Consider the following 138,691-nt stretch of genomic DNA (forward strand, 5'->3'; position numbering starts at 1 on the left):
TCGCTCGGTTTTGCCCCCCAAAGGACGAGTGTCGTTTTTCGTTCAGGAATTTAACTTCTTAAGTTGTTGTAAAACTATTAATAATGATCATACGATGGTATTTGCAATCAAACGAACGAACGGAATGCAGGAATAACATTGTAACCACAATGAGTTGGTACCCGATGGTCGACACAAAAACTGCTACGTTGCACGTCTGAACAAGCATGTTCATGTTAAGCAAGCGTACCCCTTATGCTTATTTCTAAACTAATTGATTACTATCGCCTGGCCGCTTATATAGCAGACAAATATATCGATCCGCGCGATGATGTCATGTGGGCTAAGACTGACCACTGAAATTATTACAAGCCAGCGCGAGCCGGCCAATGGCGAGCTCATACTATAACTGAGATGGTTCTGTGCAGAATGTGATACGCGAGAAAAAAATTATTCGCTCGTTATGTAGCTTTCTATAGCGAGGAACACATGTGATCGACACAACGCGGTCAACGCAGCAGAGGTAATAATGCTATAGTTTGCTAGAATCTTCACATGTGTGTACAAAATTAAAGGACGTTCCGAGAGACGAATGATGTACATAAAATCAGTGAGAAGTAGAACTGTTGATAACCGCCGTCCTAAAAATCGACCTACAATGTATCATAGGTTCGCTTGAATGGCAACAATAGGACAGTTTCAGATTGGGGCCTAAGATGACGAGATGGACCGAGAGATGAATCGGCGACTACCTGAGGAGTACGTGCATGTAAGAATCGCGTAGCCTAGACATTACTAAGACCAACGTCATTAAAAGTAACAAAGACAATTATATTAGAAATACTGGTGTGGGATGAAGATAGGCACAAGCTATAAAACTGCCATTACGAAACTATCCGATCAGACCACTTCGTCTATTGGGTATCTGGCCTCGAAGCTGGCATAACTATCGCGTCCATATTATTCCATGCTGAAAGGGGACTTCCCAGCTAAACCTTCGTTAAGCTATGGCCTGGAACTGGAGAGTTAGTCATGTATGATTCTAGCATGGAAGCCTTGTACAAGTTTCATGCGTTATATATGCTTGCTAATAGCGCACTGCACCACAAATACAGATATCTCATAGATGAGTCTATTTATAGTCTCATCGAATCCTTAATTTAAAACTTCACCACAACATGTGAAATCGATCAAATACTAAAGCATTGGAAGGTATTACAACTCAAACTGAACCTATACATTCTCCGTGAGAAAAGGTGATTTGTATACGGGAAGGCTCATCTATCAGTTGCTTTAGGACTTGCTCTTCCACAACCCTTAGGTATGTACACGTGTGTAGCTATCTGCTTGCTGGGAATCAATCAGTCAGTCGGTCGGCTAATTTAGATGCAGGAAAGTCCCGTGATTAAATAGACAGATTCTTGGACCACAGCTTATTGCCGTCTTCCCTATGCATTTCCCCCCATTTTTGTCACCGTCTAGCAGTAGTACGTGGTACTTGGCGATACTAACCGACGTAATGGCCACTGGCCGTAGATCAAGTGGTCTTGGCGACGGCTGTGGAACGCTGCTAATGCAGCTACTGCTAGGAAGCTGAGGGTCCTTTGAGTTCTGCTGACATCATCGTCCTCGTGACCAACGTCTTCACGATCAGCAAGGCGAGCCGCTACTAACCCTACCGTGGCCGCGACAACATAACGTAGCAGTATTGTACTAGACGATGATGGTAATGATCGTCATCCTTTCATCTAATCTCAGCTGGTGCTACTTTTGTTGCTAAGCTGGAATGGTCGGCGTCTGAACAAATGAAGACACTCCAGAAGGCTGGCGCCTGTAGAAGGGACAAACGGATGAACGGACAAACAGGTGAACAGAAAGAGTGAGAAAAAAGAAAGAAACAAGAAGGTGGCTAGAGTAGCCAGAAGGAAGCAATGCGGGGAAAGCCAGAAATGAATGGGGGATAAAAAGTGGACTAAGTTACTTTGCAATTCGATTCGTGGTTGTCCGATTAGGCCGAATTCTGCTTGTTTTCTTTTCTTTTTGCCGCGTGTCTCGGCTAAGAAAATAGCTAGACAAAGGCATGGACAAACGATGAATCGACCGAATCTTCAGTGGTACTACCATATTGGCCTATATAACTTGTACAACTTTCTACTGTTCGACTGGAACAGCAGATGCGGAATCAGAACTTCATGCGGCCGTAGTTCGAAGCCGTATGCTTTCATGAACATGAGGATATATTCAGGCACATGTGAACGAGGTCATACGTTGGAACTCAAGTGGCTTAATTTACTGGCGAGTAACAACGCACCTAATCATTTTTGCCCATTGACTTGTCATTCGTCATTAACAAAATTTCAAAGGAAAAGTTAAATACTCGCTAAGGATTAGATCAACAAGATGGTACGGTACATGCAAAGAAACCCCCTGGCTGACGAAATGCCACGTTGAGAATTACAACCGGATAACTTTTTTCATATAGCTTAATAATAATAAATTACTAGATCCATAAAACAACTACATTTTCGAGCTTTTTTGGCACCAATTAGCCACGTACCAACGTTTAACAGACACGGAAAGCAGAATTATACCGCTCTCCCACTACATACTCAACTTGAAACATATCACATCAATGAACAAACGACCTTTTTTTCACAAATGTCATTTACTATGTGTCGTTTAGATTTTAACGAGGGTACTGGCTTCAAAAGTGGATTTGTAAAAAATGGTTATTACTATTTATAATCGCGTTGATATTAGGCGATCATGAATTTCGGATATAATTGTTAGATATGATGGGGTGGCTCAAATGGCGAGCTCTCAGGCAGCGAAAGTACGTGGGCAATGTGTTAGACAGGTACGTCGTACCACTTTTTCGGAAGTAACACTTCTATATACCAGACAAATGCAAAACGTTCGTGTACCTGCAGTTGAAATAGAACTCTCTAGGCCAGATCAAGCCGTGCATTTGGCAAAAACAGGTAAAGCAGATAGGCGATACATTTCTTTTACATGAATTTCCTCAAAGGCTGTTTAGTGTCCCGCGCGCAACTATTGGGATTTTGCCCTTTCGATAGACAAGGGGCTTGTTTTGGAACCTTGCTGAGCTACCACAGTACATTCCATTGAAGTACAGGCACGCCAAATCGGGTGACAACTATGAGCAGATTTGACCTGTGCTTATCGGTCTGTTACCGCAGAGGAAATACATTGAAGCGTACGCAGATACAGTGTGTGATCTGGAATACATTCGATAGAAATTATCGACATAGCTATCAAACAGTTGACTGCCACTGTGGCTCATTGGAAGAAACAGACGTAAATAGGAGGCATTATAATGACCGCCCAGATGTTTCCCAGCGCTAACAGATCTATAACTTGTTCCTAGTTTGACGTATCGCGGGTAACACTACTAAATATCACATGACACCAAATGCCGCGTACTCCAGTAATTTAAATCTAAATCAGTTTTAACACATGAATAACCTAGTAAGTTTGTCGCAAAAAAAAAAAAGTAAAAATTGGCCTACCATACATGTCGACGACTCATCAACCTTCTGATCGTAGATTCTATATATACGTATATATAGGAACAATACAGTGGCCTCTAATTGATTATTTTCTAAAGTCATCGTTGTAGGACTATATCCCGAGAAAACTATCGTAGTCCTTACTGGTTCGACTACGCAGTACAGTTGTATATTGTAATAGAATATCCTGAAAATTCTCATAACGATTGATGTTTAGCGTCGAAGATATATTTCGATACTAAAAACGTATTTTTCTAAGGATAAGCTAGTTCCACACGCGCAGACGTTCACGCCTTCGAAGGAGATGGCACAGAACTCTACAAAGAGCCCAGAAGTTAAATTCAAAGTGAAAAAATTATTTTTTGTTCGAACGCTTTGAGATTGTTACTGCAGTTGCACTGCGGTGCCCCGCATTGGGGTAGACGTCCATTGATGTCATAGCCAGACGTTCGACCGCTATTAAACTTAACTGACTTCTGCTTCGTGGCGAGAAACGCTCTATCAGCAAGACTATCCTCTAGCCTCTATGTAATCCTTTGTTTGGCTAACTCGTACGCAGATACTCGAAAATACAAAACTTACAACTTGCGTATTCCTGTTTCCAGACGTTTGAAAGCGGTCCTGGTTGGGGTGCATTTACAATGATTATTCTTCGACTACAATGATAGAACGCACATAAGACTGTGTGCAAATATCTTAAAGATTATGATTTTTTATGCACTATTGTTATTATTATGGTGACGATTTATTTTTTCGTTGACAGGAACTTGTTGAGTTTCTGTGGAAAATAAAATATTTCTTTATAAACGCGAGCATCAGTGGATCTTTCCGGTTCCGCCAGGACCACAGCTAACAAGAACAGGCATTCTAATTAAAATTGTCCTACTAGATCAGCAAGCTTTTAGTGAAATACTCTATGGTAGAGCGTTGTTTAGCTACTGTATTATAAGCCAGGTTTTTTTAAGCGTATGAGTGTAGAGATAAGTGTATAATGTTTGTAGTCTAATAGCAACGTACTTGCAGATAATAGGCCGTGTTCTGAATCTCTAAATAACCTTTACGTTGGTGAGGCTAGCGACGATAAATACGTGCGACGCGGTTCTTGTTGCAAAAAAAAAGTCGCAAAAAAAAATTATTTTTGAAAAACTTGGAGGCAAATGAGTATTTGCGAATGAAAGTTGGGCCGCAGTTGTCTGGATTTGCTTTGCGGTCCGGTTTAAATACGGATGCGAAGGTACCTCAGCTTATTTAAGAGTAAAGTTTTGCAATTTTCCTATATCTAGATGAAAATATTCTGAAAAACTTTGTGGTCTCCATTGCCGTTCGGGATATCAGCATATAAAAAAAAGAAATTCAAATCTGACGTTACATGTTTTTTAAACCTAGAAGTTTTTCTTTCAATAGCCTAACTTTGCTTCAGCCTGAATTTGACAAACCGATTCGGACATTCGGCGTTTTTTTTTCGGTATGTAAAAGAGTACAATCTATCGTATCGGGCCACGTGTCTCTACTCCACTATCTATAGTACGTCAGCCTAATACCGTGTACGAACGATCTTGACAATAGCACTACTTTTAAGTAATTGATTATGTTTGTTTGGCTGGAAGCCTAGCAAGAATATACGTTAGCTACCGATTTGCCCGGCGAAATGCCTTGTCGTTTACAATCACGGTCGTGCAGAATCGCATCCTCTTTGCGTCACTTTTTCATGTTCTATTGTCTTTTACCTTGACCTTTCCGAGGCCTCTGTCAAACCTCGTTCTAACAGTGCACCGGCCTCTGTTGCAAGGTCATTCTAGCTTTCACGCCCTTTTCTACGCTATCCACCGCAGCAGGGTCGAAGTGAGATCCTTTGCGCGCCTGGATGCTGCTGCTTTCTTTTGCTTTGTCTTTTCCAGAATCCCAGACCCTTAATGCAGACCTTTAGTACGCGTACGATTATTCTCGAAAAGTTTTCTTTGAACTGCTTTCGTTCTCTAGTAGAGAAAAAAGAGGAAGTTTAAAGTAGGAAATAAAAGCTGTAACGTAAGAACTGAGCTGGTTCTGAGAACCTCTCGTGAATCTGCAAAACCTGCAATGAGCTAATTTACCAGAATCTTATGTGGTGGCGGACCGTCCCCTTGCTACAGGAGTCGTTAGTCTAATTAAGTAGCGAAGCAGACATAATGATATCGTATATTTTTCGGCATAATCGCTGTTCCAAAAACTTGATAAAGGAGGAGGCTAGTGGCGATGATTTGTGCGCGAATGCGAACCAGAATTTCGAAATATCTAGGGGATGAATATTCATCGTATCCCACGTTTCTGTAACAATCAAATTCAACATTTCGCAAGCGGTTTTAGCCAGCTGTTTGCGAACTTCCAACCACAACTGAACAGGCCACAACTGATCGAACTTTCAAGATTCCCAGAAGGTCGTGTCTAATTAACGCAATGATCTAAGGCAGCCATAACCCAAGTGCTCTTCTATAAGGCGATGCAAGCGCAAGGCAGAGCCGCTAACCTCTTTCCATGACACGCTTCCTGCCTTAGTTTCTCATTACTGCCACCATAAGAAGGCGGACAGAAAAAGATATAGAGTAAATTGATATTACACGATTAGATCGCGAAAAAAACCTTCAATGGCCAATGGAGGTGCAGGCGGCTAAGAGTGCAAACTACTGCAGCCACAGCAGCTGGTGGCTAATGTGGAAAGGATTCCGAGAAGCGGCGTCTCAAAGACTCCGCTTGTGCGCTCCGTCGACCTTGAAGGCGCGGTAGCACCTTGAACGGCGGAGGGCCTCTGCTCTTCACAAGACCCCGGCTTCTCCCACTTCCGCTCTCAACTTCCCTTACTTCTTTTCTTGATTTCCCCTACCTCCGCCCTCGACTTTCCTCACCCCTACGCCCCTTGGTGTCCAAGAGATCCTTGTCTTAAAACTTCTATCTTAATTTCTCGTGTGTCTCCCTACTTTTCGCTATGTTTGGATCTGTCTCCGTTGATGTACCATGACGTCGAGCTTGTGTCACGCACCTGCCGTCGTGTGTTGAATATTTTAGGATTAGTTTTCAATGATCGGAGACAAAATCCCGAGAAAGATATCGTTGTGTTTCGCTAACAGAGAAATTAGTCAATCAGCACTAGATGAATGGTATCTGACAATCAGTAGTGTGTGTATTTGGCCTTTGCTGGACCTGCTTCCTCAGCAACTATATACATATCTCTTATATAACTGTGATGAATGAGCGAGTTAACCAACTGTCGGTGGGTAATCCATTCTTCAATACATATGTATATATAATGTTTTCGGTCAAATTCTATTTGCACTTTATTGCCATGATTTACAATCGCTATCGGTTTGGTGAAGATTCTATAGCCCTGCAATTTTCGATTGCATACTATATTAGTATGGCAAACCACTTACCGTTCCATACTTTCTCCGTCGTACCTGCTTTAGTTTTCCTGTTCACACATCGCCGTGACGTACTAATAGAATAAAACCTTACCGGGATGGCACTTGATATGGCCAGATAATGGAGCTAACGATAGGGCGAGCCGACCTAGCTGCAAAGCTTTTTAGAGCAATATAATTTTACTTCGTTTTCGTGACATGGCATAAGGTGGGGCCCAGGGAACGACAACATTCCTAGCAAAGCTCTGTTTTTCTTTTAGGTTTTACATCGATCGCCTATCCTTAACACTAACAATGCCCATATGAGCAGGTAGAAGGGGAGACCGAACGATCTTGAGCATGCGACCTTCAGATCAATGTTAGTTCCGAGAAACAATAACAAACACACGGTCGGCCTTCTCACTGACTACTTCCCAGTTGCCGAAATATGCGGTATTTCGGAGAGTTTCTACACGAAAATACATTTCTGTCACTTATGAAAAAAAATTCGATTTGCTGTCTACATGCGCCACATCTGTGAACGGCATCCATATTGATAATAGCTTAATCGGGCTAGCCTGGGTTAGAAAAGGGGATCCACTCGACTGGCCTGGGCACGTCCGTTGCCTCCTTAGCCTACCATCATAGCGATATACATTGTATACAATATCTGTATAGCCTCACTGCAAGACATCTAAGTTGAGTTCAATATAATTATGCTAGGGTAGATTATGAAAGCACATGACTAACCCACAAAACCTACGTGGGTGTTATTTACGATAGAGCATACTGTTGGGCTGTTATTCATTCAACTGAGTTCAACGAATTCTGGTGTTAATTTACGCTTACTAGATGTCCGGTGACTCAATGTTTCGGTTCGACGTTAATAACTTGTACAATGCAACCTGTAGCAGTATGAATACAATGATGTATACAATAATGTGCTTGATAAACAGCAATCTATCTGACGGCAAAATGTAGATCTGACCTTTTGTGCCTCGTACGGATAGATGCATGTCTAAATTTAGGAGACCGAATGCATCGCGGAGCAGCGTAGTCAATCGCGATCACCCCCCACTCTACGAATCTTAAAAGTTTAGCGATTCCCCACTGTTCGAAAAATGTACAGCTTCTGAGTATGTCGTAAACTTTTCACCATGGTGTGATAGACTTAGAAAAGACCTTGATAGCCACCCCCGGAAGACAAATAGTCTAACAGATTTTACCAAGTTCGTCTGCTTATAATCACATGCTCTCACCTCTACTTAATAGATATTTGGAGTTCTGCGTACGGTACCGCCGTTAGGTGTTCTAACAGACGGTTCCATCTCTGCTTGGTCAGCGTGGACGGTTCAATGATAGTTACCAGTCTATATATCGACACATGCAGATTTATCTGATTCGAAACAGAACTGGCCAACGACGACTAAAGCCAGCAGTAAAATTTTATGTCACTATTTCAGTAACCGCTTAACTTGACGTTACACCTGGCTATCGTCATTTTTTACGCTGGCATCAAGAGACAGCGATGAATAGAATCTGATTTTTGCCAATTTTATTCCTGCTTAAAGGCCTTAAAGGATGAACTTTGGGGACACGTTATAGTCTAGATAGTTCACTTCATCCTGGGAGCCAGACAACTGCCTGTCTAATGGAACTCTATGTCTAACGGTGACATCGAACGTAAAATTCGAAATATAAAAGCCTTAAAACACATCGGAAAAAAGGAGGCTCACCATCTAGATATATAGATACGAAATATTTCTTTATTTAATTGAAAATGTTGTGTAGCATGTGTCGATAAGGGTAACAGGAAATCTGTGTATGAGTGAAAATATATTGCAGCCTCTGAGGTGTCGGCGAAAAAAATATTTGCACCCTATAGTAGCTAGTAAGTGTCCTTAAACAATATACGGGGATATACATATATTAAAGCCATATTTATTAAGTTTTAGCGTAAAAATTACTATCCAGACCCATGTGACACATTAATAAAGCGCAGCTGAACATCAAGAAATAGTGGACTTGTGCGAAATTTAACTTTGTTTCGATTTAACAAGTTGGACGATACATTCATCATCAAATATATCTCAATGTACGTACTCACCCCAGTTAGCGTTGTTTCGAGGTTAGAGATCTATGGTCATACTTTCGTCAACTTGCCTACCGTTTAGATTGTATATGCAAATTAAACCAGAGATAGTTGCAGAGGAAATTCGCAAACCCGTAGAAAGCCTGTGGCAACCATATCGATGACGTTACAGACCAAACTGGAGAAACTAGATTGCTCGAACGCTACTCTAAAGCCGAAATCGAAAATGCGCATATGTTTATCATTCAAAATTCTGGAGAGGAAAAATCATTTCACTACCTGTCCAAGCGGCGTACACCTATTATCAAATGCTTTTCAAGTAAACACTGCAGACCACTATCGACTCAACCTACTTCTCGAATATCTTTGGACAGTTAAACGTTAAGTATCGAGTGAAAGTTTTTCATGCTATAGACTAATGAATTGTATAGTATTTGTAAGTTTCGAGAAGCCAAGTGTAATAAATAGCTTGCAAACTATGTGAATGGTTGGAATTCCATTTTTCAAAGAAGTTGCGTACATAACAAACCAGATAGGCTAGTTATGGAGCAGCTTCCGCTCGACGGTGCGTTCAGCGCGTCGTCATTGTTGTCGCTGGAAGGAATGGGTAAATAAGCAGAGGGGCACGAGGTGTTTCCTATGTTGCTATTAAACTTTTATTTAAAACAAGTGGAATTCAACTTGCTTGCAAGTTTCGATACCTTTGTAATTCTTAAAAAATTATCGTTTACCTATTGCTGTTTCATCGAATTTACTGACAGTTATATCGACTTCGTTAATGTGGCGGCAATTTCATATTCAGAAATCACATTTAGTCTCAAACTCAACGAGACCCCTTTTCCAAATACCACATGAAAGTAGATACATGTATGCACGTAACTTCAATAATGGCTGTAGACAGGTTTTGTCATTGTCATAGTCATAAGAATCAAAGTGATCGTTCTTGCTAATGGATCCTTTTTGTGATTGTGTTTGTCGATGTCCGCCATGTATCTTGGTACGCGCTTCATTTTACAGAAGAAACCCATTCACCGCCTTCATATACGAACCTCATCGGAATCGCTACCATCGTTACTTCGGCAAGTGGCAGCTGGCTCTCGTCGGCCATAACGGCGGAGGCAACAGCAGTAAAAATAGCACACCGTTTAATACACATACTTCACTCCCCTGTTTAACTGTCTTCGTTTTCTTCTTTTTTTCGAACTAGAAAAAGCTTGATTGCCGCCAACTGTGTGACCAGGCATGTGATGATGGCGGTAGGCATAAACGCACAACAAGGGAATTGTGAGAACTTTAAGCTACAGGAACAACAGCAACAGTTGCAACGGTAAAAGCAGTCAAAAGCCGTTCCGTTGTTATACTAAATGTCTGTTGAGATAACAGTAGTCCACTTATTTATCATGTTTTCTATCTTAAAATTCGAGGTATCTAGAATCGATAGCAGCTCAGCATATCGATATAACAGTTCATAACGTAAGCCTTAATGTGCTATGGTGAGCGGTGGATAACTATTTTTTAGAAAAACGGATCAACTCGGAAATGATTCGTCGATGGCCGCGACGTGTCTTGCATCAACTATAACAGCCACAGCGGCAGCTACGGTGACAACTGGCGATGAAAAAACAACGGCGTAAACTAACAATCAACGAATAGTTTCCCTAATGTAAAACACATCGGCTCAAGTAAGCACTCTCGCTGCTTCACAGCGATCGGTTACTAAAAGGTCGTCTTGTGGGTACTATTGCGAAGCGCTTTTGTTGTCGTCGTCTCTGCAACAAAGAAGGGCAAGACAGTCGTCTCCCCGCATCGGTGCTGCCGTCACCGAACGCATTAGCGTCCCCGACATTCACTGGCCGGGTCTCTCGCTCCCCCGATATTGCTGCTGCGTGCGTTTGACAAACGTATCAACTGGGACGCTAAAATACTCAGCTATACAGAAACACACGTCCACATACGCACACATAAGCAAACTGACCGGCCGGCAAATATTGTGGGCTGGGTGATTTAATAAGGATAGCAGAACAGCGATACCAACAGCAGTGGCGGCAGCAGTGGGAAGAAAGGGCGTGCAGACAGTCGAAGGCACGGAAGAAAAAGCAAGTACAAGCCCAAAAAGAAGGGAACTACCGTTGAAAAAACGAAATAGTTCAGAGGCGATCCTTAGTGACAAACAATTTAAGTGGCCGCCAAACAATCGAGATAAATACAAAGAAGAAAGAAAACAAGAGGAACTTTTACAAACGACGGAAGATGTGATGGGATTGGTTTGTAGGAAGCCGCAATAAGGGGCAAAACGAGTATCGGCGACGAAGTTCAGACAAAGAGGAAGAAAGGCCTCTATCATCAAAGGATGTATAATAGTCGCCCTTTTTTCCTCATTTATTCTTTCTTCATTCTTATTTTTGCATGGCTACAAAATCAGTGGTGAAGTAATCGAGGTAACAACAGAAGTATCATCATAGACCCATCAGCGCCATCGATATTATTGTACTACTCACTGCGATTTCCAGTTGTTGCCGCAGTAAATTCAGTCGTCAACCCCAGCGAGTTGGAAAGAAAATTAACTGGAGTCACGCATTCCGGAACAGTGTAAGGTATAGGTACGATAGTGGCGCCAGCTAGCGTAGTCAACATGAGTCTTCTACTCGTACGAAAGCAATGCAACAGCGGGGTGTCGCATTATTGGACGTGCACATAGAACACTGTGAACGACCAGAAAAAAAACATGAGGCGGTACGTATCTTACGTAAGACAACAATCAAAGCTTGTTTCACCCCTTAAATACTAACACATTATCGCTACAATTGCGTTTACCCGTTCCTGTAGCGCGTGCTGGTTGCAGCATTCCCCCATTAGACTGTCCACCCGTACGACAACAAGGTCTTTCTTGCCCCATAGGCTGGAGAAACATTAGAAGCATCAACATCACCATCGAAACATCGTGAATTACATCACTACTACCCGCGCCATTGTTGCCCTCAGAATCAGCCTCATCAGCAGCACTAGGATATGGTTACTTCTGGTGGCGCCTGAGGGGTGACAGAGGTTTTCGGCTCCGCGCAATTGAGTCAATGACTGATCGTGGAATGACAAACATCAAGCCATGAATCCTGTGACTGGCGTACACTTACTGATACAAAGAACAGGCAGCTGGGCGAAACCAACTCGACCTCTGCGTTAAAATTTTGTAACGCTTCTCTGCCCTCAGAAGATTGACAGCCCGACTTAATTGACTTTATGCAATATAGAAATTGGTGAAAACACAAGACTGTTTCATCTTCCGACTAGCGCTCAGTAACAGCAATGTAGCAGCGATCGAATGAGCGGTCGCTTTGCCTCGCGACTGACCACCGGCTGACAAATCCGGCAAAAGGTGTTCGCTCGAAAGGGAAACCGAATAGGTCTATCGCTGCCGAAATTCAATGTGAAGCAAACTTCTTTGCTATTAGTTTTCGCTTCCGTTTTAGTGGCCTATTGCCAAGTTTTATTGTCGTGATTTTCTGGTTCGTGATGGCTACCGCCGCAACTGCCTGATCGTTGTCTATTGCAGATTCCTCTACGCGATCGAAGTGGGAGGAGAAGGGGACGAACAACGATTAAACGAGTGAGCGAACGAACAAACGATGAGGGAGGAAGTCACCGTGCGCAGGAGGAACATTGAGGACGAAAACAACATCGACGACTGCAATAGGGATGCAACAGCAGCAGCGGCGGCGGCGGTGCGAGAGCGTCGACGAAAACATCAATGGAGACAGGGAAAGGAAGCAGACAAGACAGGTGAGTGAGTAAAAATGACTCGAAAACCGCGCGCCATTCTTGAGGAAGCTAAGCCGCTCGAAGGTGGAGCGACGCACAATTTCGCTTTGTGCCGCAATCGTTGGAGACCCTTCCGGACAGCAAGACGATGTGCGGCTTGTGTTTTGCTAAGTATGTCATCAAGGAACCAACAACACCAATTATCATCATCTTGTTATCACCATCGGTATCATCATCAAGCGCTTAGTTCTTACGGCGGCCACAGTTGTGGCGACGCCGACAACTGTGCTTATAGCGCCAGTAACAGCGGCCACCGCGTCGCTGATTTCAGTGACCGCTCTCCTGGCAGCGGTGACAGTAGAGATAGACGCCAGTGTTCCTATTGGCCAGAGAGTCACAACAGCTCACACTGTCCCTATCCGGGCGAAAGAGGCGCTGCGACGGTGTCCCCTTGGCATATATCTCAACAGTGCTCCGATACCGTCTCAGTAATGGAACGCTCCGTTTCATCGCTTTATCCGACCCTTTATGGCCCTACGAGTGGTAGATCGACCTCTCGCAGATATTGGTCCCCCTTCAATAGAAACACTGCTGGGAATATGAGCCCACGCTATCAACGGGTTCACGATTTGATCGGTCCTCCGCCACCCTATACCCGATTTCCTTTGGCTACCTTCAACTCAAACTCTTCAAAGTTTATCCTCCCTGCTAACTCCGACACCCCCGAGCCCGCCGGGTCGGCCTCCGCTGTGTGGCACCATTCCTCTACTGACGCTGCGACTGCTACCTCTGAACGTCCCACTGTCAGCGGCGGTAGCCGCCCCACAAAAAGAACAATAAGTTCTATGCCTACAGGGACTACTATTGGGAAAAGCCAGTATTTTGACCGGGGAACGCATGCGCAGCCGAACTGCTGTTTAGCTGCCGGGCTTGCGCCGATACATAGCACCACCGATGCTCCTGCTCCTACCACAACTGGCGCTGGCGTTGTCGGAGACGGCGATGGCGACCCCAGCGCCTCTGGCGGCGCCGTCGCTGGAAAAGCATCAGCGGCGGCGACGGAGACAGCAGCAGCGATGTCTGTGGCTCCGGCGGTGGATGAAGAGCGTTCGTTTCAGTCGGCTGTGAGCGCCCGCAGTGTGCGCACTCCGTCGCCAGACTACAACAGCAGCTGTAATGACAGTCATTCTATCAATGATGCCCATGCTAACTGCAGTACTATAATAACAGTAACAACAACGGCGAGCGACGAGGCAGTGGCGCCTGCCAGCCGCACTGCTATCGGTCGTGACAAACAGCAAAAAAGAATCAATTCTTTGTTGTCGTCAGCTGCCGCAGTTCGTAGAGATGACCGTAACGAGATCAGAGGATATGGCCTGAGTCACACTTGTGCTGTAGCAGACGGGAAAGTGCAAACCGGAACAGACCACAGTTTATATTTCCGTGGAGATTACACTTGCAGCAGCAGTGAATGTATCGTTACTCGGCAGTGTGGGGGTGAGAGCGATTTAGTAAATGAATGTGATACAAATTCTGCGCGACGAATCCCGCGCCCGCGACTTCTTCATCCTACCAATGACAATGATGGTGATGACAATGCTGTTTCAGTTGCTATTGTCGATGACGTTGTCAGATCGTCTTCGGCCCCTGCGATTAGTCCAACGCGATCAGCGTCGACAGCAGCTCCTATTGATGGTCGAATCGATAGGGAGCCAGCGACTGGATGCGCGTTTGTGAGCGCCACAGTGAACCCAACTGCTAATTTTAGTGGTATTCTGCAACGTAGCATTTCGGAGCGTTCCGCGTCATCGTCCTCGTCGTCCAGCTTTTTAGTATCGACCCCTTTGTGTAATGAGGATACTAGCAAACATCACATTCTAAATCATAATCGTCTAAGTATTCCCGATCACTTTGACCAAAGGGAGCGTTTCAGTGTAGAGGGTGACAGCGGCGGCGGCGATAGCAGCAGCGGCGTCAACGACAACAGAAGAAATAACAATAACCCACCTGTGGCAGCAGCAGCATCAGCGGTTGCCCTAGCGGGGGTTGTTCTCCCCGTGGCGGCGGCTGCCGCTGAGCATCGATCAGCTGTTTGCGCAAATGTCCCATCGCCACAGAAGCAGTCAGCTCCACGCGAGCACTGCCGCTGCTCTTCGATACCTCGTAGCATCCGTGAGTGCCAGCATGAGAAAAAAAGTTTAGAGTTAGAGCGGCATCGCCACTTATCGGAATGTTTCCCGGTGCCATACGTAAGTGCTAGTATTACTAGCACTTCTACAGAAATTGCTTCTAGTGGATTATCATTATTAAGCGAAAGAAAAAAGGTGCAAAAGTTGTCAAGTGATTCTGCGATCGTGAACCCCAATCAGAAGCAAAGTGCTTGTCCTTCTAGCAATGACGGTAGGAAAAATAGAAGAGGAAGGCTTAACATCTTTGGCCAGTTCTCGCCAGTGGATTCGTGTGGTGTCAATGAAGTAGTAACTGAACGCAGCCATGGTGGGCATAGTAATGCCATTCTGTGCAGCCATTCGATAACCGTCGCGGACAGCAGCAACAACGGGAGTGATTGCGGCGACCGCAGAAGCAGCGGTAAAAGCGTTGCGCTTCCGAATTGTGTTAGAATAGTGCCCCTGAGCGGTATAGTTGACCATGGTGCCGATCTGAAAAATTACGACGTTAGCTCTTGCAGTGACAGTTCTACTATTGCTACCGCTAGGGGTGCCCGACAAAGTGGTGGTAGAGACGTGCAAGCGAACTGTGGTATCGGATCTACTCGTGCTGTTGTCGACAGCGACAAGTCGCTTGTGGCTTGTGGTGACGGAGCCGCTGGCCTCGCTGCCGTGGCCTCCGTCGGCCACCCCACAACGGCGCCAACCGTCGGAATCCCCTCAGGCGCCACCCCTAAGGGCAGCGGTGGCAGCTTTGGTGGAGGCGTACAGAACATCAGCAACTCCACCAGTAATAGCAGCAGCCTGCTGGGTCCTCGCCGACCAGCCCGGTCGGGGGGGCGCCGTGCTCTGTTGTCGCTATCGCTTGGAAGCGGAGGGGGCGGTAATCAACGTCGACGACGACAACAGCAACAATTGCAACACCAGAGATCGTCTGAATCAGACGACGAAGAGGGTGGATTTGTGTGCGTCCGAGAGATCCGAGAGGTTCTTTCGGCGCCTTCGTCGCACCACCATCAGCATCTCCTCCAACAGCAACGTAACAGTGACGTCCGGCTATCGCTTCAGGACTTCGACGACTTCCGACCCGATTTTCACCCTCAGCATAGTTACAACGACGAAACTGAAGAACAGCGGCCCGAGGAAGACGGCAACGCGTTCTTCGAACAGCCCGATGTTGTTCTCGCAACATCGCATGGCCAGCTAACGGTGGACGGCCTCCAACCGGGCGGATTCTATGAACCACAACAGCGTTACACCGAACATCTCAATCACGAACGGTCTCGACAGGCGCAGCCGTCATCGTCGTCTCAACAGAGACTCTCTCGAGATCGACACACCAGCGAGCGGGCCGTCGTACCAGTTATGGCGCGTCTCAACGCCAGCTGGTCGTCGGTGAACCGCCAGTGCCGGCGGCAGCATCGGCGCAACGCAAGATGCGATACCCAACGCTTACCGTCCGATGCGCAAGGCTGTTTGGAGGGCGCTTTGCCCCCATACAGCTCACCCCGTCACCGGAACGCCACGGCCGCAGGGCCGGGCTGTCCTGCACCGGGCTGTCCCGCACCGGGCCCGCCGTGTGCTCCATGTCCGTATCCACCGGGTGTAAGTGGTGTCGTTGCAGCACCGGCAGGACTGGCTTGTCCTCGTGCGGGCCGTTACGTTGAAGCTGTTGAGATCGAGACTCCGAAACATTGTTGCGCACTGCTCGTCAATCAGACAATCTCTATTCGGTGGTTCATCCTGATGATCGCCTTCGTCGGACTTTGTTGTTCGCTCGTTGGAACAGTTCTTGGTACATTTCGGATGGGACGAGAACATCTAACCATTTCGCTACTTATGATAGGTGAGTACAGGTATAGTAATGGCTATAGAAGCAGTAAGAAAAATGGGTCGTCTCTGGAGTGGAAATAATTAGTCAAAACTAGCACCGACCCAGGATCAGGGACCGAGTGTCGTGTGAGTTTGCTGGACGTTATAGCTGGCAAATGCTGACTCAAGTTTTGCACTACCTCGACAAATACGTCGATGTAAGGCTCGGTATTGGGAAACGAGATTTACTTACCAACTTCTTAAAAAACGTACTAGCTGCAGCGTTGCTTAACCAATGAAAATTATCTATACTTTTTTCAATGTAGATTTCTTGATCTGAAAGCTTTCTTGAAAGATTTCTTGATCTTGAGTTTGATACCGAGTGAACTATTGTCTGCTAGTTAATACGGCGTGCTACCCGAAACGAGGAAAACCGAAAGTATTATTATTGTGTATAACAATGATAATCGTACCCAAAAAAAATTAGCCAAGTGTCAGTTTCACCGAAACGAAAAATGTGTAATTTATGAGCTCATCCTTTTTTCACTGTAGGTTTATTTGTTAACGTCTTGCCTTTCCAGCTGGAGCCCTTAATGGGCATCTTTTTTGAGCACCCCGTGCATGTTGATATTGATACATTGAAATGTACCACATTAGATGTGGTCGCCAAGCGAATCATCTTGCCTATATTGCTCTTGCTTTTTGTTTGTGACTATACTCCCTGTATATATGACTGCGATAGGTGGTGCAAAAGCGTAACGTCGGCACAAACCGGAGGTCTATTAGACCACAAAGCCTTAAACAAAAACCACAAAAGCTCATGGTGGTCAGTATCTCAGCTTGTCTAATTGCAGCCGTCCTCTGTGTGCGTCAGCTCGCCCCCTTCTTTTTTTTTTTATCTCCGTTGAACACGTGCGACAACCGACAAAGATCAGGAAAACAAAATGATGACAGTGATCCAGTCACCAGAACAATGGTGCGGACATATCGGGGCGTTGTCTTTGATATTACGACGCGTTTGCAGGCGGTAGCAACGGCGGTAGCCCTATGCAACGGCGACTTTCATCCGTTGGATCTGTGACAGAACTGTTCCCTGCGGTTTGTGCGCGTACAATATTTTTGCAACGCTGATAGTAGTAGTTGTAAAAGTAACGGTGGTCGCGGTGCCCGTGCCTATCGGCTGTGGCATTCCAGTGGGATCGCATCACTTGCGGCGCCAAAACGGCTATGTCTGCTTTTACTATCAGTGCTGCTTATGATTGTTGTTATTTCGCCTGTGACTGTCGGATTTTTAGGGGAGGTCGTGCAAGTTTCGAATGCTGTTCTTGCCGACGTAATCGCGACTGTAGTCAGTGTTATGCGAAGTTTGCAGAGCGTTGCTCTGTCCTATCGTGTCTTCAGCTATATATATATATATTTTTAGCATCTGTAGACCATTATATGGCGTACAGGTCTATACAGAACAACACTGTTACAGCCGTAGTCGATGACTGCTTTGCAAATGACAGTATGTTTCCAAATAAAAGAGGGCTCTTTTGCATGGTCACGTGCCATAGAAATGGTGAGGGACGGTTGCTGTTGTGTTAGATACTTCAATGTGTATGTTCGATCAATGCTGACGGCACGACACAGCCTGCCCGCCGAAATCTCTAAGAGATAGCTGACCGACCACCTTGTTTGAAGCCGTACTGAATAGAAAACAAGGTTTATTTTGCTATATGTGTATGTATATTTTTTATTACTCGAATCCTCTTTGTCATCGTTACTATTTCGCTGGATATTTGTGTCCGTCAGCGGAAAAAAGAGGTCGAAGAAAAAAATCAAAATAATGTGTACGATGATGGATCGGATCGTTGTCAGAACAGCAATGCAACTGGTCGAACTGAAGCTCAAAAGCTTGATGAGCTAATAACGATGATGACAATAGGTCAAAGATAGTCCAATTTTTACAGAATGTAGTTTTATCTTGAAAATTTCTAGCTAGTGCACGAATCGTGTTTTCGTTACTTGCATTGATAGAGAGATTGTTTAGTTGACATCTAAATTATCAATCAAATTCGAAGAATTGGCAGCTGATTTCAGCCAACAAACCCGAGAGCACTGTAGGTCCGGCCAGCCTCTGATGAACAAAAATTATCGGTTGCGTGATCGAGCTGAGCATTTATACAAATATTTTCCTTAAGCTGGCAAAGCGATCTGTTACCTGAGAGTTGACCCCAATAGAGCACATGAACTTCTTGTTGCCGAATAATTTTATATTCAACTTCTGTATGCGAATTATATGGATATCTGCTTTTATAAGGAAATAAAATTGAAAGCTAATACAGACAAAGGTATATATATATATATATATATATATATATATATATATATATATATATATATATAGAGAGAGAGAGAGAGAGAGAGAGAGAGAGAGAGAGAGAGGTTTGAAGCAAAGATACTCTGATTCCAGCCCATTGGCGTCGCTGAATTTTCTATGTATGGGATTAGATTGATAAATACTGTTTACTTCTTCTCAAAACGGCAGAATTTTTAGGAATTTTTCTAGCTAGTTGCTAGTTTTCTGACGTTGTTTTGATTACTGTCTTTACAACCACGTTCAATGTTAGTGGGTGTTGGTAGACATAACGATTTTTGCCGATTCTATTGTTGGGACTAAGTGGAATTTGCTCATTCGTGGCGTGACGCACGCTGTTAAGCCGAGAATACGTCTGCAATCTCAACACTGATTAACATTTTTCCAATGACTTTGTGTTCTCACAAAAGTATAGAGATGAAGAACTACGCAAGTTTTCCAACCCAATCGTATCGAAATAGTCAGCAACGTCAAGAGATTGCTTTATAAAACGTTTCAAAATACAACACAAGTGACATTACGGCAGACTATTGGCCACATCGAGCAGGTACGAAACGACTATCCATCAAACGCATTAAGAACTTAAAAAGTATAACTAGACTAGTTAGAAATGTCTTGCAAAGAAAATATGTGACAAGCAAGATATAACTGCAAATAGTACATTCTTTTAACGGTAGCGCAGATAGCATATCGCCGTCAATCTAGAGGGTACCAAGGCTGCATGAGCTTTCATGGATATCAACTTTACAAAACGCTTAAGTATTCAAACGCGCGTGCGCATCTATCTATGCTTGAGTCGGCATTTCATGAAGTAGATCAGATGTAGTTCTTCACGAGGCGCTAGACATATGATTCAATCCCGGCACTGCGCTTGCCATCAGACGTGTCTCCGCGTGCGCATCCACATGAACACTAACATATTGTGCTTCAGCTATGATTATAGCCCTATTAAAAGAAGAAGCACGAACAGTTGTCGCAGCAGAATCAGCAGATCAAAAACCTGATTAGCGCGAAGACAGCTGCCGAAATTACAGTTGACCCAGAGCTGAGCTAAACTCACCTCGGTGACGCTTTAGTAAACCAACATTTTGCTGCCCAAAGGCCCAAAGAAAGCGAAGCGTCACTAATATTGCCCTTATCTGTTCGGACCTTCAAAACAGTTCAGCGCTTACGTCGGAACGTACGCTCTATCCGCCTACGCTTCCCAACCTCCCCTTGCCTTTGTGTTTCATTACAATCCCATATGCTTTAGCTTTAGAATAGTTCTACTATAGCGGTGTATCATATGACCTCACGTAGCCATCGATATTATTACTTTGACGCGCACCGCCATGTGAATTAGTATAAGCACACACACGCAGATGTCTATCGTGCCTATCTATATATAGGCCTGCTTTACAGGTAGCAGTCGGACTCTATACTGTCTCAGGTTAGCCATTCTGGATAGGTGTGCCTGTCGAGTTCACTGGAATAATCATAGCGGTTCCACTTGCAGCAATACCTAGCCCGTAATTAAAACGGTCAATCGCTATTGGCTGTTTCAGCCTAAACACGGCCATAAAAGGTCGTTGTACTGGCGGCTCCGAGCCTCTGAACAGTTATGAGCTTCCGTCTGGTACAACTGCTAGACCATTTTGTAACTATATAGGGATCTATATCCTTGCCACAGCGGAATCGTGATGTTCTAAGAATCCGTTATTTTAGCGGACTTAGTCGATAATAACGATGATGAGTTGGTTGATTCGTCTTCCAAACCGCTTCGTATCTAGCTCTCACTGCTAGGCCCGTTTCCTTCCTTGCCCGCTCATCATCATGACTATTTTAAGGAGAACCATCTCGGTCGGCATCGTATCGCTTGTCGACATAGCATCAGTGATGAAAACATGGCTGACGGTTGTGGGAACTAATTGGTTTGGTCGCAATTACTATCTATCCGAGGACGTCACCCACAAAATTAATGGCTTTTGATAGCATTTCACAGTAATTACAAGTAACTGACTCTCAGAGACATGCACATTATAGTAGACTGTAGGTGATAGTATCCTGCAGTTCTTATCCGTTCTGGCCTTGTTACCTGGTACTGTGGTAGGCGGTGAACGTCAATGGCACTACAAAGATCCTACCTATCCATAGCCGATTTCACTTTGATACATGAACCAGCTTGTTTCGCTAGTATGTGTAAAGTTTGCCAGATATCCCATCAAGTACGGCATTTGTGCTCTCTCAATTTCGAACGTTCGATCTAGTAATGGTGGCCAGATGCACTGAAAGCTTCCATATGCGTGCCGTCCTTTAATCTCATATAGAGTTAGACTTATATCGTCTAGTAGGTATGGGCCGACGTCGAAGACGATGGTGTTGATGACGCTAGATAGAGCTTGGCTTGTAGCTAGCTATCCAAAACGTTTTCCCACTTCAATACTCATGAGCGACTGGTACGTGGTCAGTATAAAATGCTAGTAAAGGCGAAGGTAATCGACGCCAGCTAATAACAGTGAATGAATAGAGCGCCTTAGTAGTGCATTAGATTACTGATGGGACCTATAGACGGTCGTCTATGTAAGCGCCCATACGGAGTCGGCGAGTGTTTGTTTGTACGTATGTGCTAATGATGTCCTGTACTAAAAAAATAGATAGTGATTTTATATATTTTCACTTTTCCACTAATAGATGAATTAGTACTAAAGATAGCTGTTGATGTAATTTTTGCTCGCGTTTTATATTAATCAAGTATAAAAATGCTTTACCACTCTTGTCACATGGTAGAGTCGAGACCTTGACCTATTATTAGCTTGGACACACCTAGGATAGTATAATTCATTTTTGACGTTGACAGCTCAAAGGCATATTAAAGATGCTAACCGACCTATTCGGCAGACACCTACTGCTAGATAGTATCGTATCGAAGCAGAGTTGTTCTTCTCGATACGTTGCCAAAACCAGTGGTTGAAAATGGTCGACCTTTTTATTACCAGTTATTCTATATGTTCGTAGCAATTAGTCTTCACTTCAATACTGTACACGGCTTTAAACTTTAAATTGCTTGACGTTGATGCACGAGATCGACTCTTGTTGAAGTTCGCACCGTTTCCTGGGACGCTTCGATTAGCGCTAACACCTTCCTATTCCGTGTTTTCGTCAAACAGTAATTGTAATGGTGGTATAATAGAAGTAGCAGTAGCATCGGAGCGATCGGTTGTCGGTACCAGTCGCGACCAACTTAATAAAAAGTCATTCAGTTCAACTTCAAACCGCATTTTACTGACATCTGTAAGGTACCAATCTTAGTTATAGCAGGTCTATTTTTTACTTAATCAAATCGGAGCGAATGGGTAAACGGAAAACAGGACTGGATACTAGTAGGTAATTTGTCGCTAGTGGTCTTGTTTAAAGTGGGACGTCGGTCTTCACAATGGTCACTCTCGGCTAAACAGAAAGTGAAACTGCCCTAGATAGATAGATAGATAGAGAAATTGAAAAAGAAATATACATTGTAAAAATTTTTGATCAATTATGTTGATTGTGACAGCTGCGGAAAAGGCAAACCGAACTGGTAGCTGGGAGGACGGCCAAATAAATCTCCGATTTCCCATTGAAAGTGACGATGGGTAACGATGTTGCCGCTATTGTGTACTAATACAGAGTGTTACAAACATACAACAGATATGCAAAGGATCAAGATGTACGTAAGATTGATTATATTCAAAAATAGGGAACAGAAAGGCGGGAGAGAAAGGAAAATTATCAGTCGGCAACAGATGATTACTATGGCAATGATTGTGTCATGGAATTGGTATGGTTGTGGGCATGTCATACTTAAGCAGAGTAAATACGTAAACCTTGATCACATGGCACGTTTTTTATTATTGCTTTAGAACAAGTAAATGAGTTGTATTGGTAATTTTTATACATATAAACCGTTTTAAAGCAGAGTGAATCGTAATGCCAACCAATATGACGTCCACAAAATATCCGCAGGTGTCTTCGCAAACCAAAATGCTGGGTGCAATGCAAGGGTGCTGCTTCTCGCCATGAGAAAAGCACAAGGATTCGCAGGGCAGCGATTTTTTACTACTACTACTGCTGCTTCTTTCTTTCTTCTGTTATAATGCATTAGTTAAAACAAATTTGGGTGTCGGCACAGGCCCAACGGTTGTGTTGATAAGTGTCAGTATGTTAATGAATAACATCAATATGCAACATGACCTCAAATTAAGGCTAGTTAAGCACAAAATGGACGCCATTATATAGCTCGTTCCAGTTCTTTTTTTTAACTAATGTATTTATCTTTTTTTCGTAAAAAATGCCTGATTAGAGATAATGGCGAGTTCGCGCCCAACCGATCGATCCACTGATATATATATTTAACTATCAAACTATAAAAGGGCTACATATTAACGCATTTGGTGTCTTAACATGTAGTTCACAATGGCCACTCTCAGATAAATAGAAAGTGAAACTGCGCTAGATAGATAAAGAAATCGAAAAAGAAATGTACATTGTAAACATCTTTGATAAATTATGTTGACTGTCATAGCTGCGCAAAAAGGCAGACGCAGCTATAATGAACAGCTTAAAATACGGAATAAAAAATTCCAGAGAACAAAAGGAAAGGGGTGAAGTTTCTTCACACTTTCTTGTCCTCTTTTACCGGTGTGAGCCATTGTGAGGTCAGTTTTTTTAGTGCACGTAAAGCCGCTGAGAGTTGGTAAGTCTATGGTACATTATATAGATATTTAATGATCACTTTATTGTTAAATTAGGCAGCCAAATCAGTTCAAATTTGCTGCGAAGCAATTTGCGGCGAAGTGTCATCTGTTACTGTGGTAAACGATAGCGACGCTTGTATGGTTGGATATACTGAACGTAATACTGGAATCCCTCCAACGTTTCCTACATGCTTCATAAATATCTCTAGGAAAAATTACAAAAAAAAAAATAGAAAAAAACGTCCAAAAATGGATAATTAGATGCGCACAGGTCGAGACGCACGAACTTGCACTCTTGCTGCTCGTTTGAAAATGAGGGCGAGAAGAAACGTTGACAACAGATTTAAATTTTCTTCACCAACGGAAAGTCGATTAAAGTTGCCTGCGCCGTCAACAATGACGGCAAAAACAGCAGCAGAAGCGATTTTGGCGACCCTCGCATACATAGGTACGGCCGAATACGAGAGGCTGATGCATTTATTGCGTCGCGTACGATGCCACGTTTTTCTCCTCTATCTGGTGCCGTTATTGTTGTCGTCGTCGTCATCTGGATCGCTGCAGTTCTGGACGTTCCTGTTGCCGCTGCAGCTGTTGTTGTTGTTGGTATTGTTGTCGATGGCCCTATTATTATTGCACTTGTGACCCCTTCAGTTGCGGTGGGAGCTGCCACGGCTTCAGACGCCAACAACAACGATGACGATAACGATGTCGACGACGAGTATCGAGACGGGGAAGAGGACCATCCATCAATGTCTGTCTGTCTGTTCGTCTGTTTGTGCGTCCATCTGTCCGTTGTTTGACTGTCTGCCCTCCTTCTATTTTATGCTGCTGCCGAGTATCTGTCTTCAGTTCGGTTCATCCGTTCGAGCGTCTGGCCCGGTCCGCTATGTCCGGCGGGATCGGACTCAAGCTTCGATGGTTGATGGCAGTTTGCTGTTTGCTAGATGGTTGGATGGTGGTTAGCCCGTGACACTGGTGGAGCGGGAATGCAGACGGGACAATGAAAACTGACGATGGAAGCGAGTGAACGACGATAGACAACCGTCCATCGGCCACTGCGGCCATCGTGTCGACAGCAATAGCAGCTGCTTCTATCGTCGCCACGAGCGCTCTATTCTTTCTTTCTTATTGTTACTGCCGCTGCTGGTGATTTGGTTGAAAAAGCGTCTGAGCTCTAACGGATCAGCGACATTGGTAGCTCCGTTGTTGCGAACAACGGATTGTACCGGCTTCGCTCAGCGAACAGTTCGTTCTCAGGAAAAACGATCAACATTTGCCAATGGAAAAATGCTGATAAGAAATCCCTACTTCCCTCACACCTGCCAGTTTCTCCTTTTTTTTTTTTGCTATTCTCGCTTCCAAAAGGTAAGCAGGCAACCCAAACTCGTCGTTGGCTACATTACCACCAGGCCGCGGTGGCGAAGCAGAGCATTGAAAATGAATGGAAGACATAGGCAAGCTTCTGTGTGCATGTCCGCAGAAAAAAGCGGAAAAACGAGCAGCAAAGTAGATAGATGGTCGGCGTCAACGACCAAACAAATCGAGAGTGTGAAGATGTTACCCTTCAGCTGTTACTTCATCTGCTCATGGAGTCACTCACCATCGGAGGTCTGTGTTACCATATAATTGCAGCTTGAAAGAATTGATGCAATCGCTACCAACAGTGTATAACACAGGATCTAGACAATTTCTTTGCACTGGACATAAGGGGAGGTTATTATAATGTAAAGCTTTACCGTAACGCAGACCGCGTAACACTGCTGTAAGTCAATATCCTGTATGTGGTCATACATTTGTTAGATATTTAAGCTGAAAAGACCTGCTCTTTTGTTAAACTAGATCTAGTTGGCCCCAAATGATTTCGCGTTGCAAAAGAATACTCTACTCACGCGTTATTCCATTCTTACGTTAAGTAAAATCCATTTCAAAGACTCCGAATTGTTTTTATCCTATTTAGGTTCATTTTAAGCGAACAGACATAAGGCAACAAAAAACTCTACCATTATATTTTTTTTAATTATGGCATTCCACATAATGTCGTAGACAGATGAAAAATGGCCGAGTTATACAGAGTCGGCGAGGGGACAAGTGATGACAAGATTTTATAAGAAGCAGACGATCAGTTGAGATCTAAAGCTGTTACGAATGACACCAGAGTTATAGTTAATTATTATGTCTAACAGGTCACTTACTGCTATCGTGAGTTCTGGTAGACTTCTGTTGTTTCCACATTTACCTACACCATATAAAAGTATTTTCACCATAAAGTTTGTATTTTGTGAGTTGGGGATTAGCCAAAACTGGCTATTATCGAATTGTGATATGGGTGTCAGCAAAATATTGTTCTACTTCGCAGTACTAATAAATAGCATGTCTGCAATCTCTCAGCGCCCATTCGTATCAATGAGTAACTTTAGAGACCTTAATTGTCGGTGCAGCTAAGTTACTCCGGAATGTTGTTTTCGGGACGGACTTAGGGTACAGAGAATTATAGCATACTTGTTCCTGGTAGTATGATCTGGTAACTCAAACTCAACTGCAAATAATGTAACTAAACTATTTGATTCAGTGCGCCAAAGTGCCTTTTTCTAAAGTTCGACGTCCGATTACGTCATAGATGACAGGTTGTACATTATGAGTTTTATATTGAAAGGGCTGCCATTGTGCTGGCGAATTCCCAGTATGTTGGTATTAGTGACAGGAAGCGCTTTCATTGTCTAGTTTTCGTCGAGATAGTTTTAAGTGTACTTTCAGTTTCCCCACAGCCAAAACAAGCCTATGTAGAATGTAAGCTGCAGAGTTCAGTCAAATATTTTTTTTTATTCACGTATGCGATACTACTGCTTTGTAGCTGCCGGAATTTCTTTGGCTGGCGGACACGCTGAAGCCCACGTTGTCGAACGATAAGCTCGCCTCTTCGTTGTAGCCATTTAACGGCCCTGTTGTCTCAGAAAACGGATCAGACCGCCAGAAATTAAGGGGAACACCACAATCTATATACAACATTTCGGAAGCATCGAGTACCTGCGTCGTCGCTGACGTTGCCACTGCTGATGCTCGTTATATCAGACGACAACAGCAACAACACCAGAATGAAAGCGCCACAACGAGCAGAAAACAATACAGTCAGCTCCTTTCTCTCTCTGGCCAGCAGCGTTGTTTTGTTGTCGCTCTCCGCCCTTTGCCGACAGTGGAATCAGCTGAGGCCGTGGCGTCAGCTGATTCCGCCAATCGCAGATTGAACCGGACGACAGCGGGAGAAAGGCAGTGAAGACCCGCTTCGTCTGTTGCTGGTGGAGTTCCAAAAGCGACATCGAAATGAGATGAAGGGTAGCTTTTGTTTTTACGATCACTAGTTTTCTTCATGCTTTACGGTGTCGCCACCGTCGCCGCCGCCGCATATCTGCCCATCATCACGATGCTATGGGTTGCTTCCCTGACGCTGCTCCCGTTGGCGAACCATCCTGAAGTGACTATGTCTGGTGCTATTACTTGTTGATGGTGTAGTCAGTTGTTGTTGTTAGAGGGTTAACGTTGCCGTAGCGTCTGCTGATGGACTGTCCGACCGGCCGTTTGGCTGAGTGACCCGTCAACCCCAGCGAAGCGAACCGTCGTGACTGATAGTCTGATCAGCATAGAGTGAAGCCAGCCAGCAGGTAGGAGAATAACCGCCATCTGCTCAACAGCAAAAATAGCAGCAATTGCGTCGCTCCATTGTCGCTACTATTGGTCACAGAGCCGTAACGGCTAGTAGCGTAATACTTGGACTACCCCAAGTACTGCCATGAGCCATAGCCGGGGTCAGAGTACCCTCCCCCCCCCCTCCTCCTATGGAGTTGGTGTAGATTCCCCTACTACCAGCATCGATATGTACCATGTACCTGCCGCCTGCAAAGCGGATTCCACCGCTTTTTCTAGCCTAAAACAATGCGGAGTGTCCGCAGTTGTTGCTGGTTCTCTTATACATAGAGCAGCGGCGACCTGCTGTGATGAAAAGTAAAAGCCCTCGGTACCTATCAACCCACCCGTTCGTCTGCCTAGTATTCCTCAGAGCTTATAGAAAAGCTAACATAAGTCAACGACCGCTCTTCTTGTTGCTGTTGTCGTTGTTGAGATGGCTATTGTTGCTCTTGTTGTGTTTTTTATTCGAGTAGATAAGCTGAACTAAAGCCGTTGACACTCGATGTTGAGCAATACCTGCCGGTCGTAGGTGGGTGGAAAAGACGACGACGGATCCTTAGTAACCACTTCACCAACTTTACCACCATTAACGGCCCGTCGATGCTATCAAACCTAAGACTTCAATCAGAAGATAAGGAGAAAAACTATGGTACAAGACTCCGTTGGTAGTGTTGCTATTACCGTATTAATGAAAATAAGGTGGTCTAATTTTGTTTAATGTCCGTTGACACATTGACCCCAGTTTATACTCCGTGGAATCAAATTCAGTATCCAGTCGTAGTCGCCTCCGCCCGTCGCGCTTTCGCCATTCACCACTTCTTCGCTAGCCTTTATCGTCGCTACTATTCTCTGATGAGAACTGTTTCTGACGGGGTTACATATGACTGTTTTATGTGTGTTTGTGTGCTTATTATCCGTTGACCAAAGCGTGTATTTAGGGCTGCTGGCATTCGATAATGGTGGCACTACCAACGACGCCACCGGGAAGAACAGGGTATCGGAACCACCAACGTCGACGTCGCCACGATCGACATAGTTACACGTCAAATCTAAAGCTGCCATAATGCCGCATGAGCTGCATCGGTAAACTATCTATAACAGTATATAACTATACGAAAAAAACATTGAAATGAGAACAATAATATATCGAAAACCTACGTACGTCCATGTATCCGTGCATCTGCGTATTATACACGCAGTCAGTGCGCTAACAAAAATAGGAACATCTAGCCATATGAAAAACTACGAAGATGCACGGAGGCGACTCTATACGCGGTGGTAGCGAAAATAGCAGGGTAACCAGTATCCACCGCTATGTTTGGCCATAGCATGTTATTGTTTCGGTATGCAATCTGTTGTTCTGAATATATACATATATAAGTTCAAACAGGTCAAACAAGAAGAAGTAACCCAATAAGATGCTTTATGCTCTTTTTCGCTGGTATCGCTTACTTTACCGCTTTAAGTAGCTTTTTGAAAATATTACCAATAGTAGTAATTGTAGATAATAGTCTTTAATCAAGCTGTTTTCCACCGAGAACTTCATTCGTTATAGTTTTGAAATACTCAAGGCTATTCGTAGGTGTCAAACTTTGATTTAGATATTTTATTATGACGATTATCACAAACCCCACTGTTACGTCTAAGGTTTACACTAGCAAACTAACGACATAGTTCAAATATAATAGATCGGGCATATGTATGCTCATCGATAGTAAATTAAAAAAAAAAACGCGCAGTATATTTAGACGAACGAACCGGCCATTTCGGCTGGAAATGCTTTGCACCAAAGATACATGGTACCGCCCGCTCAACGCCTCGATTGGCCCTTTTGTCACACTACCGACTGTCATACGACGATAGCGAAAAAAATTTCCCCACGGTATTGAAATAGGGCGCAGTTTAAGTCGTGAGTCTTTTTCCCGTTTTTCTCTCGTTTTATCGAAATTATTCGAAGTAAAAGCATGTTTTAGCGTTATTTTGAATGTCAAGCATCATGAATGAAAGTCAAATAGCCGAAAAATCCATTTTGCAAACAGAAGATTCCGCTTTCACAGACATACGCGTCCAGAAAAAAAGGCTGATTGAATTATATTTGGCGATGCCTATGTAGCACTAGTGGTTGTGAAACACGCTTAGATTTATCTGAATACTATTGTTGTTCCAAACACCTAACGACTGAGACTTCTGTAATATCTGTTAAAATGCACAATATGCAAAGTCCTCTTAAGCACCCGTAAAATCTTTGAAAGGATATTGGCATAAGTATTTTTTTTTACTGTAGATAAAGACAAGAGTGCGACCGTGAGATGCTGCCCAAAGATGCGGGCATTGTCCACTGCGAGAACTTATTCAGAAACACTGAACGGCTGACATGCTATTCGACTTGTAATAGCGTCGTTTATTGCCCCGATTAATCTCATTACCTTTAAAAGTAGGCAGGCTATATCAATGAACTGCGAGATTACTCGCGTTCGCTTTCCGATGGCAGAGAGAGAGAGTATCTAATATCGAAGTACCACAGCTTCTCACATGGATTTCAAAGTGATGATCAAAGTTAATCAAAAACTTCTCGCAATATGCCCCATTTCAGTGCCTAATTGTACATTCAATAACGAAGTTGTCTCGCTAGTCGAATATTGCTGATCGGTTGGCTACAGTCGAACATCCCAAAAAAGGCCCAAATAGTAGCAGATCAAGGCAGGGTATAGTCATTCGACGCGACGTTTCATTTGTGTTCACGATATTGTCTGTGTCAAGACGTAAAGTAAAAGAACTTTTCGAAGAACAACTGCCTTGACCAGTGTTGCCGTTATTCTGGAATAAGTCCAGTTTACTTTTGAGTATTAATGAGTGCATTCAGCTAACTCGCGTCATTGAGCTGGGTTGGCCCAGATTAGGTCGCACTGCAAGGTGAGAATACATAGCCAGTTAAACGAAGTGGTCATTTCTGTAAAACACAAAATTATTTGTAGATTAATTTTGATGCCTGACAACCGATTTAGTGATGATTAATCGAAAACGACGGTACATTAACTTATTGGCTGACATGTAAAAGCGTGGTAAATGAATTTGTTAACAATATAGCCTTTTTTTTTTTGTTACCATCATGAACTCTTGAACGGTGCTCCGTTGACGCGGCGCCTACTTCGATTTTTTTTTCTTTGCGTGAATTCTAGAATAAATGAGCCCTGTAAGTATTTCTCTGCATCCGGTGCATCAAGCATTATATCACGACGAATAAAAGTTTCCTGTATATACAATATTCGCTCATGAACGTTGGATACAATGTCAAAGATGTGTCCAGTGGGAAAACTTTATTGTAATGCCAACTAATTATGAGCCGCTAATTCAACTACTGCCAGTGATTGTCTATTGTAGTAATGATGACGAAATTTTGCCCTAACAGCAGTTAGGAAGCAAAGCTAACATTTTTATGAAATCACCGGATAGAACTAGGTAGTGAAGATGTCGAAAGGATACTTTTGAAATTCTCAATTGTTGTTCAATTTCAAGCCAAGTTAGCGCTGTATATCCGACGCTAGCTTTCCGTCATTCGTATGTCTTTACTTCTTTAAAACTATGATACATTCGATGTTATTCGACTAGTACATTTGTCCTCGTTCGGATATTGCCATGGCACTGCTCCTTCATAACCCCCGCTATTTTAGCGTCGGGGTCGACATAAAGATCAGTCTAGGTTCCGCTGCTCGAGGCGGCAGCGAGTTAACGGCGGTCGCTAGCGGTTTCCAGTCTGCAACGACAACAACAACAACAACAACCTATGCAGCAATAGAACGACAGCCACAAACAACGATATGAACAATTCTCTAAAAGATAGCAAAATGTCCTGTGTCGTGGCGAGATAGAGGGGGGAATCGCAGAACACTTACTAGCTAAACGTAATCATTGTTGAAAAGTAACTGTAAAGATGACGTATGGCAAGGTCGGGCATGTAAACGCGCCGCATCTAAGCTTGATGCGGCAAAGAAGCCCGGTCTTAGACAAAACATTTAAGCAACTGCTATTGTTTGCAGATGCAGACAAATAACAAAGCGAGCGGAGTCGATAGTGTTAAGAAAAGCTTTACATATGCTTTTATTCCTTAGTTTTTTTAGTACAGCAACGTAAAGCAACTGGAGTAGCGCAGAGCAGTCCAAGCAGGCACTTATCCCGTCTTCGCAATCAGCTAATATGAAAAACAAAGAGAAACGTACAGTTCTGTTTTTCTACTAACTCTTTCATATCACCTTTATACCTACAATATTTGTCCGAATGCACAAGTATGCTATTTAGTTTATATATATATATAGTTACTCTACCATACCTTATTTGTTTAATACTGTATCAAAAAAATAGTATTAAATAAAAATTATCTTAATTATCATTTTGCTACTCGTTTATAGTACTTTCTAAATGATGGCTCAATTTTATATTATTGTTTTCACTTAAAGTTTCGTCAAAGTTTCAAGGGGGTCAGTTCTGAAGATAGCTGCTGAGGTGTGGAGACGAGAAAAAAGAACAGAGAACTAATTATCGACGACAGTCCGCAATTTGTTGTTGATAATTAGATAAACAAAATAATAAATAAATTTTTATCACACTTTTATATACGAGATAAGCCAGTATCGCTTTTGCTCCACTCATATTACACAACAAGATGTTATTATAGCTTTTTTCAAATTTGCCTTTGCTGATAATTTATCATTAAGCTCTCTACTGTTATGGCAGATGGCGATCGGCGGCGTTCGCTCATTTGTGACGCCAAGTCATGAAAACGGTTATATGTGTGGGCCTTCTGTTACCATAATTATTTCATTTATTGTACCACAATCCTTATATTATTCCCTGTCTTTTGCCCGTTCAACTTAATGATTCTCGAGTCTGTCGTTGCTCGAGTTCAAGCCCATTTCATATTTCAAATAATTTTCATGATAAGCCCTGACCGACATTTCTGTGTTGTTCGGGAAGTATTTATCCCGAACAAATAAATTTAGTCAGAGAATAGGGCTTGCTAGGTTGAAAATTGTGTTCATTAGAGTTTTAATCTTGGCTACTAACAGCTTTTATCTGCTTTAGCATGCATAGCTTATGAAGTTCCGATTAGAAGTTAGAAGTTCACATTCCGTACGTTTCCGCTTTTGTTTGCGCATAATATGATTTTACCGAATGGCGGTTGAAATCTTCAGAAATGAGAACTGCATTTACGGAATTGAACTTCACTGTAAGGCCCAAAAGATATTTTCCCAAATACAGTCATTTAGGGAAAAGGGAGTAGGTTAAACTTGAGTGGGTCTAAGAAGACACCTGATAGTTAGGGAAGCATGTAAGCTTATAATTAAGGTAGACTCTCTGATATTGATAGCATTTTCTTCTTCTAATTAATCTAAGCTCACTACCCTATAGAGTTACTTTTTAACCAACTTTTACCGCCTCCATCTTATGTTATAACAAGTAACTTTGTGTCAGCAGATTAGACGGGCAATTCGGTGAATTTCTGAGCTGTCAGTTGTTAATGTCATCTGCATGAGATAACGCTGTAGCTATAAAGTAAATAAATACGTTAGAGATGTTGACCGGCTAGACGATAGTCTAATCTTTTCACTCGTGGGGATGGTTTTGCGCGCGTGGCTGAGTTCCTCAATAATTTTCTATACTCTGATGTTTGATAGATGAACAGTGATATTTGTGTCTATTCAACATCCCGATGTAGTTGCAGGCAGTCCGAGTTCGCGCGAGATAATCAGACTTCTCGACCCCGTCACGAACCCGTCGAGGCAATAAATACAATTGATTAGTTTCTGTTTATTACGGTTTGCATATAAAATTAGAATGTGAGAGTCGAGTTAAATAGCGTTTTCATCATAAACATAAAAAAGGCACATTTTTTGCGTGAAGTTGAGGAAAAGTGAGCATGACTTGTAAGAATGTTCATAGTAGATAGAAGTGCCAGAGATAATTTTGTGTGTAGTCTTGCATTTCTGATAGTATATTCCGTATGTGTTTAGAAGTCTCTCTTTGGATGAATGGAAAGATTCAAAAACCATTTTTCGTACTGCAGCCATTCTAATTACATACAAATGTAGAGACTGAGCTCGTCAGAGCGGCCAAATGTTTTCTTTAACATTTTTGGGTAAAGCACACGGTTCGAACGTTGCTCGAGGCCAGTAAATCGCTCTCAACCTAAAAATCGGTGAAACGCTCTAGTACTATTTTGTTTTTGATATAAAGCGTCAAACAACGGAGCAAGTAAGGTCGTTAGTAAACAAAGTAATTTTTAATTTACGTCATTTGTAGCCTAGCTGGAACGAGGGATTTATAGAAGGCAATTAATAATTAAGGAAAGTTCGCTGATACTGTAGATGGTTGCTTGGCGGCATCAGCGCTGCCATAGATGCTGCTATTTATAGCGATTGGTGGTTGTAATATCGAATATATTATCTTATCGTCATTTATTATACGTTAATATGGATTACCACTTGCATACGAGCTTACACTTACGTTCTATTTTCTACTGATCGTTTAAAAATGTTGCGGATCCGTTCATTATTACGGAAGAATTCATTAAGAAGTTCATTGTTCTCTTAAACTGAATACGCGAACTCAGTAAGTAAAGCAGCTAAGAGTAAAGCTCAAAATCAATTGCTTCATATGTGAATCCTGTGCCACATGTCACGCGGATATGCACATTTCCTTCAGATCGGGGATCGTGATTCCATGTTGACTATTGCTGGCGTATGGTATTTTTATGTACATGAAGTAAGTGCTCGTGCGACATCCCCATCCAACACAAGAAACGAATAATGATTGCTATCGTTCATCTTCTGCGGGCCACTAACATTAACAGCGGTCACTGCGTTCTATTGCTACTACTGACGCTAGTAATGACACTCGACTGAATTGCCCTCAATTGAAAACGAATGGTATGGCCTTTGTCTTTCTATATATATATTAATATAATTGCTGGTAGCCTACTTGTCGTTTGCTCGCTAGCCAATATTCGCGCGCTGATGAACTAGAATATTAGATGATAATTTCGTATATAAGCCAATGTGACTGCTTATACCGGTGTCGACATTTACCGTTTAGCGTTGACGATTAGCTGTCTTAGCGGTGCAACAGCTTTACCGCGATAGCCAACAGGATTAAAACTAGAAAAATAAATGTATAATAGATTACCGATATGCTGCACGCTACCGTACCAGCTGCTGCCGTAATACGCTAGGAAGAAAAACGTTGCGTTTATCATAGGTAGAATATAACACGAATGTAGCGGGCCGTTCAGCAGAGTGGATACAATATTACTAGCTAATGCTAGAGCTCTGTTTAAGGATGTGCTATGATTTAAGCGAAATAGTTAGATTCCCTCTGTTTTTTTTACAAGTATCGATTATTACCACCAAAAATACATATTCCTATATATGAATGTATGGACCACGGGTAATTGAAAAAGAGAGACTTCTTTTTGTGTGAATACTTAAGCTAAGGAGGTACGTTTTCGCTTTTTTTTTTGTTACGCTACTGCTAATGCAGCTTGCGATGGATAACAGTGTGGATTCTAAGATTCACAGAAAAAGGAACTTCTAATAGTTGATTAGGCAACACACAGACGCCGTTTTATTGGGCTGTGTCCCACGTTCTACATTTACAACGCAATGGAAAAAGCAGCGACAAAACAAAAACAGACATCAAGTATTATAAGCAATGATACCGTTTAAATAAATATATACATGGTACGTAATATAGTCATTGTACCAAGTGCATGAATGAAACAACAGCGTCAGTGACAATCAAATTTTTATGTAGCGATTGTTTAATCAGATGTCTGCAAAATCATCGCCTTCAGTATCGTCATTGTTGCTCTGCTCGTAATTGGCCCAAGGACGCATCTGTTTCAGTCAACAGACGCAGTGCTCATCGCAGAGAAAATTAAAGGATGATGTAAAATAGTAAAGAAAATAAGGGGCAAACAACGGCTTAACAAGGGCCTGCTTATGCTTTGCACGCTTCACTGACTTTTTCTAAAATGATCGTAACAGCAACAACATCAGACTTACTAGCAATAGATAGCGCGAAGAGGAACAGCTCCGTAATCACATCACACGGCTGTTCTTTAACGCATCGTCGGTAATGAAATTACATCAGTTAAGGCGAGAACCGCAAATTGCGAACGTATGATATTAAATTGGACGAAATGTTCCCGTTCCCCGCCAGTGCGACCCGCTGTAGCACTGCCACTCTCTGGGATGCCTCTAGCGACCAGCGTATCCGACTGTACGTGTGCTATATATATATATATATATATATCCCTTTGTTGCTACCGCAAGGTCACTTCTGTACGTTCTGTACGTTGAAGTTCTTAATAAAAGCAGGCTCAGGATGACGTTTATACCGCAAGAAGCAAATCCGTTGGGCATTTCTACAGATGAAGCTATTCAATTGTTCAGTATTCTTTCCCTGTTGTTTGTACTTGATATACATACGCATCATACAGATCTACGGTATATCACGTACGTATAAGTCCGCCATTAGTTGATTGTACGGCTGATGCGGGTGTAGGAAGCGTCGTTGCTAGTGCCGAGTTGTCTAATGTATTGTGTGGAATGAGCACTGTGCTATGATAATAGTGAAACTGCGAACCAATAAAAGCCATCGGTTATACCTATTCACAATACAATAGAATCGAGTGGCTATCGGCGTTCCACCTGTCTAGTAGTAGCAGAAAAGTGCTCCAGTTAACGTTGGACACTTTTATCGTAATCTGATCGATTGCAGGAGGGAGGAGATACTATATGCTCCTTTGCTGCAAACATCGGCTTCAACAACTCAGAGCTTCCGAATGTGTCATTGTGTACTTCGTTTGGTAGGTTACGATACGGTGTTCGAAAAAACCAGCTGTTCATATACAGTGAAGGTATAAAAACCGTATACCAGAGTATCCGGCAATGCAAGATTAGCCTGCGATATAATGTAGATAGCCAATGCTCCAGGCGATCGTAGTTAGAGTTAGTAGAATTATTGCTCATCCAAAATGTCCGGTTATTATTGCCAGCGGGAGGCACAAAGGTACTCCAGAGCATACAATGTTGTTGTTGGCGTTGGTTCCGTCGGCGATATAAAAACTCCTAAGGGAACAACGTCAGACAGGTGGGAAATGGGAGCTATGCCACCCTTGATTTCGAATTTAGCTCTATAGTAAATTGCTAAGCCAATTAACAAGATTAAGTCATGACAAGTTAGCGGGCAGATAAATAAAATATGGTATTATTATTTGACGCTTTAGACAAAATAGATTTGTCTGAGATATTTGCTAAGTGAAGTGAAAACAAGCCAGATCTTCTTTTGCTTGACGTAATTGTGTCAGTAGTAGAGAAGTAGAGAAGGTGCAGATTTACGCTTTGAAACTTGGAGAACAGCTTTTCGAATTGGAAACTACAGAACCCTGAAGACCTAAAGAAGACAAAGTATATCGCCAACATCCTGAACAGGTTGACTGGACAACAGGGTTAACGAATTATAAAACATGCATTCTGTTATACAATATGACCCGTATGATGTAAAAACATGCTCTACATAATTTTTGAATTTATCTTTTTTTACAAATCGAAATCATGAACAGCAACTACATATTTTTATCGATAGTTGTATGGCTATAGAAACTTTTCTCTGTGTTCAGTTGTAACCTAAATACTAGCCTTTGTTTTCCAAGGTGTCTTCACTCACAATCGACGGGAGAATCATCATACAGTTCATTTCCTCAATTTTTTTCACCCATCATATTCGCTTTTCTGGATCGCCTGTTTCCCCGAACACTTTTAATCCATCTTCGCAAGTGGCACTTGAGCATACTTCGAATGTCATTACGCTGCTAAGACACAAGCGAGGTATGGTACGTCCAGATTTCGATATCGAGAATATCGATGCACCCGCATATCGTGTCGTGTTCCCCTTATCTGCTTCGCAATCTACGTTTGTCGAATGCTGATTTAAATTGTAGATCTACCATATTTTCGTAAAGGCATTAGCAAATTGTAACGACCGCAAAATAATATCTTCCAACAATATCCGAAGTGTGTTCGACTATTCTTCTAGGAGAAAGGGGAAAGGCGGGATTAGGTTGACAAAACTATATATTTTTTCTGAGATATGATTTCTATGAAAAGCTCTATTATAGGAATTTATGTATTTCAAACTGAATAACTTGCCCAGATTGATTTTTTCGAAGCAGTGACGTTCGGACTCTATAGTAAGGCTATCTAGAGCTTTTATCCTATCTTCCAACTGATAGTATACCAACCTCATTTGAGGGTCTCTAATTTAGCGTTGGATAAAAACAAAAGTGGCTAGAAAAAAATAACCAAGCTATTTTTTTTATCTTCTGTAACTGAACATTTGAGATTTCTTGCCTCCCTCTGTCTGAACATTAGAATAGATCAGTAATTCGAATACATAAATTACTTTAACAGATAATTAAAACTCATCCACTGGACAAGCAATAAAATAATAAGAGCTAAAAGTAAACGGCTCCTTATACGTTTGACGTTAACTGAATAAGGATGTTTAAAAAGTTCCCATAAGTTCGCACGACTGATCCACGATGTAAGAGGAATGGAAAATGTTTGTTTGGAAATAATCGTGCCGCTGAAAAAATTATTGTGAAGTCTAAATTAAACTATTTTTTTTAATGCTACGGTTATGATTGATTCTCTATTAACTGAAAATAAATAATAGTAATGATTCTTTAAATTATTTTATGATCGAGTTCGGCTTCTTTCGTAATTTGTCTACGGTTTGGATCCGGTTATTATAAAAAGCTAAAAACAAATCTAATACAATTTGAGTTAAACTAAAAAGTTTTATTGTCGACGGACTAACCACCTAGGTCAAAGGCTGGATGAAACCAAATTACTAAACTAGTAGAAACAAGTTTAGGCCACTGTGAAATAAGCGATGCCTAGTTCAACAAAAAAAAAAACTTTCTTTGAACGGGTTTGGCAAATCGAACATTTTGAACCTTCATGCTTTAAGGCGAAACGTTTTTTTATATCTCTTAATTCTTAAACAACTACATTCAATTTTTATAGAGACGAAACAAATTTTATCTTTGTTATAGTTAATGGAGGATAACAGAAAGTCCACATTGAAGAAGGCTCATATCCTACATGTTTTTAACCATCTTGAACTTTTGTGTGACTAATGCCATAACAGGGTCGCCTTTTGCTGGGCCCATTCAACGTGTCTTCTAATTGTTATTAAAATTTTGACGGCTGCACAGATGCACACCGACAGATCACAATGGAAACGCGACAAGCCTCGGCCTATCGAAGTGGCTTCCTTGAGCCCTTCCTATTATAATTATGCTGCTGCTGTTGGTAGTGGTGATTAAAGGCGTGGAAAATGCTACTGCATAATTATCGCTGCTGGCTGTTGAACAGATACGCGAACAGGCCTTGGCGAGTATCGACCTAGGCACCACTAGAAAGATGAGTGTTGCCTTCACTATGAAAACTCAATACACTGAAACGGTGAGCTTAGAAATCCTGAGTAAACCAAAGGTCCTCTACGTAACCTAGCGCCTAATATAAGAACACATTTTCGAAGTGATATCTTGAAGGTTACTACTTTACCATTGCATAGGTTATAATATGAAAGATATTTTTCAATCTGTGTGCTCAAAGTCAAAGCGTGTGCAATAATACGCCATAACAAATGTAATACGCCAAAGTGCCCCTTAATATCTACCTGAAAAACGCCTCATAATATTTTCTTATAACAGGCGCTTATTTTATATTGTCAAGGTTCAAGGTGTTGTTTTCCGGACAAAAGCTGCAAATGATAATTATCTGTAAAATCTCACGTAAGTCCGCGTCATGGGCTCCAAAGGCCATCATTTGTAAGTTCTATAATCAATCCCTTTGAAATAAGCAAACATATTTTAAGACAATGTTACTTGGCCTATAGTTCGTTCATTTGAACATGGTATCATGCGGTTAACACCGGCTCACACAAAGTCGTAACTATTGCTTCAACGGGGGATTTCCGTTATCGACGATTTAGAAGGTTGTTTGCCTGCCAGCCTCTAGCGAATAGCGAATTAGACAAATGATCAAGTTGCTGGGTAACAAACATTTGTATTTCTGTTTCTTTTTTGTCTATGAAACAGTATTAGGTATAATTCTAGTGTTACCGTTAGGCTTGCAGTCTCAATACTTCCAAATGACCCTCTACCTCCCTGCAGACACCCGTATATTTTTCGCTTTGGATGTAAAATTTGACAATAGGCACCGTTCTAGAAATCCAGCTATTCACAGCAATATCACCACAGGCAAGATACAGAAGATAAAAAAAAGAATCAGTCTCGATACTTAATCTGAAATTACGTACGTTTATGTCTGCGTAACATTGCGTGGGCCGTAGGCTTGTTCAAATCCACATCTGCTTCTCTTCTTAGAACACACTTTATACTATTGTTTGTCTTTTTCTGTGTATATATAGATATCGGTTAGAATGTATGGATAGATATGTTAGGTAAGCCGTTCGCTGATGCGTATTTGTCCACCTATCGAATCGACACCTCGACGCATTAGCAATGGTAGGTGAGGCTTGCGATCTTTGTCTGCTTCTATTGTCCTTTTAATCGTACCCTTCAGCAGATTAATGACTCGCGATTCCTTCGACGTGGCATATATTTGGTGCCCAGCCATTTATTGTTGATGTGTGTGCATGGTTCACTTATGACAGGCAGCGATTTTGCAGGTTTCGGAGTAAGGCTCGAAAGTAGAACTATCTGTCTAGTGTTATGTCGTTGTATTTCACGTATGACTTTTCTGTTGGAACAATCTTGCCTGCCAATTTAAGCAAAAGCATATTTCGATTAAAAGGAGTTCGATCAGTAACTAATAGAACATATTGAATCGAATATTTGTTACGAACGATTAAGAGGCTATCTCATTCCTCTGCTGCGTGTAGCGTTTCCTACCTGTAAAAGTGTCCCTAGATAACAGCGATATTTCTCAACCAAGTGTACTGTTAATACATTGTTCGACCGCTGTTAGCTTAATTTTTACATGATATTATTGGTGTTACTGACGTGTGAAGTTGATAGTATGAAATCCACGACTTTGTTATAGTAACACATTTCTCTGGGATCGTGCGTGACGGAAACACCGTGATACTGATGGCGGGATCGATGACTGCTGGCTTTGTCGAGGCTGAAAAGGGCTGCGGTGCTTCTATTTAAGATTATGAATAGCTTAGCTTGCTGCAGAAGAGCCCACGAACTTAAATCTATCTATTTTTCATAATAAGTCAAGCTTTGCGATTACACGTTACGGTATACTTAGGCTAGAATAGGCTTCAATATTGTAAACTAGCCTAAACTGGCGGAATAGAACGAAGTGGGGCCATACATAGCAATACAGACACCGAACAAACACACAGACACACACACATACACTCACTCAGAGACACACCCCAGCCCATACATACCGAGAAATCAGAACGACAAAGTATAGAGAGAAAACGAGCAAAAAGGGCTGATTTGTAGGTTTGTGGAAGTGAATGGCCGAGGGGTCGAAGGCATACACTACCTTTCCGCTTCCCTTTTCCGTCCAGTATAATGCTGGTGGCAATGTTTACCTTTGCGTCCGTTATATGTCCTCATAAAATATTCATCGCCTCAGAAGCATACCTTGTGCTCTCTTCATTTTCTTCGCCTGTTTTCTCTCATGTCGCACTTTGATTATTGTTATTGTTAGAGTACGTAAGCGATTGATGCGATGCGGCTGTCTACCGTACGATGGTTAACAGATGTATGTATATCTTTGCTGCTTCCTTATCATTCAACACAACTCAATATACCACAACAATCACGTACAGTAACTGTTTAAAAAATTAGGATTGAAAGTTTATTCGTCAAATTTACGCCTTTGATTATTATCTCTCTCGTCTGCAAATAAACGTCTTACGCAATTCGGATAGACAGCGTGGAGACCCATTATCGCCCGACGCTATCGTAGACTCGTCGGAATTGATGCGGCTTTAAGTCGCTAACGCTAAACGCAGTTGAGTTTGCTAAATATATTGACGCTTGAGCCTCACCGCCCAAACAGATTTTAATGCTATGAGTCTGATCATTAGTAATGCGGCAGCTCATGCACGGACAACTGTCACGTTAAACGGACTCAGGTATTCATCCTTTCCATCTGCTTTCGCCAGCAGATGATGCAACAACGAATCGCAAAACCGCGGGGGTTACCGGCGATCACGAACCGGAGTTGTTATTTTGCTTCTTCTGCGCCTTGTAAACATCTCTTCTTTTCTTCGTCCATGTCCAAAGCTTCCCTAGGACAAAACATTTTCTGCCAATGTTACTGCTTCTGTTGTTGGCTTCTTCATCGGGTCCGATTGTAAGATGGCGAGGGTGTTTGTTATGATGCTAGTGCTGTCTGCAGTCGCGGTCATATTTACAATAATACTGTACGCTGGGGTCGTCGTTGGCGCTGTAGCTTTAGCTGTCGTATACTGCTTAATGTCGTTGTTACTCTTGATAAAGGCACGATAGTTGTCAATACACCTTGTCGACAGGGAGGAAATGTTGAAGTCGCTATTGCCGCCGATGCTGTTTTCTATAATATACTGTTCTATTTACTTTCGCTGGTGTAGCTGTGTTGATTTGTACCTTCTTACAGTTAATCCTGATTAGGATGGTAGTGACTGTGCTGCCCTTGGCGTTGACGTCGATCAGCCGTGCCAGCGGCGTCAGTCATACGTCATAGCCAGCAGCCGAAATAGCAGGAACGGCTAAAACCGAGACGACTCCACCCTTCCGGAAACAGCAGCAAAGAGCTGAGCCACCGTCGGTGGTGCTACGAGCGAAAGCAAAACGTAACGGCAACGCCACGTGCGCCATGGATAAAACCGACAGATAGACAGCATTTACGGAACCTACGTACTTACAGAAATACCTATATACGTTATGAAAGCTCGTGGAAAGGGTAAGGAAGAAACTGGCTTCGTCATGTATAATTAATAAGATGGAACAAGACCCGTACGTTTAGCACTAGAAGGAACGCTATGTGCATAATTATTGCTATAATAAGATAGATAAACGGCAAAATAAAGCATTGCACACATCTCTACGTACGCATCTAATCTAGACTGTCAGAAGTATTGTAATTAGGAGGACTTTTTTTTTTTAAAGAACTTATTGTTGCGCAAACTTGTGAAACATCCTGCGAATAAAAGCGATAGGCATGATGGATATTGGCCATCGAAACCAGCCAACTACTTTCTCTCACCTTGATCCTTCAACTAAACCATTTGCCTCGAGTTTTACACCATTAAACGTTCCATCAGACGGATGGCTTTCATCATGAAACGCAATGTGTCGATCCGAACCCAAACTACAACATGTTTCTCAAGGTTAGCGGGCAAACACATTACCCAGTACGCCGTCACGGGGACGTCTTCCTCAACCATTAACATTTTTACGATTACTACTGATAAGCTATTACTGACCCTGCTAGAAAACCCCGCCGCTAGCGGATGCGCCAGCGGGCGACGAAAGATCATTCTTTCGAGTATTTAAAGTCTCGACCTGTCATTTTTCCACCGTGCGATAACATTATAAATTGATAAGTACAAATACAACGAAAAGTCGTTGTATTAGTAATGGTAATAACAATATGCATAAAATTCGTCCTTCGGTATAACTGCTTAAGCATCGACATCTGTCATAAAACACCCAACGAACGAGTACTATTGGATAAAAAGATATTATGATGGTTTTATTATTATTACTATTGTTGTTTTTCCAAAGTAAACCCTGTGCCGCTTATTGAAACAACAACAACAACATATACACATATGTGTGTATATATATATATATATATAGACTAGAAAGTTAATACACATTACACATCACGCGTCATACGGGGAAATGTTCTTTGCTGGTAAGTGGATGTAACAATTCGATGGTAGCACATTTGCACGCATCATTTAGAATTGAACTTTATCCTTAACATTGATCCATCCACTTCAAATAACAATGCTTAGTTCGACAATTGCTTCACAGTAGAACGCAGAGGGGTGGAGATCTCATAGGGGAAAACGTAGAAAGCAAACATGGTACAGAACTGTTACAAGCGTCAAGCGTGACTTGTAGAATGATTCTTCGATTATTATAGTACCATTGCAGGTCAGTTAGCAATGTATAAACCGTCTGTTCTGTGTAGTAAGCCATAGACAACTTACGCGTAAGTTGTTTCATGTAACTGCAGTCATTGCATTCAGACAGAGAAACTAAGCGGGAAGTGGTCGTACTTGTAACATAATTCACTGCAACTAATATCTAATCATTTTCTATGCACGGTGCATATATCTAACTGAAACATCCTATTGTTAAAAGTGATGTGAAGCTTCAACCTAAACACGATGCCACTAAAGTTGACTTTCGGATCTTCTATTTAGTGTCATTAAAGTGATGCTGAACGTAGCATGGCGAACAAGAGTTTTGTCAGTACTTTGGTTGGTTATATTGTGCTACGTTTAAGGTATTTGGCAGCTCCTCACGTACCTGTCACGATGCTCCATATGGTAAATATTGTCAAACCAAAAGCCTTGAAATTTAGGTGCGCTTTTTGATAGCGCAACCATAGATTTGTTATACCTAATTTTACAAAAGAAGGGATCTTTTAGATCTCTGCCTCGTACAACACCCGTCGCTACAGGTAACTATGCTTGTATCTTCAACCAATGGACATGCTACTATACCGCCAGACGGTTAATATCTTCACTCATTCAAAATCGCTATTTGGTCTTTGTCTTGCATAGAGTTGCGTTGATTGCTGAACTGCCAAAAGGTACTGGCGGCCGCGGCCACCGCCGTTACGCAGATAAGGCCGACATATCGATGTTTTCGTTAGCAGGCCAAAACGTTCTGGTTGCCATGTATCGTACAGGTTTCTGGCAACTGGCGCGGTTACCTCTTTCTGCGGTTGATGTATTGTTTCAGCTGGCTAGCGCCCCACAGAGATCTGTTTATTCTTGTATATCTTGACCGTATCAGTATCTTGACCAAAGCCTAGTGTACATGTAGTGTGTCATTATAATTTGATCGTACGTATATCCATTTCTTCATAAGATATGAATCTGCCACTACCGTTAGACTTCAGAGACTGCAGAATGATGCATTGGCGGTCAGTTTGGCACCGTAATTTTAGCCGTGAAGATCGTTGCCGCCAAGCAATACATAAACTTATGATATACTATAGTACTCGAGAGTAGTTTTTTTTTGATGATCTCTAAAAACTAGCACGACAACGGAGAAACGAACAGCAATGAAAGTTCGTAAAAAAAAAGTGATTTTGCACCCCTGTTCCAATAGAGAAATCGTCACTTCGTCCATTATATTCGTCATTATTATTATTAAAACGGAAATACGTTTTGCCTTGATGGATAAAAGTACGCATGCCATCTTGATTAACATGAATAAAGAATTGAAACATAACATGGGTACGGAAAAATATTCAAGTTTGGATCAAATTTACTACACCATGCTGAAAGCTGTATATTTGATACTCAGACGAAGGCTTGAGATAGATGAAACGAGGACTAAAACTGATGAAAACAATGATCGGCGTGAGTAGATTTGTTTGTATATTGTTTGGTACTAATAGAACTTAAATAAATAATAAAAGAATAAAAATTAAACGTGTTACGAATTTTCAGAAAATTAGATACGAACGTGTAAATAAATAGGTTAGAGTTCATTATTAGAATAATGTCGTCCCCAACGGCGCCATCAGATGACCTCATATATGAAAGGCAAGACTAGATATGGCTAAACGGGAGGATCCTTTCTCAAACCTAAGGCGTTTCACTGGTATACCTCCCTACGTTATTGTTGGAAACGACGCTGTCAGTCTGCACTTTCTCTTTGTTTTAATGCAACGCAATATATGGCGATGGGCGGCCAGGGAGCGAAGTCGGCAAAGGAACTGGTCAGAATTCTGCAGCCGAACACCAATGATGATGGCCATAATGGACGCGTTGTCGAATAAGGCGAAGACTTGACCGATAAGAAGAAAGCTGGAAGGATAAGAAAGCAGCTATGGATATACAGAGATAGGACAAAATAGAGATCATTGCATTCCCCACATGTCGTGCTGCACTCCGCCTTCTTCGCAGTTTTCAACGTAGTATTAGCGCGAATTAGCGTATTAGCGGACTGGCATATGACAGAAACCAGTTTCAGGATGTTGTGCTTGTTACTAGCTACGCTGTACAGCAGCCAATGACGAAGATCGTCGGGGCCTGATAGACAAGATCTTCTCTTTGTGCCCTCAGTGGGTTAGACAGGGGAGACCTCATTGACTTCCGTCGGCCAGCGTGACAAAATAGAATGCTGCCGGTCCACTGGGGATGCTAGAGCAGTTCGGTTTGTTTGCGATATCCTTTCCGGTTTCAAGACAGAAACAGCATAAAGAAGACCACTATACTTGTGTATGCGCGATGGCTTCCCACTACATGAAACGACAACATGGACGACACAAGTTCGAGGGAATTTTTTGGGGGGGCGTGAAAGGTTGGGGATATAGGCGTTAGGGGATAGTAGGCTGGGAGATGGAAATAACTGGCATCGTTAGTCTGTAAGACGTTCGCATGTACCCCTGTGTCCGTCGTCAACGATGGTAGTTTCTTTCTGGTCTTTCTATTGTTCAACCCTCTATCATCCGCCTCCGGTGTTTTTTGTCCTCCCGACAGTCGTAGTGGTGGTGGGCGCTGGTGGCTGAACAAAAGGAGGCGCAGAAAGCGGTACCACACAAGAACATGATGGGCAAAAGATACAAAGAGGGGGAAAAGGGGGAAAACTTATTTGTTTCTTACGACCAGCCACAGCAATAGTGAAAACGCAGTGGTAAGGGCATGGGCGACGTTGACAGCCAGGACACAGCCAGCGTCTTTGGCAGAATTAAATAGAAACGTGTTGTCTTATTTTTTTTGGCCTCGTTGGAGACTGACGGTTGCGGCGGCGCTGGCGGTTACCCGGCTATGGTGACCGTGACGTTGTTGTTATTCCTGCGTTTATTGTTGTTATTGTTGTTGTTGTTGTTGTTGTTGTTCTATTGTGGTCGCTGTCATTTAGAAGAAGTGGATTAGAGTAGAGCATTTGCTAGTTGAAAGACGAATCAGATGGGAACGCTGATTAACCGAATCAATCGTGGGAGGGTCTACAGGTTTTTGTTTATTTTAGAAATGCGGATAACCATTGTGGGCTGTGGTAGTGACAAGAACAAATCTATCGGGCTGGAACATCATCGGGCTGCCAACCATCGGCGGTGGACAACGTCGATTCCGGCATAGCCTGTCTGAAGTGTTGCAAAAAGTTTACTTTAACAATTGCGATTTTCGAATACTTACTTTGAATTTTAGAATGAATAAATTGTGGTCGCAGTAGATCAGTTGCAATTTCTATTGTATGGCGATGTACCAAATATTAAGATAAACAATTTTTAAATTTCTTTTAAGATTTTAGATGATTATATTTGGGGGTATTTAATCATTATGTTATATGTTTTACAGGTAAGAGCCATACAGGTGTGATGGAAGCAGTGCATTTAGAAAGAACTAGAACGGTGTTGCTACAAGAAAGACGCGGCATAGGTGACGTAGAGCTAAAATTACTACGCATAAAACCGCGTTTAAAGCTGTTAAGTATATAAGTGGCTTTTGAACTATTCTTATTAACATAAATTCTATATAATTCAGTAGTTACCGCGGCTCATAGTTCTTGTGAACTGTGTCATATTGCATCTATAAGGATTGCCGACTATTGGATGCACGCGGTCTAAAATCATACGTACAGAAAAGTCCTGCATTTGTACCAAAAAGTCAATACAAGTAACTACCAGCAATTGATAACGGTTTTGTTGTTCAAATAAACCAACTGGCATAAAAAATTAGCCTTTTTTGACAACTTCCAACATATCGTATTCGTCGTAATAACCAAGAATGAGCAATCCTTGTTTTGTAGTCGAGCATTGTTTTCACGTTACGCTATGTAATATATATATATATAATCTACAGTGTATAATTAGAGCAAACATTATTTTTAGGCAATTTTATTTATGTTATTACTAAGACAGCATATTGTGTTCAAACGCATAACGTCTACCTGAAAATTAGGACATTGTGCCCAAATACGCTGTCCCTCATTCAGGTTTTTAGCTTTGAAAAGAGTACTTTGTCGTATAATAGATATGCAATTTTCATACCCGGGCCGCTTACTGGATCACTAGAATGTTTTTTGTCTGAACAAGAAGCATTATAGAATATAAGTAAATTATGACCCAAGGTTTTTGCCTATTTTCTTTTCGTTTTTAACTTCTTTAAGTTATTTTGTCTTATCTAGTCTCATCTGTACGCTTTTGCTTCAGTGAGATCATAGTGAATTGCCTGCCAGTGCCATATCGCGCCAGTTAACGCAGCGACCTCTTTTGGAACCTAACGAAATTGCTACCGTAACATCAGCAGTCAAATACTGCTACCTGAAACACGGCCGTAGAAAGTCGCCACCTTGACATTGGCCTCTCATATTAATAATAGGTCCTTAATATTATTCAAGTGTGTGTATGTTTGTATATTTGACTGTCTCACTTCGTCTACGCGCGTCGTTATGTTTACGCCTTTTTTTTTTTGTTTTTTGTCAGAATGTAAGTTTCTTTCGGCGTCGCATTTTTTATGGTGATTGTTTTACCTTCCGCCGGCGGTGGTAATCGTGATTGTTATAACTTATAGTGTACATATATATATATATATATACGTTCTTATATAACTACATTTGCTCCACGGGTAAAGCGTGGCTGTGTCGCATAGCAACATAAAACAAACATCTTGATATGTTTAATTGAACGCTCGATATAATTTTCTTCCGAATGAATGGATTGATAGGATATTTGTCATAACTAAAAAAATAGATAAACAAGTAGAAATTTTACTGCAGGCTTCAATCATTGATATATTTGCCGTCTTGCTGTTTGTCCTATTCGCTCTACGTAGTGCATATGCCATAATAGTAAAGCTATAATAATGATGGCCATGTAAATTTTTTTATGTGAATTATAAAGGCAGCAATTAGTTGTGCGTATTTAAGGGGATCATGGAAGGGAAATTCTGTGGCTTTTCCTGACACGCATTCAGACACAAACTCATTCAATCACCCCACATTGATATTGTGCTTTATGACTATTTATCTAAACGTCTATATTTGCTTACATGGATTGGTTGTGCTTTGTTTACAAGCTACTGTTTCCTGATTGGGTCATCGAGCACAAGATGAGAAATGTCGCTTTCGGCATAGAGCCATATATTAGATTTGGCATAAGCTGTTGCGCATCATTGACTGCACGATGACGTACGCGAGGTTCATTGCTGAAATAACTCTTGACATAATAGAATTCTTGAGCATGACGATCATACTACACACGGCAATCGGTACTAAACTGAATTATATATATAGTGATGTGTCGCCTTTAGCATCCATTCTAAGGCCCGTCTTATTTATGTATGAAGCAAACACTGAAAATTCTTTTTAGACGAGCTCGCTTATCCTAACTTTTACAGTTTTTAATTATTTGCTATTCCCCCGTTGTAGGATATGAACAGAAATGCAATGCGACATGTTCTACTAGCATGAACAAACATGTTAGAAAATCGAATTCTACAGAGTTTAATGGACAGAAGTTTATCCTAAGCACATTCATTGTCTACTGAAGGAAACCTGTACAAAGTCAGGGCAGGCGGCATGAACGGCAACCTAGAAACTGTCGTAGTGGCATAAGAAAGACTTCAGTTAGGCAGCGTTGTTCTGAAGGTTGCGAATTACCTATCGCTTACTAGATGAATATGCAGCCAGCTTCAACCCTTGAGTTTGAACGATAAATTGACGTGTTCTCAGTCAGTGCCTTTCGGATAGTGCAATCTCTAAGCAACCGGCGGATCGGACTATTTCCTCTCGTGCAATGCTTTGCTATAACTTGAACTCCATTTGGGTTCCCAAAGTAACACCGTCAATAAATATGATTCACTGTACCTCTCAATTCAAGTGTTTGAATAAAGTTAGATCTATAGATGTGACGATTTTGCGATAGTGATCCAGCATGTGATGGTCCTACTAATTTTTGTGTCATTATTTCGTTCACTCATTGTCCTAGAGAGAACTAACAGGGTCGTTTTTGCGATTTGATCAAACTTCCACTTACGAAGTTTTCGAACCCTTAAATAAGTTGTTCAATAACATTTCTTTTAGTTACCTGCTCAATACGAGGCTTACCTGTCAATTTAGGTCTCCGACCCGTAATAAGTAGGCACTTATTTGTTAGAACAGCAGTAGCAGCGACAGTTATGCACGACCGTAATACATGTTGGGCTAACAGGCCATATTCCATGCCAGTTGATCTATCGTCGCTTAATGCTAAGATCAGCAATCTCAGCCCGTTCGTTTAGTCCTATACCGTCAATTGTCTGTTACACGTGTCAGGACAACGGGCAAATGAAAATCTTGCGAAGTCAACCACCTATTAGCCTGTCGAATTAAAAGGAAATTGCGACTACTCCAGGTAAAAGCCGATGCATTTACTTGCCTAAAAGAAAGATCGAAGAGGGACTAGTGATGTTATTACCATATTATCACGAAAAAAGCGGAGACAGTAATGCAGCCCATAGCCTCGTGTTTGCTTGCTGCTTTATTCATTCTGCGATAGAAGAAGCAAGCTAGACTGAAGTGGCGATCTGCATACCAATCGTTTATCTGTTCTGTTTTTTATCGTCCTCCTCTCTCACTTGCGTCGCCTTATGAAGTCGGTCATGACCTCAACGAGCGACGGGCACACGCGGCGTCTATTATCATCCCCTGTGTACCGTAAAGCCGTCCAACTATTACCCTTGAACAGCTAGCTACTCCTTGTTGTTCTTTTGCGAATGCTCCGCTTGTCCACCGCCGAATGGATTTGTCCAAACTACTCAAGTCACGCTGACTGCCGCAATATTCGTCAATACGTTAGATGGCAAGGGCGGCAATAGTACTAGAACAGACATTGTTTCGTGTGAAGCACGTTGTATACATGGCTAGGCTGAGTATGGTCCTACAACGCAGGCCTTTGCAAGGCGCTTCTGCAAGTGAACTGCTATGTAAAGCTGTACACATTAAATCATGCTATTCCCACTGCCTATATCATTCACCTATTCTGTACCGTCATTCGTGGCAGAGCCAGCAGCGACAGTGAAAAAAACACACATATTCTACAACAGCAGCTGCTGCTAGGGGCTGCGCCCAACGCGCACCCTACACAAATCTCTTGTTTTATATCGGCCCTTCACCTTTACCCGGATCTCTGGTCCAACTTTATTGTGTCCGGTACACGCTTTGTACTAAGCCAGCGGCAGCGACAACAGTAAATGTACTCGGGCTAACACTTGCAAGTGGGTCGTTATAATCAACCGCTTCCCTTTCTCTCAAGCAGCTAGTAAACGCCCAGACTATGCAAAGCCAACAGCCAGACTTTCACACAGATAGACCAGCCGCCGGCTACATATCAGTCTAAAACAACACCATAAGCAACAAATTTGTAACCCGCAGTCACTATTGGGCCCATATAGAGATCTACCGAATATATGGAAATCTCTAGGCAACACGGCCATCGCCGGCACCTAACCTAGACACGTTGTTCAACATCGCTAGCGGATCTTGATTTTGAAGTATTTAGCCCGAATTTCGAATTGGGTTAACGCCACCACATCGATGGGACGCTGGTGGACTCAGAAATGTGCATGGAAATAATAAAATAATTGTTAATCTGTGCTCATATACCGCGAAGCCAGGTGGCGATAGTGTAGCAACTTTACTTGTATACGATACAGCTGATGTGGCTGGTTCTGGAAGGCGTCGTCTGAAATTACCAACATTAATATGTTATACTATATGACATAAATGAGTTACATTGCTAAAATGTAATCCCTGTTTGCTGAGTCGTTGGTACCTAGTCAGTGAGGAAACACTATTGTCGCGCTGTACTCAGAAGGCATATTTGAAGGCGCCGTATAGCTACCCTGAGAAGTCCTCGTCCCAAATGTCGGAGTGGGCAGCAGGCGTTTATCCTGGAATACGCAACGAACAGGGCGTATATCTTGTGCATTCCACATACTGTATACGAACACAGAGACCCAGATAAAGCGGGAAAAATGTATGAACGCCTGCACTGTTTGAATCTAATCTGTTTGTGTAAGCAAACACGCAGAAACATCTCTGTAGGAGGGACTCCACGAGTGGCCTATGTGCATGTTGTGTGTGCATGTATTCGATGTGTCCATGGAAGTCCGAATACGGATGCATACGTATATGACTGAAGTCCGATGACATAATCCGATTACGTGAATGCGCAATGACGGTCGCAGTGATGATAGGTATGGGAGTGTTTGTCTCCCCTGGATAATCATAATAACAGCGACGATATCTAGTGAAGACGCTCATGAGGAACTATTCGTTGTTTACGGACACGTTTCCTTCGTTTGCCTTTCGTCTCCAGTCTCGTGTAACATAGTTACTGTAATGAGTACCGCCCTAACTATTAATTTTATACGTACACGCTCAAAGGGTGGAAGTTGTTTTCGTATATATGTGGTAGACAACAGCGGTTCGATTCAGATTGGCAAGCCTATTAAAAAATAGTATGGACATGACCCAGTAAACTCGTTGGCATCGATTAGGGAAGGCTTTTTGGAAAAATTATCCGAACTCGTTGACAAAACAGATGCTTTCTGCACTCATGGAACAGAGTCGATATGGATACTCCAAAGCAGCCCAACATCAAATGTAAATACGACTTCACAGCTGATTGATCGACTGCTGATTCTAACGCTTTCTCTGAATTGTTTCCTTAAATTTTCATCAATCCAACATTCATTTTACTGACAGTGAGTGTCCTTATTGAAGCGGACAGCTACATGTTTTCATTTAATATTCGCACGAAGTGCTATTCTCGCCAAAGATCTCTTGAACATGCACGACGGCGGCACCCCGCATTAGTATAGTAGAATAACGGATAACCCATGATCATGTTTTTTATTGTCGAATTCTAAGAGTGTGCTATAGAGTGCAAAATATGGTTTGCAGTGTATTTTCAACTTGATAAAAACCCCGTTTTTGGTAGTGCGGAACCCTTTCTCGATCCCAGTGACACGAATATAGATTTTTTACGTTACGAACGTTTATGTTATGGCTGCTGTCAGCAAGCGGCAGGCGCTTTCAAAATCGAACTCGAAAATTCCTTTCAATTAAGTGAGCTGCGTCATAATATTCTATATGCATGAAATGATATTACTAAAAAATAGCAGATACAAATAAAATAATAGTAGTACTATCATATAACTCAGATGAGCTTCAATCCCCTGCTGTTTTCCGTGTCTGCTTGCGACCCCCCGGATTAACCTCCTGGCGAGTTGTCGATCACCAATCCCTGATGTGTGCGTTGCTGCATTTGAGATCAGTAAATAATGGAGTTCTATATTGTCCTGCGTACATTGTAGAAATAACTCATGCGGTACAACGGTTATCGGTTTGGTGATATTTATCGATTAATGATCACGGAGTGTCTGTTTTAAAGAGGAGTAGGTGGTCGCCCGTTTCGCAGCTGTTGTTAGATAGTCAAGCGGATACGATCCGCTCATTGCTTTATGCCAGCTGGTTATACTTATCACATAATTTCGGTTTATTCGGCTTGGAAAAAATAACAGCAGTGCTAGCCGATCGAGAAGCTGTATTTCGTATATATACAGATATATGTATGTCTGCGTGTAATCTTCACTGTTGTTGTTATATTGTTTAGTTGCTCTCCTCAATGACAAACAAATATAAGCTTCTCTTTGTGGCCTAAATAATGACCAATTATCACTCAGACGCACGAACGGTAGTATGAGGTATCATCTTGTGAACTTCGGGGGGACTGGGGACGTCTGTTGACTATTTGCCGGCTAGCAGGGGAACAGAATGTAGTACACTGTAAAAAAGTTTCGCCGAGCTAAAGAATTTAGCAGAGGGTCCCAGTTGGCCGCCAACGTTGTTTTAGTTTTATTATTATTATTATTATTATTATATACAAATGCGAATAAAATTACATTTTTTTTTATTAATCCAGAAATGTAAGAGGTAGACTTTTATTATTGGTAACAGACATATCCAGGTGAAAGTCCTGTCGCCTGCGGCAAACCACTATGAGCAATACAATACCTTTGATTTTATATTAGTTGACAAGTTAACGGCTATCTTTTTCTCATTGGATGTTTTACTGGTACTAATCTTGGAGTGGTAAAATCAAAATGTTCTCTATATAGTAGCTCTTGAAACATATTAGGGTGCTAACTACATTAGCAGCGTTGGTGCTAGAAGAAGTCAAGCCACATTGCAAGCTACAAACCAGAAGTTTCTGTTTATCAATTCTTCGTGGAGATCACAAGTTTCTCCTGGGAGCGATAACGTCGACTTAAAATTGCCCATCGTCAACAGTTGTCAATACTTCACCATGGGAAGCAGAATATCAGAACAAGTTGTGGTACTTTTACATAAGAGACCCGACATTAGGAATTCCCAACATGACTATAATTTTTTGAACAGTCCTCTGTAAAATCTACAGATACTCAATTGATAGCAGACGAAGATGTCCACGAGTAGTCTGATCCAATATGACACTCCGCCATGCCCCACATTTATCAAGTATTTCTATTTTTTACCGCTTTTTGCCCTCGTCAACATACAGAAAAACGTATGCAGATATTTTTAATCAAAAGGACAGAGATGGCCGTACGAAACCAAAAAAATTAACAGCTTATATGATCTGCAAAAGTACTTTCCATAAATACTGATGCTTAATTCTACACAAAATGCATTGTACTTATAAATTTGCTCTGTACATATAAGCCATTTTCCACTACTCATGATTTAAGGAAACAAAGTTGCACATTGCATTTAGCCTAACACTTCCGCTTGCTGAATAGTTTTTTGCTTATAACGATGGGTGGTTATGGGGCAAGGGAAGAAGTCATGCAACCCAGTCAGTCAAATAGCAGGACTAAAAACGATCAAATTTTAGCATACAGCAATCGCCGCTTCCGTGCATTTCGTGCTGTGAAGCTGTGGCCATAGGTTTTGTCACAGGAAAAAAATATGGAATTCTTCTGGGTTAATTTGGGTTCTGGCGGAGTCCGATCAGGGCGATGATATCTCTGACGATATCAGTCTGCCTCGTTGCTCCGACATTAGTGCCGCAATAACCCCTGCTATTGCTGTGAATATGTGGGAATAAAAAGGAGGGGGGTAACAAAAATAGCTGTGGGGGGCTTTGACGGACCCGTCCTTTGCCTCAGCTGCTGTTGTCACAGCGGTATAGACACACAAACAACACACGCTGCTCATGGGCGGAAGCTTACCACATAATGATTGATATAATTAGTAATGTTCATACATTGTAATTGGCTTCTACACGTGTGGCGACGACTGATATCGAAACTGCAAACAATTATCTATTAGCCCGGAAAGTTAGCTGTTCCATGTGTTAGTAGACGCAGCGTCATGATGATCATGCCTATGATAATCATGGCGATATTGATGACCATAACTATTATTTTATTTGTAATTATTTTCTCTGACCTAAACAACGTAAACTGAAATAACGGCACGACGTTTTTGGCCATAATTTATAGCGATATATTAGAGCATCGACCCATTCGGGTATGCCGCAAGCATTAGGATTTTCTATACGGTTGTAAACGGGCTAGAATGGTGGAGAGCCAAAGAAAGACTGGTGGCTTATAGATGGTATCGTATAATTCAGCGCACATAAGTTACTGTTATGCTAACTTTTGAAAACTTATAAAATACCAATACAAATGATCCGTTTCACAAAACAGAATAAATACTCGGCAGATATAATAATAATTATTATTATTTCAATCAAAGCGACATGTTTTTTACATATTCTGAAAGTTATAATTAAATTCTATAGTACTACGTATGGCTGGAGCAAAATAATGCCAAGAGTGTTACATCATTCACTTCAATAGGAACGACTGCACGGAGTCGAGAAGGATCCGGATGTCGGGAGCCAGGTAACATAATCCCCATATCCGACTCTAGAGCCATTTAGATGCGGTCTTCACATTTTTTTTTACTAAATCTTTCTTAGCAACGTTCAAATTTTAACAAATATCAAACAATTACCCAGATTCTCATATAGGGAACATTCGTGTGCTCACAGTTTAGTAATGAACTCAAATCAAGGTTTCTCCACTCTTCTAAATCTGTGCCGTTGCCAAATTTTTACCTCCAGTTCAGTTATTTTTCTTACGGTCTAAGACATATTCATTTCGTTGAGGTAGAGCCTTCAACAAGTCATTCGGCCGGGTCCCAAAATATCTGGTGATTGTTCATTCCTTCTGCTCATAGAATAAGCCGTCATCCTTATGGATGCTATAAATAGCGCTGACCTTCCCAGCGAAATCATAATCGTCATCAAAAACTTAAAGGTAATTTATTTTTAACGAACTTTTAGCAGCTGCTTTAAGCGTAGAAGTTTTAAGTATCGTCCCACTGCCATCTTGGTAAAGACAGCGAACAGAGTTTTTGTTTTATGCTCATTGGTATAGTATTGGTTGACTAATTCGGGGGCATTCATTCCAGCCGTTACAGTAATCCCCATTTTGCGGACGCCCATATCTGAATAAATATTTAGTAGAACTTTATCTTATCCGTGGGCTAATATGTATTTGTAAATTTCGTATTCTGGGTCTGAATTATTGGCACCTAGTAGCGCGGTTCATGCCGATCTCATTATCATGTCTGTTCATTGGGAGAAAGTCAGAGAGTTTGGGTGTCGAACGCTGCTCGAAAGACCGTTAAATAAATAGAAACCGAATGAAAATTTCGCAAATGTTTTTCGTTGCACAGGGGAATAGCGCAACTTTTTGTATGCTTTTGTATTTCGGAACTACGGTTTGACCATTTTATTAATTGGTATAACTGGTCATATTAGGTTGCAGGAAATCAAACGCAAATCGTATGACGCTGTACTTCTTCGCACTAGACAAATAGTTTTATTTTTTTTACTGACAATCATGACCTCCGCCAATAGGAGCAACACCCAACATTGAAATAAAGGCTGCTAGATAAAATAATGATCTTTGATGGGTAATCGGACATTTGCGCTCCCTAGGCTAAAGAAAAACGTACGGCACATATTTTAGACAGATATCATCACTTGCATCTGACGGACACATGATCTCGAGCGGCCTAATAGCTGGCCACATGACCTTGCAAACGTCAGTTGTTTTCCGGTACGTATTTAAGAGCTATTATAGAGGCGGATGTAAACACTTTATCGAGAGCTTATTAAAAGCATGCAACAAAGCTTGCAGCGTAAAGATGCGTATCGGCACCGAGCCACTTCACAGCTCTTTTTCTTTTATATCATTTGTTTTTTTCTAAGGGCGCGCAGTGTGTGTACAACTACACATAGAGTAAAGGGGCTCTGTTTGTCCTTGTACAAAATGGTCGAAGTATTATGCATGTTTCGCTCTGTGGCTTCTTTCTTTCGCATATGATGGATGCGGTGCCTTACGAGCGCGTTTCCAGAAAGCGAACCGAGAACTCGAACTGAATGTATATATTGATTTCTAGCAAATGAATAAGGTTTCATCTCTCAAAAGGGGATGAAATAAATACTACAGGGAATGTGATCCAAGTCCATTAGCCAACTTTTTGTGTTGCTCCGAACCAATGTTTCCGATTTAATATGCCTGTTTCTTTTATTAGGCCTGAAGAAAAAGCCTCGTATTGCATATCTGTTCATTATATTCCAATACGACCTACAATCACTTGCCGCTAACGTGTTTCTGTTTGTTCTTGGTTCGCCTGTGAATCTCTAGTTGGTCTTGTGTATGCGCTTTAACAATAGAAGAGTTTTGGCGGGGGAGCTAATTGTCTCGTGAAATTTTGTTCCTGAGATGACACCGTTGGGACAACTTAGGCGTTGACGCCTTAGAAGAATCAAGTCAATTGTGACAGACTTAATAAAACATTGGATTGACGAAGCTCTATTGAATAAGATGGCTACAATATAAGTTTGTTACCACTTTCAATCAGCTTCAGTTTTCTAAAAAAAGATTTACATGACAAAAGGTAGCGCTGTCATGTTCTCAAATTGTGGACAGAATTTCTTTTAAGGAATTAAGCTCTGCATTCGGTCGGCTATATATATATATATATATATATATATATATATATATATATATAGTTATAATGTCGGCAATTGTCGGTTGAAATGGGTCTGTTTCCCAATAGTCAACAATCAATGTGCTTACTTCCTATGCCATTACGTCCGGCGGATATATGCTCTATTTAATAGCATATCGTGATGAAGCTTAGTAATTTTTGTTAAGAATTCGTAATGGTTTACAGTAAATGTATATTTATTATTATTATAAGATATGATGTATATTCTATTCCGTCAATCGAAAGGTCACAAAAAGTAAGAATTATCTGTTTATGCCGTTCAACATAACGATTATTGGTAGTCAAAAGTAGAGAAGAAAAATGAAAACTATTTCGTTAAAGAAGTATTGCATATGGTCACACTGGGACTTTCAGGTGTTCCTATACATCATTCGACGTTAGCAGGATATTAGGTTCCCTGAAGCAGCTACAGTTATTCGATCTGACATTTGGTCGCCGGTTGATTTGGGAGGATAAGCGTCTAGCTCACATCCGCAGCCTGTAGCGTAACGGCAATGGCTTGATAGCGGGCATGCCGCCGCTAGCCAAATTTGAATTTAGCGGCTAGAAGCTCGCTATGTATATATATCGCTGTCTGTTTCAAATTCAAATGATTAGTATTAATTTTAGAAGCCAAAGTATCCTCCGTAAAGGTCATGATTATTGATCACTTACCGAGTGTTGGTATTTAATAGGTGAAACATAACAGTAGCACGTTTCTCAATCAACTTATTCGAGAGTTAATTTTAACCTGGCACAAGTTGTATTTCGCATATTGCTGCGTCCCTGCCCTAGTCGTTGAGGGGGCAAACAATTTATACCTAATAGTTCTATTTATAGCATCACCCGTAAGCTGTATGTACTGGTTCATATCTACGCTACGTCGTGCCCATAAAATTCGTCGCAATTTGATGGATGTTTGCTTATTAATAGACAAATTATCTTTTTGTTCTGTCAGGGCCTCTTGTGTTTCAACGAACTTCGTTCGACGAAGCTCACAAATATAGTTTACAATGAAGTGTTTTATAGCTACTTGATGCCAATTTAAGGCGTGCTTAATCTCCCTCATCCAGTAATTGTATAACATTTCCAACATGTTGCAGCAAAGAAGAACCTATAAATCGCAGTTAGTAAGTACGAGTTTATTATGGAATCGAGAGGTTATGACCGACCGTTCTGCAGATCATTTTGCAGACCCTGTAAGGGTACAATCGTACCAAGAACGATGACATGAATTGTGTCTAAAGTGGATTCAACAAACGCGTCGTTCTGCTAACCAATTAGAGCGTTGGAGCAGACGAGCTGGTTCTCATATTTGGGACTGCATTTATATTTTACAAAGCTAAAGTCTAAGAATATAAGAACAGGAAAAGACAGAAAGCTGATACTAGGGAATAAGTAAACCAGCAACGTTTCAGGCATTACGTGTGTGCTATTAACATTTCAATTCTCAGTAAATATCAAAATTTAAAAGATTTAAGTAGCGTCCCACGAACGATTAAACCTGTTATCCGCAACGAATACATACAGTACCTGCCTAAAATAGACACGCCAGAACGAGCGGTAATGTACGGTGGTACGGAGTGATGATAGCTGGTCTTTCTCTCTAAACTTTACAACGTATTTTCACAGCAAAATTTTTGGTTTTAGGGTTTCGAAAAGACGATTTATCATTTACAAACAAACCGTTGATGATCTCAGATAGCGCTTTTTTTTTCTCACCGTAGATTCTAATTGACATCCTCGAGTTTGGCTTTTTGTTCAATTTTAATAAAGCTCACGAAAACTACCTCAGCCGAATAATTAGAAATCGAAATTCACGACACACCTAATGCTATCAAAAACAGCATCTATCGATTTGAAGTCATATCGCTTAAGAAAAACGCAGACGTCTTCCACTTTTTTGCTGTTCTCTCATCTGTTTGGTGTGCAAACATAACTGTTAGTAAAACGGGAACGCCACGCGCTTCGCTTGAGCATTTGAAACTGAACTCGCAATAGTAGTACTTTGTTCTTCGACACTGTCTCGTTATATGCAATGTTCATTTTTCCATGATCACAAAAGCTGTTCCCATGAACAAGTTGGTTCGAATAACTAATCTATTCTGTTTTTTATTTGTCCCTACTTGACCGACCCAGTGCCCCTTTTCTCGAATTATAAATGTGAGATTATTGAACTGGCAGCCGCTCAGTGAACAACAACGCTATCAAGATTATGTAACTGTGGCTGAAGTTATGGGTAACTAGGCGAGAAAGTTTACATTTGCGACGGCTTGTGGAGCATCATATCAACACCTATAATATATCACGCGCCACGATTTCCTTCCCGCTGTTCACAGAATCGAACGAAGAAGAATTACATCTACTTGCCCATAAATGTTGTGCTCAACTTCGGCAGGTCATCGTGAATATATTTCACTTAGATAGATACACGTGTTTAGTGAACATATTTTCAATAGTACATGTCGAGGGTGAATGGAGAGGAAAATGGAACGAAAGGAATATTTACTCTTTTAGAGATAGTCCAATTTTCTAAAGCTATAAAATATTCTTTTTTCTTTTCGTTTCGTTGTATAAATCTGTCGTCAATGTCATCGTTGTGGGAATTTGTGACGTCGATTTTTATGGTCCACCCTTCTTACTCAATATATCGTTGACATTGGTCTGCGAACCATATGAGCACATACAGCTTCCACTGAGGCGAATAATGGTAAAACTAAGTCTTGTGAGGGGTCGCTAGTAGTGCAGGTCCAAAGACCAGACTGTGACATCACGACGGTCTTGGGTGACCTTGTTGGAGGCTGATTGGTGGCCAAGGCTAGGTGGCACGGCTACGCGGTCTGCTGCTGGCAGAGCCTGCCACGGCCTGCAGGTGTCAAAGGTCAGAGGCAGTGCTAGGGTCTTGGTTCTACCCAGAAGGGGGTAGCTTAGCGTCTCTGTAACATAGAACGAAAGAGATAGAGAAAACGTGGGAAGGAGAAGAGTCGGAAGGAAACTTTATTGGTGACTATGTGACCCTATACTGTAGCAGTCTTGCCTGCTCCCCTGACTACCAGGCAGTCTCCAAGTTTCCCCGAGCTTCTCGAAGCGTGCTTTTTTTTGGGATATGAGTAGCTCAATGGTCTTGACGCCTGCCTTAACTGCAGCCTATTTCTCTCTCGTTTGTTCGTGCCTTCTAGCTCGTGCGGTTGCCTTCTCTTCATTTGCCCGTTCTCATCCGCGCCGCCCCTCTTCTATTCTTCTACCATTCTTTCTTTGCCCATTCCTTTGCTGCCTTCTACCTTAAATCACCCATCTTTCCTAAGGGGTTGAAAACCCACTTCTATTGGGTTGAGCAGCCAAGTGGGTGCTGTATTTACCTCACTCCTTTCTCTACACGTGCGCTTCCACCTCTCGCCACATCTACCCGTGATGCAATATTCGTAGCGACAGGCCACACCGCAGTAAAGCAAATGCGAAAACACGCCGACGCTGCTGTTGCGCTTAATCGACGCCATTAGTTCCTGGTTTATTTTTTCGAAAACAAATTTCAGATTACAGCTGATAGTTGTCAGGAAGCAGTCGATAGCATCAGTCAATTGAATAACCCTGCCTGTTACTCCGCCTGTATGCCCTATAGTCGTTATACAGATTTCGCCTATCTTGGATTATTAACTAATACCATTTCTCAACATCTTAGGTTTATCTATGCCTAAGTGTTTCAATACATGGGGTTGGCACGAATTTTGCCTTGTGCTTTGTGACCTAAGTTGAAAGAACCAGTGTGCCTCCTTTGATAATAGTAATAGTGCCTTTTCTTTACGAAAACTTTTACTTACTTAAATATACAATAGCATTAGTAATAAGATAATCGGTTAAGACCTTGCCCCGTGTTGTGCTGAAGGCATATGTGCGCATATCTCGTTCGTTCGTTGTTAAAGTGCGCCCACGTTCTTTCGCTTAGAACGCACTGGTATGTAGTGCTGCACGGTGCCATTGCCGAACCATTGTTTTGTGAAGTGTTACTCTCGTGCACGGTCATTGATCGCTGTGTAGGATATTTTCGTCATTATGAAGACAAAATAGTATTCGGATCGCCTATGTCAGGCGTTTTTTTGTTATTATTTGTTATATCGGTATGTTCTGTGAACTAGTCGTTACTGCAAGGGTGCGCGAAGTTAAATGTTTTTTCTCTGTTTTGTTAGCGCTATATTGTGCTACGTTCTAGGAACACAAAGAAGAAAGAGAATGTCTCTGGGTTAGCTGTTTAGCGGTAAGTGTTGCTACTACAAATTGTCGAATTATACTTTTGCGGGTTGCAATGGCTTTGACAGTTCAATTACTTTCTGATCTCGTTCAGAGACGAATTATAGGTCTGTAAATATCGATAAGAGTATAGTTTTCTTGAAAGTCTGATCCTGTGAATTGTAACAATCAGATACGTCTGTTGTGAATTTTGTGATTTAACACTCAGGCTGCCAGCTTGTTTTGCCGAAGAAGTTCACGAGTTGCAATTTCACGTGTATCGTTTTTAACGGCTGTATTCCCGTTTTACTGCGGCGCTACTAATCGACTCCTATTTACTGGCAATATTTTTTAAACAGAGGAATTTTGTAATAGCTTTAGCTGCTCTAGGATGGTTAGTAAAGTGGCTTAAAGAAAATAACACCACTATCGAGGTATGATGTATTAGTGACGCGGTAGTGAAGGCGAGCGATCTGCTGTCGTTTTGAAATGATAATTCAAAGCGAGGAAAATCGCTCATTTATCTATGAATGTCCCTCTAAAGTTTCCATTATCTGAGACTCTGAGTCTGTATATTCTTCTAGGTACCTCTTATAAGCGAACTGAGAATCCAATGAAGGTCGGAGCGAATTTACTCAGATAATAGTATAATTAAGTTTCAGCATAGGCTTTCATTTGTTTGGTATATATATGCTTACTTAATAAACGTCTATGGCTGTGACAAATTGTTTATGCTTGCTTGTTCATTTACAACGAACGTTGAATTGGCAAATAATGCACGAGTAGTTCGTTGTCAAGGCGTTTTCTCCCAGGTAGAAATGAGGAAAGGTATTTGGCCTTTGGAAATTTGTTAGCAGTAAATCTTGTTAGGTCACTGTTGCAGCATAGCTCTAGGTATGCCTTTTACTTGCCTCGACAAAATCCGAGTGTGTAAGATGTCGACCATGATGAACTGTGGTCACAAGGCAAGCCCATAATATATTTATCAACGGCATATACAATTTTATAAGAAACTGATATTCACTCTGAAAAGAAGGCTTCATCACGGAGCGAAGACAGTGAACGACTGATGTGCGGGCGGCGGTACTCTAGCTGAATGAGGGTTTGTACCCCTTCGTCCAGCACGATTTTTTTTCGTCATAACTTTTCGCTTCGAATTGGCTTCAACAATACTAAATAGCAGACGGTGCAGCTATGTAGCAGAGCTATTCGTGGAGCTTATTACTGCGACCCTCTGTATTTTCTAAGTAAAGGTTCGTTTACACAGAAGTGCAGCTTACTCTTCTTTGTGTTCTACCCACTTCACACTCTACAAATAATAATAATCCTTGATTCTGCAAGGCTATAAGTTCCGATTGATTTGTTCCCTATGCCTGGAGTTGTTATTCGGTACTGTAAAAGACCGATTCGAATTAGCTCCAAACTAATTAGAGTGGTCACAGGGTAATCCGTAAGTGTATATGTATGCGTTGGCATATTATTGGAGTAAAAGAAATAGGAATATGCTGCAGTTTCGATTTGTTTATTTTAAACCGACCGCTACCAAACGGCTGCTTTGTGAGAAAGAACTTTGAATCAAGTTTACTGCTGTGCCCTTTTCCTCTTTTTTTTTTTTTTTTTTTTTTAACTTTGGGTGCGGGAAAAAGGGACTGGAAGTTCTTAAAGCACACCTGAACGATGTTGTGACCCTTCAACAGTATCACAGTTACGCCCGTTGTTTGCGTTTGTCTATGAGCATTGTTATCTATTGAGTACGTATTGAAATGCCAGCATGGCATTCATCTTTCCCCTACTTTTTGACTCAGTCTGCCCCTAGCTAATTGGCAGCCCCAGTGGCATTCCAAAGCTAATTCTGCAGCTAATAAATATACAAGAAGATTATAGAGCAGTTACTTTTAGTTAGTGTTCCCACTCCAGGCAACATAGAAACGGCCGCCAATTAGTTCCAGTTAATCTTCCATTATTAAAAATCATCCATTTATCATGACAACTACAATCGAATATTTGTTACGGTAACACCTACCCGCTGATTATGGTAATACTTTCCTTTTTCATCATCGTTAGGATGTCTCCTCGGATTTATGGCTTTTACTTCGTAGATTTGTTCAATGCTGCATATTTAATGAGTTGGTCAACAAGTGTAGGCCGAGTCAGTCTTAATAGACCAGCAAAGGCGGACAACGGGCCCCTTTAAGGTAACATTAATTAGCGGAAACAATGCTGTTACTGAATGGACAAAATCAACCACTGCGGAGCTTCTCTATAATGAGGGTTTTTTCCAACAGATATTGCATTCAAAATAACAATTTACTTCCGACATTTCCGCCAGTATCGCTCGAGCAATCACTCCAAGATGGGATCTACTTTGTCCTTTGCACGAGGTACCCAGCAGAATCCTTTACTGTCCGAACCACGGGCCGGCCGGTTAATCCAACAACAAGTGTCTGTCTTTTATTCGACTTGGAATCACTAATATAACTTGCAATCTTAATTTAACGTTTTTTATTATGTCAGTAGGATTTTAGCTGTCTGTCGCTCTCCCTTATAAACGTAGACGCCATATACGACATAGAATTTTTTTTGGAAAAAGGAAAAAAAAAGTTAAAAATAATATTAGACATGCTAACACGATTCTTTGTTGGCACCGCGTTCATGATGATGCGGTGATATCCTAAACAATTTCTATTATTTATTACCTAATAGTGCTATATCATTGAGAAAAGATATAATCCATGATAAATCCAATTCAACAAGTAGGCAAGGAGATAGAAGCGGATAGAACCGGTATCTCGTAAAAGCACTGATGGATACTCAATCGCGTGATGAGTCCGCGGTCACGATACCAATCTGGGTGTTCCTACCTGCACCACTGTTATGACAACTTACCATTCTCTTACTATCTATAATCCTGTGATGGGGAACGTTTTCATTTGCTAAACGAATGTAGCCCTTGGTAGCACGAGCGCTCTTTGCGTATCTCCCTATTGCAATTATCTCACATATGTAGATCCTGGCATATGCCGGACATAGCGGCGCACGAATCGAAATGCGATTTGCCAGACCTCCCTATATTGCAGCTGAGGCCGATGGCGGCGCCATATGCGATTATATAAATAAGTATGAGATATATGGGTAGAGTGTACGTAGCTTCGACAGCTAAATGCACTGATAAGTTCGTAGAAGGTAGCAGCAACAGTAGCAAGCTGTTATATTATTTAACTATTGATGGACAGATCTGCCATCTTGGGGGATGGCTGCCCTCGCCCCCGCTGATACTGGCCCAGTGTCTTAACGAACTTGACGAGTCAGAGAAATGGTTGGAAAAATAGCTACACTCAACCATTTGCGACTTATCAACTCTGTTTCTGAACTTGAATGTTTCGTAACGTGTGTGTGTGTCGTAGGTAGGCGAAGGGAAGCAAAGCTACGCCAACATAGATGCAAGGTATCGCCGTATAGACTTGTGCGTACAGCTTGGCGGTGTTTGGGGTAACTGCTCCGTATTTGTCACGGGGGTGATATGCATATAAATGGCGCTTAGTGGGCTTGCAAAAGTCGGCCGTTTTCTCCATTCGTTCGTTGGGTGTTAAAAAGGTATACGGACGAAGGAGAGGTAGACATTTTTCATTAATCCGTAGACGTTTTGGCCAGCTACGTTATGAAACGCATACACGTTCTAGACAGTTATAGAACGATAATGTATTGACATTGGATTATACTTTACTTGTTATTATCATGTACGCCTAATCACTTCAAGTCACTATTACGTGTTACCTATGCGGCTATTAAATCGTTGGCCGGGTAGCTGATATTACGTTGTATGAAGAGCTCATATCGTGCAATGAGTTACTGATAATAGCTCGTCTGTGCTTATGTTAGAAACCGGCGTCTGCGAGGCTGAATTTGCTAGCGGTAAAGCCGTTTCGCCGTCCAGATGCTTTTGCACCGTTGCAACAATCGCCATAGAGCCCTAGGCACCAGCGTATCGAGAGGCTAGCTAGAAGTCACCGATATGAACGGCTTAGCAGTACGCACGTAGACAACGGAACCCGTTCCCTAAACCCAATCAAATCGGGCTTATTCCCTTTTGTCACGAGTGTGTACTCGTACGCGGTTCATTCCTGAATATAAGCTACGACAATAGCAGTGGAAATCTATCCATCTACACACAACGCGAGATGCTGACCGAGAACTTTGCATACGCAACAACATTGTCATAGTACCTATATGGAATCGATTTTCTATTGTTTGTGAGCGTTCTCGCCAGCCTCGTCATATACCTCGTACGTTTTACAGAGGTACATATTCCACATGAATGCTTATATTATGTTATATACTCTACATCTTAGTTTTTGCGATAGCGTAGCCAACAGCGTAACGAACGCAGAGTGAAAATAATCGGAGTACTAGTTAGAGAAGTTATAACAATTTTAGAATCTAACCGGCACGTTATGAACCACAACAATAGTTGTTAATAGGACAGACACAGCCTAGAAAACGTGGCGCAGCTTATGCATCAAGCTGATATTGCTCGGACAGGCCTTGAAAATACATCGTTCTGCGTTATAATGAATGTGTAGCGCCAAAAAGGCAGTAAAGTTCCAAACATGCTGGAATAGGGGCTGAAGTGAGAGGGCGTTCGCAGAGTTGAAGGACGTTAAGGGTTTGAGTACCAGGGGTGTCGTTTAGACCAACTTACTAGGGATTGGTAAACCTCGCCGTATGCCTGAGTCGACCGGCCATGGGCGCTCTGTAGAAGCTGACTCTGAACTAAGCAAGCAGGATGGCTAACCATGTGATCTATTCAAGCTCACAACCACATAGCAACAACGTGCTTCGTATGTATTCTCTGTGTATAAATATATGGCGCTAGTCACCAGTGCGCTTATACTTGTGTATATAGCCATTCGATTACCTTGCAGTCACACCAACATGCGCAGACTGCAATATATTGACATAACGCCTGTTGGGCGGCCTAAGTCCAAGGTCGTTTGCAGCGGCCGCAGTGCCTGAGTGAGCGGTGTCGGTGCCAACAAGGTCCTGAAGGGTCCAGAAAAGGAGGCCCCCGGATCGACCATTTTACAAAATCGTTCTCTTGTCTGTTCACTCGTTCCGTCCATTCTACGCATTTATTTACCTGCAAACTAAAACATCAAATCGATACCCGTCTATGCAGCCCTATTCGCCCCCTTCTGATTTCGTACAAAGGGCGACAGAGAAAAAGTCGAAGACGTACGAAGAGTAAAAGAAAAGCCAGTCGGCCCTAAGAATCGGGCCATTACTTCCTTTCTATGTCGATGATTTGTTTACCGGATGAAACTTGCCTTACTTACTAAGTGAAAAAGTTTTTACTGTTTAGCAATGTCTGCAAACTTGTTTTCTGCCTAAATTGATAATAGCGTAGACCAGCATAAGATAATTTTCTTTTATCCTGTACCGATTATGTGTCATTATCATCATACTATAAGATTCATAGCAGAAGCAAATTACTAACTTTGAACATTTTTTTTTTTATCCTATAGAGATGCCAAATCAGTCTACTGACTGTTTATTTACGTAATTTCGGTATATATACATTTGCGTACGTAAAGTATGATTCTACCAAGATTTGGAGAAAACAATTGCCTACCGTCCAAAGGCTCGAATCGTTACCCAGAAGGGTTATTTTGATTGCACCGTAAATTTATAGAAGGAATCAAAATAGAAGGCAAGCCAGCGGGCCTTGCAGACGGTTTTTCCTTAAACCTGGTGCTTAGACTCGCAGATTTTATCGCCAGGCTTCAAGATAAAGTTCTACTATGCAGACAGCTAACGAAAGATGACGGGAGGCGCGAGACGCAATGAGCACTATGGGAGAGCCTGTATTGTCGTTTTTGACGGGGACTGGTTACCTCTATCCTTGAGTAACCAGACGCTGAGTGAGCGCAAACAAGCACAGAATAGTGCTGAAGACCCGTTATAAAACGGGAATATCTTTAGCCGCAAGCCAAGAGATGGCATAAGACAGGGCTTAGAACACGGCTCGGGCCTGCGAATACCTTTTAGAAAAAGACGAGGTTCAGACAGAAATCGGAGAAAGGCCATCAACAGGGCAAGGGCAATCCTGGCACCCGAAGAACGGGAGGGGAGGGGAACGGAACAGAGGGGGGTTAATATTCTATGATAACACGCACCATTCGATAATAAGAAATCTCGGAGCATAGACCAAGAATAGCGAGGCAGGCGGGATGGCTAGACGAGACTATAGGTCCAGTAGGGATAGTGTATGATGGAACCTATCTGAATTCCATCGAGCTACGAATTCGAAAAACGTACGCACGGTGCTGCGGAAGATGTAGACATGGAAGGAACTCCCCACTTGGTGATGGCCCAACACGCGGCACTTGGTGTGAGAAGAAGCTTGCGTGTTACCCTCTGATCCGCTCAAAATCATCGGAGATAGCAGTAACATCACAAGCAGTGACCGAATACGCTATATCAGCAGTAGAAGTAGCAACGGTTGTAGAGAATGTGCGACGAAGTTTCTTGCGTGAACTGTGACATTGCTAAAGATGTCAAACTTGTTCATTTCAATGGATATTGGATCCGACAACTGGAAATGTGTCATGATAGAGGTACATTCAAATGCAGCTTGGATAGGGATGTCATTCCGAACAGTTCTTCTAAAAATTATACGGGGACTTATGTTTTTATATTTACCTAAAAGCTATGTCAATAACAAAGACAAGCTTATGGTAGGAAACTTCTAATCCGCTATTCCGTGCTACGAGAGCAACTTGCCCGCAATACGTAGACGAAAGCTAGATAAAAGTGAGTTCAAGTTCTGGACCGATGTTCATTTAACTGTTAACATAATTCAGGCCCTATTGAAGATTGAGCTTGAGAAAAATTAAGTCACTCTGTGTCCGTCTGTGTATTTTAGTAGATTAAATTTCCAAACCCGGTCACGCTTAGCGATTGCTGAATTTAAAATGAATTTTTCGTATTATTAAGGGAGGTTCAGAAAAAGGTATTAACTTTGTAGAGCTTCCACATTCATCCTTTATGTTCTCGTATGCAGACATCGATCATGCCGATCACGGTAGTCCCATAAAATACTCTGAATACCTCGAGGAATTAGTTTACAGACGAATAGCGTTTTCGCGGATCGATGCGTTTCGTAAACAACAAAGTGGTTCTGGTTGTGTGAATGTCATGGCCCTGGTCCTGATATTATATAAGCACTTACTGCCGATTGCTCCAGCATGGTCAACCAACCATAAGACCTTATCGCCTCGTATAAGACTAGATTCCGCCTTTTATATACTTGACCTAACTCATATTGGAAGCCTTCTCAATCTTTCTGGCGCCTTTGTTTGACATGCTGCTGCATCTTTCTAACGGCGCCAATACTGCGCAACGGATGCTGTTCTCCAACCACTGAAAAACTGAACTATAGATTAATTATACTACTACATATATGTAAGACTGCCAACGACGGCGGTAGCGGCCAACTGATCGCCGTGAACACAGACACGCACATGGGTTTTTCTGCCAGACAATATGCTCTTTAAATTTTTATATGCGTTCCACTAAAGTTAAGCTGAACGGAAAATATGAGATTTAGTTCTATACTATACGTCTGTTACGCACTGGTTTCATAGATACCTGTTCTTCAGGTTGATACGTGAAACAGCTTCTTACGCACCACACTGATCTACTTCGAAGTACGGCTAGAGTTCAATGCCTTCGCGGCATGTCCTAGAAGCTTCTGTTTATTTCAGCTACGATGTAGAACACGTCAGGACGTTCACATGCTTAATCAGAGAGATATATGAGAAAATCCACATGGATTCCTAAAGATTTAAGGTTTTGGAGTAAAATTGGTCAAATATCTTAAATTTATCTGTATTGCATAATAGTTGTTTACACATACACACACCGGACAACAAGCGGTACGTACAAAATTACCTATAAAGGTATATGACTCATATGGTCTATAGGGTATCGTAATTACCACTGCATTAACAATATGCTTGCCCGTATAGGAATCTGCCGTTAATAACATAATATATAGTCCAATTATGACTATACAGTGGTATTGAGATCTTTGATCGGAGATGTAGCCGGATTCTCGTTAGTTTGCATTAGACATCATAGAGATTTACTCCTATTCTTATGTTTGAATACAATCAACCTACTTTACTATTCTTAAACACTTGCAACATACCATCAAAAAACATAAGCTGGTAACAATTTTCCTAAACATTTGTACCCTATTCTCAGCAGACTTTAGCTGAGATATACTGAGAAAAAATGTACAATGCCATGTGAAAATATATCCGAGGGCACATTTTTATTCGAAAAAAGGAACGGTGATAGGGAGTAAGGTCAAACGAGGTGAATATGAAGTAGCGAAAATCGGGGCTGCATAGTGTCTGCCAACTTATATGGAGAAACATTTTCGTGTAAAAAAGGCCCATCTTCTGACTCCACTTGTGAACACTATCATTTTATGCGCTCCTCGCACCGACAGAGTTGATGCTATAAACGATCGACTAGCAAAGCTCTCAGTCAATCTGCAAATATGTACATCTGTATAAATCATCAAACCTATACTCTTTACGGTGGAATATAGGCGTCTCGTAGCAGCTCCCTCAACGGTACCGCGGCGTTTAAGAGACTCGCATAAACGATAATTGAATTGTTCACTTGACGGTAAAAAATACGCACATTTTTCTTATGGCTTAGTCCACAAGGAAGAGAGCGAAATAAGCAGTTAAAAACGTCAAGCTAATTAAGCATCAGTTATTGAAATATATTTGATAAAACCAGTAACTCCGGTACAGTCCTTATAGATTAAAGAGGCTTCTTCCACGACTTACCTTAATAACGATTACAGAATTTCGTTTGAATGTTCATTGTTTCTATCTCCGCATTCAAATCATACCCAGTGAAGGCTACACGTTGAAGTGAAGACTCTGTACGCTACGTGTGAACGATGCCACCTACCACCAGTTCGTATTTACATAACTTACATATGTGCCAACGCTTACAGAGGTGGTAACATTAATGGCAATCGTAATGGCAAACTTGCAGAGGACCTTCTCCTCAAAGTTCAAAGTAGTCTGGCTCGGGGAATGCACTTAAAACGAAAAAGTCACAGCTCGAGAATGCAATACAATGACGAAGCGCATGATGCTCAAGTGGCAGTCTCTGAAGTAACTGCAACTCTATTCACAATATCATTAGTCCATCTGTGCCTTAGCTGTATTGTGCTTCAGTTTTGTTCGGTCGACCCGTGATCAAATGATGGACATTTCATGACGACCTTCAGTCGGAAAGTCGAGGTCGATTTCGAACTTATTGCCGCCCGCCTGCCTCCCTGCCTGCCTTGCTGAGTATTATTCGTTTAGTTGCACGATGTTTGAATTGGAGCTCAACCGAAACAGCGTGACGCCTTCAGCGACGAATGTATGGAATAGGCTTATGGGTGGATGTGAGAGTCCACGAAAGCTAGAAGGATGGAGCATGGAAGAAGGAAATTAAACTTCCGCTGCGACTTCATTCTTGTCGTTGTTGCTGTTAGTAATGCGGTCAGCGCATGAGGCTCTACACAGATAGACTTTAAGGGTTCGCTTGCCGTCGCTGCTACAATGGCTGCCTGATATCGCTTCTGGCGTGGAGCCAGTTGTCAGTTGACAGTCGTTCCGCAGGCCTGTCGTCTCGCCAAGCGGAGTGAAAAGGGAAACTCTGACATACTTCTCTCCTTCTCATTTTGGTCTGACGAATTGTCTATTCTAAATTGACTTCTCATTTTATGTATCTTAGCTATACGTAGGCTGATTAAAGGAGCTAGACTAGGACAGGCGATTCGTTGGGCCTTAAAGAGAGGAGCGAGGCAAATGCCGATGCCTGCAACTGTTCGTGGCCGAAGTCAAGCTCTGCTAAGAGGCAAGCTGGCAAGCTTCAGATAACAGGAATAATGTGGTACCGAGCACCATTTCACAGTAAATATAACAGTCGTCAGTTTTTGTTTTTGCAGATGCACATTTACTGACAAATGCATGTTTGCCAATGATCGTTTTTCATTAATATAGCACCTACGAACACACAAATTTGATATATCGTGGGTCTGACAAGTATTTAGACCGTATTGAAATGAAAAGGGTCCTTTATTGAAGATGGCATAAGAGTTGGTCATACACCTTTGATGTTTACCAGTTAATACCATAGTACACATTACAATTGCGATTTTCCGCAGGTGATAAGATGAAGAGGAGAAGCTATACGGCCCCTGCCCGGTCATGTTAGGATGTTCTATGCAAGTAGTATATGCGTTAGATATAGGTAACATGCTGGTATCGTATTAGTCAGCATCTCATCGTGTGTGTATTATGTTGCTATTTGCACACTGAGTGTTTTCTGTGCACATGTGTGCATATATATTAATATGTGGATGCATGTAATAGAAGGTAACAGGCGCTTCGTAAGGGCAGTTCCTACTAACCATTTCCGACTCCCGAACCGCAACCATCTGCTATTCCCATACCCTAACGTGCCGTAACTTTGTTGTGGCTCCTTTCTAGCCGTTGTAAGCTTGATCCTATTCCTGTCCTCTTCGATACCTCTCGTCTAATGGTGATGATGATGGCTCTGCTAGTCGCCTTCCTCCCGTGTCTTCTCATTCTGCGCAAGCAGCAACCAGCCTCGGTCGAATTTCTTATTTCTCTATATACTTACCTCCACATATTGCATATCCACGCACGCTCAAAACCGCTTTTATACGCGCAGGTACAAAAAAACGGCTGAAGGTTACAGCGGATGCAGCAGAGGCGAGCTGCTAAGCAGAATTCTCACTTTCCCGTCAACACCCCCGTTAACGCCATTATATTGCTTCAGGCGTAGGGCCAGCAGTAGTAGTGGCAGCGGCGGGTTCACAAGCGCCCATTAGCAACTGAGGAAGCCCTGTTGGAGCCGTTGGCAGCGAACGCTCGTTGCTTTTCCCAATACAACGATGACGTCAAAGACGTCACCGTTGTCCGTGTACGTTTCGCATCGAATGCAGCAACGTCGTTGGAACGAGAGGGAAGAACAACTTTACTTCTCTAACTATTGCTACCATTAAGAAAAGAGGTAGGTAAAGGAAGCTTCTGCTCAGTGAATTCGCTAATCATTCACCGATAGTCGGACGATTATAGAATGTCTGTAGGCTGCGGCGGAGCGGAACTGACGAAAGGCCTACAGTCATTCTTCAAAGATTCGATGACTCATTCACGCCCGTTTCGCAAACCGCGTTGGATTCGACGGGGTTAAAACTCCTTTGAATTGATTTTTTCGTCCATTGCCTGGTTGGCTGGCTCGCTGGTGGCTTTGTTGCTTTCCTCGTTACCACTGCTATTGCTGCTGCTTGTGGACAAGTGGCTAAGTAGAACATTCCCGGTTCGCCGCCCTATCGGCCAGTGGATCGTTCCCAACCGTAAATTGCAAATGCCGTCCTTGGCCGCATTGTCCTTTGCTACTTCTACCTCCACCACTATTACCGCCACTACAAGTAGAGTTTCTACAAGCCGCTTTCGCCGCCGCTGCCTTTGTCACTCTGCTGTTCTTCGACAGCACCTTCTCAACGGCGACGTTCTCGAAGTCGCTCCCGTCATTACTATCCTTGTAACAACAGGAAACGATCCTATGTCTTTGGCGGAGCTTTTCTTATAACGACGACAGCGACGACGACAACGCGACGAAACAGGCTATCTTAACCTTTTCACTCCTTCACTAAGCCTCGTTCCCTTTTCAATCCTTCTAGTTTCTCCCGCTCTTTCATTCGCTGTCGCATAGAATGCGCCAGTCCACTTTAGCTAGGCAGCTCTTCACGGTAAGGCGTCGCTGCTATTTCCGTTACCACCATTACCACGACTACCCTTAACGCTACCGCTGCAGCTCTATAGTCCAACGAAGCAGCCAGGGCAGTAGCCAGCGAACACCAGCAGCAGTAGTAACTCAGTCTTTCGCTGTAGTCTCCATCCACCAAACAGGCCAAGGTCTGCTTACTTTCGTTCCGCCTCGAGAATCTGGCAAAAGGAGACGCACTTAGGACTGGCTGGTGTGGGGTTTCGATTGCTTAGCGCATGTGAGGGAGTAAAAGAAGAGAACTGCCACTAGCCTTGTTAGGTGCGCCTGTACGTCGTATGTATGTTTCGATGTGTATGTACACCCCGCTGCGGCCGCTACAATAGCTGCAGGAGCACCAAATTGGCAAGCGAGACTTTTTCTTTTCGCTCGGCTAGGGGCGGCACTGGAGAGCTGGAGCCGAGGGTTAAAGGAAAACTGTTGGGGTCTGAGACTTTGGCTCTCCGTAGCTCGAAAACTACCGTAGTTGGCATCCCCAGTCGAGGTAAGCCATTTTCCCATACTGCCAATCTTTGCTATTGCTAGTATTCTTTAGCTTGCCTCGTCGTTGTCTACTAATAATCTGAACGGACATATTCCGAAGCCACCTTTTTGCTTTCCTGCTGTCTCGCTTCCTTTTTACTTTTTATGTGTATCGTACGCACATGTCAGCGTGCTCGCGTGGTTGAGTAATACGCATAGAGGTCGACACATCGTAACATACCAAGCGGACCAATGACCTACCGATGTAATAAGCTCTGCCTTGCACGACACCACTTGATAACCGACGGAACCATGGCGCACTTTGAAGCAAGCTGCTCGAGTGGTTCCGCGCGAAGAAAAAATGACTAGGGGCAAGTGACCGAAGCTGCAAGAGGGGCAGAAGGAAACGGCTGACGCAAAACGCACCTGGTCGCAATTTATTTTAAACTTTTCAAGCCGCCACTTGCCTCTATTTGACTGATAATGCACCAGCAGTGGATGTAGCCGGCGACTGACTGCCGACCTGACGCACGTGCACGTATCCATCGTCCACTTACCTATCTACTATACCATCTATATGCATTAGGAATAGTTATACTCCATCGATAGTCGACTGACTTGACGCGGCTGTTATATATACACCGCAGCAGTAATATCTGAACAGGCAGCGGCTGTTATCTAGGACAATCTACGGCAACGACAACGGGCCTCCTGGCCGTTCTTTGCGTTCAGCCATATGCCTGCTCTACCTGCAAGTCAACATATACCCAGGGGTAGTCAAACATGAAAAAAACGATGCCTCCGCCCGCTAAGATATTGGTCTCTAAATCGAGTCACATGCGCGTAATAGTAACAGCGATGCCAGCTGTAGTCGTTGCGGGATAATTGGCAGTAAACGTTCGTAATGAAAAGGTAAACCTGTTGGGAAGAAAAAACAATTATAAGCTATGTTCGATCTGCAGGAGATGGCAGGCAGTCTCGGTAGCTGGTCGAAGGACGAAAGACGTACTTCTCGTTTAGCATCGTATCGATGAAAAAAGGGATCGTTTTCACAACAATATTCGCGTAATATATTAATTATACTAGCGGTCCTATGAATTATATAGATGTGCAATAAATATGATATCGTAAATGTATAGAAAAGTATATGGTCATAGTTGAAGGCTTTACGCAAGCGAAGGGTTAGGATGCGAATCCATGACATGAAATAGTTAAAACGCTCCCTAGGTAAGTAAAATTGATCTTGTACACCGGTTGTCACTTTGATTTCTTTGTTTTTCAGTATCGAATTGTTGAGATGACTAATATTAGCAACCAAGGGCATATGGTCTACGTTTAATTATCCATATGATTTTCGAATCCGTACCAGACTTAGTCTCCTAGTGCCATGGGTGATGCTTCTGTATCATTTCTAGATCACTATTGTTAGAAATTATATTTGCTACAATAGACATTATAGGCCACTAGGTGTATCTGATCATTTTGCAAACATCAAATCGTTGCGATACCGTCGTCCGAAACACAGGGGTTAGTAATTGGTATAGAATCATGCTTTGTACAGCCCTAGATCTTCTCTGACCATCGTAACAAACACAAAACTAAAATTAGCAATCCGAATAAGCAAGGATTAGGATCCAGCTTGGAGGTAGTCGGTCAGAGATTAAACAAAGACACCTTTAGAAAATTTCATCGTCTCAACTACGCGATGCTGACCAACAGAGTTGAGCTTAACAGCGAATGACACGGGACGTAACGAAAGCGAGCGCGTCAAAGGAGTAACTGCTTCATACGTTCAGTGGTTTAAGGTCCCTAGAAGACGTTATGAAAGCTTTAAAGGGGCGGAAGACTGTCGTTAGTAAAAGGCGTCTCAAGATTTTTAAATTAACCAATAGACTACTTCCACCAAAACGTTCTGAGGCGGTTTGATTGACGAAATGACAGGGCAGGACGCGCTGCATTTTAAGTATGCGCGTATACAAAGAAGCAGGAAAAACACCAGCGATTTCGAAGAAAGTGCCCATAGGCAAAGAATCATATCGGCACAGGTATTCGCGGTATCTAACAAATATGTTGCAACGGTGGCTGGTTTCTATAGAATCTCTGTTCGTTTTGCCCGCATACAAAAACGAAAAAAATATAACAAATTGTTCATGTTGACTTATTGGCTTCATTATACTCTTATGGTATATATAGGCAACTATTGGTGATGGGATTCTGATTAGTCGTGTCGCACCGTATTTAGAGAATCAGAGTGAACTTTGCCATAATATGGCACTAACGTTAGATAGCTATAACTGTCGTGTTCCAGGCACTGTGCGAACGGCCGATCGGTTGCCAACTCCGACCTTTAATTGGACCAGCTAATATGCAACGTGCATGAATCTGGCCAAAGTTACCATGATTTTTATAATAGCCTTGAGGCTTGTCTATTTACTTATTTCCCGATGAAATTCCGATCGATCTGGTTATTGACCGTTTTTTTCCAGATAAAAGAGTCAGACGAAAACTTCTTTTCGTCCAACCAAAAAAAAAACAAGAAGGCCGCTTCTGAACAACGTAAGGTCACCCTCCACGTATCCAGTCGTCGTGAGAGGCGTTCAACAATCTTACAGAGAGGCCGATTTCATCAATCGCCTACCAGCACCAAACAGCCGAGACAGTCGTATGTTATTTCTCTATGGCAAAACTAACTAAACGATGCCCACGCCTATATGCGAACAAGAGATTTACCTCAACTACCATCGAGACTGAGTGATATCTCTGTGAGTGTGAGTCTGAATGTGACAGACTACATTACCTATATCTTCCCCCCATGTGCACGGAAGAAGACATTTTACTTTTAACGTGCTTTATTTAAGCACAACCGTTGTATGTTATGAATCGTTGAATCATTAAAAAGAAAATAAAATGGGTATGATAAATAAAAAAAGCACAAGTGATTGCTGTTATGACAAATTTATCTTTAGACTAATGCAATGTCAGAATGCACCTTCTACTTATATAGATTTTACGATTCATGCATTGACAATATATACACATTTGTACAGTGTACTGAGAGCTTCTTGTGAGTTCTACATATTGCACGTTATCATATGTATTTGCTGTTATGCACGACCTACTTATAAGTTACTGTGCTAATTTCTTGAGTGTACGCGCCAACGCTGCCATTATTCAGCGGTTATTTTTGACGTCATTGATATCACAAGGACGACTGCGACCACTACTGCTGTAGTAGATCACGCCTCTCAACATCATGCATCGATACCCCCATCTCCTTTATTACTTCTCTATCTAACCTCTCGTTGCTATCACTGGCGTGTACACTTTATCGCCACTCACGCGACCGGCCCTAGAAGCAGAGTTTCATTAGTCAGTCATGCCCTTTGCCCTCAACCAGACTGCCAGATACCCGCTTTTTCCCCGAAGTGTCCCCTGCACTGTTACATTGTATGCGCTAAATTAATGCATAGTTGTCAGTCGAACAGAAAGTTTCGAGACGACACCATCGGTGAGCCCAGTTTCAACGCTGAATGTTGTTCAAGACGCCGCATAGCCGCAGGTAGCGTCGCTCGCAAGCGCAATGCAACAGTTATACAACAGAAAAAAGCATGAAACAACGACAATCTCCATATAGGTTTCGATCTTTCTATCGTTAACGTAGCTATTTTTCCCTTCTATTCGTCCGAAAGTATTGAAAATCCCTAACTACCGACGTTCTTTTCTGCGCTTGACTGTTGTTAAGGCAACATGGAAGCATGTATTTGCATGTCTTAAGATAAACTGAATTTTAATTAATGATGTTTTGCCATTTTTCTATAAACACCAAAATTCCATCAGTACAGAATTTTGCGGCTTCCGGGCGAAAGACTGTGACAAGTGATTTCCATTGAACTCAGTTAACAGCTGCTCTAAGATCCGGCCTATATGGCGGATGCATTAAGTGTTTCTGTTTATTTATTCCTCAGTTTTGCCCAATAGCTAAAGGTGTGTGTGGTAGGCCATTGTCATCGTTTAAGACGACGTCTGTTCCAGTTGATTTTTTTAGTAGTTTATCGTAATCTTCTAACTAATTGATACGCATCAATGATTTGACAAAACAACAACGGCAGCAGGAGTGATCATTTTCGAATGCCTCCAGACAGAGTTTTGCCACATATAGGGGAGCACGTTTCGTATACTTGATGATATGGTGCGTAAGTCATGTGTGCGTAATTCACTCTGCGTTACTCGTGATCGACCGCTTTAGAAGTGGCTGGATTTTCTTGCATTTTTATAGAATTCCGTGACGAAAATACGATTGAGTAAGCTTTTTGCGTCAGTTCATATTGCATCAAATGATTAAAGTCGTTCGGCGGTGGACGTTCACATTGGCAACGATATCGTAGCTCGTCATATGTCGACCTTGCTTAACTTTCGCAATGATTTTATCAATCTTTCCCGTAATGAATCAATCATTATGAGCATTGTCGAACGAAAACGACCGAACCGTCTTTAGATCGCTTCTTCCGTGAACGGCCGACAGCGTTCTTGTAAGACACAGCATACTTTTGGAGAAATTTCGCTCGTCTTCAAAACGTCCTATCAAATCTCAGTTTTGACGCAATAACACAAACGCCGATTCAATGCAGGCTTGAGGTATTTGATTTGAAAGCCACCTAGCAGGATAACGATCAATGCTTTTTCGAAGACCCAGGTCTAATCAAATTTCAGTAAAATCACGCTCTGCTTTAGGGGACTGCTGATCGTTGCCCAGAATGAAAAACTGTCAAACCTGATTTAGCCTTCCAAGAAAAATCCTTCCGAGGGAACTAGCGTGCCACCTGCAGAGGACACAGACAACATCATTAAGCCGCAGGGTTGGCTGCGGAGCAATCAAGATCATTTGAAATCGATGGTATGAAGCAATTACGTGGGTAAACCGATATGCCTTTTCAGTTTACCTTTCAATGTAAAGAACTTCTTAATAAAACCAGCACACTATATATATATATATATATATATACATATAGCATATTTTTATGGATCGAATGGAGGCGTTGAAATATTATTTAAGATATTATTTCATATAAAACTACTGTGCCTCTTATTTTTGTTAAGTCTCTCGGATCCTCGTTATGAGTTTGGCTTCCTTGTCTCCTCCTATTCGTTACAAGCGCAGCGTAGAAACGGCTGAGAGATAATAACTAGGCGCCAGTCATCAATGAATGGATACATATTTGTAAGAAACGTTAAACATTAAATATAAATCAGCATGTTGAAAAACGTTAGATCGCAAAATTTGAATTTACATCCCACGAAGATGTAAATTTAATCATAAATTGCCGGCTTGGTATAAATATTTTATAGCATCATAACATGCGCCCGAGGCAAAGCCTTATTAGATGATGTTCAAAATAGAAATTTGGAACGCAAGCTTCCATGAGGATCTCTTGTTTTCGTCGGTCAACCTCACTGTTATTATTACTAATACAATTGATTTCTTAATTCATTTGTCGTTACGAGTGAGTGTTCGAAGTTATCACCTTCACCGTCAACGACAAACACTACCGTATACAAGCCTTTTTTTTTTTTACCTATTTCATAGACGGAAAAATACATTGAATAGATATATAGGGTCTTAAGTAAAAAAAAAATCATCCAGTACGCGCTGAGCGTTGCAGTGCTTTCTGAGGATTTTCGTGGAAAATAACTCTATTCATCGTAATCTACAATTATATTTTTTACAGTTCCATATATAAAACCTGTCCACTTGAAGATATTCTAGCTCGCAAAAAATATGTTTGTATCTTATCGATTGTTATTGCTATTATCCACAGAAGATGACTTCCTGGAAGTCGATCGAATATGATTCTCTAAGGAAGTGTTTCGAAGAAAGTTCGATTAGCACAAAATTATAATAGCACCTTTTAAACGACTATGGCAAGCTTAACATAATATCCTTCTTTGAGGATGAATCTATCAAGCAGCACCGCACTTCGGAACACACGGCTCCTAAACCACTGGTAGCATTTAGGGATGTGTGGGCCCCAGTGTCCCCCCAAACGAAATTTACATATTCACAAGATTATTGTATATAGTACATAAATAAAATACTACATGGACGGACACGCTCTTCGTGAACATAAAAAGCCCTTTCGTTCAACATGCCTCTGATTACTCTTCGACACGATCCGCTGCCTTCAGAAAGCTTACAACGAGGACACGCAATCAACATATTTATATATGTATAACATGATTGGAGGGAACTTTTCGTCCAGCTGCGTAGTTACCATGTATTTCCAGGGCAAAACCTCTTTGGCATGGGTATGTTGGACTTGGTGTTGACGATATTGGAACATTCTGTCTTAACACTGAGAAAGAATGGGCGGCAAGGAACACCGTCATTAAGCAGACAAAGAGTAGAGGTCTTTTCGCAACGGCAATCCCTACCTATCTTAACATAACGCCGTGGTTAAGTTTCTCTTTATTTCAAAGAAATGCTTTTCTAATTAGAACCATGTCGGTAGAGAGGTTTGGGAAAATCATTAGCAACCAACAGTGGTCCTACACGATCTTCACAGAGAGAAATTATTGGAAAAAAGAAAACCCTTCTGTTATTTCAAGAACGTTGAGAAGCACAAACCAAGCCAGTTCTCAGAACGAACGAGTCAGAACAATGGTTTTTGCGTTTCACGTAGCAACAATTGACTCAAGCGGGTATCACTGCCAGAGTGGAATGCCGCAACTTTGAGTTTTGTAAGCGTTCGATGGAATCGTTCTCTTCGTTTGAGACCTTACTGCGGGTAGCCGTAGTAGCAACAAAGCTGCTGTGTGTCCACCCAGCTTATTGTCACGCATCGATAGGCAACGATCGAGCTATAATATATGTTACGTAGAAAATGCGTCGATAGCGGTTCATATTAATTGGACGTATCTTAAGCTCCGACCTGATTCCCTGATACTGTGAAAAGAGCTGATAGGAACTCAACATTGTTGGCTCAATATAGCGGACAGTAATGAACGGAAATAACAATACTCCTTGAAATGGTCCTACATTTATCGTTTATTAGACCACTTGGGTCTAGCAGTTTAGATTGAGGTGATCAGCAATAACTTATGAGTGAATTCTATATCTTTTTTTTTATTGTAGACAAGCGATTGAAGAGCATCATGGCCGCTTGCACATAATGAACCGCCGTATAGCAAAATTTTTTTTTCCATTAAACTCCCGAACCAGTCGAAACTATCCACAGACTGTGAGAGCGCGCGGTTTGCACTAATGGAAAATTTTCAGTTGACTGCATTAGTACGATGTGTTGAAGCCTGGATCATCAATTAGGGGTTTCGATAGATGACAACGATGGCCTTCTACATTAGCAGGGCTTTTTCTGCAGTTAGGTTCGATAACAGAGGTTGCACGATTTTTCACCGTCGCCGTAGAGGAACAAATTAAGTTTAGACCTCTGTTTCCAGGCAGAATTAGGTCCAATAAATACATCTCATTCTGTTTAAATTATCCAAGTGCTTATTATTTTATTTTGTACAAATCGACTATTTTTTGTGCAGTTAATTGCTGCCATGGCAAGGTACACCTGATGCGCAACCGTGAATTTTCGTTCTGGTTCCAATCGAGTCCCCGTGGTTCTTTTGAATGACACGAACTTTCAATTTTAACCTAACACGCCGTCACGTCTGACCAAAGCCGCCATAAACAATCCCTTACGTATAATATATTCGAAATAATGACACATGGAAAAACTGTAAATAAAGAACGCTGTTTAAAATTAGTCGCTATAGATATTAGTTCCCATTGCGGAAGTACCAATGCTAATATGGTTCAGTCTCGTGTAAAAGTAACCGTTCAGTCGCATATAATACTCAACAGTTAATAAGTGCTCTGTGTGCTTTGTAATTATGCAGATAGTAACATAATGGAGCTTTATATATCGGTACTTCTACTAAATTGTGTTGCTCACTTTACATCGAAGACTCCTATCATCGAAGATAGAGCCTAGCATTTTCCAATGGCCTAGTTACCTGCTGTGTACCAGAGATATTTAGAGAGTTGTCGATACTCCATGTAACCTGGTTCAACGGAACCGGGAGATATCGTATCCGCGAGAACTAGCTTGAACTCCCATTTTACCATCACCGCCCTGGAATAAACGCACAATGCCAGAAAAACTTACCTGTGTCAGATTAAACAAGATCCGAGTCCGCTTTTTCATCTCCCTTCTCCTTATCCCACACCTCGGATCCGTGGTGCACATAAACGGCTCATAGTTCAGCAGCTATACAATGCAACAGATACTGTATTAAGTTTATTCTAGTGGTGAAAGCGTTCCGATCAGATATTGTGTTGACAATTCAGTTTCTGTTTCGGTGTGTATCCGACCCGGATTGGCCCATTACCACTAGAACGATCTGTTCCTTTATGCAATGTAAGCTCCTCCACGCCACAGGCGATAACCGACTCAGAGGCGTGTAATGAGAGCTACCACCAAACCCTTTTAGTCCTTATCAGTAGAACTTAAACGACAGATATAAACGTTAGCGTGCTTGACAAGATTGCCGTGTTACCGTATTGCTTTTCAGCTAAACTAACCCATTACTGTTGGCAGGTAGGTCTGTTTCTATTTACATGGTGGTCGGCATCACTCAGACGCACCCGAGTCAACCGGCTGCATATAGTACTAGCAACATGACGGCAGTGCGTGTTTAAAAGCGTTTGACTGAACAGGATTAAAAGCAGCGAAACGTGTGAATTCTAGCGACGCTTGCCACAAGAAAAAAACACGTTTGCCCAACTAAAGTAAAGCGTTTGAAGGATGAAAGCTTGTTTCCGTGTGCTGTCAATGTGTCAGTGGAAAGTGGCCACTGTCCTCGCCGGCAGAAACCTTACAGGCCAATCAGTACGGATTGAAAGTATCGTATAATAATTTAGTTGCTGTGTTGTTCGGATATCTACGACATGATTATATCAAGTAATATATGTAGTATAAATACTAACGCATACCTTCGTATATACGTATATCTGCCTTTGCATCACTTACTGTGTGCAGACCTCTTTTACATGACACGCGAAGTTAAACCACGCCTTAATCCTTACCTTAAAAGATTGCGCCGAGTTCCATGCATGCACGCACAGATACAAATCTGCACGTACATAGCAAGAATGACGTACGTGCAAAGACCTGATTGTGAGATCTTGAAGGTAGAAAATTGTTGAGAATTTCACTCGTGAGAGAGGTCAACATCTACTGCGAGATTCGTTGAAAGTAAGGAAAAGTGTCTCCCAACGCTTGAGTGAGCGCGCAATGCAAGAGCATACCTTTGCATTCAGATCGGTAAAATGGAACCTTTATATTCTCTCTCTCTCATATTTATAGTAGCGGGGAGTACGGCCGACCTATATGCCAATGAGTATTGATATCCATTTCTACGTTTAGAGACAAATTGTGCATGAAAACAAAAACACTATTATAAATTGAACGCGGCAGGCACATTAAACCGGCTGTATATTTACGTTCATATACAACGAGTCCAAGTACGAGTCCAACGAACACAAGGAGAGGGAAGGGAGGCGTACAGTGAAGCCAGACTTTCAGTTGAAGCGGAAGAAAAATATTTATTATAGACCCTGATTTTTATTTTCTAACGAAGGCGTTGCATCACTGACTATTATATATTTAACCAGGCAAAAACTAAGTAGCTATCTTCGCTGATCGTACGATCTCGAAATCTGCCTGCAAATATTGCTCGTTGGCATTGATCGATTCACATGTAGCCACCATGTAAAAACGTTGGCTTTTACAACAGGCCAATAGCTGAAGCTCATCGCAGTAAAATTCAGAAAGCCTAGGCTCTGTCGGCCTATGGGCCAGCTGCTCATTAAGAAATACAGGTCCAGTGACGGCATTGTGATTCACTAGTCAATCTTGTTAAAAGAAAAACGTGCTATGGTTTTAAAGATTTATTTAATTTTAACAACACAGTGTCTCTTGAAAATTCAAGATACACTCTGGCCGTGCTGAAGAAGACGGGCTTAAAAGTAGGCTACCTACCCTGTTATTTCCAACTCACTTAGCTACCTGTCAATGACCTAATGAGAGCTATATCGAATAATGAATACAGTCATGACAAAACACTACCTCGGAAAGCTCCTCCTGCCGTACCTATTATTATTACATTGTTTTTGTTCGCTATGAATTGGTTTATAGAATATATCGTGGATCAGTCTAGGACAACACATTCACAAGTCTAGTAGTGCATTTGTGTGACTTGAGATCTACGGGAAATGTCCAGCCAAAGGGCAGCTGCGTGTTTTGACGTATGAGGGTTTTCGGCAAATGTTTAGTGTACTTATTTTGTTGCTAGTAACACTAAAGGGCCGCGTACCATTCTTCGAAGCATTACAAATGGATTTCATCTCTTCAAACTTCGGCCAAGCTCGGGTTCTGTAAATCGCTTGGCGGGATAACGGAGGCAATTGGAATCCTTTCGAACCAATTCTACGTTTTCGGTCCTGAACAGCTACATAAATATCCACTTACGCTTAAGCCGTCATAGCCATCCAATAAGTACTTGTGCAAGCCACCCTTTTGCTCTGAAGGGGAATGACTGAAAGGTCCTTCCAGCTAGTGGAAGTGTACATTTGTTAGATGAGACGGAATAGAAGACTTGACACATCGGATGTGATCGGATGTGGACGCGAATTAATCCCGCTTGGCAAAGAAGTCAAACGCAAAATTCTACCTATCGGAATTATACGTGCGCTCATGTATGCCAGCTAGTTTTACTCTTGTTACATCCCGTTTTTTACTCTCAAGATCAGTTCTGGATGCCACATAATGAGATAAAAATCGAGCTGGGGTCACCGCTCGACAACGTAGAAGCGTACGAAGGCGAAGCGTGCTCACAAACCGATAATGGTTGGGATATGTGCGTCATTCACTACTGAGAAAAATCTATGCAAAAAAAAATAGCAACTAATGTGACGCCGTCGTTGTAGAATTATAAATACATACAAATAATCATTATTTTCATACTTTTTTTTACATGTGACTTCAACATCTAGCCACATAGGCATAGGTGTAACTGTTAACGCACTTATTTCTGCTTCTGCTTCAACATTAAGCTTGCTTCTTCCACATATACGTATGAATTATGACGCGCGCCGATAATATATATTCATATATCCCTAGGTGTTTCTGTCACTATTGGAATATGAGGAAGAGGTATAAAGAAAATGAATCGCATCTATGCTGGCACCAATACATTATCATGACTTCTAGTGGCAACAACCGTTTGAGCCACCGAATCCTCATTATATACATATACACACTTTAGCTTACTCTAGTTTTTATTTAGATTTTAGATAGAAGATTCCAAAAATTTATTGACATAACTGAAATTAAATCCCTAACTTGTAAGTTGCATGAAAGCTCAAATGTTTATGCTATACCAAGAACGCCCTGAACAGCTATGACCATCGACCGTCGGCTACGTAAGCGTAACGCTCGCGGTAGTAGACTTACGATTAGAGATCCCGTAAATCGTTCAGCAGCAATAGCAGTGGCTCGGGAGACACGCCACCTTGTCTGGATCGTCATCGGTGGTGCAATATACAATTTGCATTCTTCATCATATAGATACGATGAACTGCTAAGATAAACTGATAAGATGAAAATAATTTGACGACTTCATGAGAAAGCTATTTAACTACCCTGCTGAAGTCATGTGTTCGTCATACTGTTCGCTAAAGAGATAGCGTTAACAGATTCTACGCTATCGTTTGCGTCCTAATGCCTAAACCGCCATAACCTGTTGACTAGTTTTTGGGGTCTCGTATTTTTGATATCCTTGCGGTAACTGTATGATCACTAGACTCGACTTGCTAGCCGAATGTTGCAAAAGTTTTTTTTCGTTAACTTACGCCAACTTATCACATGTCAGTGATCGATCGAATCTGCGCGTACGAAACGTATCTATTATTATACATAGATATGACTACAAATCCATTAGCGGCATCGCCGCCGTGGTCGTGTGAGCTCTTCGTACTGGCCTTCCGATACTGATTTCAGTCGTCCACTACGATTAATGTCTCGATGGGAGCTTTTTTTTTTAGATGAAGATGGCTTTCCTCATTTGAGTGTCTGTGATCGAAAAAACTTCAAAGAGCGGTACCATTCTACACATCTACAGAACCGTAACAGTGTCTTACTAACAGGTTGGCTTTCGCGATGTACACGCACACTGAAACGCGTAAACTGACATAAAAATTTATGTGTGCTTATTGCGGATACGCGTCAACGCCTGCCGCTGCTATTACTCTAATAGAAGCTGGCAAATGCCATAGCGCCCACAGCCGTCACCGCCTCCCAACTCGATGATCGTGTTAGTAGCTGTCGAAGCTGACGGGCGGGCAAGCTGGAAATGAAAAAATTCACTTTCAACACTACTTAACATATAATGATAATTTCAATTTTTTAAGACCAATTTTTAATCGAATCAAGTTCACGGTTGCTTCGTAACATCCCTTCCAGTCAATAGCCACGGACAAACCTCTAAGCAACTTGTTACGAATACTCTACTGCGAGTAATAAATATATTCTTTGGTAGACCTGTGGTGGTCGAACCATCATTTTGTGTTTTAAGAGTAAAGATATACGGCATATATCTTGGCCACTGTTGCTCATCGAAGGTTCAGGCGATAGCCGAACGAGAACAGAAGAAAAATATACTAACGGTAATAATAAAGTAATACGGATCTGGCTATAAATACTCATTATGCTCTGTCTGAACGTGCATTTGCGTCTCTCAATATACTACCTCAAAAAAATGATCGATTTTACGAGATGTAGGGTTAGCCCAATAGAAAGGGTATGGATTATTACACTTCATTGTCTGCTGCCGAAACACTGACCTGTGTATCCGAGCTATCACTGGCGGAACTGATTGAATGTTGCTCATTAGACACGGCTCTGACTAATTTCGTCATTATATTTATTGATATAACGTCCACGCAAACAACAGGCATACAAACAAAATATTTCGATTCGTCCATGACTACATATTGCGCAGAACTGAAGATTTTACGACAGAACAACCACACAAAGGTGACCTTTTAACATGTTCGTTTATGGGAGCTTGATTATAATGGAGCCTATGAGCGTTCGGTCAGGGATTGAATCGAATTTATGGTCGGAAGAAACATCAGCAATTAGGGCAAAATAGGAAAAGCAAGAGATGGCGCTGACTTTCTTTTCGGCTTGGCAAATCGCCTCTCTGTTTCAACTCTTGACACAGAAACAAAATCAAATTTTGGCGCCATTTTTAATATCAAGATAAGTATGGAACCGCGTGTATTGCGAAGCGGTAGAATAGCAGATCTCGAACAGTATTTGGCTATCTTATCTTGAATTATTCATTTTTGAGCGCAAACTCTGGACGCGGAATTTCAGATAGCATCGTATTAATTACTATTACATCCTACATTAGGTATCAGTAAAAATCCATTCAGAGTGAACTCGATTTGTCCCATGCAATGAACTCGTTATGTGCCAGCTCAGTCCGGCGCGTAAATTCTCATTAACAAAGTAAAAGTATAAGTAAAATGCACCATGTACAGTTGTAAACAACTTCTGTTGTAGTTCCTGTAGCTAAATACTATATTTATCAGCCGTTTTACTTGGATGAGGCATACTCGTTTATCGTACTTAATTGATCGTTCAACTAGTTCCCGAAATAGTTTGACATGAAGGCGCCCTACACATTTGATCTAAATTCTTTTTATCGATTTACTATTTTTTTTTTAAATGATACATCCGGAACAAAGGTCTGCTCGATAAAGGCTATATTCGTTGTCAGAATAGCAAACGTCTACTTATTGGCCTTCACCTTGAAGACACTGCGCTGCTGTTACGAAGTTCAGTGGCGCCCGTCGCCTTCGAGCTACACCTATTCCATAGAGTTGAGGCACGATTTTTCCCGTTCAACTCATGTATCTATATCGCTTCTCATATATGTATTACAAACGTAAAGTACATAATGGCGATACTGACGGCCGTATAATATAAATGAAGACAAATAAATAAGGACGTCGTCACTGAAAGGGTAATTAATAATCACCCTTTCGTTACCTGTCTGTCGGATTCTCCTCATTAGGGTTATAACTATTTATATCTTCTCAATGACGAAATTAAACCGGACTCAGAATTGCACTTGTTTTGTTGTTTACCGCTGGACAGAATGATTGAATAGTCTCTTCTGCAGGGCTTGATAATCAGACGAATAACAGAAAAGAGCATAAAACGTGGTATAGCGGAAGTTAACGCATTATCGTTCCATTCGACAGAAAAATAGCATAATTTAGTTTCCCGTGGAAACCAGAAATTCCGGCAGAAAGGAGCCTTTAACAAAGCATTGCGTACACACAGGCACACACATGGTGATATACGCAACACATAAAACCCAGAGAGATAAAACAAAGGTTGCGGTTTTAGAGGGGATCTTTAAATAGGTGAGGAACAGGACACTGTTACGGCGCGCGCTTCCCTGTCTCGGTGGGTACAGTGCGTTTGCGGTAATAGCAGTGAGCTTTTGACATGAAGGTTTTTAGATGCTACCGGTTTATGGCGAGACGGCCCCAGCAATGTAATGTTAACTCGAATAGACTTTTTAGTAAAATAGAAGAATACAAATCGTACGAAATATATACATCACGATAAATTCAATATATACAATTAATCTTTAAATATTATATATAATATTTAAGATTTTGAATGAGGAAAAATAAATAAGTCTATAATTTACTGTATTTATTAGTGAGCCGGTAGCATGTCTGGCGAAGTTAGAACGTGTGCTCAGATATTTGAAGCCAATGCCGTCAGCCTCGTCCATGTTGAAGTCCTTATCTCCTAAGATATCGAAGTGTATTAAATATACGTTGACTCGCGGGGGGGGGGGGGGGTAATGTTACAACCAGTCAAAATATCTGTGCTTGCATGCGCGACGCTCACTGAAGCTTTCCTGCTGTACCTTGAATTACTAAATGTTCGAACGACTAAACGGTCGGCATATATTTTCAACCAATAAGTTCTGGCTTTTGTTTTCTGTTAAAAATAGTCACATCGACTATCGTAAATATACAAGTGGGTCTATCTTAAGTTTGAGGATGTAGTATAGTCACGGTTCATATTGTCTGTAGCATTAGAAGTTTTCGTGGTGTAGCCTTTCAGAGAAGAGGACAATAAAGTTGATGCCAACCCCTGTCAGCTGACACCCCGCCCACGTACAGACGCCAGCCGAACGTGCGGTAGATAAGTGAAAGTATGGCTCAATAAATAAAGAAGTGTCAGTTTGTGTTTTTCAAAGCAAAGAAGCCGTTACGAGGTAGGACATACCTACTTTTGCTTACGCAAGGCCTCTTTCTTCGACACGCATCCCGCCCCCGCATTCATAGCGCAATGCAGCAGCAGCAGCAGCAGCAGGAGTAATAGCGCCTTGAAGAGGACGACACCTGCGCACCATACTATTCCCAAACGGTCACCGCAATCAACAAGCAACGGTAAATGGCGCGTTTGTTGCCCTTTTGCAGCTATTGGCCACAACAATCGCATCGAGAGGAAGCCCCTCCCAGCTGCTTTTCTGTTACTGTTAAAACAGTTGGCTTATGTTGATCGTAGCTCCGCTATTCATTCACTAGGCGGCGCTTTCCACTGCCATTTGACTGGAGGCTTTATAATAGATAATAGGCAGTGCTGGAGCCTGCCAAAACTCAGCTAGATCCAAAGAAGCCTTAGCTGTTTTCCGGTAGCCTTTCACGAGCCCTGAATTGAAATGGCCAGAAGACGAATCTGACGAAAGAGAGAATCCTCGTTGGCGTTTTAAAAGCACGGCAAGGGAGAAGAACGTTACTTGGAAGATGAGGATGCTATATAAGTGAGGCTAAACGCTTCCTCACCTACCTCACCATCATCACCGCTGTACGAACGTCCATCAGTCGATAAGGTGAAACAATAATAATGACTTAACCGATTATGGCTGTGCTCCCGATGGATAGCTGAACACTGTGACAGCAATGGTCTTCGCTGTCAACGCTGGAAACGATAGAGACACGAGCCAAACCCGCAAGAACACCAATGTTGATTATTATCATAATAATAACAATGAAAGCTAAAAAAGAAGATATAACAATGTGACAATTGGACGCCAAAACGAACCGCGAGAAAGCGATAGTAAAAAAAATAGCAGCAATTTCCGGACTAACGGAATTCTTCGTTTCGCTAATGGCGGTGGATTGGCCGTAGCGTTAGCATAAACTATTGATGTTGTTGCATCACAGACACTTCAGACCTATACAACGAAGCTAGCGGTATTTCAACTGACCGCTGAGAAATTTAATGTAGGAAAACAAACGCTCTGATTGGCCCTTACATTTACTGAGCGGCTTAACTGAGTAAATGACTGAGTCTCAGTCATTGGGAAGCGAACGGATCAACAATGCATCATTTTAAAAGACTGTAGCAAAGATGGGTCGGGCGGACGGTCAGCGGCCCGTTTAGGTCAACCATTCAACTTAATCTTCCAACGCGAACCGTACTAGCTTAATCCCAGATATAGTTTAGTTTCTTATTATTCTAGGTTAGACGTAAATGTCATTTCCTCAAATTCATGAAGTACTCGGGTTGATGAATGTCGTGCTAGTTCGAATAAGGAACCCTGGATAGTTGGGCGGGGAAGTCGGTGTTAGGAAAACAGATAGGCTTAATGATACCTGACTTTGCTGCGTAGTTTAGATACCTGCAGTAGAGTTTTCGGCTACACGGCGGCATGGCAGCTTGTAGAACTCGAGCGGCATGTTGGACCATGTGTGAATTTCATCTAGTTAAAAGATTTCTAGTAATAACAACCACAGGGTGAAAGTAATAACAATGTAATACATGTATATAGGCGTGGAATAGACGATCTTGTCTATTTATCCCGTATCCGCTTGTTTCATAGCGACCAACAATAGGTTCGTCCTGCTCAGTCACATATTTTCTCAGAGACTGGTATCAACGACAGCTGGGCCCAGATAGTGACGTAGTTTCGTTTTGTGATTAACTGAAATTCTGGGCAATACGACCGTGTTATCCCAAGTGACCTAGCCATCAGCTGGTTGGCTAGCAATGGAATGGGTTGGAGTTCACTATTCGTATCGGATTTTTCATAGAATTATCGTTCACAGCATGGTTAAGTGCTGATCGCAGCAGGAAGCAACGGTCGTGCCGACTACGAACGAATGCTGTATAGACGGATCTGACGTGCGGGGGCTTAATTCCGGTAAAATCAATGCAACCACATTGTTCCAAGCACTAACCGACGCACGAGTATCAGCTGTTGTCGCAAATACATCAAAACGTGTAGTGCATGCTGTGTTATTGAAAAAAGCATTTTTTGTCTGTATAGTTATACGACCGTTGCGTTGTCTTCGCTCCTGTCGGCCGGCGACGGAACGGCTAACTAGGGGGGAAGTAGCCTTAACTAGATAAGCTGAAAGACGCGCAAATTACATCCACAGTTGTTTGTCCTAGCAAAAATGATTCTTGTTATCGCTCACACTACAGACTGTGCTTTACGCCATTGTTAGGAACGATGCGCCTAACGGCGATCATCACTTGGAATATATGGCTATTCCAGTTGTGTCATATTGTTCTAATTTTTATAATAGAGAAGATGTTCTAACCCCGGTCTAAAATGACCTGCAAACTTTTTTTCACTGCAAGGTTATAATAGTTTACTAAAGGATTAAAGCTGCCCTATTAGCTAGATAACATTGACCTTTATATACTGTCATCTATTGATTAGAATCAATCAAGTTACTCCCAACCGCCACCTGAACACGTTGGATAGCTATTCCCCGTAAATGCCAACAATAAGGTCTACGTTATCCTAGGTTATGCATAGAGAAAACTATATAGTTGTCAATATTATCGTCATATCATAATTATAGTTCTTCTTCTATTTTATGTATACACATTATATACATTTTATGTATATATAAACAGGCATTTGTATTATATAGCTGTATTAATTATATTGTCTATTGTGTACATATGTGGCATTTTCGTCTGTCACCAGTATCGGCAAAATATCGTCTTGTTGATGCTGCTGATATTCTCGATCCTGCCTCCAAGCGTTAGCCGGGTATTGTTGAAAACAGTTAAGGCACAGGCTGTTCAGGTAGCAGTTTGCTAGCTTCGCTGACTTCAAATTTAAGGCCATATTTTGTTAGCTACAAACTTAGGCTGCAGCTGATGATTATGATTAGGGTGTGCACGATGACGGTTGAACGACCGTTTGGAAATTTTGAGGGCTCAACATAGCCGCAAGTATGCACGATCTCGAGATCTATCTGGACATGACCAAGAGTGCCAAGCAAAGAAAGATATGCCTTAAAGTTGGCAATCGACGACTATGTCGAAAGCATATTTGACATCTTGTATTTATTCAATCCGTACCATTATGTACAAGCTGCAAAAGGATTCGACACAAAGGATAATCTTATCACACTTACCGAAGCCCTACAATAACGAACTTTTAACTTGAATAAGCGGAGTGCGAACAGTTCCTTTGCAAACATATTGAGAACAGATTGAGTAGGTTTGCAATCAATGCTTTCACTAAGTACACTGTATAAACTACTTGAAAGGGTATAAGTAGATCTCACACTATTTATATATGCATTTAAGTGTTCAGCTGTGTTGCGATACTCATAATATGTTTAGATACGTACGAAATGAAAATATAAAACCTCATGTAACGCTTGCATCTACGGGCTACGTGTTAGTCCACGAACACCTCTGTCCGTTCAAAAGGTCGTTGCCAGCAGCTGTGATAGCTACGAAGAAAGAAAAAGAACTGACGACAGATCAATGCAAACTTGTACGCGCATCATTATTATCGTCATTTTAGAGCTAGTTAGGTTATCTGTGCAGAGGCAACTGTGACTGAAACTAGAACATCGCAACTCGAAGATGGAAATGCCATTTCTCAGTGATAAAGGGGATCAATGTGCCCCAATGGGCATCTGTCATATTTCGTCAGACCAGACCTCTGTCGGTAAACCATACATTCCATTAGGACGACCACTAGTCGTCTTCAGTTCTTCTTTTCCAGAACTTCTTCCAACGGCTGCAATGGTTGCAGCGCTGATTTCGGCCACGTAACGCCTCGACATGAACATTCTATAATAACAATACGGTGACGGTAGCGGATGCCTTAACGCCTATCACAGGCGACACAAATACATACGACGATCATTCCACCCGCACAAAACACAACAGCAGCAACAATGACATAGGTCTAATTTGATGAATCCTGCGTTTCTTATTTTCGTATATGGTTTTCATCTTCCAGCCCCTTCGTTAAACGCTCGAACACGCATTCATCATCGGTGATACATCTATAGCATATAGAAAACCATTAAATCTTAACTCTATATAGTTGCGCGAGGAGCACTTCGATTCGGCGAGTCCTGGCATACACGACATTATCCTTTGACGTGGATCGATTTTTTTATTTTAAGCTATTCAATAGTTTCAACACGTATCGCATCCTTAGCCATAAATGTTTTTTTGTTGTAATAGTTTGCGAAATGTCTTGCCGAACCGATTTCGTCTATCGGCTGTGTGGGCAGAGCTGAATTTTGAAAGCTTCGCAAAATGAAAAGAACTAAAAGAAGAATGACAATAGATGCTTCTTTTCTTCGTTCTTCGTTTGCTGACGCTGAAAACTTTGTCACGTTGTCGTTATTTTATTCGAATTACTGAGTTTTACTGGTTGCAATAACAGCAGCTATGTCTGGTAATAAATATGTCAACTCGAAATTTGTTGCTGCAAACTAAACAGGACGATGATATCATTTGACCTTTGATTCAACATTTCTGGTTGTTACCTCCATGTGAAAAGTTATTGGAATTACCTATTTTCAGATACAGTATCAACCACTTGCCCTCATTGGGAGTCTAACCTGAGTGGGCCTTGCTGTAGTCACTCGGAGTTCCTTCCACAGACCTATAAGATGGCGTGGCAATTATACAAGTCTGAATAATAGCTTATCTTCCCTAACTCTTTACCTCTCAGAATTAAATGTCTGGTAATAATTTTTGGGACCCGAACCAGCGTGGTAATAGGTTCGCTTATCATGATAACACGCTCCAAAGGCACGCATTAGCGACCACCCAAACCCCCACGCCGTAGCGAAATCAAAGAGCGCTATAGGTCTTTTTCGTTCATTACTTTTCTTACACTTACTGTGTTTACTAGACAACAACAGCTGCTGCTACTGCTACTCTGACCGATATGGCTCAGTTAATTCGTGAATTTCATATAAAAGATCGAACTTGGTGCGAGGGCAATTTTTAACTGAATGCAAAAATGCTATAGAACTCTACTCGTTAATTTAATTTAGCTACTTTTAATTAGAGACAGCACTGAAAGGCATTGTATTGTCTACAGTTAAATACTGCCATGGAATAAAGCATCGCCAAACTCCCCTTCGTCATTCTTTAATTGGCCGGTCGCTCTCCGAACAGACATCATCATGATGGAATAAAACCCCCACTTTGGAAAGCTCAGTGATTATGAACGCGTGCACGCCACACTGCAACATGTACATTGTCATTCCTCCAACCCGGCCCAAGCAAATTGATACCTATTTCCTTTCACGTTTCAGTATGTAATAGATAAGTAGACATATTTGACAAAACTAATCTGTTGTGAACTATGGGACCAACGGTCTCAACGGTCAGCGCGTCCGTCGATCTGACCCAGTCTTTTCCTACCCATCTTTTGTCATAGTAAATGTCATTTGTTGCTCTGACCTGTTGTCAGACTCCTTTCTGCACGTGACTAAAGATGCAAATCAATGAATGGAAACATCACATGGGCATTGCATGATTTTTGACGTCATCATTATTAGATACGTTAAGATGGGAACGACCCAGCGGCTCATTATTTGCGTCTTTCCTGCTATTGAGAAAAAAAATTACACCAGTTTATGTTAATCTAAGTAAAAAATTAAATTACATTTGATGACTGGGTGAGGCTTAATCTATGTTTAATGTGGTTATACTACATTAAAGAGGAAAGAAACATATCATCGAAAATCATTGTACAGCCCCCATGATGGACCAGCAGGCGTCCTTTAAAAATACTCAACAATTTTAATGATTATTTTCATAATTTAATAATTTACTTCCATCGAGGGCAAACGGATATTTATATGCGAGTGCACGAGCTACTGTTCAATGAATATATATATAATTAGTTAATCTAAAACCAATCCTATCGAGTTTACTTTACGATGACAGCAGCAGCTTTATTTCAAGTTACTGTCTTACGTAACGACGTTCAGATTTATTACTGGTCGTATATCTGTAATGGTGCATCGCTTGTATGCTTTCCTCTCGCAGTGTCATGGATTTATATCAAGCTTTGTAAGTAAAAAAAACCTTATATTAAAGTTTTCTGCGTTTTAGTTCTGAAATTTATCGAAGATTCTAAACGAACACAGTGACTTCGTTACAGGGTCGCATCATCCCACCAATATTCCCGTCCGAGACAGCTCAGATCACTTTACTATTGCCTGAGACAGAACTCTTCCCAGAGTTAACAGGCAAGCACCTCGTACAGGTGAAGACTAACAAACGGACCCATCGACGGCGGCGACGCGACCGTATGCAGGTCCGCCGATATTTTTCTCTCCTGCTCAAAATTTTTCCATGAGGGTTATTTTAGTCCGCTTATTCATCTAGAGGCACATGTTATCATCATCGCCTGCGTGACATTCTAGTTACTGCCATAGCTATCTAAGTCATCTGTTCCGATCTCCAGTGTTAGCCTGTCGTACAGGGGGCCCGGTGTCGGCTGTCCATCTGGGCATCCCATCAGCTTCCCCAGTGATTATCGTCGCGCTAGTCATTTGTTGGGTCGAAGGGGCAGTGCAGTGGACAAAGCAGTGCGATTGGCTGAAAAACCGCTGGCCAGCGAGACGCTATGGGCGAGCATATATATATATGTACATGCAGCCTGCTGACCCGCGTTGCACCTGGCGAGGAAGACGGTATTGCCGTCACGATGCTGCTATTGCTACAGTACTAGCACTCATGGCACTACCATAAATCGATTGCACCGCCGCATCGATGAGTCGTCGCTAGAGCTAGAATAATCAACGCTGGTGCTGGTGATGTCGCGTCGTTGAGACTCAAATCACCGATTGTTGCACGTTCGGCGCTCGTAGCTCCTCTATTAGACTGGCGATCAGTGTGACCAGAACCGCTCCCCTGGGTAACAATAGTACACACGATAACCAGTGGGTACAACAGGACCCCAGAAAAGATCGCAAAGACAGAAGAAGCACACTGATCTCTGACGTTTTTTTTTTGCTACCTCGCGCTCAATGTTGTCGAAAAGCGTACAATAAGATCTTGATGGCAAGCGATTACCCTTATATTACTGGAACTCTGCTGCCATGCCTTTTACCGTGACTCTAAGCACCTTCTTCCTATCATGGTAATAAGAATAATAATAATACTATCCACTGTTCGATATAGAGAGAGGCAAAAGGAAGAGGCGGAAAGAATGAAAATGCATCGCCTTTTAATGGGATTTCCCTGTGTTGTCTGTTGTTTACCAGCGCGGTTCGACAACGCGACTACTCTTAGTAAAAGGATCAGGATTTCTGTCGTCGCTGCTACTGGTGTTGCTTCTGCATATGGAAATACATTAGAAATACGTGTGGCAGGGCCAGTCACCTCTGAACGGGGTCATCATCTCAATGCTCTTATCGTCACCACTATCATCACCGATACCTAGCACCTAGCTACCAACAGACCGATCTGATCGACCATGCCAAATGGAGGCAAATATACGGAATCACCTCCATCAGAAAGGGAATCAGAGACTGAAAGATAAAGACGTCTGCTTATAGCGTAGTACAGCACAAGTGCTGGCTATTACGCCACAGCATGGCACATCGAGCAATAGCAAAAGCAGCAGATGTGCAGGACATGGGCATATAAAACAGGGACTGCTGAAACGGTTTTCTATTTTGTTTATGTTCCTCAGTTCGTTCTCCTGCTGCATCTTGACCAGTTGTTTGCTTCGATGCTCGACCGGCCGCACTCCCAGACGATGTGATAGTCATCGTTGGGCTCATTGGGTATAACGATCAAGTCGATCATAGAAACCGTCTTGGCATGGATGGGTAATAGAAGATGGTTGGTGGACTGGCGTGTAACAAACGCCCTCCCTACCTATGCAGACGCGTTCACGTCATCCAACCGCAACAGGGGCCGCGTTGTTGTCATCGTTGATGCCGTCTTTGTGGACATCGCATGGCAAAATATCCAGACATAGCCTCGTTCTGGACTCGTTATTTATCTATGGTTCACTGCGCTGCGGTATGTATAGTTCACAATATTCACTATGGCCATTAGGCAAATGTGAGCATAGCGCTTAAGATGTGTCAATCCTCTACTCGTATATGGTACAATTTTAGTTTTCATATATGTATTACTCTAAGTTGTTCGAGTTTAGATTGAAGCGTATCAGATTTATCCAAGATAATCTATGATAGCCTACGAGGAACCTAAGCGATACGTCGAAAGAATGAATGAATGATGGGTAGTTGGATGGATGGATGGATGGATGGACAGATGAAGTGGGTTTTCTGCTGACGCCTACCTTCCACTCGGGAATGAGCTGTAGTTCACTGCGTTACATGCCGAGTGTTACTGAGTACGAATCAATGCGAAAATATGCATAACTGTTTCGCCTTCAACGGCGAGAAGGCCCTGACTATCTCGATGGCCGCTGTAATCATCAATTTTAAATTTCGGTTCAGTCCGAAAAAACAAACGAGGTGAGCAACGCAGACACTTCTAAATTGCTTCTGCCGAAGGCTGGAGGTCTGGCATCATTGCTCATATTAGGAGTGGTATATATAGATGACGGGGTCGCTGATAGACCCGTCGATCACCATCGATGTATTTTTGGCCAATGAACGAATAAGCGTGTAGCTTTTTGCTATAGCCCATCACATTGACATACTCGCTTACTTACGGTCTGCACTGTTTGAAGTAAACAGAACGGGAAACCCAATGTATATTCACACTGCCACCACGAGTCTCAGAACGGATTGATTTCATTCCTTCTGTATTTTCTCCTTCTGGCCCTTTCCTGGAGTTGCTTCTTTTTTTTTTTTTTTTTTTTATGGTACGGCGACTGTTTCAATGGTAACGAAATGTACTGATATTGGGACCGGATCGTTAAGAAAATGCTGGGGAAACAAACATCAACTTAGAGGGTTGGTTTCCTTCCTTCTTTATATATTTTTTCTACAAAACACATTTTTATATTATCCGTCAAACTCAGTAATAGCTAGTTGAAATGACTCAATATACACTAGCAATATTCAGCCATGACAATAGGTTCAGGTCACTTTAGAAAACCACAACAACTAACATAGTTTGGGCATCTTCTACCATATTTTCATCAATTTACTCCTTTAACAGTGCGATTTAGCAGTTTTTCTTCAAAAGAGTTATATGAGGTATGGGAGCAGCTGCCAGGACGCTAATCGAACAAGCTATAGGTAGAAATAGCAAATTCCCTAGCTTACCACATAAAGCAATGGATTTATAGGTCCTTGAAAGTCTCAAAGCAGCATCGTAAAACCGATTCTCTCCTTCTAACTAAGCGCGCTTTGTATCTATAATTTTAGGTGTGGGCATTGTGTTAATAACGGTGTCGGGCGTGGCGTGGCGACTAACGTCTCACGACTCAGCGGTTTCATCTTGTGGGACAATGTTAGGCCTGACCACGGATCCCCATGCTGAGCCTAATCGACGGTTCGTACCGAGAATTCCGCCTTATGGAAGATATAGTCATCCATACGCAGGTACAGCGTTGATGTATATATATAAGCGTTCACAAAGTAATAGTTCAGAACGTTCGCCCTTAGCTTAGATATGTATTTTGGAGTTAATACATGTAAGTTAAGCATGAAACCAATATTGCCTGGTGTAAAATATATAAGTGATGAAAAAGTATTCTTACGAAAATCATACTGTGTAAATAATTCGTTTACCGTGGAACGTCTGACGGATGAAAGAAAATACTTGGAGTCTACACAGGAATAGTGCTCCAACCTCGTTGTCTTATAAGAGTCCTGATATGTGCTTTTTATTCCCATAAAGTAAATAGGACGTGTAGATGTTCGGTCACGATTACAAGGACCTATGCTCGTAGGCGTTGCGTATTAAACATCCAATACACTCAGCATAACAACATGATTGATTGCTTTTGTTTAGCTTACTTATGCGATATTCGGAAAGTGGATAGGTACCTATAATAACGCTGGCTTGCACAGGCAAATAATAACAGTCTCGGATTTGTCCCTGAGCCCATTGACACGTAGGGGTTCTTTTAATTCGACGAGACAAAGCCTTGGGAACAGAAACACGACGCCATTTTTAAGCCTTTCCTATTCCTTTTTCTTTATCCAGTACTTCAACATCGACTTCATCTGTTTTACGTTGCTTTTTCACGAACAGTGGACGCTTGTTCGTTTGCCTTTTGCGGACTAACCTTGGCCTGTTTTTCCAGGATGCTAAATTGTCATTTTGATATTTTTTTCCCCTTATCGCAAACCAACTTTTCAGCCATTGCCTAAATCTCCCATTCACATTTTTGTTTCTGCTTTAGGAATTTATCCTAACGTATTCTAGTTGGACGTCTCCTGTACGTCTGCGTTTACTTTTTATCGTTCTTTTCATTTCCAACCAACGTCATCTTCGGCTGGCCTTATCTAGTCCAGCCAGTTCTATCTTCTATACAACTTTGTTCGTTCTATCTGCTTCCCTATCCGTTTCTTCTTAGTGAAAGTAGCGGGCTTCCTCTGCTGGAACTCTTCCCTCTGCAGATCTTGACAAGAGCCAACAATGTAATGCAAGGTCGGTGGCTAGAGAAGTGAGCAATCTTGATTTTCCTCGGACTACCACCCAATCCCATACAGCCATGAGTCGGTAGGCAAGGTCATCTCGTTCTCGCTTAGTCAGTGGCATCCGCGTTCAATCCGCGTAGAAAAAAGTGTAAGAAGCAAGAATAAAAATGAGGAAGAAAGAACTCAAAAGAAAAGGTGTCGTTGGCGCAGCGGCGGCGAAATGTGTCACTGAATTATATGAAATGACGACTATTGCATTGGTGCTCTTTTCCATAACTTGTTATGCGTTACTGGCAAACAAATCATACACTTTAATTGAGGTAATTCGGGTTATACGTCCGGAAATGCCGTCAAGTGTTACTTCAAATAGCTGAAGGCACCGCAGAATCATGTGACTACGTCCAGTTTTAATTTCGACCACCTCATATGTCTTCATTTAGTGGTCAAACACGCTATACATTAATAATATGATTGGAAAATATCAACCTTATAATGAATTATTGAATCAATCCCTACCTTCGTACTAAGGTTCGAATGTAGCAATCTCGTGCTAACGCCTATTCATTATCGCCATTGCACCATCAGCACATCTATACGTATACATATATTACAGTATAATAAGTTGAGCATGAAAATCGAATCCCTTTCCTTCAATTTATCTTCAGTCGCTTTTTCAACGTTTTGCTACCCAATCCTCGATACACTGAAGCTAAAGAAGAGGTAAGACGTGTGTTTAAAGGCAAAGGCCAAGTCTCGGTTAATGGACATTTTACCACTGGTAATGTGAGCAAAAGGTACAATGGCGCTACCATTTACCAAAACTGCCGATGGCCTCTAATGGGAAGCGGCGCGTATCGATTCGCGTTTGTCGACAACGACGGCAACAGCGACCGCCCCGATGACGGTACACGTAATACCACATTGCCGAAGTGGTATTACGTGCGCCTCTGCTATTTGCGGATTTCTCTTGCGTGCCCCCTCAGCGGCGCTGCTCACTGAAGGTATCTTCTCTGCATTCATGCTTTCCTTCTATAGTATGGAGGCTTCAGCCTTCGCCCCTTTCTTCTAGATTTATGCTAACTCTGAAAGTCAATTGAATGTTCGCTGTGGGCTGGTTTTGGGTGGTGTTCCACCATCACTTCTTCATTCTATCCCCCTCTCTCCTATCGTCTGGTTCCCACGCTTGCTATCTCTATACCCGGTTGTCCCCTATTCCCAGCACGTTCATCAATTCTCTATCGTCGCCATCATCGTCGAGGTTTTTACCCGCGTTTTGAAAACTTCACGTGCCGTACCTCTCCCAGCTACTGGATACCAGCAGCCTAGTAAACCGCCTGTAAAGGTGCCCCTCCTTTGCAAGCTTTTCTTTCCTTCTCTATATATAGAAGTACGCTTTAATCCTTCTTCTCTAATGTTCTTGCTCTTCTTGGATCAGTATTGTAAAATTCGTCTGAGTGTCTCTTTTTAGGAGGCGAGCATCTTGTTCTGTAAGCCCCACCAGTTGCCGTCATTATGACCATTATTACCACTTGGAGATAAAGCGCGTTTAAGCAAATTTTCAGTCGACTTTCCTCTTCAGCCGATGAAAGGACGCCTCTGCTGTACCCCACAACGCAGCGAATCCCCTTCATCTGTCCGGCTCACTATATTCGGCTGGAGTACGTGCTTCACGTCGTGTACCAGAAATCTCGCAGTTATCTAAGTTTTCCAAGTTTTGTGCCGTAGAGTTCTGGACTGTATCGAATAAAAAAGCCGTCACTGCGACCTACGTGTAAATAGGCTATTCTATACAATCAGTTATATATATATAATTATATATATATATAATTATTAGTACTGCTAACGGCATCGAGTCACGGGATCCATCTATGTGGAACCATTTGATGCTTTGCATAACAGCAACTTGTTATTTAAATGACTATGGAGGACAAATGCATTCGATATAACTTTGTGTAAGCCTGTTGAGAAGAAGTTAGCGTCTCGTAAAACACTGTATCTAACCAATGCATGGTGGAACAGACCTGATAAAATGCTTATAATAATACTAAATACTAAAAATAAACCAACTGGTTCAATGAACACATTGCAAATAATTGATTAAGTTCCCCCGATGATACTTGATTGCATTAAGTTGTGAACAGAGAATATTCAACCGGACATGATGAGCCCTGTTACAAGATCCTGAATAAATATATAAATGGTCATGGCATTGAAAATAGATATCAGAAACATGTGTAGCTAACTTCAGACCCGTACTTCCTAAAACTATATTGTTATTTCGTGTTATGTTATATAATTACTGCTGTTTGACAACATCAACATAATGTAACTAACAGTCATATCTTCAACTATCTAGGATCCGCTTTTTTGACCGTCGGACAAGACAGATTTAAGCGGGACCACTTTTGACAAATCAAAAATGCCCGCTAATAAGCGTATTGAATATCGTTTGTGCCTTAAATTTCCTCGTGAAGGTCATAGGTGGCCAGTAACCATAATCTACAAATCGCTCGCATAAAGTCATTCAGGTTTGCTTGGTTATTTAGCGGATATGGACGCCGGGTTAGATGGCCACGTGGGATTTAAAGTTGGAGGACATCACCCCACCATAAATTCCCAACAATGCTATATATTACCTACTACAGCTTTCTGGCCTCAACTTCACGGAATCGTGTCTTGCATCATTTAAGTAACAGATTGCGCATTCTATTCGCAATACATAAATCGTTTATCGTTATTTTTACGTTGCCCATTATTCAAATAGCTATTTATTACTACTGACGATCAGAGAGCTACTCTAGGGAATTTTTTCTTCCTTTTTGCATCCATAGGCCCCTTTCCTCTGAAAATTTCTTCTTCTTCTATGTATTGAACAACTGCCTCGTTTTATTGAAGCCGACTTGTTTAGTACATTAGCGTACCATATTATCGCGTAATTTTCAACTAGGCTTTCTCCAGATACATCTGTGAGGAACGCAAAACACACATCTCGAAAAGGAGTTTTGAAAGCAAGAGGCTGATTGTAAAAAAGCTGTCTTCTTCCCTTTGCTGCCTACACGAGTGGGTACATATCTGGGAAGCTGGAATGTTGCTTTGCCTGGTTCGGCTTCAAGGTCAACCCAAGGTTAGAAGATTCGTAGCCCCACATTTGTACACCGAACAGGGACAGATATTATCCATTATTGGCCTTTTTCTGTTCCTCAACTTAGATGGTATCAATGTTATCGATGTTATCCTCGGCGAAGTCGAGAACAATCGAGCTTACACAAGGCAATACATCGTTAAATTTGTACTGTTTCAAGATTTCCAAAGCAGAAGCGGCAGCGATGGCGGCCTCGTACTGTTTTAACTTTGTCTTGCTATACAAGCTTTGCTGTAGAAAGATATATCCACGTATGGCCATATAGCAACTTCTCTTTATGCTCATTTTGCTAGTTCTTCACTAAGGAACAAAAACACTACATACAACGTACTCTGGCATTCTTTGAATTTTGCTAAAAGTTGAATTAAAATACGACATTTGAAAAATATTCAATTCAACGCTTATATATTCAATGCTTAAGTATTATTGTCCCATAGTAAACACGTGTACATATTGAACAACTAGAATTAATTGAAGCTGGAAGTTGAAAATTTATTTATATAACTTAACTATTTCAAAAGCAAATTTTCACAGCTCCTAACTGCGTATTCACATAAATATTCGAAAACAAACTCTAATCTACCTAGTTATTATTGGCAGTCACTAGTACAGAAAGATGGTACGGCAGTTAAAAAATATTTAGATATACAAAGTATATCTTAGTAGCAGCAATATTCTGTACGAGAAGGGGGGACGTTCGATCCGTTTCCGCATGATTCATCTACCGCTATAGCGTTTACAATGCAACACTCTTTACCCATTTCTTAGCGTTTTGTGCATAATTATCCATAAGTGATATCTCGTTGTCAGGCTTATTACCCATATTACTCTAGTTTGAAAGAAAAAATGGTTGTGGCATATAAGTTGTTTGGGGCAAGCTAGGAAGCTGGCCACGACGGAAGGGTTTTCCCTGGGATCCACTGCCGCCTGTATCCTCTGCTGCCTCCAAGCTCTAATTAGAAGTAGCACATCGCCTTTAATGCCGCCCCAACTGCCAACGGTAGCGTTTCCACAGAAGCGGAAACAGCCGCCGCCCTAGCGATAGCTGATGCAAGCAAAGAAAGCGTTGCTTGAAGTGCGCGTGGAAGGAGTATGGCGATTGCAAGTCGTATCGGAAGGGTCGTTTCAGGCTCTGAGACGTCACCGAAATGTAAGTTTTTGCTCTGGTCTCCATTCTCTGCGCTCCCTGGTGTATCAGGAAGCGTGTGCGACGTCTTGTTGCTACCCTCACCAAGGAGCCCCCTACCGATCGCGCAATCCCCATTCGAGCCGGAAGAAACCCACTTTCTTCATCCTGTTCTTAAAAAAAGAGGAGATCTATACGTCAGCTCAGCTTCTCTCGCGTTGACCGGCTAATCACCCTTGGCCCAATGGGGCTTACGAGCGGTGGGCTGCTACTTTCGTGTCAGCTCAATGAAAGACACACCCAGAATACGCACAATAGGTAAACTTTAAACGTAAACAATACTATATTTCGCTTATACGTCTCCCTTATGGAAGCTTGCCAAGAACGTCAAGTGACACTTCACAGCGGTCGGAAGACCAGTATAGATCTAAGTAGAATCCTATCCGAACAGCAAAGAAAAGCAAAAGTAGATCTAAATTGTAAAACTTTAAAAACAAAGAGAAGAAAATCTTTTTCAAAAAAGAAATAAACCACGAGCTTGACCTGGTCAAGTTTACTATTCCTTTCCATGTTAAATATGTGCAAGCCCGAGTTTAACATCGAACTTGCTACCGGTTTTTAGGCCAACGAAATTAAAAGTGGACTTGTTGTTAAGCTCATTGTTAGTAGGGTGCTATTGAAGGCTTTTACCTCAGTTTTGTGACCCGACAGTAACTGAATGGAGCCAACGATTCAGAAACGGCAACTTTCAACATAACGACGGAGATTAAACATGAAGGTGAACTGAAGCTCATAAGCCCAGTATAAGAAGCACACACAAAGCAAGCGCGTGCCGCTCATGGGTCATAGACTGTGATGTTCCCCCTTGTCGACTGTAAATGCAATAATAACATTAACGGCAACTAGTAATAATATGGACTAACAAAGCGTATGAATGCCGACGTCGCATTCCCCCACGGAATACATGAGCTGAGAGGCGAAATAGAACTGCGACACGAGAAGAATTTGAGGGGTAAAATAGGAAAGGGAAAAACGTGTCATTTTTTGCTTTCCTACCGACGTCTATTATGCTCAGAAGTTCGGTAACGGACAATCATGGCGTCCCGTGGCATCGTAGTGTGAAGAATCTCACGGATGTTTTACGCAGGGCGTCACATTTTGCTGGTGAACGTTGCAGTACAACAAAAGCTGTCATTGATCATTTATGGAACCACCATCGTAATAAACGCCTATATATATATATATGTAACACGGCGACAAATCCAAATGATGTAGCAATAGGAAATAAATTGCCATTTTTCTTAATGATGTACATGAAGGGGACATTGTGTAGTGAGTAAAGGTCTCATAAGGTTTACTTTTCGTCGAACGACTAAATCGAATCGTCCCTTTAGGAAGTGTGTACGTAGAGAAATAATAAGATAGAACGAAATACCGTATTGCTAGGACACTTCAAAATTGAATCTATAGGCACGCAATAACAGTGCTGGCTAAACAAAAACTATGGTGCCCGTTAAGGGTGTAATATTGTGTTGCTATATTGATATTGAGTTATCAATCTATCGAAGATCTTACAACGTTTTGTTACTTTTTGTTACAAAGTTTGCCTATGAAGAGAAAGCAATTAATCTGCAAATGCTTAAGGCTTTACTTTCGGGATTACTGGAACCGGCCCATATAGAGTGCTCTTGGAAGGTCCAATAATTTTTTTAGATCATTCAATCGATACAAAACGTCTTGGCTTGCTTGTAACTAGACAAACATAAATTGCTTTGCTAATGCTGTTGGAAAAAAGATGGTTGTGTCATTTTGTCCATTGGAAGCGACCACAGTCTTTTGCATCGTTTTCTCTTTGACCCAACGGTTGGTTTAGAATCGATAGTAGCTGGTCTTGTTTATCTCCGTTCGAGAGACCTTTCGACTCGTCTTAACGACGACGACGACGACGACGATAAGAACAACGAGAAAAACTATACTTTAGGTAATGTCCATAAGAACTAAGGAGATTTCACGTTATGTTTTGGATCACTTGTTGTGCGTCGAAGGTTAACAACAGATCACTGATTTTCTGCCCACAGCCTGTTCCAGTACGATGGGGATGTTCGTTTGCGAAAATGCCCAAGTCGTACTTATTAAATAAGCAACAAAGGCTAGAAGCTTCTTTTTCTTGTTTTTATATTTTTGCCTCTCTGCTTCATTATACATAGATATATGTACAATCAGCGGCGCTTAATCAAATAAATTCAAAGAAACTCTATGAATAGTTTCAACTATCCAAGCCAATTACCTTGAACCGACACGGGATATTTTCAAACGCATTGTGACCTATGAAGGGGCAGCATTGGTACCCTAAATGTCAACAAATATGCCGTTAAGTACTTTTAAATACCTGACAAATGATGTGATCTAATTGAGAGCAGCAGTAAGTGTCGTCACTTTTTGAGGCATCTTCCTGATGCACTTTTTCGTTCCCTCAGCCACGAGTGGATACTATTGACACACATTAGTGATTTTTCACGAAGATCTATAACGTTTTTTATGCCCTATCCATCCCGAACCCATGACTTTACGATTTTTCGGACGTCCTCTCTGCGACTGAGGTCCACCGAAATAGCAGGCTATGGCAGAACCTAAACACCATTGGCAGTGAGTAGGCTAGAGGTACTCCGAGCTCTATGGCAAGACGCATATCATGCACGCAAACGCAGTCACCGTCAGGGAACCATTCCAGTACCTAAGGCTGCTTCGATCCTTGGATAACCTTAGCATATTCCTTTTGCTTTAGTATTCCCTGCATGAAGTGCATCATGCCAGTGCCTTTGCAAGAGATCGTCAACCACATCATAACATTTAATGGATTTTTTATTTAATATTCGGGAAGCCGTATGCCAACACGCCTGAAAACATGAGGACGTTTTTGGCGAAGATTTCAAAATGAGAACCGTGCGAAAAACTAACCTTTTTCAGTTTTCAACGGTCCAACTCTTGACTTGCTTTACCCACTAAAGGCATGTTTGTTTCGTTCAAGCATTTAACCGAGGTTACTTGGCAGGTTTACTGCCCTTAGATTCGGCATTTCTGAGTCGGTGATGAAACGTAATTTCTAACGGAGCGAGTCTACAATCTTCTGATCTATCTCAAAGGACGGACCATTTTTTGGAGTCCTTAATAAATCACACGTCCTTCTTCATGATATAGCGTTCTCGATTCTCTTTAGCTCGCTGGTAGTTGCAGGAAACGTCTCAGCAGTTTCATGTTGTGTAGATTTGTTTTGACGGAGTAATCTGCTAATCGGTATTTTTCTTTCCATTTGACGTATGGAAGCCACCAGAAAACACTTAAACTTAAGTCAAGCTCACTTGAACGACAATAGTGGTTAGATGGTGAGATAGAATGTAGCATTTGTACATACTACGAGACATAAATACATAATATGAATACTAGACTCGCTGAAGAACGACATACGCTTGAGGACATGCCACTTTTACGTATCACATAGGGTGCCAGTAAGTTATAATGTGTGCCAATGTCTCTGTTAGCCTGTGAAGTACCAGTGTGAAGTAGAATAATCCAGCCTTCTTTAGCTATATTTAAAAATATCTCGCTCTCTTTATTGGCTTTGGAGGCTGAAGTTGAGATTACGTAAATTACCCCTAACTATATATATTTCTATTAGATAATAAAATTACGAGTTAGTCAACAATGAAAGACACTTATTAGCCAGACCTGGCGAACGAGATGCTAAAGAATAAAATAGACGTGACCCTGTTTAAAGTTGTACTGCATGGCACAACAGTCGCACGACGTTTTTTTTTCAATCATCCCTGCTTTTATCATTACTATTTTGGCGAGACTGATCATTCGGAAGCCGAATAGGAGCATTTTATAGCATGCGATAAAGCTTGATTGAGGCGTTCCCTTAAACATGAACATGTCTGCGTTGTCTCTGTCAGTTGTTGTGTGCGTATTGAAGTTGAATTTCGAAACGGCTTATTTGTGCACAGAAAATATATGTTTATCATTACTTTTTTGATAAGTGAGGTAATTTATAGGCCAAGGGTGGAGATTTACCAGAGTAAAGACGCAACACGTACACGGATATAATAACAAACGACACACAGCTGAACGTAAAATGGTAGGGCCATTTTACTTTTATCTAAATTAAGCGTAAGTGTCTGCTTAATCATATTGCGCGTTAACGTACCATTCTATCGCATCGAATAATATTGCCTACAGTCATTAACGTAACTCAGCCGGATGCTTGTTGATATGTCTACTAGATAACGTACTTCAACAAAAAGGCCCTGTTCACTGTTGTTCAATAGTATATAAATATGACTGTCGCTGAAATCCATCTCCAATTATCAGCTTATGGCGGCTTGTTCTGCACCATGTATTTACAGGTGTATGAAGACAGATTTCAATGACGAAATCGACCTTCGTTTATACCTAATAACTAGTCTCATCTTGTGGCGTTGACATTTCAGCGATGATGTACCCGGAGTTCCACTATCGTCCACCGCCACCCTCTTATCAAGCGTCGATGCAAGAGTATCGTCTGAGGCTTCTATTCGATCGGCACCCGCCGAACAATAGTAATCAAGGAACGAATACAGTGACGAACGCAACAGGCGCACTAGCTGCACCAGGAAGTAGCGATCAGCGAGGGGGTGTTACAGCTAATCCGATTGGTGTCTCCGGCGGATCTGGTCCTCCACTAAACGGCCCTGTTTCCCCTCCGCCGACCTATCGTTCTGCCCTGAACTCGACGCTCGATCGGAGTCATTCAAGGTAACGAAACTATAAAACGCTGTTCGCTGGATCAAATCAATACGGACGTAGCCCTAGCCCACAGTGCTACGTGGGAGTACGTATTTGACCATGTGCATCCGACGGCCTATCGTCTGTCAGCACAGTTATTCGTTAATACCGACTCGATATAATTAGTGTTATCGGTTACAAAAGATCTCCTGCTACCGGAAAGTAGAGCAGAAATCGTGAAACATCTGAGGTAGTACGTGCATATGTTGCTACTGGTACCTGTGTTTGTCGTTATTACGGCACGAAAATTGTTTGTGACCTCAAAAAATTCGACGTCAGACTACTTTTAGCAGGCGATTAGTAAAATCATTCGGAGAAGATGGTAGGACACGGACAGAGGAATACGGACTACGGGAACGATAAGATGCCAATATTTGACAAAGAAGCCCCAGCTACGGCCGCAGTGTTTGCCAAATCAGGTGGCAGCATCAAACTGGATACAATTGTCTGACTGTAAATTATATTAAACCGCTGCTGCAGTATAGACATGTAGGCAGGTGGGTTAGATAAGAGCCCCTGAGCACCTCCTGATGATGTCTTTTGCTTGGTCCCAGTCTTAACTTCTACAGCTCGTTATCTTCGTAACGACGCAGTCGTTCATAACAATTACAAGGCTCAATGTCTCTATTAGACTTTTTTTACGTCGGAATAAAAGCAGGGCCTCATAGTAAATATGTTGACAGACTTGCGTCGGCTGCGTCACAGTACATTTATGCCCAACCTAGTTTTTCGTGGCACATGCTTTTAGGCCACTAAGATAGCCTATGGCTTGAAAAAAGAGATTTCAAAATTGCATTCTGCCGCTTTCATGGCATACACTAGCTAAGATCAAGTGAACGTCATCGTTACCTTGCTAGAGCAGGTGCCGTTTAGGCTCGATGAATTACACTGTGTATATATACAGTATCTGAGTCATACGACAACTAATGCATTAATAATAATTGTCGCTGAGTAAATTTCATTGATTGAAATTTTTTCGTTGCCCCCTTGTACAATCCTCCCTTGGTCATAAAAATGCTTCAAAAATAACGCTTGCTACACCTGCTTGCAGGTGGTTTTATGCTTTGCAAAAATATTGTTTAGACACATTTGTCGGCATGTGCAACGTTTGGGGTTATTTTGTAGTTAGAATGGCAGCGTAATATAGTAATAGAAGTTTTCTCTTTCGAATATCTTGTCATACTACTCACCTCCGCAGAGTATCGGTTCTTCCAGCTCGGAAGAGCACTTCTACTCCATCTCACGTATTTTACAAAGTATAAGACGGTTTATATCGGAAGCCCGAGCTTCTGTTTTGTGGTAACAACGATAGGTTGAATATCTGATATCGCCAGAAGTGGTGGCAAGGTGGAAATTACAAGCAAAATGTTTAATCATAACTATGAGCAAATCGGAATGAATGAAACAATTAAGGTATTTTTTTTCTAATATTATTAGGCAGACTTTTCGCTGCGCGCTCAAATAGGAGGAAGTAGGGGTCACGAATGTCGCCTCACTTAGCTATGTTGAGGCTAGGGGCAAGCGATGGCATTGTTCAAGTGGATACCTGTTCTTGTCCATTCGATGGCCTGCTTGTGGCTTGGCGCCCATTTTTGTAAGCTGAGTTCACTCGTGTCACTGTTTTTATTCTGTTCTAAAATTGGTTAGGTTCTTATCTATTGGTGTACAAAAGTGTACAGTGTTTTTATTGACCTTTACCTCTTGCGAGGCTCCATATTCCGTATTCTCGGCAATAGGCTAAAAATGAAATTTTGGGTCTGTCGTAATTTCCTACACTTTTGGCACGCTTATCCATATCGCCTAAATAAGTGCTCGAAACCTGCACTTATCCTTTCGGAACAAAGCAGAAGGATGACGCAATTGTACCGCTTCTAGGTCCTAAGTAAGTCGACGGTAGGCTTCTTGAGTTGTACAATGTACAAACACATGCTTGCTATCACTTTCAGATTCGTAGGATTAGCATAATGGCAGAATGAAAATCTGCACTGGTTAATTGCGCGGATTCAAGCACTCCTAAAATCTTTACTGATAAGTATTAAGAAATCGGTACAAGCATTTCTGCCCTATACGAACGTCGTCGCTGCAAGATGTCTTCTCCTAGGTCAGATTCGATGCTTGGGTCTCTGCGTTATTTCGCGATTGGACTCTGGCGGTACAGCCTTTCGCTCTACTAGGCTGGGCTGGCTTGACTCTACTCGCGCATTGTTAAATGCGCTTTCGGCGTAGCCCGGCCTTACTTTTCTTTTCTTGGGTCTTCTCTGTCTGTGCTTTCGGTTTCGGCTAACTGCCGATTGCTTTTCCTCGATCTGCCGGATGCTGTTAATGGCACTTCGTTTTCCTGGAGGTTTTTCGGGCATCACCAAAGGTCTAGTGATTGTAGTGGTAACTGTATAGAAATAAAATATGCAGTTATTGCGAGTTGTTGCCAATGGCCTTGCTTCTGATGTTGCGTATGGTACTAATGACGTTGACGTTGTTGTCGTCGTCGCCGCCGCCGCCGCTAGTACAGGGTCGGGCATAATCGTTGGGTATTCTGTGATGTTCGTAGCATTATTGGTGCCGGTGTTTCTGCATCTGATGGGTTTTCTGCTCGAACTGTTCTCGTGGCTACTGCAGCTGGCAAATCACTGCGTCGGTGACCGCATCAAGGTCGCGCGTCTAGTTCCTCTATTGTCATCAATATGTGGCTGTGGTTAGTTGATCTTGACTTTGATGCTAAGTTGAGCCTTGCATTGCTCGTAGAACCATTTGGCTAACTTCGAATTATTTGAAGCGTGGCGAGAAACTGACCACCACAGAATTAAAGTGCATTAAAATGATCTAACTTAGAAAATGCATCTGTCAGTGCTTCTGAACAAATGGGTAGTTTGCGAACTCGAAAGGCTACTACAATTTTACGCAGTCACGAGATGAAGCACAATTCTGTAATGATAACTTGCTACGATGACATTTCATTACGATGTCTGAATTTTTCGCTGCTTCTACTTTGAGTATTGTTAGAGGCCTCAACGCGGCATGCAAGCGGACGTTTGTGGCCGCCCTTTGTCGAAAGTTTCCATTCCTTACACTATGGTGTCGTTTCTGTGGGAAGACTTATCGTTGCTGCTCCAAGAACCTGCTAGTATAAGAGGTTTATTACAAACTACATTAAGAAATTAGCAAGAGTATTAAATATTGTTTTATATAATACTTTACCTTGAACTGATTTTTATTGAAGGATCGAAGTGTGTCTACCTCTGGAATCAAACGCAGACCATGTCCTAAGATTGTTAGACGAACATGTTCACTGCAGCATAATAGCATCTGGCTTTCTGCACCCTGGCAAGAGTTGTCACTGTCTTATTAAAATATTTTCATATATGATCTGGGCGGTTTATACTTACACGGGAACGAGTTCGAGTGATGCGTCCTATCTAAGGTATCTGATTCTAGCCATCAATCACGGCAGGCGTCAATTATTATATCATAGATTATGTATTGTGTTTGGTAGTCAACGTGCTAATAACTTCTATTGTACTGGGCTGGTCGTGGCAACCACGAAAATTGTCAAGGTGAAGGTCGTCTGACCTCCACGAAGTCAAGCCTTTATAAGATCATTGCCTAAACGAAATAACTTCGCTGTGATCATCTCTCCATCTATGTGTATACATATTGTACGATAGAACGCGATGTTGCCACTTACGTAATATTCACTATTGTCTCATGACCATCACTATCGGGGTTGAGATTAACGATAGAGCCGATTGCCACGATGAATTAGCATTAGGATTAGTTACTAGCAGCGTCATCTTTAGTCACTCAAGAAATCGAAGACACAGACGAGCGGGGGAGAGGGGGATCCAAAGGCCCAAAAATTCTGGCTACTGCAACAGGAGAAGAACAATCTATACGGGGCGTCGTTGTTGCTTTTGTGTTTGACGTGTATTAGAATATTAACGTGTTTTTGAAGGCCGGTGTATTAGAAAGCAATGTCTTTAGTCAGTCGTTGATGCTTACCGAGAGAAATCACAGAAAATTATTTTAGTATTTTTTTCCGACGTGTCTGTCAAAAACAGGTCACAGCCCAAAGGTGTGACGGCGTGACAAATGATGATTAATGAGCGAGCTTTTTGTATAACTATCAACTATATTTCTATTAGATCTAACGATGATGACAGTATCAGCGATTATTATGGAGGGGTGACCCCACCCATTAATTAGATTAATCTTCGCGTCGAAATTCATCGTTTTTATTGTTGTACTGAGTTAATCGAAGATAGAAATGCAAATTGTGTCGAAATAAATAAAAAAAAGTCAGCATATAATTATAATTTTTATCGGTCCGGATTTATATAACGAGTATCTTTATTGTACACGTTTGTTTTGCTAGTTGTCACATTAAAAAAAAAATTATGTTTTTACACTTGTAAATCGGTGCAGATGAGAATTTATTGACGAAGCTTCAAGGAACTTGAACTGAATCATTTAGTCATATTTAAAATTTTCTGAGGATATTTTATTACGTTTATTACGTTTTATTCTGAGGATATGACGATGTATGAAGGTTGCGCGCCGTTGCTTTCTTAACCATGTACACAAATACAGCCCCTAATGCGCTAAGAAGCGGACATATGAATTTACATATGTTTGCTATTGTGTCACAGTAAAATCACACAGATAAAATTAGGGACCGTACTATTGAGAATTATTAGAGCTTCATAGTTGTTTCATAATCTACCTGTATTTGCCAAACTAAATTAGCTCAGGTAACTTCGCGACGTTACCAAAATTAGTTTTATTACATTTTCCGATTACTGCTTGGCCGACGGCCGTTCGGCTGCCGTCTGCATTGCGTTGTAGAGTCGGATTGGCTTGTCTATTTTTAATCTTTTGTAGCTATGGCTCCAGTCGTAGGGGATACTTTATTAAACAAAATACTACACTTTAGGGAAGTCGTTGGAAAACGCTCATTGTGTCTAAGGGGAACTTTGAAGTTATCTGAACTTACATTATGAAAGTACTGTGTTAGAATGAAGCAACAGGTATCACCGTAACAAGTGCTCACGCGTCATTAAACGCCAATCTAACAGAACAGATGAATGAAGTTTTGCGACATATATATGCTAGTTTGTAGGTAACAGTTTACCAACGAACTTTATCCGATTATCAGGACTATTCGTTTCCTATTTTTGTAGACTGATCTTTGATCTTGGCTATAAAACAGCGTGCATTCATTGATATATTACATTAGTGAAGGTAATGTATATTTCGAGTTTTGTAGTCCGGTACCGCCATTAGGCATTCCATCAAACGACTGGCTCACGCCACAGAACGAACTGTGTCTCTACTCGGATTCGAACCCGACCACAACATGTTCCTCAGATTAGAAGACGAGCCCGGTACTCACTATCACGGATAAATAAATACAGCCTATTATAATCTTACTGTAATGTATCTTTCAACTCTTTTGGTTGATTTTGTTTCTCCGTGTTTTTTTATGATTAATGTGTTGTCGACTTTCCTACATAGGCCTCAGTTGTGCCACCTTCTTGGTGACGACTCAAGACCGCCGTCGTATCGCTCACGAGCTTCGTCTCATACCGGAGGTAGCGGAAGTGGACCAGTCGGTTCTGTGCTTCGTTCCTGTCTTGGAGATACTGCACGATCTTGTGATTCGTTAGCCACAACTCCACCGTCGGAAAGTGTACCTAACTCGTAAGGAAACTTTTTGATTAATAATCAGAAAAAGTCGCTCATTTGTGATTGAAAGCAAAAAACACAGGCTTCTTTCAGTAAATTTTGAACAACACCCCGTTCATTGTCGCTCCGCATTGGCTGAGGTACGATAGGGAGTACGTACAACGCAGTTCGGCGATAACGGAAACAGGATCTAAGTATTCGATGCTGTGCGTGAATATGACTAGTCAAGCTAAAACCTCGATACATTACCGATATGTGTTCATCAATTTCATTTTAAATACTTATTCATACTAACTTTACGGTAGTATTTGCACAGTTAAATTGTCTAGATCTTGCGAACGATTCAATTTGAATTTCTAACTTGTGGCGCGTGTGTTTCTTCAGTGGAGCGGGAAGAAGATCAAGGTCGAGTTGTTTCGCATAAGTTAATTTTTGCGAACTTCTGTTGAGGTCATAATCCTTCGATTCATGACAATGACATCGTCGGACCACTCTGCTGAGCTTTGGCAGTTTCAGCGATGCATGCATGTTCCCTAAGTATATCCCCCTTAGTGACTTTTCACTTAGAAATTATTTATAATTATGGTCCTATCTCTGGCAAAAAATAAGGTGATTTCTTTTTAGGCGATACAGGATTGATAGATTAGAATCGAAAAGCTAAATAAACGTTCATTTTTAGATAGGCAATCGTTGTTAGAATCACTTTGATAAATTTGTTATATTTATGTCACTCCCCCGTATATGTATATATGTATATATAAACTTCCGTGCAATATATAAACTCCCCGAATATAAGCTCCCGTGCAAACTTGCCAGCGCATGCTTCTTACTACAGAGTACGCATATAAATAAATCTGTATTCTATACCGAACGGTAGATATTTTACCATGATAATACACATTGATATAATATAGAACTTTCGAAAAACTTGCTTCCTTCAGATCGTCGGCACTCCTTATTTTTCTAAAGCTCCATATGCTCACATAATCTTTTTGCACATTGATCTGATTTCATTGCAGAATTACAAATTGCCTCGAGGTTGAGAAAACGGCGGTTTTGCGCGGTGTAAATGACTCTACGAGCATGACTACGTTGGACACCCAAAGCGGTGAAGAATCTATCCCTTGCGGACATGACACGGAAACAAGTAACGGAACAAAACCAAGTGGCATAACTACGAACAGGACGACGACGACGACGACGACAACGCCAATGGGGACCGGACAGAGGGGAAGCGATGTCGTGAAGGTCTATGTTAACTTTGCGGCCGAATAAAAATCTACGTGAGAAGCGACGCAAAAAGACAGAGAAACAGAGATCTGAAGTCACTTGGGTAGACGATACCTTACGAAAACACAGGCACTACTGCGTCGAACAATGAACCATTAGGAACAACTCGTTGTGCCAAATGCTCTCGCCACCCTTAAACTACGAAGGCTTGTATGTGAGTCGCTGAAAAGGCTTGGCCGGACGGCAATAGACAGCGATCTAGTAGGTATTGGTGTATAGTAGGTACTAGACGCACCTATCTCTCGTAGATACCATAGATCAGACAGATCTCAGACAAAATTAATTGACCGTTGGAGCGGGACATAAGAAGAATCTGGACTAAAGATCAGAAACTAGAGTCGACGTGAACAAGTTCGAACAAAACCTACAGAACCTGCGTGAGAAGAATAACAGATAGAAGCCGCTATTGGGGGCAAAAGAGACATCAATGAACAATGTTGCATTGTCTCAAAAACGAATGAACAAAGCTATAATTGCTTGGAAGGCTAAGCAGGTCGAGGCAAGAGTGAGCTACTATGCACGAACCTAAGCTGCTGCACAAAGAACACTTCTACAATCAAGGTACGTCCTTTGACGGGATGTGACCTTTTTATTAAAATGTTGGCAAGCAAAATTGACGAGGTAGCAAAGTCATGCAATACCATAGTAGACAGAAACGCGAACACAAATAGCAGACAACCAGGGCCAGCGCTGGGTAGAGGGATCAGACAGATTGTTATTATAATCGTGTTGGGTTAGCCAGAAGTAGACGTAAACACTAGTCGATGTGTGAAGGAAAGGTCATGTGGGAGTTGTTAGTCCTGACAGGAGTAGCGCGGCTGTGGAGAACCGCAGCAACAGCGTTAAATATCGCACTTATAGATACTATGAGATCGAATGCACATAATGTAGCTAATGCTGAACTAATAGAATCAACAAAGATAAGCCAGTATGCCGTAAATTTCGTCCGTTTCGTAGAAGTGGCAGCGTGTGGCTCTTCATTAGGCACGCTTTGATGAGTCCTCTAGGAACTTGTGGGGATTCCGTGTTGAAGTTCATAGAGCTGCTACTTCTCGAGCTTCTGTTGAATCATCAGACAAACTGGTGGTGAACTATACTGAATAATTTGACCGCATTTAAAATAAGCGATCCAAGAATCTTGTTCCAATCCTGCTGTCTTTGTTATAGGGCATCAAACAATTTATAGGTGAATGCGATAAGTGCGAGGCAAATACGTTCATTACGCGAGTTTTTATTTCAGTGCTTAAAAGTAATGTTTAGTCATCTTTTACGAACCCCCGGAAAACTTCGTAAAAGGTCATACACGTACACCTTGATGGAGAGAAACTGATCTGGCTTTAAGTAGTTTGATGAGGGAAAACATTATAGTGCGATATATAAGCGCGGAAAATGTCTTCTGGCGATGTAATAACGTGGGCCCAGTACGTCTATGATAGTTTTTCTCTGACCCCGTCGAAATAGAATTTCAACGAAGGGTTTGCTAATCCTTTCAAGGTAACTGTGGTCAAATTTTGAAAAATCCTGTATATTCTAAGGGATGATTTTAGCTGTAGCAGTAGTCAAAGCCGACGCTAATGGCAGCTCTTTCACAGGCAACATTGCATCGTGCCCAATCTTGAATGGAACGCTCCATATCTTTTGTAAAAGATGCATAACGTAGCTTCTATTACCCTTGACACTGGTGCTGGCCTTGCAGTAGAATTCAGACAAAGTGTATGGAGGTACGTAAATAAAAGGGAGGATTGTTTCGGTTCCATTTACCATGAGCATGCGTGCGGCTGCAATGAGTGCTTCCTTAACCTTGTCGTAACTGTCGCACTCTCTTGTACTGTCGGCAGAAATGACAGACCAAAGATACTTACTATCTATTTGGAATCTATCCATTTGTATTAGGGAATCAGCCTGATCGAAAAAGAACCTTGTATAAACGATTTTTGCTTGGAAATACGGTCGCCTGTCGTGGACGGCAGAACTAAAGGTAGGAAAGCACAGCATTGGTGCTTTTGGTTGAAATGCCATTATGCCGGTAAGTGACTCTCTTTTGAGCGCGTTATTGCAGTTGAATTTCCCTAAGACATTTTTGTCATACGTTGCCTGTTTCGTGTACTTCACAGGTTTGCTGGAAGGTGGAAAATTATTCTTTTGAACGCTTGGGGTTTAATCTTATTTGATTAGTTTAGTTCCATTGTCATAAAAGAGTAAGCAGGTAAATCGGTGCAGATGGAACAATCAAAGATCAACCATAAGCGATGGCAGGTAACAAACAATAGAAAATCCTCTTAATGGGGGTCTTGATTGATGGGGTTCCGTTACGACATGAAAGAGCAGTAAGTTTCTAGCTGCTACTAGATTTCTAGAAGGGCATTTCATACAAACTCTGCTATAATATTTCGTATACTGGTGGCGTGCATGTGTGTGTCGATGCGAAGCGTCAATACTGGCCGCGATGAGCGAAAAGTATGTTCGAGGATAACGACTATCCGAAAGTAGTACTGCGGCTGCCGTATGGCATAGAACGTACGTGTGCCAATTGCGCTGTAGGTGGGAGTATCTTTATATCGTTCTAGTGTATCAGTTGCATTGTCGACTTCAACCGGAAAAGCTGATGATATTACGAATTTTTTTGTTATATACACATGTATTGACTAGCGCCTCTCCCGCCTCCGTATTAGTACCTATACACTGCGACAGCATAGTATAGATATGCAGATATAAATGAATGCACATGTATATATATATATTTTTTACCGAAGGATGTTGCTACACCTCGCTTATGTTCGCTCCTTAAGAGAAACGCCGCCGTGAGGTGACCTCGCGAAATCATCGAACTCCTCGAAATAACTAGAGCAAAAGCCACTATCGATTACCGTCACAAACTTGTTAGCACCTTTGTTCGGTAGCTATATATGTGTTTTTCCGTAGCCGAATCGTTCCTCACCTGCGTCTTCTTGTCGTAGACGAAATCAATAAATTTGGAAAAAAACATTTATAGTAACTGGGACGCAAAGCGAAGTCTAGCGATGGCTGTTGACAATCTACACAATGTGTTTAGTTCTTAGCTTCGACCAAATAACAAACAACATGATCCAGCTCAAATAGTTGGTCAGTGCCGATAGAGATCGCGTTCATGGAATCGCTTGTTAACCGAGGCACGTGCATACATTAAGCCATCGAGTGTAAATGGGCAGAACGAAGAATAACGGAAAGGAAAAGAACCAAAGTGGCTGGTAACAGAAACACGTGCGCTGACGAAACACGAGGGAAAAGAGACAATATTTTCGATTGCTACCGCTGCTACTACTCCTACTAGTCATATATTTGCTGAAAATAACAATGAACGTATGTACTGCTGATATAAGTAACGACGACATATTACTGCTAATAACTAACCAATATGTTTAAAAAAAAAAAAACAATGTGTAGACTGTTATATGTATTTTAATATTATAACTGTAATTATATTTTACTATCAGTATTGTCTCACACGTAAATTAGAAGAGCAGCAAATGAACAGGCTCGAAGAAGAAGCGGAAGATAACTTTGACGGCCCCTTTAAATTGAATAGCGTTGAGTGAAGACAACAAATAGCAGTATCTCACCATTTTGCCGAATGCGCCTACTTCCAACGTAGAGCAATTGGAAAAAAAAGCTACATCAAATCGACGAGAAATTTTTTACCCAGTCGCTATTTTGCTTTCCTGTACAACTTCGCCTAGGATCAACTAACTGAACCTTTTCTATATTCTAATATATAGCCTAGATATAGGAGCAAGGAAGGAAAACATTGACCAATAGCAGTACTAACGAGTTGTTTTTGAAATTAGTTTTCTCATTTTGCCGACGATTGACTCATAGCGTGCACCCAGTTACTTGAAGTGTTTAGCTGATTTCAGCGTAATTGATTGTAGCTGCCTCGCCTACCTGACCACAATCAGTAGGACTAGAATTAGAAGCATTTCCGCGTATGCGTCGTTCGTTTGTGATTTCATCGTATAGATGCGGTCCTTTCGTTGTCGCTTAGACGATAAACGATCGATTAGTTATTAGTTGTTGAACGTTTTTAAAGGCCAAAAAATCGGACGCGCTGCGATTTTTGGTCGGCGGCGCTCGTATTCTTTGTTAATTAGATGACACCCCATATATAGCTATGGTAGATGTTTTCGCATATCATCATTGTATGCAATACACGATTGACACAAATCTTAATATAACTGTAATAATAACAAATAATGAAGATTACTCAGCAACTTTTTCGAAATCTTCACGATTTATCCAACTATCCTCCATATATACTCTATATTCATTACTGATATAATGATCATTTTTAATCTCATATTAGTAATATTCTTTAGACTCTCGATGTCTACTAGCTCATACGATTGCCTACTGCATCTCCGGTGCCACCTTTTCGTCATGCCTCTTTCAATTTCTAACCTAACTTTATATCTCAATTGAAAACTTCGCAAGCAGAGTGATCTACATATACGTTATTGATTTTTGCCTGGCTTGTTTCAGGCTAATCTAGGCCGTACGATATCGTTCTGATTTTCTGATTTTTTTCCTCACACGATGTCTACGTTTGTGACTTGAGCATGCGAGACTCCTACTAATGCGGTGTTGTATACTCAGTAATGTTATTATTACTGCTATTACGATGTATGAAAATAAATCCGTCACAAAACCTTGGCCGTTTCTCGAAAACATGGAAAGAGCCCATGGAAACGCCAAAGGTGCGAAAAAAAAAATACTACTTAAGTGTACAAACGTGTATATATATGAAAATAAACATAACTATTACATATGATTTGCGACTACTGTTAAAAAGTGGCGTGTTGATACGTTGGACACAGAAGCAAGAACGACAAATCTATTTTGACTTAAATTTTGAAAAATGCGGAACATTTTAATAACAATATAAACATAAATAAAAGGCACACAATTGTTATTATAGTACGTTTATTTACAATCAGTCAAATTATTGTTTTGTGGAATGAACTGTTAACCCAAAACCTAGTCTGCTTCTGGTAGAGAATTCCATCATTCTAAAGAACATTTGGTTGTCTGTCGATATCTACACAGGTGTAAAAGTCATGTCGTTCTATAGCTGGTGATGAGGGGTCAATAAATTCTAGATACCAACAATGCTGTAAATATACTGAACGATAAAATAAACAAACAAACGATAACTTATAATAGAACATATGTTTATTCTGAATAGTGGCTGACTAGTGGTAAAGCATTGTGCGGCAACTTATTTATCAGGGACGATATCTTGGTAACCATATGGACGTCAGGTTTTTAGTACGCGTCTATCGTATACCCAACATAAACAACACGCGGGAACCCCAAGAGGAGTTGCTCCGTCCTTCTTTTACTCCTAAAAGTTCCCGAACCGGTGCGGCAGGCATTAGGCCATATTGAGGTCGAATTGTCCTAGTAGAGGAAAAGATACTACAGACGCTCTATTATAAGCGTCTTATAACCACACTGCAACGAAAACCAGCGCCCGAGGCAAGACGCCTTTGTCTCAATGTGACACATCGAAGCCGTTCTGATGGGCCTGATGTTCGCTCAAAAAAACGCAGTCGTTTCTCTAAAGGCACCAGGATCGAGGATGCAAAGCGATACCATATTAAATCGTTTGACATAAAACTTACAAATCATTATCATTGCGTGATGCATGGTTTCCGGGTATTTTTTCGCGGAAGACCCCTCTAATCGGACCCTGCTGCAATATACACTTGGTTCTCACTAAAATCTATATTGTTACACAGTATGCTATAATTTAGGTGTTGTATGATTCATCGTGGACAGGCAAACCCTATCGGGTCGACTTCGGTTGGTTGGCAAATGCATTAGATATTTTACCCTACGCAACATTTTTCAAGGTAGAACAAGGGATAAAGCCCTACATAAATATGCCTTCTAATTTATAAGCATTACTCTATAAAAACAAAATAGCGACATTGATCATCGGCAGTTTGGGATGTGGCCGTTCTTCAATATGACTCCGTCGATAACCCATTGTAGAGAATACCCTCGCACCTTAAAATTACCACCACAATACCCGTATATAAAACGAACCGTTTTGCACCCTCAGAGCCTTTTTTCAGTTTAGATGACGTGCGTCGTGTTCGTTTACCGACTTCAGTACTATCCCTGTTACCTTCGTTGTTTCGACAGAACTCAAAAGCTATTGTAATGACAGAGGGGGAGAGAGGAGAGAGCGAGAGAGCGCGGAGAGAGAGAGAGAGGGGGGGAAAGAGAGCGAGCGCGGAGGGGGGGGAGACAGAGAGAGGAGAGAGAGAGGAGAGAGAGAGAGAGAGAAAGTAAACCAACCTGTGTGGTTCCATTGAGCCCGGCCGATTATAATCTGCGGAAGTTGATTCTTGAGATTAAGACTGCTAGTTCACGACGGTCGAACGAAGCAATTCAAACGCCATGACTGTTTTTAGGATGATTTTTCTTACGAAATAGTCTTCTGTCGTGTTACGTATTTTTGCGAATCAAAATACCAGACGGCACTTGATGACAATTTAATGCCGTGATTATTGAAGTCGTTTCTAGTATACCCTTACGTATAGATTTTTCTGCAAAATACCCGGATTTTTCTCACGGCCAGATGTTTCAGGTTCGGTTTGGAAAAAGCAGCAAATTCTATAGTTTCTACTGAGGTAAGTACGATTTACAACGGGAATACAGTGCATAAATACTGAAACCGTGATGAGGTCTGGCTCCAAACATAAACGAACTAGTCACATTTTGATTTCCTTTCATGTCATAGCTGTCACCTAACCGAATGGACAACAGCTGGCGTTTCTGCTCTTTTTTCATAGAATAGTAATGTTTGTTTCAAATACTGTGTAAGCAAATGCGTTCGTTCTCTGTTTATTTTCGAACGGGCATCTTGGGGCCGATGTCCCAGAAAAGTGCCGTGGTCATAAGTGCCAACCAGCCGCCCCAGTAGCACTTTAAGACGTTTCGGAGCGTCCATTGTTACTACTATACAAATACCCGGACTCAGCTGACAGCCATACGTTAACTGATGCGAAAGATTTTACGAAACAAATCGTTTCCCCGTGTTCCACGCTTAATAAAGATACGTCTAGTATATGGCCTTTAATCGACTTTAGTGTACGCGAACTAAGACGAGTTATTAGCAAGTAATTTTGCCTCTCTCTACAGGGTCATCCCTAGGGGGTAGCAGGAGGTAGGGCTGAAATGCCGGGAGTTTGCAAACGCTAGTCTACTTGGTATACAACACATTGAAGATCTACAGTTGGCGAGTGTGGATACGTTCGATTGTTCGTGCGCGACATGTACACCAGCGAAATCAATGAACGTGACTTCAACCAAAATCGAAAACTGGAATAACCTTCTTGCTTTAAAAGTTGTCTGAATGTTCCTTGTGTGCACGCGAGCCTCTAAGCTTCTGTGTAGAAAAAACTAAGTATTGCCAGGTCATGTCCGTAATCAACCATATTTGGCTATCAACTTTTCCTATAACGTTGAATATCTGTGCTAGATTTATCCCTGTCCACGAGTCCGAAATGCTCCCAATAAAAAGGTAGTTATAAAAAAAAACCTACGTAAAAAAAAGCAGTATGATCTTCATCTAGCTTGAAAGATTCTAGTTTATTGCTAAATCAAAATACGAGTTGATTATTTAGGGTATTTGAGTGTGGTAGTTTAGAAACGATTACGTTTATTTAGCCATTGTTAAACAATCGGTGCTTTCCACATGGAATCATATTGTATGCGGAATAGCTAATTAGATATATGTTAATTTCTGCCGCCATTTCAGATTACATGCTTGCTTGTTATTGCTACATGTTAATACAGTGTGCATCCCTATATTCTACAATTGAAAACGACTAACAGCTTATACGATTCTGATGGTTGAATCCATAAGGGATCCCGAAACGAAGTGAGTTCAAAACCTATTCACATGCATTGGCGCTTTATCTTTAATGGGAGGCACAAGGTGCAAGTAATGTGTGGTAGATCACATAGCTGAGCTTTAACAAAACGTCGAAGAGATTCTGTTGTTGTGTGGGGTTTTTCTGTGACTACTTCGTGGGTGGGCATAATAATGAATGATAGCAAATTCAAGATGAGCGATGCAACTTCCTTATCAGTCATCACTCGCGAAGATGACGAACATAGATTTGTGGAGACCGCTTTCAAACATGACCGTCGTGCTCTTTCGACGAAAACTGTTGACTCAAACGTGTATCAAAACCAAAAACACACATCGAGTGAACAACGTGTCTTCCCCTCAAGTGAGCAGAGTATCTGCCGCCCAAGTCGAGAGCAACTGTTGCGGCCCAGTCCACGTGCCACCCCGCAGCTAAATAAAGGAGAGCGTAGGCAAGTAAGCCAAAAACAGCTATTGCAGTTAGGACAAAAGTGGTCTTCACGATCCAGTAAGGAAGAAACATCAACGCCAAGTGAACAAGATGTTCCGCGACCATCTGAAGACCACATTGCAGGCCCCAGCTCGACTAAAGGAGATTCGGGCGACGGTTCACCACCTACTTCTGAATATGAGCGGACCGTACTGGTAAAAAGCTCTTACGTAAAAATATAAGGGTAGTGTTTAATATCCTATTGTCATAGGGCTATAACAGATTTTCATATATGTATATATACACAAGTATCATAGGAGCATGAAAGACTTTTAAAGGAGAGACCAGTTTGTGCAAAAACCAAATACATTAATCTTACTAAGTAATACTTGGCCTGGACTCCCATGCGATGCATTTTTCTGCGTATGTCCTATTCTAACTAAGACATAGCTTTTTAATTAGCGGGAAAGTCTCAATATTTAATCCCGATCCTGATATGCGTAATTACGCTGTACAGTGTATATTGTATTGGAAGTAGACGTGCGGATTGAATGGATAGGAAGATCTTGCAAGCTGATATATGTTACAACGTAAAAACGTTTGACTATCCTGTTATTAATAATATGTATATAATGCGAGTAGCAGCCAGATCGGACAGAATACCGAATAACAAGCTAGGCGAGGTGGGCAGGGATGCGCAATGTAGATTAGGGAGAAGGCTAAAACGCCGATCGGCTCCTAAAAAGCGTTTTAACGAAGGCGATGAAAATGCATTGGAGGTAGGCCCACGCTGAGCTTTCGTCGCCGGCCCGTCCGTGGGTATGATGGAAACCATACTCACGGACACGCCGGTCTCTCGTCCAAGCCGCGGTGGCTGGACTACACGGCGCCCTACAAATGGGCTCTACATTGGCCCAAGCCTGCCCTTTCCACCAACTCTAGAAAATACCTTCGGGTTGCTCTCAGAGTTGGCAATGAAAAGATTTGGATCGGTCATGAAACAGCCGGTCTTCGAAGCGATCCCGGGAGTGTGGGCACATCGCAAGGTGAAACTGTTTGAGAGATTCCCAGAATAGGTGACCGACAGGAGATGATAAGAACAAGCTTTTAATCCTAAAAAACGTTATGCATGCGAGCCTAATAATTTTCTAACTACCTCACCAGGACTGCTCTGGGAGGCTTATAAGAGTGCTTGAGCGACTTACTTGCGAGTACCGGAGCTTAAAAGTGTCGGGTAAGAGCAGGTTTGAATCCGTGAGTCGTGGCGAATGCGGCAGGGCGATTCGAGGGGACCAATAAACGTACAGCAATTGCTCGTAAGAAGTAAACAGGATCATTTCAAAAGTCAATGGCCGAAGTTTTGCCTCCGTCGGAGTGTTAGTTCGGCAAGCGGGATACACGATGAGCATGATTGAGCTTAAACTCCTTTGCGCGAACTTTTTGTGGGTGGAAGTTAACGCAATTGCAATGCTCTCAGAGACCGATGCTCAGCGCGGCCTGCTCACTGTCTCTGAGGGTGTAGTTAACGTCAAGGTTGATAATGGATCGGAGGAGCCATCCTTCATCGTTGGTCTTCGCGGGGGATCTTATTTTGGACATACCATTCTTAAAAGGGAGTTTTCTTGTAGTTTTTGAGATTTTACAGGTTTGCTTTATAAAAAAATAACTACTCGTTTTGGTCACAAGCAGAGAAGGTCACCTTAGCGAATAGAAAATCATATAGCCCTTGGTAGTTACAACAAGTGAGGCTGATACGTAACAAAGCACCACAAGCGTTGGACAGACTCATTCATACTGACTTTATTCAGTATATGATCTCGACCGGCGATTTAGTTCCAATCTCAGCCGGGGCGAGTTGGATCCACAGAAGTACAGGTTATAGGGGATAGGGTTCACGCTATGCTTCCAGTAGTTTTGGTAAAGGAAAAACTATGGACAGTGATTTCCTGTGTCAATTACTACAAGCTAAACTCTACAACAAAGCGAGATGTGCAACCGCTGTTTGACATTGACGGTTCTATGTATACCGTCGTCGGGGCTCGCTATTTAGTATTTGAAGAGCGGATATCAGCAGATCAGCCTGCACTCGGGCACGAAGAAGACGGCATCCTGCGCATCCGAGGGGCTTCACCAGTTCAAGTGCATGCCGCAACACACGTAGACGACGCTTCAAAGGCTGGCAGACGAAATCGTGGGTGCCTTAAGTATCTCGACGATGTCTTAGTCTATTTTAATATCACCTGAAAAGACTACTGGGTGCGATCAATTTTGCCGTTTTGTGGCTAAAAGCAAAGAAGCATATTTTCACGGCCAAGGACGTGGTGTATCTAGGCCACAAATTCACGGCCGCCGAATATTTCATGGACCCGGAGAATTCGGGTAATGGAAACCTTGCTGGCCCTCGAGTCGACTATAGAGTTACAGAGCATTCTGGGCTTGGAATCCTCCTAACAATAGTTCATGCGGGCTTTTGTAAGAATGACTAGTTGCCGCTTGACTGATAGCGAATCTGAATGCCACTATTCCGAGAGCAAATTCTTGGTGGTAATCAAGCGTCGAGAGCTCGTTCCAACTGTACTTGTATAAGCGATATTTATTGTTACGTTACCGACGGGAACGAATGTTCCCAGTAAGTAGATAGTGGAGAAAACAAATTTTTACCAAAAAGCCAACGTCAATTTGAAAATTTTGTTGCGCTTGACTGTGTCGATGTATAAAGTGGCGCCCTCAAGTGTGATAAGGTTTGAAAAGCGCGAAAAGAAACGAAGGCCCTCAGCCTGCTCAAAATGGATCAAATTGAAACGAAGGTCTCGCGTCTCAGCGTAAGTGATCAACAGTAATCTGGCTTATAGGGTCAAGAGTGACGCAACGCTGCGCCACATTTCACCGTTTCTATTAAAAAAAAAGGTATCCTATGTCACACGGATAGTATGGCTAGACACGTCGACATCAGAAAGACGTTACAACCTGGTAAACGAGGCTCTTATACCGGGGCCGAACTTACAATGCAGATCCGAAAAGTACTGGCCCAGTGCAGGGTCTGTTAGCGGCTAAACTGAGAATCTAGGTGGCGCGATGTGCTTTATTTGAACGTTCCTTTGAAATTATGGGGTAGACTTAATGGTAGCGGAGCAATAAAGCTCTTCAGCTCTTAGTATTTGTCAACTATTGTATCCGTTTTGCCTAGCTCGTGTAGGTCCGGATAAGGACATCGGTTTCCGCGATTCGGACGCTGGGAGTTGTGCAGCGTTTCTTCAGAGGCTTACACGTCTTTGCGGAAAAAATGAGGGAGAACACGATTTGTCGTATCGGATCGCAGACTAGCTCAGGTAGACCTATATCGGACGCGGCAAATTAACTCTTAGACGCCCATTGTGCACCGAGCTAGTCGAATGAGTAAGCTAAAAACCCTGATAACGAGAAGCTGCTTACCCAGGTAGCGTTTTCGGTTAAAATATCGAAAAGCAAGAAGCTGAGAGGAACGTTGTTTGAATTGCTTTTCGGGTATAGAGCTATACTGCCCGCGGGGCCCTCCGGCTGTGGAAATTTCAGAGGACGGGATGTCACACAAGTGCGCCAGAATGTGCGAAGACTATTCCAGAATCGGCAATGACATATTGAAGTGCAGTTCGAATGGGGAAAATCTGCCGTGCGGAAGTTTAAAGACAGAACAAGGGTATTGGCGAAGATTGAAAGGATAATACGAAGACTCTCCAAAAAATTGCGGTCGCGTTACCACGGGTCATTTGCCATAATGAGTCGAGTGGTGCAGCTCAATTGCGGTCGCCAAGTGATCGTCAACGGAATGAGTATACGGCGGTATTTTGAGAAGCATATTACAGTAGCACGGCCGAATGTAAACATAAAATCATATTTCCTTCTCTATACATGAGAGTACTATAGGTTAGATGAATCGTCGGTAGCGGTAAATTTTGTTAATCGCAGTAAAATATGTACAAAGTTCTAAATAACATATGACGCATGTACTTATGAAAAATAAGAAAAATTTACCCAATTTTTTTTAATACTTGATAAAATGCCCTGACTAACCGAAAAAGCGTGCTTGAGTTCGCTAATAATTGCAGTGTACGCCGGAGAATTATCGTCAATAGTTATATTCAATATAAGGAAACCGACTTTCAATATTTCAGATGAAGTAGCGTACCATAGGACTAAATGTTCTCCTTTTGAACATCAGATTAAATAATATAAATATTGCATATTGTTTCTAACCGGTTTCACTTCCGCGTAAACAAACTCGCTTGCATGCGGTGCTGTGAAAAAATGAGGCAAAAGAAATCAGCTTAAAGGGTCATCAAGAGAGAACGATGCGAGAAACTCGTGACAACTATTTTAAGGATGGGACCACAAAAATTGGTAAAAATCGGCTGTTATCATTTCAGGAGTAAAAATAACATGTTTTTGTCAGTTTTTTTACATTCAGTGAAGTTAGCATTTTGATGGCCGTTTGGATTGAGTAACTCTGCACACCATCTTTTATTGGTAGGAATCGAAAGTAGTACATAGGATAAAATATAGTACCGAAGTATTGATAAATTACATAAAATATTTGACATGGTTTACAACAGCGAATTTTTCAGATCAGATACAGTAAGGCTCTTTCAGAGGACCGCTTGTATAAGAGCTCATATAAATCATAAAATATAAATAACCCCAGATCAAATAATTTATATCTAATCTTCTTCTAAAGTTTCTCAACTACTTCTCTATTATTTTTGCTGTTCTCAATCAATTTTCTGCCACGTGACGATGAGCAGATTTTTTGCTGGTGTACGAGACTGACGAGGAGCAGGAACCAATACTCGCTATGAACTTGGACGAATATGCAGCTGAACTAGCGGCCCAAGGCGTAGAAGCAGACCCTGTTCTTATTCGAATGCTACGAGAGAAAGAATGGCGTCGCGCTTTTGTAAACAATCTGAGAACTGCTGGGGTGCTTATCGAAAAGGTTCGTCATATATATGATATACCAGTTCGATACTACCATACGATATATATATACGATACTACCAGTTCTTTATGCTAAGTCGATGGCCAAGGGGTGTATTCGATTTCGATATGTGGGACTCGATGCATTTTTGCGAAAATGCTGGCTTTGTGGCGTCAATAGTATAACTTTCAGTTAATGAGACTCACCGGTTCAACAAATGTCGATGCTTTGGGCTTGCCTGTTAGGGCGCAAAATTTGAAATAATTGGATTTTGTCGAAGGAGCCCGTAGCCTGACTGACATGCTCACCCGATCTATTAAACTCAGATTAAATATATCGAATCAAAGAGCGGGCCTGATATTTGTTCATGCATTTCTATATAGTAGAAAGTTTTGGGTAACTTCAGTTTAACCTTTAAGTCAAAGCAATGATGTTAGCATCATCACATACACATTTCCCTAAATGGTCATTAATGTCGGTGTGACAGGACTGTGGGCGCTGAGAGATAAACGATGTGTGGACCTAAGTACTCTTAGACCTATATATAGTATAGTGCATAATGGTCCGACTGCATAATCCATAATCAATTTTGAATCTTAGTGTTCATGTTTAGGAGATCCATTAAGCAGTCCGTTATGGTAGTCTTCATTTACGAGAACTAATCTTAGAAAGAGTTAAATTACGTGGTTTTAGATACTGGGATATTATTGCTTAGTAGGAGGCCGTTCGAGTGGGAGGAAAACAAAGCACAAACAAAATTCATTTCATCAAATTGTCGGTACCCTGGGACCTACGCGTTAAATATGCCGAGTTACTTTGCTTCAGGACGCCTCTGCCGTTGATGTCAATCCCGAAAAAGGTCGGTATATTGCTCTCAGGAACTATTCGTTGAAAGTCGTTTGCTCTTCCGTTTGTTACATGCTTAAATTCGTGTTTTTAAGCTTTTTTTTTAGTCCGTGTTCGTACATAGTTCAGAAGTTCAATCACAACAAAATTCTATGTAAATTGTATTTATTTGTCATAGGGCGCCTCATTTCTTCAACGGTCTTTTATAATGTTATGAAATCACCAGCTGAATTTCTCTGTGTTTACGGCCCCAGCCTATAGCCCAGAAAATGTGGTATGGACTCAACCCATGTGTACTAATGGGTTTTCGGCGTGGTTGCATAAAAGTGATCTTCGATTGTGTACGCTGCCCTAGTCTGAGATTCCTCATGTTAGATCACTTTCTTTTCTCTTAGTGGAACATTTTCTCATTATAGTTTAGTTGTTTTTCAACTTTCGCATCCAAACTTCAACAATTTCTAATAAGTTCAGTCTAAGTTTTTACTAATAAAAAGTCACTATTTTATGGAATATGAAAAACGTTCAACTGTTCAATATAAACATCTCATAAATTTGCAACCCTTTTCAAACAAATCCCCAGGAAAATGTCGACTTACCGAATTACCATTACGGGAGAAGGAAATTGTTGTTCAACCGCAGACAACATAAAAGTACAACAACGCTGTCAGCCCACAAAAAACGCGCACTCTACGGAAGTGATTTGATGAAGTGAATGAATTCACAGTAACGACGGTATTAACTAAGAAATTATTTTGCTTTGATTCGATGCTTAGGACCTAAGGTGGACAGGATGGCATTACTTCCGTTGGCTTGTCAAGTTTTGTGAATTGGATGTACCTAACACCCCGCGCAGGTGCTTCACGACCCACTTCAAGGTTGCCAACTTGGCGAAGTAAGAAGATCACTCTCTCGACTTCACTTGCCAAAAAGTCCTATCAACCTTGAGACTACGTTTGTGTGTGATGAATTTGCATAGAAAACTCAGAATATCTGTGATTGAACAAAGAACAATAGTAGCTGATTTGCTGTCGGGATTAGCGTCTCACTGCCCGGCGTAAATCTGACCTGTTTTTTTAAACACTATTTTCAACCTTTCTATTATATTGCTTTCCGTAAAAAAGTATAAATAACATGACACACGGCTTTATCTTCAGGTCAAATCTTTAAAAACCGAATTATTCAAGTTGAATTTCATTGTATGTTTACATATTTCAATATACAGAGTGCTATATACATAATGATTTTAATCAGTATTGCTTCAGTCCTAAAAATCATAATAAACTAATATGATTATTATATCAGTTTCCTGCAATGTTATGGCTGTTACGGTTCGCAACATGTTGCCCACACGACTGATATGAGCATTTTAATGTTACGTTATGACATCTTTTCTTATTCGAATCTGTTTCTGCCAGCTGTATGGGGGCGGTTGATCAAGAGAATTACTTTACGGTGGGCCATCGTATTCGAATAGCTCAGGAAATTCTCCGGAAAACCGAGTTCGGCGATGAACGGAAGGGATATGTCGGCATCGATCGGCTCGTCGAAGAAGGGGCTTTTACCGCGGCGTTTCCTTTACATGAGGCGAGTCTAACTTCTTGTCATTTTGTCTTAAGCTACTGTTTGTTTTTTACTGGACATGACCGAGGGCCGTCTGTCCTATCAGTGTAATATGTTAAATTGTAAAAAAAAAATTCCGCGCTTTTTTAGACTATGTTTTTTTTAGTTCTGTGACAATAAGCTATTATGTTATATATTCTTGGTCACTGTTGGCGTCATGTTTTCTGCCATCTTTCTGTCAATCCCGCCCAGTGAACGTAAAAAATGAAAATTTATCGGCGTAGGCTTCGTTTTCGAAGTCTAAAGAGCACCTTTAACGATGTTTGCTGCGTGTAACCTCGCATTGTCATGAAGGGCAATAATTTGATTTGGTTAAGCCTTTTCTCTTCAATAGCCTAGTTAACTCGATAAACCAAATGAACATGCCGGTCAACTGTCCCGTTCGTGAAAAGTAATTCCCAGTGAATTACAGCCCCAGCAAATGCTAAGTATAATCTTTCCTGGTTGACTATTCTAGAGCCATCCGTTTCGAATAGGTACTTCCTATCACCGGCGACAACTGTGTGCAAAAATCTAGAAGTTGAGATTCAGCGTTAAACTGTAACTCTTTATTGAATCCAGAGAGTTCATGAGATGCATATGCCCGAAATTTTCATGTAAACCCAAAAAGCTTGAAGGGACCTTAATGTAGCAATACTTTGTAATTTTGGCCAATGACTGAATTGTTTGTGGACCGTCTTTCTTGCTAAGTGCGGTCGTTGTCTAAGGCAGACATTTAGCTAGAGTGAAAAGCGTCCTCTAGGTTCCGAACATCGTTTTCCGTTTTGACAAAACGCTGTTACATTGTCTTTTTAGCTATAGTGTTGTAACCGTATATTAGGCAAATGTTCCGGCAGTAGTATTTCCGCATTTCGTAGTATAAAAGGCGATACCTTTTATACTACGAAATGCGTAGTATAAAAGGTATCGCCTTTTTTTTGAACACGATCCTGTTACAGCATACTGACAGGTCCGGAAGGACGCTATCAGATGTAGACAAAGTAAGGAAAATTAGGAGAAATTTTTTAAATACACGGGAACGTTCATTAGAATGTAATATTAGAGACCGATAGATATGTATACAAGATTATCGGTTTCTGTCGTACAAAAAAGGTACTTACCTAATTTTTTTAACTCAGCTTGAGTTATTTCCATTAAGGTACGTACGCATTCAGGTCTAATGACAAAGGCTTAGGAGAGCTCTTAACCATATCAGCACCAGCAGTACAAGCACACCGACACTCAATAGGATCTCCAATACGAGAATAATGATCAGAACGAAATCGTTAACACCCATCAACCATTTTTTAACCCATAACATTTACAATTGTCTAGAAGTGAACAACATTTCAATTACCTTCGTCAACGCTTCAGAGGAAGCAGTAGTAAGTAGATCTCTTGTGACGAATTTAATTCTAGCCAGAATAAGTCGAGATGGAAAAGTGACCGTTGCAGTAGTACCATCGGCCCGCTTTGATTTAAACGATGCACTCTCGATTCCTATTGAAGTTAAGGAGAACAAAGTATAAAACAAAGAAGGAAATTCAAAAACGGTAGATTAGTCAGGAGGCCTTGGAAGTCATTGATCGAACCCTTGGCGATATGTGCACTGAAAAAGAGTTTCTTGAAGTAATCTTAATGCTATATTCGGGCGGCGTCCCGCAGCAGCTTCTACCTGCTGTTAAAAGAGATGCCAATCTTGAAAATGCTGTTGAGGTTGATGCCGAAAACTTCCAGCTTCTACTAGACATCAACAAAGAAAAATTCGCATAAATTCCGACAGTCAGGTTGCTTTTCTTGAAAACATTGTACCAAAGCGGGATTCTATTGCAAAAAGGTATCGACCTCATTCTCGAAAAACTGATATCATTCGAAAATCCTATACATACGTTCTGGGAAATACATAAACATTTCTGTGAAGATAGTGGTCCGAAGTATAGGCAATGTTTGCATTGAACAATTATCTGAAAATTTCAAGGAATATCATTGGTTCAGTCATTTAACGGAGGATGGCAACGCTTTTTGAGGTACTACCACCGCCAAAACACACGATTAAAGAAAGCTTTACCGATCATCAGTTAGATGTTTCGAAACACTAAAACGTCACAAATATGATCATCCCATTGTAGCGAAGACTACAAGCGTAAAACCTAAGAACCATACAGTTTATTAATTATAAGGAATTACCTTTCATAAGACGACGAAATCCACTAAATGTTTCGCTAAAATGATGCTTTGTTATAACAATTCGGAAAGCAGAAGGGAAAAACCTCTATCCAATTACGATTAACTATACGTTCTTCTCAGTTGCACGCGACAAACATATCGTCATTTGTAGCATTCTGAACTGATATTTTCGCTACCAGTAAGAACTCATTGGTCTACAGATATACAACTATGTCGATTCACATATCCATGGTCTGGAACTGAGAGAACTAGAACTGAAAGCTCAATGTTCAACGACGGTGACTTGACAACGATAACAGGAAAAAATAATATGATTCAACAAGACAACATTACGAAACAAAATTTAAGGCAAACCAAACGGTTCTTTTCAGGGTCTCTTAGGAGTGAAAGATCAGACGAATTTTAAAACTAAGGCGTTCGTGATAACAAAACAAGCGCTTTATATATAGCGTATAGCTTTCAATTTGCTTGTCCTCCGATTAATCCTTTCCGCAGGCAATGTTGTTATTCTGGACAGCGTAATGTTTGTCATTTTTTTAAAATGCTCGCTCTTTTAAAATACATGTCTATGGGGAGAACCCTTTATATTTATGACAAAGATATACTAATTAAGGCAACAGCTTTTTAGATGGATCAATGGCAATCATTTTCGCTAGCTAGGTACGTAGTGGTCTCGTAGGCTGGCCGTAGGGTTAAATTAAGCATTATCTGTTAGCTGCATTTGCTTTCTCTTGTTTTTACACTCTTCTTGATACTACTTAGCTTCATGTCTGTCTCTTGGCTTATCTATCCACAGCATCAGTACGCCTTTTTGCTTCAGTCTATATGCCGTACTCGGTACGATTTTCACCCATAGCTAACGCTCCTCGCTTGCGATCTTCGTTATCAAGTGCCGTGTCAATGTCCAGGCTCCAAGCCCTTCAGAACCTGAAACTCCTTCCCTAGTTGCCTTATCATTCCGAATTATTCAGACCTTAGTTATGAAAAGTCTTTTTCATGTTACGTCCATGTATTTTTACTAGTTACCGAAAACCAGCGTATTAGGTATTTTAGATATGGATTTGCTAATTCTACCTACTCGCTGTATCAATGTCTGTTAGTAAAATATGTTTTGAATTAAACGGAGTGGCACTTCGGTAATGCCCTTTTTGGTCCTTCCTAAAACCAAGGTTTGGCTTATTCCTAAGATAAGTGTATTATTGTGGTTGTAGGGCTCCTATCAGGCCCCGCGAGATCAAAAACCATGTAACTACACACGACGTCAAATTTTGTACGAATACTGGGCACGGTGGGGTCGTTGGTATAAATTTCAGCCCCTTGACCATATTCGCGAGTATTTCGGCGAAGGAATCGCCCTTTACTTCGCCTGGTTAGGATTTTACACGGTATGGCTATTACCAGCATCCGTTCTAGGACTTCTTATCTTTGTTTATGGAATGTTCAATGTGGCGACCGATCATCCAACGTAAGTAGAGGATAGCTGATGATTCACAACAAATTCCTGATAAATTAAAACAAAGACATATACGCAGAGTCAACCAAAACATAACTCGAGCTTGTTACATTTCATAAATTCGCAGTAAGCACTGACGCTGCGTAACGCCGTATGTATTTTGGGCTGCGTGCGGCATACGTAACAAACAAAAATCAATCTTGCTACACATGTTTTCAAATTTACTTTGTTTTTTCATGGTGACTGAACAAGTTTTTCTTGTCATTGTTGTGCGTTCGACGATGTACGCATCTAATACAATTACTTAATTAACTTAGTTAAAAATTTTACTATTTATATGCTGTACAAATACGTAATGGTTTGGGTTTGAATCCAAGCGTAGTCACACCTCATTTCGTGTTAGGAAAAGCTGGCCGTCAGGCTGTCTAATGAGGCCACACCGGGCGGAAAAAATATTTCTTAGCCAAATTGATTATTCTTCTCATTCAGACCGCTTTTTGTATACATATAATCCAATATATACTTTATGCTAAAGTAAAGTGGCGTACATATTATATCGCTATTTGATCGCAGGTCGCAACTGTGTAAAAGTGGCAATTTTTTTAAAATGTGTCCTCGTTGTGACGAGAGTCTCGGCTGTACATTCTGGTACCTCTCGGAAACTTGTTGGATGACACACATCACCTATCTGTTCGATCATCCCGGCACTGCATTCTATGCTTGCTTTCTTTCATTTTGGGGTAGGTATACTTTGAACTGTATATGCAACTATATAATATATAGCATCTATGTTTACCAGTACGTCCCTGTGTCTCTCAATTAGCCCTTTCTACTGTACTACATGTACATGAAACTGATTATATAAATTGATGAGAAGTTAAACCTGTACTCTAATCTTTGCCTAACCTTCAAATGAAGCCGTCGCGTTTTTGAAGTACTGGAAACGCGAATGTGCGCGCCTCGTGTACGATTGGGATTGTTTGAATTATGTTGAAGATGAGGAACCGCCACGGCCGGAGTTCGCTATACACGCTTATGCCGAAAAACGGAATCCGGTCACTCGACAATTAGAACCATCTTTTCCATCTGATATCCGCAAACGTCGCATGGTTACCGGCTACGTCATTCTATTGTTTATGGTTCGAATCTTTACTATATATATTATGTACGATATTAATCAAATCCGTCAAATGGAGAGGGCGGTAGCATCGTGGACTTATAACAAATGAATGTTTCCGATTCTGATCTCGGAACGAAATGACCCGATCTTGAACTCACAAGTTGACAAAGTAGGTAATCTTATGCATTTAGATAAAGTCAATAATGATCGACAATAGTTCAGTCGTTCATGCCAGTCAAGCTATAGCCAGTTGGTGCATATAATAAATTGTTGTGTTTTGATAATGCAGAAGCAGTAACACTGTCAAATAATAATTTCGAAAAATTCAGCCATTTATTTCGAAACAAGAATTTGAATTGATTTTGATTTATCATATCATTATTGACATATGGCAAACTTCTAAGTGTGTGAACCGCTATAATAGCCATCATTCTGTTTCCACAAAAGTAAAGCCTCTTAGTATCAGTGTTCTCGCTGAATATCTATTGTCCTGGATGAAATGACTCGTTGCAGGACATTATTAACATCAGACAATTACTTGGCTTTTTCAATTCGACGTTACGGCTGTGTCAAATTTTAGGCATCGCTTGTATTCGTTGCCATGCTGGCAATCATCATATTCAGGATATTAATTTCGATCCCTCTATATCGTCAAGAACAATTAAAAGGGCTCGCTCATATGATATCGTCATGGAGCGGAGCATTTATCAATGTCATCTCCATGGTCATCCTGCAAACTGTCTATGGAAAGCTGGCTCACAAGCTCACTCAATGGGGTACGTTGTAATGATACTTACTTTAGGTAGATAAAGGTAAAGTACTATCTAATATTAGATTGATGCATAAGTAAAGACCTGTCTGCCTTTTTCTGCACGCCATGCACAAATTTTCCTTTATCTCCATAAGTTGGCTTCAATTGTATTATGTAGCGAGCCAAATTTCATATCAAACCCATGATCCAAATATGGAATTTCTAGTGAAAAAGGGTGCTTTTTCGAAACTTGCCTTAATTTAATTTTCACCGCAGTCAAAAAATTGCTGGAAAGTAGCGCGGAATAGCTTCAAAATTGGTAAGTGAAGGGAACAACGAAATACCACTTCGTCTTAACTCTTAAGATCTTGCCCGTTACTGGCAAGACGAGAGTGGCAAACACAGATTTTCACATATAACAGTTGCGGGTGACGGGAAGTTTTGTCTCGGAACGTGTGTGAGAAAATGCAGAGGAAGGCATGGAGAAAGCAGCAATAAACGGTTCCAAAAGATACTCGTGGGTGTAGGGTTAAGCTAGCTGTCAATCGAAGAAAGTCCTTGATTTTCGTTTGGTGGGACTAAAAGGGTTTTGCGCACTTTAAAATTAGTGAGAAAAAAAAGGTCACCGTTCTTTGCGAGAGCACACATGGTTAAACCAGAAAAAACCGCCCTGTAAGATCCCGAATGAGGTGCTCTCTCGTATCCACTGTATTCCCCGGGCTTCATGTCAATGGATTAGCACCTATCCAAGTTATCTGCGAATGAAATTTCTAACTGTACATTTGACATAGGGGAATTCTGGAAAAACTCGTCGTATGAATTTTTCAGCACCAACGTGAAAATTTTTAGCGAGATCAAGCAAAAAAAAAATGAAATTTCATCTATTCACCATTATTGGCGGTGAAAAGAAAACTTCATAGATACAGGTCACGAACTCAGTATTCCAACATCGGAATGAGTATATGCAATCGTTTAAAACACACTCTTAATAATATAAAATGACTTAATAAACTTAAATTTTAACTTGAGTTTAATAAACCCATTTTATATTATTAATT

General features: G+C 41.6%; 3 protein-coding genes across 11 annotated transcripts in view; all 3 read left to right on the forward strand.

Annotated features, from left to right (window-relative positions):
- Positions 1–12,481: 12,481 nt before the first annotated feature.
- Positions 12,482–121,576, forward strand: LOC111261172 (uncharacterized). 9 transcript variants are annotated; one of them, XR_002680822.2, is made up of 6 exons: positions 12,482–16,742; positions 99,100–99,276; positions 109,076–109,379; positions 114,918–115,103; positions 115,473–115,625; positions 116,108–116,199. XR_002680822.2 is itself a non-coding variant. In XM_022834465.2 (5 exons), the coding sequence occupies exons 1-5, from the start codon at positions 12,764–12,766 to the stop codon at positions 116,361–116,363; spliced, it is 4,902 nt and encodes a 1,633-aa protein (XP_022690200.2). In that variant the 5' UTR covers positions 12,482–12,763; the 3' UTR covers positions 116,364–121,576. The 9 variants fall into 9 exon arrangements, 6 of the variants coding, with proteins under 6 accessions (XP_022690200.2, XP_022690201.2, XP_086824713.1 ...); XM_022834465.2 differs by lacking the exon at positions 115,473–115,625 and having other exon boundaries at positions 116,108–121,576; XR_015311379.1 differs by lacking the exons at positions 99,100–99,276; positions 109,076–109,379; positions 114,918–115,103; positions 115,473–115,625; positions 116,108–116,199 and adding exons at positions 72,774–73,115; positions 76,838–76,919.
- A 7,462-nt stretch (positions 121,577–129,038) lies between these two features.
- On the forward strand, positions 129,039–133,013 carry LOC147753381 (anoctamin-7-like). The gene is made up of 5 exons (XM_086968590.1): positions 129,039–129,103; positions 129,505–129,695; positions 130,396–130,536; positions 131,297–131,415; positions 131,939–133,013. The coding sequence occupies exons 1-5, from the start codon at positions 129,055–129,057 to the stop codon at positions 132,192–132,194; spliced, it is 756 nt and encodes a 251-aa protein (XP_086824716.1). The 5' UTR covers positions 129,039–129,054; the 3' UTR covers positions 132,195–133,013.
- A 2,121-nt stretch (positions 133,014–135,134) lies between these two features.
- Positions 135,135–138,691, forward strand: part of LOC111261173 (anoctamin-7) — an 11,779-nt gene continuing 8,222 nt past the window's right edge. The window contains exons 1-5 of the mRNA XM_086968593.1: positions 135,135–135,146; positions 135,521–135,774; positions 136,336–136,502; positions 136,681–136,901; positions 137,463–137,658. Of these exons, the coding sequence (XP_086824719.1) occupies positions 135,135–135,146; positions 135,521–135,774; positions 136,336–136,502; positions 136,681–136,901; positions 137,463–137,658 (850 nt within the window). The remainder of the gene's footprint in view (positions 135,147–135,520; positions 135,775–136,335; positions 136,503–136,680; positions 136,902–137,462; positions 137,659–138,691) is intronic.

The sequence above is a fragment of the Varroa jacobsoni genome, unplaced genomic scaffold, assembly GCF_002532875.2.
Source record: "Varroa jacobsoni isolate VJ856 unplaced genomic scaffold, vjacob_1.0 scaffold_527, whole genome shotgun sequence".
NCBI lineage: Eukaryota > Metazoa > Arthropoda > Arachnida > Mesostigmata > Varroidae > Varroa > Varroa jacobsoni.

What these genes read in the sequence shown, in the direction of transcription:
- LOC147753381 (XM_086968590.1), top strand. Translation starts at nt 129,055, where the DNA reads ATGCGAGAAACTCGTGACAACTATTTTAAGGATGGGACCACAAAAATT. An exon ending in CTGGGGTGCTTATCGAAAAG is followed by an intron (nt 129,696 to 130,395) that starts GTTCGTCATATA and finishes ATTGCTTAGTAG; the next exon opens with GAGGCCGTTCGAGTGGGAGG. An exon ending in TGATGTCAATCCCGAAAAAG is followed by an intron (nt 130,537 to 131,296) that starts GTCGGTATATTG and finishes TTCGATGCTTAG; the next exon opens with GACCTAAGGTGGACAGGATG.
- LOC111261172 (XM_022834465.2), top strand. Translation starts at nt 12,764, where the DNA reads ATGACTCGAAAACCGCGCGCCATTCTTGAGGAAGCTAAGCCGCTCGAA. An exon ending in CATTTCGCTACTTATGATAG is followed by an intron (nt 16,743 to 99,099) that starts GTGAGTACAGGT and finishes CTATAATTTTAG; the next exon opens with GTGTGGGCATTGTGTTAATA. An exon ending in ATATAGTCATCCATACGCAG is followed by an intron (nt 99,277 to 109,075) that starts GTACAGCGTTGA and finishes TTGACATTTCAG; the next exon opens with CGATGATGTACCCGGAGTTC.